At 43.1% G+C, this 108,695-nt stretch overlaps 1 protein-coding gene and 1 non-coding gene across 12 annotated transcripts; both read left to right on the top strand.

Moving 5' to 3' along the window:
• Nucleotides 1-48,034: 48,034 nt before the first annotated feature.
• On the top strand, nt 48,035-101,863 carry TPD52L2 (TPD52 like 2). 11 transcript variants are annotated; one of them, XM_077252990.1, is made up of 9 exons: nt 48,035-48,174; nt 82,966-83,129; nt 85,726-85,874; nt 86,551-86,610; nt 88,312-88,413; nt 95,834-95,860; nt 97,254-97,295; nt 97,983-98,031; nt 98,461-99,216. In XM_077252990.1, exons 2-9 carry the CDS (start codon nt 83,010-83,012, stop codon nt 98,539-98,541), a joined length of 630 nt encoding a protein of 209 aa, XP_077109105.1. In that variant the 5' UTR covers nt 48,035-48,174; nt 82,966-83,009; the 3' UTR covers nt 98,542-99,216. The 11 variants fall into 11 exon arrangements, with proteins under 11 accessions (XP_077109105.1, XP_077109098.1, XP_077109100.1 ...); XM_077252983.1 differs by lacking the exon at nt 48,035-48,174 and adding an exon at nt 65,865-65,989; XM_077252988.1 differs by lacking the exon at nt 48,035-48,174 and adding an exon at nt 65,936-65,989 and having other exon boundaries at nt 82,993-83,129.
• A 5,528-nt stretch (nt 101,864-107,391) lies between these two features.
• Nucleotides 107,392-107,463, top strand: TRNAE-CUC (transfer RNA glutamic acid (anticodon CUC)). The gene has a single exon. It is a non-coding gene; the product is annotated as a tRNA-Glu (tRNA).
• Nucleotides 107,464-108,695: the final 1,232 nt, after the last annotated feature.

Raw genomic sequence — 108,695 nt, 5'->3', positions numbered from 1 at the left:
GGATCTTGAATTTCTTCCACAAGAAAAAAGTCTCCAAAGTCGTCTGTCAGTGGCCTGCACACATTCCCCCAATTCAGAACCCATGCCCATTTGGCCAAGTCCAGCCACATGTGCAGGAGGTCCGGCCATCTGAGGTGTATGGTGGCCACTAGTGATGAGCGAGTGTGCTCGGGTTTTCCTAAGCATGCTCGGGTGGTCTCCGAGTATTTGTGACTGCTCAGAGATTTAGTTTTCGTCAGCCTCAGCTGCATGATTTATGGCTGCTAGACATACATGTGAGGATTTCCTGTTTGTTAGGCAACCCCCACATGTACTCAGGCTGTCTAGCAGCTGTAAATCATGCAGCTGAGGCAACATAAACTAAATCCCGGAGCACATCCAAATATTCAGAGACCACCCGAACGTGCATGGAGAGACCCAAGCAACGAGTATACTCGCTCATCACTAGTGGCCATTGATGTGTATGGGGACAAACTGTTGTGTATGGGGGCTTTCTAATGTGTATGGGGGACTTCTGATGTTTATGGGATCTTCTGTTGTGTATGGGGGTGTTCTGATGTATATTGAGGACTTCTGCTTTCTAGGGGGGCTTCTGATGTGTATGGGAACCATCTGATGTGTAAGAGGGCTTTCTGTTGTGTATGGGGGTGATCTGATGGATATTGGGGAGCTCTGTGTATGGGGGTGTTCTGATGGATATTGGGGAGTTCTGCTGTGTATGGGGGTGTTCTGATGTGTATGGCTGTGTTCTGATGAATATTGGGGAGTTCTGCGTATGGGGGTGTTCTGATGTGTATGGCTGTGTTCTGATGGATATTGGGGAGTTCTGTGTATGGGGGTGTTCTGATGGATATTGAGGACTTCTGCTGTGTAGGGGGCTTCTGATGTGTATGGGGACCTTTTGATGTGTGTGGGGACCATATGATGTGTATGGGTACCATCTGAGGTGTATGGGGACCATCTGAGGTGTATGGGGACCATCTGATGTGTAAGGGGGCCTCCTGTTGTGTATGGGGATGTTCTGATGTATGTTGAGGACTTCTGCTGTGTAGAGGGGCTTCTGATGTGTATGGGGACCATCTGATGTGTAAGGATCACCAGCTCCTTCTCACTATGCTCCACTCCATAGGCCTCAAGGACACAGCCCTCTCCTGGTTCTCCTCCTACCTCTCTGACCGCTCCGTCACTGTATCTTTCGCCGGCTCCTCTTCCTCTCCTCATCCCCTTACTATCGGGGTTCCGCAGGGCTCAGTCCTAGGCCCCCTCCTCTTCTCTCTATACACGGCCCCTATTGGACAAACAATCAGCAGATTTGGGTTCCAGTATCATCTCTATGCTGATGACACCCAATTATACACTTCTTCCCCTGACATCACCCCTACCCTAATTAAAAATACCAAGGATTGTCTGTCTGCTGTCTCTAACATCATGTCCTCCCTCTATCTAAAACTAAATCTCTCCAAAACAGAACTTCTTGTGTTTCTCCCTTCTACTAACCTCACTCTACCCAACATCGAAATTACCCTGGAGGGTTCAACCATAACTCCCAAGCAGCATGCCCGCTGTCTTGGGGTCATATTCGACACCGAACTTTCCTTTACCCCCTATATCCGATCACTCACTCGCTCTTGTCACCTGCATCTTAAAAACATCTCCAGAATCCGACCTTTTCTCACCTTTGAAACTGCTAAGACTCTTACTGTCGCTCTTATTCATTCTCGTCTGGACTACTGCAACTCTCTTCTGATCGGTCTCCCTCTTACCAAACTTTCTCCTCTCCAATCCATCTTGAATGCGGCAGCCAGGGTCATATTTCTGTCCAGCCGCTTCACCGATGCCTCCATCTTGTGCCAGTCATTATACTGGCTACCCATTCGCTACAGGGTCCAGTATAAACTCATCTCTCTCACCCACAAAGCTCTCCACAGATCTGCACCGCCTTATATCTCTTCTCTCATCTCCGTCTATCACCCTACACGTGCCCTCCGTTCTACAAACGACCTAAGACTAACATCCCCCGTAATCCGAACCTCGCACCTCCGTCTCCAAGACTTCTCTCGTGCTGCGCCAGCTCTCTGGAATGCACTTCCCCAGACGATCAGACTGATACCTAGCCCCGACCTGTTCAAGCGCGCTCTAAAAACCCATCTCTTCAAACAAGCCAACCACACCAACTACTCAGTAAACTAACTTTGCCCTGTTCCCTCCTTCCAAATATTATTCTGAATCTGCACCCTACTATTCATCTGTCTCCACACCCACCATGCACATGATAACTGCACTTGATACTTGACTATTGCACTTAAACACACGGGCTGATGACCAGATCATGCAGCTTTATATGAAAATCCCTATTTATTATAATTGCTAGACCTGAAATAACAAGCACTTTTCACCTATTGTGTCCCCCCATTTCCTTGTGGATTGTAAGCTTGGGAGCAGGGACCTCACTCCTAATGTCACTGTTTAAATTGTCTTAACTTGTATTGAATTTGTCTGTACATGTCCCCGCTTAATTGTAAAGTGCTGCGGAATATGTTGGCGCTATATAAATTAAAATTATTATAATTATTATTATTAAGGGGGCCTTCTGTTGTGTATGGGGGTGTTCTGATGGATACTGGGGAGTTCTGCTGTGTAAAGGTATGTGCACACGTTCCATATATACCAGACCATGCATGCACCACCAACCAATATACCAGGGGTGCTCGGATATATGTTAAAGGTTCAGTGCAACAAAAGTGACCAGAAAAACCTAAAAGAACAGCACTACAAGAACCAAATAGAAATGTCAGAATCTTTATTAAATAACCAGTAAAAACACATCATGTGTATATTAAAGGGATTACAAAAGATGACAAGGATCACCAAACAAAAGGCAGTGTAGAGACCAACAGGTAAATAGTATTCCAACTATATATACCGAATCATAGGCACATATTCACTACAGAAAGTGCAAGTGCATTGTGCAATATAATATAACAATCACATTGGCCCATTACGGTGCATAGGGATATATATAATCAAAGAGCATAAGTGCAATGTGTTACCCAAACATGCATAACAAAGCCAAGATCGCTGGTGAATAAGTAAATGAGTGTAGGCTAACTAGTCATATTACCTGGGGAAACCACGCTGCTTCAAGCCCAACGCGCGTTTCGGCGCGGTGCCTTCTCCCGGATTTCCTGCAGATCTTCAACCTTTTTTTCCCGCACAGAAATGCTGCAGATCTGCAAGTGATTTACAGTACAATGTAAATTAATGGCAAAAAAATGCTGTGCTGATGGTGCGGAAAAATCTGCACAGAAAACGCAGCAGATTAAAAAAGGACCATGTCAATTCTTTGTGCAGATCTGCTGCGTTTCTGCACCCATTCCATAATAGAAATCTGCAGGGGTAAAAAAACGAAATCTGCACAAAAATCTGCAACGTGTGCACATACCAAAAAAAGGTGCAGATTCTGACCTGCGTTTTCTGCCAAGAAATGCAGAATCTGCACAGAAAATTCCACAGTGAAATCTGCATCATGTGCATATAGCCTAAGGGGACATTCGGATGTGTATGGGGACCACAGAAGTTTTTATTTTTTTCAGGCAGTCAAAAATTACAACAATTTCAAGCGGAAATCGCTTGAGTGCATGCTTCTTCTATGTGGTATTTTCTAGGCACTTTTTCTGTCCTGAAGTGTTTTCTATAAGGATTTTGTTAACTTTTCTTTAGCATTCCCTGACGTTTTTTTGTGGGTGATTTTCTACCATCTGTTCAAAATCTTTTAAGCAATTAATAAAATGTTGTTTTTTTTAAGCAAAAAAGCCTAAAAAGAAGCTTTAAAATGCACGCAGGTGTGTTTGTGGCATTATTTTGGATGAGGCAGCTTCATAGCAGAAAACGCCTGAAGCATGGACATGCACGTCTTGTAGACGCCTGGCATTTTTGTAAACCTGAAGCTATTAAAAAATTATATTATAATTATTATAAAATTTATTTTAGCCATTTTTCAGGCATTTTTTGGTGCAGACCCTTTTCAAAAGAATCCTACAAAAAAAACAAACATCCCCTTAGGGCTCATTATGACGTCAGTGATTTTTCACAAGTGCAATACCAGGAGTGTCTCCAAAACACAGAACAGGTGTCCATCCTTCAATTGGAGTTTTTCTATATATGTTCCACTCCTGATTTTGTCATTCAAACACTGATGAAAAATCACTGACGTCTGAATGAGCTCTTACGGTTCCACTGAGAGACGTGGAAAAGAAAGCAGTCAGCACATGATCGCTAGTGCGCAAGTCACTACTGATGAGCAGACTGCAACCATTTTTCTACAAAGCCGCCTCATTTCAGGGACACAAAAGTAATTGGACACGTGAACTTTACCATAAAAAAATGTTCATTTTTAATACTTTGTAGAGAATCCTTTGCAGGCAATAACAGCTTGATGTCTGGAAGCCATGGACGTCACCGAACGTTGGGTTTCCTCCTTTGTGATGCTTTGCCTTTACTGCGGCTGACTTCAGTTGTTGGCTTGCTTGTGGGTCTTTCTGACTTAGCTTTTGTGTTAAAAGCTGTTCCAAGCCTTTTCCCTATTATTTGTTTTTCCCATAATTCTGGTACAGGTTGATCTTTATTTCATCAGCCCAAAGAATGAGTTTCCAGAACTGTGTTGGCTTCTTTGGATGTTTGTTTTGGGAAAGTCTAACCTGGCCTTTCTATTTTTAAGGCTGATTAATGGTTTGCACCTTGTGATGAACCCTCTGTATTTGCTCTCATTAAGTCTTCTCTTTATGATAAATACTGAAATAATTTCTTCCTGGAGAGTGTTCTTCATTTGGGTGGATGTGGTAAAGGGTTTTTTCTTCAACATGGAAAGGATGCTGAAATCATCCACCAATGTTGTCTTCTGTGGATGTGTCAGCCCTTGTTGAGTTCCCAAGCTCATCAGTACACTCTTTTTCTTGCAGAATGTACCAAACTGTTTATGTGGCCACTCCTAACAATTCTTCTATCTCTCTGATGGATTTCTTCTTTTTTATTCCAGCGTAATGATGGTCTGTTTCTCTTCCATTGAGAGCTCATTTCATCGCATGTTGTGGGTTCACAGCAACAGCTTCCAAATGCAGTTGCCACATCTAGGATCAGCTCCAGACCTTTTACTTGCTTAATTACTGTTGGAGTAACAATTGAAAAACCCATGCAGCGTATTAAAGAGCTTTTGAGATTACTTTTGGTCCCTTTTAAAAAGAGACAGCTACGTATTAAAGATCTGTAATTCCTAAACCATTACTCTAATTAGGATGTGGATACACTCAAATTAAACTGAGAGTCTGCATATTAAGCCCATATTGATTATACAATTATGTTTAGAATATGTTTTTGTAAACAGCTAAAATGCCAGAACTTGTACGACTGTCCAAATATTTCTGGACCTAACTGAATGAGAAGTCGTATGATAGTCACCAGGTGAGTGAAAGACAGCTTAATCATAACAGTGTGACTATTACATACTGCTAACATTCTCAATATTACACCCCCTGCCTCATATTTACTTTGGCCCAGTTAAGTGTATTTGACAACCTAACAGGCACAGCACTAGCTACAACTGACTTTCTGGCCATAAGAGCCCTCACCAGTTAAAACTAGTAAATATGTCATCAATGTTTATGGCACAAAAACGCTTTTGATTGCAAATCATCTGGACCCCATCACTAGAAGAATATTATAGTTAGACTACAACTAGAAGCTTGAAACACGTTAATCAATTGATACTTTATAAAGAATAGAATAACATTTTGGATTTTCCATGCAGTTTTGTTTTCCCATAGTTGGGATGAATACACAAAATCTGGCCTGCCTACATAGTAACCCCCCCATCATTACATATATCTATAAGCCACTGGTTCTATCACGTCTAGGCCTCCTGTGCACCGCGTGCCTCTCTATGTTCTGTATGACATCTCGTGTGTTATTTTAGGTTACCGTGTGCACTGGCTTTTAAGTAACGAGGGGTTTTTTATGTGTGTTCGTGTAAATAGTATTTTTGGCCTTTGCTCCAGGCGATGACAGAAGAACACTGAGGGTTAACTCAGTACTGGGAGTTGTTGGGGAGGTGGGGGGTGGGAGAAAGGTTACAGGGTGGGAGCTGGGGGGGTAGTTTGGAGACTGGAGGGATCACTGTGGATTCCTGGGGCTGTGGGAGGGCCACTGTACAACTGTAATTTTCCAGAGCACCAGGGGAGAGAGGGATGACAGGAGGGGAGAGGGGTGTGCCAGGCTAATTATGGGCTTCAGATGAAGACATACCCACCTTTAACCCACCTGTGTGTATTACAATAATAGTATTCTTTATATGGTGCCAGCAACTCTTCTGCACAGCATTTTACATATATATATATATATATATATATATATATATATATACAGTATATATATATATATATATATATATATATATATATATATATATATATATATATAGGCAGCCTCCCTCTGTGCGCCCCTGAATATGTGACCATCCTGTGCTTCCTCTAAAACCACACCATTAAAAAAACATAATGGTGAAGCAGAGATCTGGCAGTGTCACCTGGCAGAGTCATCCATTGTTGCTAGGCAACACCTACAAAACTCATTTATTTAGGAGTCCGAAGGCCCAATAATGGTTAGTTACTGTACCAGACAAACCCTGACAAACGCAGCCACCCAATGCTCATCAATGTATATACTCCTGGTGTAATTATGAGCTCCCACTGTATATACTCCTGCTGTATTTGTGAGCTTCCCCTGTATATACTCCTGCTGTATTTGTGAGCTTCCTCTGTAAATACTCCTGGTGTATTTGTGACCTCCCTCTGTATATACTCCTGGTGTAATTGTGAGCTCCCACTGTATATACTCCTGCTGTATTTGTGAGCTCCCTCTGTATATACTCCTGATGTATTTGTGAGCTCCTTCTGTATATACTCCTGGTGTATTTGTGAGCTCCCACTGTATATACTCCTGATGTATTTGTGAGCTCCCACTGTATATACTCCTGATGTATTTGTGAGCTCCTTCTGTATATACTCCTGGTGTATTTGTGAGCTCCCACTGTATATACTCCTGATGTATTTGTGAGCTCCCTCTGTATATACTCCTGGCGTATTTGTGAGCTCCCTCTGTATATACTCCTGCTGTATTTGTAAGCTCCTTCCGTATATACTCCTGCTGTATTTGTGAGCTCCCTCTGTATATACTCCTGGTGTATTTGTGAGGTCCCTCTGTATATACTCCTGCTGTATTTGTGAGCTCCCTCTGTATATACTCCTGGTGTAATTGTGAGCTCCCTCTGTATATACTCCTGGTGTATTTGTGAGCTCCCTCTGTATATACTCCTGGTGTAATTGTGAGCTCCCTCTGTATATACTCCTGGTGTATTTGTGAGCTTCCCCTGTATATACTCCTGGTGTATTTGTGAGCTTCCTCTGTATATACTCCTGGTGTATTTGTGAGCTCCCTCTGTATATACTCCTGGTGTATTTGTGAGGTCCCTCTGTATATACTCCTGCTGTATTTGTGAGCTCCCTCTGTATATACTCCTGGTGTATTTGTGAGCTCCCTCTGTATATACTCCTGGTGTAATTGTGAGCTCCCTCTGTATATACTCCTGGTGTATTTGTGAGCTTCCCCTGTATATACTCCTGGTGTATTTGTGAGCTTCCCCTGTATATACTCCTGGTGTATTTGTGAGCTTCCTCTGTATATACTCCTGGTGTATTTGTGAGCTCCCTCTGTATATACTCCTGGTGTAATTGTGAGCTCCCTCTGTATATACTCCTGGTGTATTTGTGAGCTTCCCCTGTATATACTCCTGGTGTATTTGTGAGCTCCTTCTGTATATACTCTTGGTGTATTTGTGACCTCCCTCTGTATATACTCCTGCTGTATTTGTGAGCTCCCTCTGTATATACTCCTGGTGTATTTGTGAGCTGCCTCTGTATATACTCCTGGTGTATTTGTGAGCTCCCTCTGTATATACTCCTGGTCTATTTGTGAGCTCCTTCTGTATATACTCCTGATGTATTTGTGAGCTCCCTCTGTATATACTCCTGCTGTATTTGTGAGCTCCCTCTGTATATACTCCTGGTGTAATTGTGAGCTCCCTCTGTATATACTCCTGGTGTATTTGTGAGCTCCCTCTGTATATACTCCTAGTGTATTTGTGAGCTCCCTCTGTATATACTCCTGCTGTATTTGTGAGCTCCCTCTGTATATACTCCTGCTGTATTTGTGACCTCCCTCTGTATATACTCCTGGTGTATTTGTGAGCTCCCTCTGTATATACTCCTGGTGTATTTGTAACCTCCCTCTGTATATTTTCCTGGTGTAATTGTGAGCTTCCTCTGTATATACTCCTGGTGTATTTGTAACCTCCCTCTGTATATACTCCTGGTGTAATTGTGAGCTCCCTCTGTATATACTCCTGGTGTAATTGTGAGCTCCCTCTGTATATACTCCTGGTGTATTTGTGAGCTTCCCCTGTATATACTCCTGGTGTATTTGTGAGCTCCCTCTGTATATACTCCTGGTGTATTTGTGAGCTCCCTCTGTATATACTCCTGGTGTATTTGTGAGCTCCCTCTGTATATACTCCCGAAGTATTTGTGAGCTCTCTCTGTATATACTCCTGGTGTATTTGTGAGCTCTCTCTGTATATACTCCTGATGTATTTACATAGTTACATAGTTATTAAGGTTGAAGGAAGACTTTAAGTCCATCTAGTTCAACCCATAGCCTAACCTAACATGCCCTAACATGTTGATCCAGGGGAAGGCAAAAAAAACCCATGTGGTAAGAGTAAGCTCCACCATGGGGAAAAAAATTCCTTCCCGACCCCACATACGGCAATCAGACTTGTTCCCTGGATCAACGACCTATCAAGGAATCTAGTGTATATACCCTGTAACATTATACTTTTCCAGAAAGGTATCCAGTCCCCTCTTAAATTTAAGTAATGAATCACTCATTACAACATCATACGGCAGAGAGTTCCATAGTCTCACTGCTCTTACAGTAAAGAATCCGCGTCTGTTATTATGCTTAAACCTTTTTTCCTCCAGACGTAGAGGATGCCCCCTTGTCCCTGTCACCGGTCTATGATTAAAAAGATCATCAGAAAGGTCTTTGTACTGTCCCCTCATATATTTATACATTAACATAAGATCACCCCTTAGTCTTCATTTTTCCAAACTAAATAGCCCCAAGTGTAATAACCTATCTTGGTATTGCAGACCCCCCAGTCCTCTAATAACCTTGGTCGCCCTTCTCTGCACCCGCTCCAGTTCAGCTATGTCTTTCTTATACACCGGAGACCAGAACTGTGCACAGTATTCTAAGTGTGGTCGCACTAGTGACTTGTATAGAGGTAAAATTATGTTCTCCTCATGAGCATCTATGCCTCTTTTAATGCATCCCATTATTTTATTTGCCTTTGTAGCAGCTGCCTGACACTGGCCACTGAATATGAGTTTGTCATCCACCCATACACCCAGGTCTTTTTCATTGACGGTTTTGCCCATAGTTTTAGAAGTAAGCACATATAGTTATACATCTTATTACCGTATATACTCGAGTATAAGCCGAGATTTTCAGCCCAAATTTTGGGGCTGAAAGTGCCCCTCTCGGCTTATACTCGAGTCATGATCGGTGGTGGGGTCGGCGGGTGAGCACTGTCATATACTTACCTAGTCCCGGCGATCCTGGCGCTCCCCCTGCCTGTCACACTGTCTTCGGTGCCGCAGCCTCTTCCCCTGAGCGGTCACGTGGGACCGCTCATTAGAGAAATGAATAGGCGGCTCCACCTCCCATAGGGGCGGAGCAGCCTATTCATTTCTCTAATGAAGCGGTGCCGGTGACCGCTGATAGAGAAAGAGGCTGCGGCACCGAAGACAGTGTGACAGGCAGGGGGAAGGAGCGGGACGCCGGGAGCAGGCAAGTATGACATATTCACCTGTCCTCGTTCCACACGCCGGGCGTCGCGCCATCTTCCCGGCGTCTCTCTCTCCGCACTGACTGTTCAGGCAGAGGGCGCGATGACGCATATAGTGTGCGCGCCGGCCTCTGCCTGATCAGTCAGTGCGGAGAGACGCCGGGAAGATGGCGCCGAGGAGCTGCAAGCAAGAGAGGTGAGTATGTTTTTTTTTTTTTTTATTGCAGCAGCAGCAACAGCTATGGGGCAATAATGGACGGTGCAGAGCACTATATGGCACAGCTATGGGGCAATGGTGCAGAGCATTGTATATATGGCACAGCTATGGGGCAACGGTGCAGAGCATTGTATATATGGCACAGCTTTATGTGGAGTATCTATGGGGCAATGGTGCAGAGCATTGTATATATGGCACAGCTTTATGTGGAGCATCTATGGGGCCATAATGAACGGTGCAGAGCATTATATGTGGCACAGCTTTATGTGGAGCATCTATGGGGCCATAATGAACGGTATGGAGTATCTATTTTTAATTTTGAAATTCACCGGTGCCTGCTGCATTTTCCACCCTAGGCTTATACTCGAGTCAATAAGTTTTCCCAGTTTTTTGTGGCAAAATTAGGGGGGTCGGCTTATACTCGGGTCGGCTTATACTCGAGTATATACGGTACTTCTACCCAAGTGCATGACCTTACATTTATCCCCATTAAAGCTCATTTGCCATTTATCAGCCCAAGCTTCTAGTTTACATAAATCATCCTGTAATATAAAATTGTCCTCCTCTGTATTGATTACCCTGCAGAGTTTAGTGTCATCTGCAAATATTGAAATTCTACTCTGAATGCCCCCTACAAGGTCATTAATAAACATGTGGGCCCAATACTGACCCCTGTGGTACCCCACTGCTAACCGCGACCCAGTCCAAGTGTGCTCCATTAATAACCACCCTTTGTTTCCTATCCCTGAGCCAGCTCTCAACCCACTTACACATATTTTCCCCTATCCCCATTATTCTCATTTTATGTATCAACCTTTTGTGTGGCACCGTATCAAAAGCTTTGGAAAAGTCCATATACACTACATCCACTGGGCTCCCTTGGTCCAGTCCGGAACTTACCTCTTCATAGAAGCTGATCAAATTAGTCTGACATGAACGGTCCCTAGTAAACCCGTGCTGATACTGGGTCATGAGGTTATTCCTCTTCAGATACTCCAGTATAGCATCCCTTAGAATGCCCTCCAGGATTTTACCCACAGTAGAGGTTAAACTTACTGGCCTATAATTTCCGAGTTCAGTTTTTGTCCCCTTTTTGAATATTGGCACCACATTTGCTATACCCCAGTCCTGTGGTACAGACCCTGTTATTATGGACTCTTTAAAGATTAAAAATAATGGTCTATCAATGACTGTACTTAATTCCTGCAGTACTCGGGGGTGTATCCCATCCGGGCCCGGAGATTTGTCAATTTTTGTGATTTTTAGACGCCGCTGTACTTCCTGCTGGGTTAAGCAGGTGACATTTAATTGGGAATTATTATCACTAGTCATATTGGCTGCCATGGGATTTTCTTTTGTAAATACTGATGAAAAAAAGTCATTTAGCATATTGGCTTTTTCCTCATCCTCATCCACCATTTCACCCAGACTATTTTTAAGGGGGCCAACACTGTCATTTTTTAGTTTCTTACTATTTATGTAGTTAAAGAATATTTTGGGATTATTTTTGCTCTCTCTGGCAATGAGTCTCTCTGTCTCAATCTTTGCTGCCTTGATTTGCTTTTTACAGAATTTATTTAATTTTTTGCATTTATTTAATGCCTCCTCACTACCTACTTTCTTTAATTCTCTAAATGCTTTCTTTTTGTCACTTATTGCGCCCCTTACAGCTTTATTTAGCCATATTGGTTTCCTCCTATTTCTAGTATGTTTATTCCCATACGGTATATACTGTGCACAGGTCCTATCCAGGATGCTAATAAATGTCTCCCATTTTCTTTGTGTACTTTTATGTCTCAGGATATCATCCCAGTTAATTGCACCAAGATCCTCTCTCATCCGTTGGAAATTTGCCCTCCTGAAGTTTAGTGTCCTTGTCACCCCTCTACTACACATCTTATTAAAGGATACATGAAAACTTATTATTTTGTAATCACTATTCCCCAAGTGTCCCCCAACCCTTATATTTGATATGCGGTCTGGCCTGTTGGTTAATATTAGGTCTAGCAGTGCCCCCCTTCTTGTTGGGTCCTGAACCAGTTGTGAAAGGTAATTGTCTCTCATAGTTGTCAAAAACCGATTACCTTTGCTGGAACTGCAGGTTTCTGTTCCCCAATCTATTTCAGGGTAGTTGAAGTCCCCCATAATAATGACTTCTCCTTGAGTCGCAGCTTCATCTATTTGCTTTACGAGGATATTCTCCATTGCTTCCATTAGTTTTGGAGATTTATAACAAACCCCTATCAGTAATTTATTATTTTTTCCCCCTCCCCTTATCTCCACCCACAGAGACTCTACATTTTCATTAGATTCACCTATATTATCATGCAGGATGGGTTTTAAGGTCGATTTTACATACAGACACACCCCACCCCGCTTATCTGTACGGTCATTTCTGAAAAGACTATAGCCCTGCAAGTTAACAGCCCAGTCATGGCTCTCATCCAGCCATGTTTCAGATATCCCCACCATGTCATAATTATGCTCCAACAACATTAGTTCTAATTCGTCCATTTTGTTGGCGAGGCTTCTGGCATTAGTATACATGCACTTGATGTTCCTCTCTGTACCTCTATTCTTTCTTAAATTACTAACTGTTCTAACCCCACCCCCCATGCCACCGCCACCCCCAACTTCCTTATTTGTGCCCAGGTCTCTATCTGCACTATCTTCCCCTCCTATAAAATGAATACCCTCCCCCCCAATCCCTAGTTTAAACACTCCTCCAACCTTCTAACCATTTTCTCCCCCAGCACAGCTGCACCTTCCCCATTGAGGTGCAGCCTGTCCCTAGCGTAGAGCCTGTAGCCAACTGAGAAGTCGGCCCAGTTCTGCAGGAACCCAAACCCCTCCTTCCTACACCAATTCTTGAGCCACTTATTAACCTCCCTAATCTCCCGTTGCCTCTCTGGCGTGGCACGTGGTACAGGCAGTATTTCGGAAAATACCACGTTGGAGGTCCTTGCTTTCAGCTTGCAGCCTAATTCCCTGAAATCATCTTTAAGGACCTTCCACCTACCTCTAACTTTGTCATTTGTGCCAATGTGCACCATGACCGCTGGGTCCTCACCAGCCCCTCCCAGTAATCTGTCCACCCGATCAGCGATGTGTCGGACTCGAGCGCCTGGTAGGCAGCACACCGTTCGACGATCCCTGTCTTTGTGACAGATTGCCCTATCTGTTCCCCTAATAATTGAGTCCCACTACCAGCACCTGTCTGGCCTGCCCTGCTCTCCTATTTCCCTCCTTACTGGAGCAGTCACTCCTCCGGCTTTCAGAGGACATGCCTGGCTGCAGCATTGCTACCCCTGTACTGGTACCCCCCTCATCTGCCAACTTAGCAAACTTATTGGGGTGAGCCAGTTCAGGACTAGCCTCCCTGGCACTCTTCCCTCTACCCCGCTTCCTAACTGTCACCCAGCTAGCTACTTCACTGTCCTGCAGCTCCATCCTACCATCCCCCTCCTCATCTATCCCATTGAGTGTCTGCTCTGTGAGCAGAAGACTCCTCTCCATGTTGTCTATGGATCTCAGTGTTGCCAGCTGCACATTTAGATCCAGAATCTGGGCTTCCAAATGCACAACGTGCTCACATCTCGCACAGCAGTATGCACCCTCGACCAGCTGATCAAGGACTGCATACATGTGGCAAGATGTGCACTGGATGGCATTAACAATTGTGGAGCACATTTCCTAATGGGGATTGCACCACACAGATACGTTAAATAAAAAATAAATACAAGTATTAATTAAAAACAGACAGCAATTCCTCCCTTGGAAACTCTCTGATTCCAAAGTCACTGAATCACAAGTCACACTTACCGCCGTCCACACTTACACTCAGGTCACACTCAGCTCGCTATGCTGAAGATTTATAGATTTATTTTTTTTTCTCTCTATTTCCCTTCAACAACAAGCCGCCTTGCTGTTCTAATGCACTTCCAAAAAGGACTAGAGCCCCAAACAGCTGCCCCTTATAAACCCTTGATTATGACCGCCCACCCTAAGGTAACCCCTTTATGAGCTTCCGTTGTATATACTCCTGGTGTATTTGTGAGCTCCCTCTGTATATACTCCTGCTGTATTTGTGACCTCCCTCTGTATATACTCCTGCTGTATTTGTGACCTCCCTCTGTATATACTCCTGGTGTATTTATGAGCTTCCATTGTATATAGTCCTGGTGTATTTGTGAGCTCCCTCTGTATATACTCCTGCTGTATTTGTGACCTCCCTCTGTATATACTCCTGCTGTATTTGTGACCTCCCTCTGTATATACTCCTGGTGTATTTATGAGCTTCCATTGTATATACTCCTGGTGTATTTGTGAGCTCCCTCTGTATATACTCCTGGTGTATTTGTGAGCTCCCTCTGTATATACTCCTGCTGTATTTGTGACCTCCCTCTGTATATACTCCTGGTGTATTTGTGAGCTCCCTCTGTATATACTCCTGGTGTATTTGTGAGCTCCCTCTGTATATACTCCTGCTGTATTTGTGACCTCCCTCTGTATATACTCCTGGTGTATTTGTGAGCTCCCTCTGTATATACTCCTGGTGTATTTGTGACCTCCCTCTGTATATACTCCTGCTGTATTTGTGACCTCCCTCTGTATATACTCCTGGTGTATTTGTGAGCTCCCTCTGTATATACTCCTGGTGTATTTGTGAGCTCCCTCTGTATATACTCCTGGTGTATTTGTGAGCTCCCTCTGTATATACTCCTGGTGTATTTGTGAGCTCCCTCTGTATATACTCCTGGTGTATTTATGAGCTTCCATTGTATATACTCCTGGTGTATTTGTGAGCTCCCTCTGTATATACTCCTGGTGTATTTGTGAGCTCCCTCTGTATATACTCCTGGTGTATTTGTTAGCTTCCCCTGTATATACTCCTGGTGTATTTGTGACCTCCCTCTGTACAGGTCCTTCTCAAAAAATTAGCATATAGTGTTAAATTTCATTATTTACCATAATGTAATGATTACAATTAAACTTTCATATATTATAGATTCATTATCCACCAACTGAAATTTGTCAGGTCTTTTATTGTTTTAATACTGATGATTTTGGCCTACAACTCCTGATAACCCAAAAAACCTGTCTCAATAAATTAGCATATTTCAACCGTCCAATCAAATAAAAGTGTTTTTTAATAACAAACAAAAAAAACATCAAATAATAATGTTCAGTTATGCACTGAATACTTGGTCGGGAATCCTTTGGCAGAAATGACTGCTTCAATGCGGCGTGGCATGGAGGCAATCAGCCTGTGACACTGCTGAGATGTTATGGAGGCCCAGGATGCTTCAATAGCGGCCTTAAGCTCATCCAGAGTGTTGGGTCTTGCGTCTCTCAACTTTCTCTTCACAATATCCCACAGATTCTCTATGGGGTTCAGGTCAGGAGAGTTGGCAGGCCAATTGAGCACAGTAATACCATGGTCAGTAAACCATTTACCAGTGGTTTTGGCACTGTGAGCAGGTGCCAGGAAGCATGAAGTGCTCCAAAATCTCCTGATAGCTAGCTGCATTGACCCTGCCCTTGATAAAACACAGTGGACCAACACCAGCAGCTGACATGGCACCCCACACCATCACTGACTGGGTACTTGACACTGGACTTCAGGCATTTTGGCATTTCCTTCTCCCCAGTCTTCCTCCGGACTCTGGCACCTTGATTTCCGAATGACATGCAAAATTTGCTTTCATCAGAAAAAAGTACTTGGGACCACTTAGCAACAGTCCAATGCTGCTTCTCTGTAGCCCAGGTCAGGTGCTTCTGCCGCTGTTTATGGTTCAAAAGTGGCTTTACCTGGGGAATGCGGCACCTGTAGCCCATTTCCTGCACACGCCTGTGCACGGTGGCTCTGGATGTTTCCACACCAGACTCAGTCCACTGCTTCCTCAGGTTCCCCAAGGTCTGGAATCGGTCCTTCTCCACAATCTTCCTCAGGTTCCGGTCACCTCTTCTCGTTGTACAGCGTTTTCTGCCACATTGTTTCCTTCCAACAGACTTACCATTGAGGTGCCTTGATACAGCACTCTGGGAACAGCCTATTTGTTGAGAAATTTCTTTCTGGGTCTTACCCTCTTGCTTGAGGGTGTCAATGATGGCCTTCTTGACATCTGTCAGGTCGCTAGTCTTACCCATGATGGGGGTTTTGAGTAATGAACCAGGCAGGGAGTTTTTAAAAGCCTCAGGTATCTTTTGCATGTGTTTAGAGTTAATTAGTTGATTCAGAAGATTAGGGTAATAGGTGGTTTAGAGAACCTTTTCTTGATATGCTAATTTATTGAGACAGGTTTTTTGGGTTATCAGGAGTTGTAGGCCAAAATCATCAGTATTAAAACAATAAAAGACCTGACAAATTTCAGTTGGTGGATAATGAATCTATAATATATGAAAGTTTAATTGTAATCATTACATTATGGTAAATAATGAAATTTAACACTATATGCTAATTTTTTTAGAAGGACCTGTATATACTCCTGGTGTATTTGTGACCTCCCTCTGTATATACTCCTGGTGTATTTGTGACCTCCCTCTGTATATACTCCTGGTGTATTTGTGACCTCCCTCTGTATATACTCCTGATGTATTTATGAGCTCCCTCTGTATATACTCCTGGTGTATTTATGAGCTCCCTCTGTATATACTCCTGGTGTATTTGTGAGCTCCCTCTGTATATACTCCTGGTGTATTTGTGAGCTCCCTCTGTATATACTCCTGGTGTATTTGTGAGCTCCCTCTGTATATACTCCTGGTGTATTTGTGAGCTCCCTCTGTATATACTCCTGGTGTATTTATGAGCTTCCCCTGTATATACTCCTGGTGTATTTGTGAGCTCCCTCTGTATATACTCCTGGTGTATTTGTGAGCTCCCTCTGTATATACTCCTGGTGTATTTGTGAGCTCCCTCTGTATATACTCCTGGTGTATTTGTGAGCTCCCTCTGTATATACTCCTGGTGTATTTATGAGCTTCCCCTGTATATACTCCTGGTGTATTTGTGAGCTCCCTCTGTATATACTCCTGATGTATTTATGAGCTCCCTCTGTATATACTCCTGGTGTATTTGTGAGCTCCCTCTGTATATACTCCTGGTGTATTTGTGAGCTCCCTCTGTATATACTCCTGGTGTATTTATGAGCTTCCCCTGTATATACTCCTGGTGTATTTGTGAGCTCCCTCTGTATATACTCCTGGTGTATTTGTGAGCTCCCTCTGTATATACTCCTGATGTATTTATGAGCTTCCGTTGTATATACTCCTGATTATTTTGTGAGCTTTATGTATGTATCCTTGTGTATTTGTGAGCGTAGTTTACCCCAACTCCATCCTCCTTCATCTCCCATGCACCCCTCATAAATTATTAGCAGGTCATTTGTATACAGGTGACAGCATGGTCTATATACACTCACCTGAATACACAATTACCTTGCCCTAAGCTCACAGGTGCTAGCTACCTTCATAGGCCCTGTAAGTAACTTTAGAAGCTTCTGAAGGGGGTGGGGGGCACAAAAGAATGGGGTGGTGCAACACACTTTAACCTTTGCAAGGCTTACCCTAGTTTGGCCATATGTTTAATCCCCCCACCCCCTTATCTTTTCCTTTCTAGTGGCTGTATAGGTAACATGAGACCCATAGGGGTAATATGGGCCGTAATGCTGTGAAAGGGTTAATAGAGGAGCCCTGCTTTTATGAAAGAGGAAGGGTTGTGTGCCATCTGCCAGTACAGTATGATCTGTTGCCTTTCAATGCTATGTCTCCTGTGATAATCAGCGAAGAGCTGTGTCCCCCCAACATCTCCAAGGCCTTTTGGATAAACAGTTCTTTTCTTGGTTTGGCATATAATAAGAGGAAAGTCCACCCTGCGTTGTATGGCGTTTGTGTGTCCGTCCCATCTTTATTGCTTTTTATACAACACATCCTAAAAAAATATATATATACACCCCCCCAGTCTCTTCCTGTATTAATACTGTGGGGGGTTTTGCTCTTGGCCTCCACTCCCTGACCCCCTTCCTTGTCCCTCCACCCCACAGGCTGGCAGCAGTTTCCTCTTCAGTCCCCAGGAGGTAAAGAAAGGGGGGTGGGGGCCTGTTTCCTCAGTACCAAAATTGAAAGGTGGTTTTTAGACTTCACAGCCAGATGGCCGGGATCCTCCCTATTCCCCGAAATTTCATATCCAGAGGGGAATTTTGTCTAATGTCTCCCACCTCCTTTCTCTGTCACATGGTGGGAGTATGTGTGTGGGGGGCTATAATACAAAATATCACACAGACCAGCACCAACACGAGGAACAGGCGGCAGTGACAATGTGTTTGATAGGAAAAAGCTGCTCTACTAAATCACGTCTTCCTGTCGAATAAAAATAAAGCATCCATTTTTAGTTGTATGGAAAGCTGCGTGACAACCACAATGGCTGCCATTACTGCTTCGTTGGATGTCAAGACTCTGGGAAAGCTGGGTTGCAATCCCCAAGATTGATAGCTATACTGTGTAACTTTACTGGGATTTTTATATTTAAAGGAGGAAAATGCTATAACCACGGCCATTCTGTGAATTCCCTCCATTTTTGTCTTGTACATTGTGGTCCATTCAAAGAAATGCTGCTAAGAGTAGTCAGAGATTCGTGTGTTATAAAAAAAAAAAATTCCAAAGATGGAAATCCCCTTTAACTGAACAGGCGATTAAGGGACAATCCCTAATTAGAGGTAAGCACATCTGACATTATGGTAGCATCACGTAAGTCACAGTCAGGCGGCTGTATAACACGGACGACGATCACATCGTAATGCCCTGACTGTATAACATGGACGACGATCACATCGTAATGCCCGGACTGTATAACATGGACGACGATCACATCGTAATGCCCGGACTGTATAACACGGACGACGATCACATCGTAATGCCCTGACTGTATAACACGGACGACGATCACATCGTAATGCCCTGACTGTATAACACGGACGACGATCACATCGTAATGCCCTGACTGTATAACACGGACGACAATCACATCGTAATGCCCTGACTGTATAACATGGACGACGATCACATCGTAATGCCCTGACTGTATAACATGGACGACGATCACATCGTAATGCCCGGACTGTATAACACGGACGACGATCACATCGTAATGCCCTGACTGTATAACACGGACGACGATCACATCGTAATGCCCTGACTGTATAACATGGACGACGATCACATCGTAATGCCCTGACTGTATAACATGGACGACGATCACATCGTAATGCCCTGACTGTATAACATGGACGACGATCACATCGTAATGCCCTGACTGTATAACACGGACGACGATCACATCGTAATGCCCTGACTGTATAACACGGACGACGATCACATCGTAATGCCCTGACTGTATAACACGGACGACGATCACATCGTAATGCCAGGACTGTATAACATGGACGACGATCACATCGTAATGCCCGGACTGTATAACACGGACAACGATCACATCGTAATGCCCTGACTGTATAACATGGACGACGATCACATCGTAATGCCCTGACTGTATAACATGGACGACGATCACATCGTAATGCCCTGACTGTATAACATGGACGACGATCACATCGTAATGCCCTGACTGTATAACATGGACGACGATCACATCGTAATGACCTGACTGTATAACATGGACGACGATCACATCGTAATGACCTGACTGTATAACATGGACGACGATCACATCGTAATGCCCTGACTGTATAACATGGACGACGATCACATCGTAATGCCAGGACTGTATAACATGGACGACGATCACATCGTAATGCCCGGACTGTATAACACGGACGACGATCACATCGTAATGCCCTGACTGTATAACACGGACGACGATCACATCGTAATGCCCTGACTGTATAACACGGACGACGATCACATCGTAATGCCCTGACTGTATAACACGGACGACGATCACATCGTAATGCCCTGACTGTATAACATGGACGACGATCACATCGTAATGCCCTGACTGTATAACATGGACGACGATCACATCGTAATGCCCGGACTGTATAACACGGACGACGATCACATCGTAATGCCCTGACTGTATAACACGGACGACGATCACATCGTAATGCCCTGACTGTATAACACGGACGACGATCACATCGTAATGCCCTGACTGTATAACATGGACGACGATCACATCGTAATGCCCTGACTGTATAACATGGACGACGATCACATCGTAATGCCCTGACTGTATAACATGGACGACGATCACATCGTAATGCCCTGACTGTATAACATGGACGACGATCACATCGTAATGACCTGACTGTATAACATGGACGACGATCACATCGTAATGCCCTGACTGTATAACAAGGACGACGATCACATCGTAATGCCCTGACTGTATAACACGGACGACGATCACATCGTAATGCCCTGACTGTATAACACGGACGACGATCACATCGTAATGCCCTGACTGTATAACACGGACGACGATCACATCGTAATGCCCTGACTGTATAACACGGACGACGATCACATCGTAATGCCCTGACTGTATAACATGGACGACGATCACATCGTAATGCCCTGACTGTATAACATGGACAACGATCACATCGTAATGCCCTGACTGTATAACATGGACGACGATCACATCGTAATGCCCTGACTGTATAACATGGACGACGATCACATCGTAATGCCCTGACTGTATAACATGGACGACGATCACATCGTAATGCCCTGACTGTATAACATGGACGACGATCACATCGTAATGACCTGACTGTATAACATGGACGACGATCACATTGTAATGCCCTGACTGTATAAGATGGACGACGATCACATCGTAATGCCCGGACTGTATAACATGGACGACGATCACATCGTAATGCCCGGACTGTATAACATGGACGACGATCACATCGTAATGCCCGGACTGTATAACATGGACGACGATCACATCGTAATGCCCTGACTGTATAACATGGATGACGATCACATCGTAATGCCCTGACTGTATAACACGGACGACGATCACATCGTAATGCCCTGACTGTATAACACGGACGACGATCACATCGTAATGCCCTGACTGTATAACACGGACGACGATCACATCGTAATGCCCTGACTGTATAACATGGACGACGATCACATCGTAATGCCCTGACTGTATAACATGGACGACGATCACATCGTAATGCCCGGACTGTATAACACGGACGACGATCACATCGTAATGCCCTGACTGTATAACACGGACGACGATCACATCGTAATGCCCTGACTGTATAACACGGACGACGATCACATCGTAATGCCCTGACTGTATAACATGGACGACGATCACATCGTAATGCCCTGACTGTATAACATGGACGACGATCACATCGTAATGCCCTGACTGTATAACATGGACGACGATCACATCGTAATGCCCTGACTGTATAACATGGACGACGATCACATCGTAATGCCCTGACTGTATAACATGGACGACGATCACATCGTAATGACCTGACTGTATAAGGCTACGTTCACATTTGCGGTCAGCGCCGCAGCGTCGGGCGCCGCAGCGGCGCCGCATGCGTCATGCGCCCCTATACTTAACATGGGGGCGCATGGACATGCGTTGTGCTGCGTTTTGCGCCGCATGGCCGCAAGCGTTGGACGCAAGAAACGCTTCAAGTTGCATTTTTTTTGCGTCCAACTTGCGGGCAAAAACGACGCATGCGGCGCAAAACGCAGCGTTTTAGCGTGCGTTTTGCCGCGTTTTTGTTTGCGTTGTGCGTTGCGGCGCCGATGCTGCGGCGCACAACGCAAATGTGAACGTAGCCTTACATGGACGACGATCACATTGTAATGCCCTGACTGTATAAGATGGACGACGATCACATCGTAATGCCCGGACTGTATAACATGGACGACGATCACATCGTAATGCCCGGACTGTATAACATGGACGACGATCACATCGTAATGCCCGGACTGTATAACATGGACGACGATCACATCGTAATGCCCGGACTGTATAACATGGACGACGATCACATCGTAATGCCCGGACTGTATAACATGGACGACGATCACATCGTAATGCCCTGACTGTATAACACGGATGACGATCACATCGTAATGCCCTGACTGTATAACATGGATGACGATCACATCGTAATGCCCGGACTGTATAACATGGACGACGATCACATCGTAATGCCCTGACTGTATAACATGGACGACGATCACATCGTAATGCCTTGACTGTATAACACGGACGACGATCACATCGTAATGCCCTGACTGTATAAGATGGACGACGATCACATCGTAATGCCCTGACTGTATAAGATGGACGACGATCACATCGTAATGCCCTGACTGTATAAGATGGACGACGATCACATCGTAATGCCCGGACTGGCCGGCGGCTCTCCTGACCCGAGGGTGACAGCCTGTATTGCTAATTATGCAGCTGTCACACAGGCGACGGCCAGTCCGCACATTGCGGCGTGATCGTCGTCCATGTTATATGGCCGTCTGCACCCTTATAGAGGGAACTAATGCGCATAGACAGTGGTGGGCAGAGCGGAGTGTCCTGTATACACACCCCACAACATTAGGAAATCCAAGTCCTTCCCCTTTACCCATCACAACACAAACATTCCCTTATCTGTGCCCCCAAATCAATGGCGACAAGACAATCCGTACAGGAATGCCAATCACAATGCCCCCATAGTAGTCACAGTGCAGTGCCCCATAAGTCATAGTGACACCACCCCATAAATACTACCCACAAATCCCCATTAAGGCCTATAGAGTATCCCCTATAGCAGCGGCCCCCAAACTGTGGCTGTCAGAGCATGTTAGGAGTTGTCGTTTCCCAACATCTGGAGACCATAGCTGTGCAGAGTACCCTCCCCGGCGAGAGGTCCGCGAAGGGCACATTGGTCTCATTGTGTGTGTGCTGTTCTTTCCCAGAACTTGGGGCTCATTCCTCTCCTCTTGTGTGCATATGTATATGGGGATTTGGGAAGGATACGTTTCCCAACTAGCGTCCATTGGTACAGACAGGAAACCGTATAGAGAAGCGTACGGTTATAGGTTTCAATACGTCTCCCACTGAGAATAATGGGGGAAAAAAAAGATACGTCTTTAAGTGGTTTTTTTTGGAGGGGGTTTTAGACTAAAAAACGTGGTCACCTATGGATTTTGTATGTACAAAAAAGCAAAATGATACAAAATGTAATACAAAGAGCTTGTTTTTTTGTTTTTTTTTACCGAGTCTTGCCCAACTTAGTCTTCGGATACGTCACCAATCCATATGCATCTACCGTAAATACAGTTTTATGCAATTCAGGAGTATACGTCTACTGGAATGTACAAATGTGAACCTAGCCCAAGGGGTATGAGCATCGTACGTCTTGTCAAGACTTTTTGTCTTTATTTGACATTCTGCCTCCACCTTAACAATATTCATCATTTACCGTCATGCGGAAAACGTGGTCTGCCATGTGTTCTGCGTGTGAGATAAAGAAGAGTTTGCCATATTTTCTCTATGTTGAAAAAAAGACGAATCTGTTACGTGTTTTGCGTTTCGGAAAAAGATGAATCAGACACGTGTTCTGCATGTCGGAAGATGGCGGGTACTGTCGGGACAGAGACCGTACAGGGACCCTTGTAGCTTCATTTAAGTGAATGGCTCCATCGGGGCTATGGGGGTTCCCAAAGAAATCCAGTTTTTTTAGGATTCTGACAAATCCTGACGTAATGCTCAGCAGAGATCACTGTAGAAGTGTGAACCTAGTCATACCATTTCCCATGTCAATTGCCTTATTAATGACATTTCTAGAATGATGACTTTGGCTTTGAACTCCTTTAAATGTTTTCTTTTCTTTTGCCACTTGGGGATTTGCAAATCTCAAAACATCAAGTTTTGTCTACTATGATACTTTGTCCCTACCGAGATATACTTTTCCCACTAATCGTATAGACCAGGGGTCTCAAACTCAGCTGGTTAAATGGGCCGCACATAGAAAAGATTTGAATATGAAGGGCCGTGTTCTTTGCGAGAAAGTTACATTTTCATTGATACCATTATTTTTCTATATGACTTTTTGATCATCATTATCTTTTCTTTTGGCGTGTATTTTATTCTTTTTAATGGTGTTTATCATATGGGTTATGGTATAGGACTTCTCTTTTACTTAAAGTTTTACATAAAACAGCATTATTTAGTGGCCAAATATTAGTCCATTATTTTTTTCATTCTTTATTTTACATTGTTTTTATTTTTTTTCCTTTTTTGACCCTGAATCTGCCCCATACAGTAATATAGTTTTACAATTAGCCCTATAAAGTAATTCTGACCCGCATCCTGTAATAATGTTTCCAATCCTGAAATAATGTCCCTTGCTCTATAATAATGTCCAGTGTCCTGTAATAATGTCTCTATTCTGTAATGTCCCTCAGCCTGTAATAATATACCCTGTCCTGTAATAATGTCCCTATTCTGTAATGTCCCTCAGCCTGTAATCATGTCCCCTGCCCTGTAATAATGTCCCTATTCTGTAATGTCCCTCAGCCTGTAATAATGTCCCCTGTCCTGTAATAATGTGCCTATTCTGTAATGTCCCTCAGCCTGTAATAATGTCTCCTGTCCTGTAATAACGTACCCTGTCCGGTAATAATGTCCCTATTCTATGATGTCCCTCCGCCTGTAATAATGTCCCCTGTACGGTAATAATGTCCCTATTCTGTAATGTCCCTCAGGCTGTAATACTGTCCCCTGTCCTGTAATAATGTCCCTATTCTGTAATGTCCCTCAGCCTGTAATAAAGTACCCTGTAATGTAATAATGTACCCTGTCCTGTAATAATGTCCCTATTCTGTAATGTCCCTCAGCCTGTAATAAAGTACCCTGTAATGTAATAACATATCCTGTCCTGTAATAATGTCCCTATTCTGTAATGTCCCTCAGCCTGTAATAATGTCCCCTGTCCTGTAATAATGTCCCCTGTCCTGTAATAATGTCCCTATTCTATAATGTCCCTCAGGCTGTAATAATGTCCCCTGTCCTGTAATAATGTCCCTATTCTGTAATGTCCCTCAGACTGTGATAATGTACCCTGTCCTGTAATAATGTCCCTATTCTGTAATGTCCCTCAGCCTGTAATAATGTACCCTGTCCTGTAATAATGTCCCTATTCTGTAACGTCCCTCAGCCTGTAATAGTGTCCCCTGTCCTGTAATAATGTACCCTGTCCTGTAATAATGTCCCTATTCTATAATGTCCCTCAGGCTGTAATAATGTCCCCTGTCCTGTAATAATGTCCCTATTCTGTAATGTTCCTCAGACTGTAATAATGTACCCTGTCCTGTAATAATGTCCCTATTCTGTAATGTCCCTCAGCCTGTAATAATGTACCCTGTCCTGTAATAATGTACCCTGTCCTGTAATAATGTCCCTATTCTGTAACATCCCTCAGCCTGTAATCATGTCCCCTGTCCTGTAATAATGTCCCTATTCTATAATGTCCCTCAGGCTGTAATAATGTCCCCTGTCCTGTAATAATGTCCCTATTCTGTAATGTCCCTCAGACTGTAATAATGTCCCCTGTCCTGTAATAATGTCCCTATTCTGTAATGTCCCTCAGACTGTAATAATGTACCCTGTCCTGTAATAATGTCCCTATTTTGTAATGTCCCTCAGCCTGTAATAATGTACCCTGTCCTGTAATAATGTCCCTATTCTGTAACATCCCTCAGCCTGTAATAATGTACCCTGTCCTGTAATAAAGTCCCTATTCTATAATGTCCCTCAGCCTGTAATAATGTCCCCTGTCCTGTAATAATGTCCCCTGTCCTGTAATAATGTCCCTATTCTATAATGTCCCTCAGCCTGTAATAATGTCCCCTGTCCTGTAATAATGTCCCCTGTCCTGTAATAATGTCCCTATTCTATAATGTCCCTCAGGCTGTAATAATGTCCCCTGTCCTGTAATAATGTCCCTATTCTATAATGTCCCTCAGGCTGTAATAATGTCCCCTGTCCTGTAATAATGTACCTATTCTGTAATGTTCCTCAGACTGTAATAATGTACCCTGTCCTGTAATAATGTCCCTATTCTGTAATGTCCCTCAGCCTGTAATAATGTACCCTGTCCTGTAATAATGTACTCTGTCCTGTAATAATGTCCCTATTCTGTAACATCCCTCAGCCTGTAATCATGTCCCCTGTCCTGTAATAATGTCCCTATTCTATAATGTCCCTCAGGCTGTAATAATGTCCCCTGTCCTGTAATAATGTCCCTATTCTGTAATGTCCCTCAGACTGTAATAATGTCCCCTGTCCTGTAATAATGTCCCTATTCTGTAATGTCCCTCAGACTGTAATAATGTACCCTGTCCTGTAATAATGTCCCTATTTTGTAATGTCCCTCAGCCTGTAATAATGTACCCTGTCCTGTAATAATGTCCCTATTCTGTAACATCCCTCAGCCTGTAATAATGTACCCTGTCCTGTAAAAATGTCCCTATTCTATAATGTCCCTCAGGCTGTAATAATGTCCCCTGTCCTGTAATAATGTCCCTATTCTGTAATGTCCCTCAGACTGTAATAATGTACCCTGTACTGTAATCATGTCCCATCTCCGGGGTCTTTGGGCCGCATAACAGAGCCTCGGGCCGGGTGTTTGAGACCTCTAGTATAGACCATTTTCCGGCGGTATGGAGCCTATTGGTAGCTGGTCTTCACTTGAGTCTCCTTCGAGAAGCAATGGTGGCTACCTGCCACCCACAAGTCGTGGCCCTCAGTGCTGGCAGTGGAGATAGAAGAGAGAATAGAGAAATAGGGTTTGAGAAAGAATTCAGGCAAAAAGTGGAACAAACAAAAGTAAAAAAAAAAAAAACGAGCAGTGATAAAAATACGTTCTCTGCTGGTGATAGCACAGGGTTGTAGGAAGTGGGCTTATCCACTGTGGCTGGTCCTGCTCCTGGCAGCATAGACCGGTGTCTGTTGTCAGGGAGCATTGACTTGTTTACTGCTCCTGGTCTTCTACCTGGGGAAATAACTCCTGGAAGATTATTCCCAGGCTGCTTTGCAAAAGTTTAGAACAGTATTTTAATGTCCTTGATCTGTGCTCCAGTTTGCACTGTACTGAAGGGTTGTATAGGCCGTGTGCTATGTGATATACACCTTAACTAGAAACTTCACATTTATGCTATTTTAATGCATAAAGTACCCCTTTAAAAAATGGAAAAAAAAGGATTGAACTTGTTGATTTTTAATGCCCAATTATTTTCTTCCCTCAAAAGATGTCTGTCAGCAGCTTATGTTCCTTTCTTAATTGAAACACACCTCCAGGCTGTGTAAGGGCTATTTGACCAAGAAGGAGAGCGATGTGGTGCTACGCCAGATGACCTGGCCTCCACAGTCACCAGACCTGAACCCAATCGAGATGGTTTGGGGTGAGCTGGACCGCAGAGTGAAGGCAAAAGGGCCAACAAGTGCTAATCATCTCTAGGAACTCCTTCAAGATTGTTGGAAGACCATTCCCGGTGACTGCCTCTTGAAGCTCATCAAGAGAATGCCAAGAGTGTGCAAAGCAGTCATCAAAGCAAAAGGTGGCTACTTTGAAGAACCTAGAATATAAGACATATTTTCAGTTGTTTCACACTTTTTTGTTAAGTATATAATTCCACATGTGTTAATTCATAGTTTTGATGCCTTCAGTGTGAATTTACAATTTTCATAGTCATGAAAATACAGAAAAATCTTTAAATGAGAAGGTGTGTCCAAACTTTTGTTCTGTACTTCTGTACTGTATATATATTTATTTTACCCATGAATATCATTTTTGTTTTGTTTTTGTCTTTTAATCAGGTCAGAATGTTGTAGTAATTAATTTCTCTATAGCTAATAAAACCCCATTTTACAGTCTCAGAACCCCAAATTCCCTCTTAGACAATATGAAGTGATAGAATTCTGGCTACTTTCAGTGACCACTAGGGGGAGCTCATTGAATACTGGTCATCTATCTATATATATAATTGTCTAAGGGTTTTTCCGTCTGTCTGTCTGTCTGTCTGTCCTGGAAATCCCGCGTCTCTGATTGGTCGAGGCCGCCAGGCCTCGACCAATCAGCGACGGGCACAGCATGGCGACGATGATGTCATAAAGGTTGCCTCGACCAATCAGCGACGGGCACAGTCTGCCGCGAATTCGCCTCGACCAATCAGCGACGGTCACAGTATCGACGTAGATGTCATAATGGTTGCCATGGCGACGATGATGTCATAAAGGTTGCCTTGACCAATCAGCGACGGGCACAGTCTGCCGCGAATTCTGGAATCATCATTGTCCATATACTACGGGGACATGCATATTCTAGAATACCCGATGCGTTAGAATCTGCCTGTCATGGCTGCCGCGACCAATCAGCGACGGCCACAGTTCGATTAGTCCCTCCCTACTCCCCTGCAGTCAGTGCCCGGCGCCCGCTCCATACTCCCCGCAGTCACCGCTCACACAGGGTTAATGCCAGCGGTAACGGACCGCGTTATGCCGCGGGTAACTCACTCCGTTACCGTCGCTATTAACCCTGTGTGACCAAGTTTTTACTATTGAAGCTGCCTATGCAGCCTCAATAGTAAAAACATCTAATGTTAAAAATAATTAAAAAAATAAAAAATCATTATATACTCACCTTCCGCCGCCTTTCCCGCTCCTCGCGACGCTCCGGTGACCGGTCCATGCAAGCGGCAGGTTCCGTTGGCAAGGATGGTCTGCGAGAAGGACCTGTCATGACGTCACGGTCATGTGACCGCGACGTCATCACAAGTCCTGCGCGCCTGCACGAGAAGGACTTGCCATGACGTCACGGTCACTGCACCGAACACAGGCGACAGAACTACAAGGGGCCCCTCGGAAGGTGAGTATATGTTTTTTATTTTTTAACCTGTGACATACATGGCTGGGCAATATACTACGTGACTGGGCAATATACTACGTGGCTCTGTGCTGTATACTACGTGGCTGGGCAATATACTACGTGGGCTGTGCTGTATACTACGTGGCTGGGCAATATACTACGTGACTCTGTGCTGTATACTACGTCGCTGTGCAATATACTACGTGGCTCTGTGCTGTATACTACGTCACTGCAATATACTACGTGGCTGGGCAATATACTACGTAACTGGGCAATATACTACGTAACTGGGCAATATACTATGTCACTGGGCAATATACTACGTCACTGCAATATACTACGTGGCTGGGCAATATACTACATAACTGGGCAATATACTACGTAACTGGGCAATATTCTACGTGGGCTGGGCAATATACTACGTGGCTGGGCAATATACTACGTGGCTGGGCAATATACTACGTGGGTGGGCAATATACTACGTGGGCTGTGCAATATACTACGTGGACATGCATATTCTAGAATACCCGATGCGTTAGAATCGGGCCACAGTCTAGTATATATATATATATATATATATATATATATATATATATATATATATATATATATATATATATATATATATATTATGTTCTCTCATAACTCCTTTGAAATGTCCTTAGTTTTAAGGAATAACTCTCAACCTAAATATAATTCCAAATGGTCCTCTTGAAACTTAATTTTTTCTCCAAGCAAGAAAAGCCTCTTATTTGATGTCTTATTACTTTGCCAGAATACTTTTAATCTATACTTTATTTTATGTTGTTTTTGCACTTGGTATGTTTATTGTTGTGGTGCAACTATGTTAAGATGATCTTCATTTCCCTTCATTTTCCTTCTCTCCTCTTCTTCCCTAACCCCTTTCCCTTCATTTCTTTCCTGACCCATTATCTCCTATACTGTAAAAATTCCGTAATAAAAAGAATTTTGAAGAGATTACCTTATTTTTCGGACTATAAGACGTACCACAAATTTTGGGTTGGAAAATAGGAAAAAGAGATTTGTTATAAGATGGGGGTCCATTTTATAGTTCGAATTTAATAGTTCTTACCTCAGGGCTGGCGGTGGTGGAGGGGGGTCACAGGAGGCATGTGGTGGTGGCAGAAGTAGGGCAATGCTGCGAGCCCTGGGTGGGAGGAGGGGATATCCCAGCGGAGCGATGCTGCAGACCTGGTGTCGGCAGTGAGGCAAAGCAGAGTGCGTTGCGTGGAGCAGAAGTGTGGCGATGCTGCAGCCCAATGTCAGCGGTGAGCAGAGCGGAGTGCATCATTGGTTTCCTGGTGGCCACTCTCCAGAAGCCGCTGGAGGTGGCCCCTGGCTTCAGGAAAATGGCCACAGGGAAACCAATTATGCTCTCCGCTCTGCTCACTGTCAACACCAGACCACGGCATCGCCACACTTTGGCCACCGCCGGCTCCGGGATGAAGAGTCTCTGCTCCACCACCGCCTCAACCCCCGTTACATTTTTTTGGGGGAAGTGCGTCTTATAGTCTGAAAAAAATACTATAATTAAGGAAGTGCAACATCTGAGGGGTTTATTTGGTCAAGAGAGTTAAGCGATAGAAGTGAGCACTGGAAATATAAATAGTATATCCTGCATGTCTGGGTAGAGGGAGGGTAGCTGGGGAATTACAGTATATGTTTTGTTTTATTTTTCCATTATTCTGTTTGTGATCCTTTCATTTTGAAAATGGAAGAAAGAAAACTAAATCTGAGAGATTGTAAGTAAGTGTATATTATTTTATTGTATAATTATAGATGTTAAAAATCACTAAAATCCTGTGCTCCCTATAGTGGTGGCTGCTTGCAGAATTTTATAATGTCGTTATGTCTGTGCAGGGGATTTGTAGTGCTATATCAGAAACATGAAGCGCCTCATCATTTAAAGTGGTTGTCCAGTTAAAACAGGTTATCACCTGTCGAAAGGATAACTTGCTGATCAATGGGCATCCGCCTGCTGGGACCCGCATCATTTCATAGACTGGGGAATTTTTATCCTCGACGAGGAACTTTCACCACTATGACAAGATGGCACGTCTAGTCAGACACCAGACCGCTGCTTCATTCATCCTCTATGGGGCTGCCAGAAAAAGCAGAGCGCAGCACTCAGCGGCCTATAGGGAATGAATGGAGCAGTGATTGAGGATGTGTCCTGCCGCTCCATTCTACTGGGGATAAAAGTGCCTTGTTCTGCCAATCAGTGCAGGTCCCAGCCGTCAGACCCTGGCAATTAACAAGTTATCCTCTATCCTATGGATAGGTGATAACGTGTTTTACCCGGACAACCTCTTTACAGATATAGTAAAGGGGTTGCCTACTACTCGGACAACCCCTTCTCAATTACTTTATTTCCCCAAAGTAAAATAATAACACCTTTACTCACTTCTGGTGCCTGCGCTGTTTCAGCAGACATAATTGACATCCTCCAGATGTCTGATTTGTGCAAAGGAGAGGCCAGTGAAGCGGCCACTGTTTGTTATGTCATACCATCACTGAGGCCAATGTCATGCAAGCCCTGGGAAAGCCAGTGCTGACACCACTTGAACAGCACCAGAGGTGAGTATAAGTGTTATTATTTTACAGGGGGAAATATAGGTATTGAGAAGGAGTTGTCTGAGTAGTGGACAGCCCCTTTAAGAAATGACTCCGCACTAGATGTTGGACCGAAAACAATTGTTCAAAGATGGGACATTAACTTTATCAACAATCCTTGCTCCATTGTTGCAATTTGTTTCCACAATGGTTTGTGACAAGATTCATTCCTAGTATGATGCAAATATTACCCTGGAAGAGTTGGCCTGTAGTAGGTGAACCTAAAAGTCACAGGCATCATACTGTATTAGAGATAAACTTGGCACACACGTCGTGGGATGCAGTGAGAATTTAATATAAATAGAGTACATACAGTAGACGTTTCGGTCACTTTCTGACCTTCATCAATGTACCTCACTTTTGAGATAACAGATTTTGGGGTCACAAATGGAAACAAGTACCCCAGTTGTAAGAGGACCGCAGTCTTAAATAAGGCCGTAATGGGCACAACTGGCAGAGGTTACGGACAGATTTTGGGGTCACAAAGGGTAACAAGTACCCCACTTGTAAGAGGACAGCAGTCTTAACCCCTTAAGCCCCGAGAGTGGTTTGCACGTTAATGACCGGGCCAATTTTTACAATTCTGACCACTGTCCCTTTATGAGGTTATAACTCTGGAACGCTTCAACGGATATTGGCAATTCTGACATTGTTTTCTCGTGACATATTGTACTTCATGATAGTGGTAAAATTTATTCGATATAACTTGCGTTTATTTGTGAAAAAAATGGAAATTTGGTGAAAGTTTAGAAAATTTCGCAATTTTCCAACTTTGAATTTTTATGCCCTTAAATCACAGAGATATGTCACGCAAAATACTTAATAAGTAACATTTCCCACATGTCTACTTTACATCAGCACAATTTTGGAACCAAAATTTTTTTTGTTAGGGAGTTATAAGGGTTAAAAGTTGACCAGCAATTTCTCATTTTTACAACACCATTTTTTTTTAGGGACCACATCTCATTTTAAGTCATTTTGAGGGGTCTATATGATAGAAAATACCCAAGTGTGACACCATTCTAAAAACTGCACCCCTCAAGGTGCTCAAAACCACATTCAAGAAGTTGATTAACCCTTCAGGTGGTTCACAGGAATTTTTGGAATGTTTAAATAAAAATGAACATTTAACTTTTTTTCACACAAAATTTATTTCAGCTCCAATTTGTCTTATTTTACCAAGGGTAACAGGAGAAATTGGACCCCAAAAGTTGTTGTACAATTTGTCCTGAGTACGCTGACACCCCATATGTGGGGGTAAACCACTGTTTGGGTGCATGGCAGAGCTCGGAAGGAAAGGAGCGCCATTTTACTTTTCAATGCAAAATTGACTGGAATTGAGATGGGACGCCATGTTGCGTTTGGAGAGCCCCTGATGTGCGTAAAAATTGAAACCCCCCACAAGTGACACCATTTTGGAAAGTAGACCCACTAAGGAACTTATCTAGATGTGTGGTGAGCACTTTGACCCACCAAGTGCGTCACAGAAGTTTATAATGCAGAGCCGTAAAAATAAAAAATCATAGTTTTTCACAAAAATGATCTTTTTGCCCCCAATTTTTTATTTTCCCAAGGGTAAGAGAAGAAATTGGACCCCAAAAATTGTTGTGCAATTTGTCCTGAGTACGATGATACCCCATATGTGGGTGTAAACCATTGTTTGGGCACATGGCAGAGCTCGGAAGGGAAGGAGCGCCATTTGACTTTTCAATGCAAAATTGACTGGAATTGAGATGGGACGCCATGTTGCGTTTGGAGAGCCCCTGATGTGCCTAAACATTGAAACCCCCCACAAGTGACACCATTTTGGAAAGTAGACCCCTTAAGGAACTTATCTAGATGTGTGGTGAGCACTTTGACCCAACAAGGGCTTCACAGAAGTTTATAATGCAAAGCCATAAAAATAAAAAATATTTTTTCACAAAAATGATCTTTTCGCCCACAATTTTTTATTTTCCCAAGGGTAAAAGAAGAAATTGGACCCCAAAAGTTGTTGTGCAATTTGTCCTGAGTAAGCTGATACCCCGTATGTGGGGGTAAACGTCTGTTTGGGCGCATGGCAGAGCTCGTCAGGGAAGGAGTGCCGATTGACTTTTCAATGTAAAATTGACTGGAATTGAGATGGGACACCATGTCGCGTTTGGAGAGCCCCTGATGTGCCTAAACATTAAAAACCCCCACAAGTGACACCATTTTGGAAAGTATACCCCCTAAGGAACTTATCTAGATGTGTTTTGAGAGCTTTGAACCCCCAAGTGTTTCACTACAGTTTATAACGCAGAGCCGTGAAAATAAAAATTCTTTTTTTTTCCACAAAAATGATTTTTTAGCCCCCCAGTTTTGTATTTTCCCAAGGGTAACAGGAGAAATTGGACCGCAAAAGTTGTTGTCCAATTTGTCCTGAGTACGCTGATACCCCGTATGTGGGGGGGAACCACTGTTTGGGCGCATGGTAGAGCTCGGAAGGGAAGGAGCGCCATTTGGAATGCAGACTTAGATGGATTTGTCTGCAGGCGTCACGTTGCATTTGCAGAGCCCCTGATGTACCCAAACAGTAGAAACCCCCCACAAGTGACCCCATATTGGAAACTAGACCTCCCAAGGAACTTATCTAGATGTGTTGTGAGAACTTTGAACCACCAAGTGTTTCACTACAGTTTACAACGCAGAGCCGTGAAAATAAAAAATCTTTTTTTTTCCCACAAAAATGATTTTTAGCCCCCCAAATTTTTATTTTCCCAAGGATAACAAGAGAACTTGGACCCCAAAAGTTGTTGTCCAATTTGTCCCAAGTACGCTGATACCCCATATGTTGGGGTAAACTGTTATGACCCCAATGGCGAGGGTCTGAGAGATATCAGCAAGTCTGCGAAGTACAAAAATCCAGCTCATAGGGCAGTGGTAACTGGGTTGACCATATATCTACTCCTAACGCCAACACTAGAAGTAGCCGGGGAACATGCCTACGTTGGTCGCTAGATGTCTCGCGCCAGCCGGAGGACTAACTACCCCTAGAAGAGGAAAACAAATACCTCTCTTGCCTCCAGAGAATAGACCCCAAAAGTTGGATACAAGCCCCCCACAAATAATAACGGTGAGGTAAGAGGAAATGACAAACACAGAGATGAACTAGGTTTAGCAAAGAGAGGCCCACTCACTAATAGCAGAATGTAGTAAGATAACTTATATGGTCAACAAAAACCCTAACAAAAATCCACACTGGAGATTCAAGAACCCCCGAACCGTCTAACGGCCCGGGGGGGAACTCCAGCCTCCCTAGAGCTTCCAGCAAGGATAGGATACAGATTATGTACAAGCTGGACAAAAATGCAAACTAAAGCAATAGCAAAAAAGCAAGAAAGCAGACTTAGCTTAATCAAGCAGGAACCAGGATCAGTAGACAAGAGCACTACAGATAGCTCTGATATCAATGTTGCCAGGCATTGAACTGAAGGTCCAGGGAGCTAATATAGCAACACCCCTGACCTAACGACCCAGGTGAGCATACAAGGGATGATAGACATACCCAGAGTAAAAACACTAGTAGCCACTAGAGGGAGCCAAAAGGTAAATTCACAACAGTACCCCCCCCCCCTTAGTGAGGGGTCACCGAACCCTCACCAAGACCACCAGGGCGATCAGGATGAGCGGCGTGAAAGGCGCGAACTAAATCGGCCGCATGCACATCAGAGGCGACCACCCAGGAATTATCCTCCTGACCATAGCCCTTCCACTTGACCAGGTACTGAAGCCTCCGCCTGGAGAGACGAGAATCTAAGATCTTCTCCACCACGTACTCCAACTCGCCCTCAACCAACACCGGAGCAGGAGGCTCAGCAGAAGGAACCACAGGCACAACGTACCGCCGCAACAAGGACCTATGAAATACGTTGTGAATGGCAAACGACACCGGAAGATCCAGGCGAAAGGATACAGGATTAAGGATCTCCAATATCTTGTAAGGACCAATGAATCGAGGCTTAAATTTGGGAGAGGAGACCTTCATAGGAACAAATCGAGAAGACAGCCATACCAAATCCCCAACACGAAGTCGGGGACCCACACCGCGGCGGCGATTGGCAAAACGCTGAGCCTTCTCCTGTGACAACTTCAAGTTGTCCACCACATGATTCCAGATCCGCTGCAACCTATCCACCACAGAATCCACTCCAGGACAGTCAGAAGGCTCCACATGTCCCGAGGAAAAACGAGGATGGAAACCGGAGTTGCAGAAAAATGGCGAAACCAAGGTGGCAGAACTAGCCCGATTATTAAGGGCAAATTCAGCCAACGGCAAGAAGGTCACCCAATCATCCTGATCAGAAGAGACAAAACACCTCAAATACGCCTCCAGAGTCTGATTAGTTCGTTCCGTTTGTCCGTTAGTCTGTGGATGAAAAGCGGACGAAAACGACAAATCAATGCCCATCCTACCACAAAAGGATCGCCAGAACCTGGAAACAAACTGGGATCCTCTGTCCGACACAATATTCTCAGGAATGCCGTGCAAACGAACTACGTTCTGGAAGAACACAGGAACCAGATCAGCAGAGGAAGGCAGCTTAGGCAAAGGAACCAGATGGACCATCTTGGAGAAACGATCACATATCACCCAGATGACAGACATGCCTTTAGACACCGGGAGATCCGAAATGAAATCCATAGAGATGTGTGTCCAAGGTCTCTTCGGGACAGGCAAGGGCAAGAGCAACCCGCTGGCACGAGAACAGCAAGGCTTAGCTCGAGCACAAGTACCGCAGGACTGCACAAATGACCGCACATCCCTTGACAAGGAAGGCCACCAAAAGGACCTGGCCACCAGATCTCTGGTGCCAAAAATTCCCGGGTGCCCTGCCAACACTGAGGAATGAACCTCGGAAATGACTCTGCTGGTCCATTTAGCAGGCACAAACAATCTGTCAGGTGGACAAGAGTCAGGCCTACCAGCCTGAAATCTCTGCAACACACGTCGCAGATCTGGAGAAATCGCTGACAAGATAACTCCTTCCTTAAGAATACCCTCAGGTTCAGCGACTCCAGGAGCATCAGGCACAAAGCTCCTAGACAGAGCATCGGCCTTCACATTCTTAGAACCTGGTAAATACGAGACCACAAAGTCAAAACGGGAGAAAAACAATGACCAGCGGGCCTGTCTAGGATTCAGGCGTTTAGCAGACTCGAGATACATCAAATTTTTGTGATCAGTCAAGACCACCACCCGATGCTTAGCACCCTCGAGCCAATGACGCCACTCCTCAAATGCCCACTTCATGGCCAATAACTCCCGATTGCCCACATCATAATTTCGCTCTGCCGGCGAAAACTTCCTAGAGAAAAAGGCACAAGGTCTCATAGTAGAGCAACCAGGGCCTCTCTGCGACAAAACGGCCCCTGCCCCAATCTCCGAAGCATCCACCTCAACCTGAAAGGGAAGTGAGACATCAGGCTGGCACAAAACAGGCGCCGAAGTAAACCGGCGTTTCAACTCCTGGAAAGCCTCCACGGCAGCAGGAGCCCAGTTAGCTACATCAGAGCCTTTCTTGGTCATATCCGTCAGCGGTTTAACAACGCTAGAGAAATTTGCAATAAAACAACGGTAGAAGTTAGCAAAACCCAAGAACTTCTGAAGACTCTTAACTGACGAGGGTTGAGTCCAATCATGAATAGCTCGGACCTTGACTGGATCCATCTCCACAGCAGAAGGGGAAAAAATGAATCCCAAAAAGGGAACCTTCTGTACACCAAAGAGACACTTTGATCCTTTTACAAACAAAGAATTTTCACGCAAAATCTCAAAAACCATCCTGACCTGCTCCACATGCGAGTCCCAATCATCAGAAAAAAACAGAATATCATCCAGATAAACAATCAAAAATTTATCCAGATACTTCCGGAAAATGTCATGCATGAAGGACTGAAAAACTGAAGGTGCATTAGAGAGCCCAAATGGCATCACCAAGTACTCAAAATGACCTTCGGGCGTATTGAATGCGGTTTTCCATTCATCGCCCTGCCTAATGCGCACAAGGTTGTACGCACCACGAAGGTCTATCTTGGTGAACCACTTGGCACCTTTAATCCGGGCAAACAAATCCGACAACAACGGCAAAGGATACTGAAATTTGACAGTGATCTTATTCAAAAGCCGATAGTCAATACAAGGCCTCAAAGATCCGTCCTTTTTGGCCACAAAAAAGAATCCCGCACCAAGAGGGGAAGAAGAAGGACGGATATGCCCCTTCTCAAGAGACTCCTTGATATATGAACGCATCGCGGTATGTTCAGGTACCGACAGATTAAACAGTCTCCCCTTAGGAAACTTACTGCCAGGGATCAAATCTATTGCACAGTCACATTCCCTATGAGGAGGCAGTGCACTGGACTTAGACTCGCTGAAGACATCCTGATAATCAGACAAATACGCCGGAACTTCCGAAGGCGTAGAAGAAGCAATAGACAAGGGCAGGGAATCTCCATGAATTCCATGGCAGCCCCAACTTGACACTGACATAGCCTTCCAGTCCAAGACTGGATTATGGGTCTGTAACCATGGCAAACCCAAAACAACCAAATCATGCATTTTATGCAGAACAAGAAAACGTATTACCTCCCGATGTTCGGGAGTCATGCACATGGTAACCTGTGTCCAAAACTGCGGTTTATTTTTTGCCAATGGCGTAGAATCAATACCCCTAAGAGGGATAGGATTTTCCAATGGCTCAAGAACAAATCCGCAGCGCTTGGCAAATGACAGATCCATAAGGCTCAGGGCCGCACCTGAGTCCACAAACGCCATGACAGGATACGATGACAGTGAGCAAATCAAAGTTACAGATAGAATAAATTTAGGTTGCAAATTACCAATGACGACCGGACTGACAACCTTAGTAAGACGTTTAGAGCATGCTGAGATAACATGTGTAGAATCACCACAGTAGTAACACAAGCCATTCTGGCGTCTATGAATCTTCCGCTCATTTCTAGTCAGGATTCTATCACATTGCATTAATTCAGGTGCCTGTTCAGACAACACCATGAGGGAATTTGCGGTTTTGCGCTCCCGCAACCGCCGGTCGATTTGAATAGCCAGGGCCATAGAATCATTCAGACCTGTGGGAATGGGAAAACCCACCATCACATTCTTAATGGCTTCAGAAAGACCATTTCTAAAATTTGCAGCCAATGCACACTCGTTCCACTGGGTCAGCACGGACCATTTCCGAAATTTTTGGCAATACACTTCAGCCTCGTCCTGGCCCTGAGACATAGCCAGCAAGGCTTTTTCTGCCTGAATCTCAAGATTGGGTTCCTCATAAAGCAAACCGAGCGCCAGAAAAAACGCATCAATATCAGCCAATGCCGGATCTCCTGGCGCCAGCGAGAAAGCCCAATCCTGAGGGTCGCCCCGTAAAAAAAAAATAACAATTTTCACTTGCTGAGCGGAGTCTCCAGAGGAACAGGGTCTCAGAGACAAAAACAATTTACAATTATTCCTGAAATTTCTAAACTTAAATCGGTCTCCGGAAAACAGTTCAGGAATCGGTATCTTAGGTTCTGACATAGGATTTCTGGTAACATAATCTTGTATGCCCTGCACACGAGCAGCAAGCTGGTCCACACTTGTAATCAAGGTCTGGACATTCATGTCTGCAGCAATCACAAGCCACTCAGAGGTAAAGGGGAAAAGAAAAAAAAATGAGAGAGAGAAAAAAAAACTCAGAACTTTCTTTCTTATAATCCCGCTTCTGCAATGCATTTAACATTTAATACAGGCCTGGCAAACTGTTATGACCCCAATGGCGAGGGTCTCAGAGATATCAGCAAGTCTGCGAAGTACAAAACTCCAGCTCATAGGGCAGTGGTAACTGGGTTGACCATATATCTACTCCTAACGCCAACACTAGAAGTAGCCGGGGAACATGCCTACGTTGGTCGCTAGATGTCTCGCGCCAGCCGGAGGACTAACTACCCCTAGAAGAGGAAAACAAAGACCTCTCTTGCCTCCAGAGAATAGACCCCAAAAGTTGGATACAAGCCCCCCACAAATAATAACAGTGAGGTAAGAGGAAATGACAAACACAGAGATGAACTAGGTTTAGCAAAGAGAGGCCCACTCACTAATAGCAGAATGTAGTAAGATAACTTATATGGTCAACAAAAACCCTAACAAAAATCCACACTGGAGATTCAAGAACCCCCGAACCGTCTAACGGCCCGGGGGGAGAACTCCAGCCTCCCTAGAGCTTCCAGCAAGGATAGGATACAGATTATGTACAAGCTGGACAAAAATGCAAACTAAAACAATAGCAAAAAAGCAAGAAAGCAGACTTAGCTTAATCAAGCAGGAACCAGGATCAGTAGACAAGAGCACTACAGATAGCTCTGATATCAATGTTGCCAGGCATTGAACTGAAGGTCCAGGGAGCTAATATAGCAACACCCCTGACCTAACGACCCAGGTGAGCATACAAGGGATGATAGACATACCCAGAGTAAAAACACTAGTAGCCACTAGAGGGAGCCAAAAGGTAAATTCACAACAGTAAACCCCTGTTTGGGAGCACGGGAGAGCTCGGAAGGGAAGGAGCACTGTTTTACTTTTTCAACGCAGAATTGGCTGGAATTGAGATCGGACGCCATGTCGCGTTTGGAGAGCCCCTGATGTGCCTGAACAGTGGAAACTCCCCAATTCTACCTGAAACTCTAATCCATACACACCCCTAACCCTAATCCCAATGGTAACCCTAACCACACCCCTAACCCTGACACACCCCTAACTCTAATCCCAACCCTAATCCCAACCGTAAATGTAATCCAAACCCTAACTTTAGCCCCAACCCTAACCCTAACTTTAGCCCTAACCCTAACTTTAGCCCCAACCCTAACCCTAACTTTAGCCCCAACCCTAACTTTAGCCCCAACCCTAACCCTAACTTTAGCTCCAACCCTAGCCCCAACCCTAACCCTAGCCCTAATGGGAAAATGGAAATAAATACATTTTTTTTATTTTTTTATTTTTCGCTAACTAAGGGGGTGACGAAGGGGGGTTTGATTTACTTTTATAGCGGGTTTTTTGGCGGATTTTTATGATTGGCAGCCGTCACACACTGAAAGACGCTTTTTAGTGCCAAAAATATTTTTTGCGTTACCACATTTTGAGAGCTATAATTTTTCCATATTTTGGTCCACAGTGTCATGTGAGGTCTTGTTTTTTGCGGGACGAGTTGACGTTTTTATTTGTGACATTTTCGGGCACGTGACATTTTTTGATCGCTTTTTATTCCGATTGTGAGGCAGAATGACCAAAAACCAGCTATTCATGAATTTCTTTTGGGGGAGGCGTTTATACCGTTCCGCGTTTGGTAAAATGGATAAAGCAGTTTTATTCTTCGGGTCATTACGATTACAGCAAAACCTCATTTATATCATTTTTTTATGTTTTGGTGCTTTTATACGATAAAAACTATTTTATAGAAAAAATAATTATTTTTGCATCGCTTTATTCTGAGGTCTATAACTTTTTTATTTTTTCTTTGATGGCGCTGTATGGTGGCTCGTTTTTTGCGGGACAAGATGACGTTTTCAGCGGTACCATGGTTATTTATATCCGTCTTTTTGATCGCGTGTTATTCCACTTTTTATTTGGCGTATGATAATAAAGCGTTGTTTTTTGCCTCGGTTTTTTTTTGTTTTGTTTTTTAACGGTGTTCACTGAAGGGGTTAACTAGTGGGACAGTTTTATAGGTCGGGTCGCTACGGACGCGGCGATACTAAATATGTGAACTTTTATTTTTTTATTTTTTTTATTTAGATAAAGAAATGTATTTATAGGAACAATATATATTTTTTTTTTTTGCATTCTTTTTGGAATTTTTTTTTTTTTTTTACACTATAACATTGCCCCAGGGGGGGGCATGATGTTATAGTGTAAGATCGCCGATCTGACACTTTGCTGTGCACTGTGTCAGATCGGGGATCTGACGTGCACAGCTCCAGGAGGCTTCCCGGCTCCTGCTCTTAGCAGGCGCAGTGAAGCCACCTCCCTGCAGGACCCGGATGCCGCGGCCATCTTGGATCCGGGCCTGCTGCAGGGAGGAGGAGGTAAGAGACCCTCGGAGCAACGCGATTACATCGCGTTGCTCCGGGGGTCTCAGGGAAGCACGCAGGGAGCCCCCTCCCTGCGCGATGCTTCCCTATACCGCCGGTACACTGCGATCATGTTTGATCGCAGTGTGCCGGGGGTTAATGTGCCGGGGGCGGTCCGTGACCGCTCTTGGCACATAGTGCCGGATGTCAGCTGCGATAGTCAGCTGACACTCGGCCGCGCTCCCCCCGTGAGCGCGGCCGATCGCATATGACGTACTATCCCGTCACTGGGAATTAAGTCCCAGGTCACCTTGACGGGATAGTACGTCATATGGGATTAAGGGGTTAAATAAGGCCGTAATGGGCACAACTGGCAGAGGTGACGGACGCGGCATCCACCGCTAGTCCTGCACTGGACTAGCGGTGGATGCCGCGTCCGTCACCTCTGCCAGTTGTGCCCATTACGGCCTTATTTAAGACTGCTGTCCTCTTACAAGTGGGGTACTTGTTACCCTTTGTGACCCCAAAATCTGTTATCTCAAAAGTGAGGTACATTAGTCAGAAAGTGACCGAAACGTCTACTGTATGTACTCTATTTATATTAAATTCTCACTGCATCCCACGATGTGTGTGCCAAGTTTATCTCTAATATTGTACGGTTTGGGCACCTACTTGAGCACCACAATCATAGTAGTGCCTACGGATTTCTTCTAAAAAAAACAGGCATCATACTGAACAGCTTTACATCTCATTGTGGCCCATTGAATGGTGAACTGTGTGTCTTGTCTACTATATGATGGCCATTAGACTCACAGTCCTATACAAGGCTTATCAACCTGTCCTCCTAATCCACTCATTTCTGAAGCTTTGGCCTGTCAACTTATCTGCCCAACACCTCTATCCTAATCATGCTTTCTCCCAGCACTCCCCCACCAGAAATAGAAGTCTTTTTCTCTTAAATTCTCAGGCCAATTCTGGGTGTAAACCTTTAGATTTTTTTACATATATATATGTTTCTATAATGTACAGTACTTTGACAGTTTATATTTCTACATTGCCGTTACAGATGCAACATTTCCCATAATCATGTTTTATATCTCCGGTCCTCCCAAGACCTCCTTCTCTCCTCCACACTTATTCGCTCCTCACCCAACCGCCACCAAGACTTCTCCTGAATATCCCCCATCCTCTGGAATTCTTTGCCCCAACACGTCCGACTATCAACCACATTCAGATCCTTCAGACGAAACCTGAAAACCCACCTCTTCAGGAAAGCCTACAGCCTACACTGACCCCACTGCCTCCTCACCACTACTGAAGCTACCGCCTCACCAACACCGGAGCTCATGCAACCCTCAACCTATTGTCTCTATCCCCACCATCCTGTAGAATGTAAAGGCCCCGTCTCACTAAGCGATTTACCAACGATCACGACCAGCGATACGACCTGGCCGTGATCGTTGGTAAGTCGCTGTGTGGTCGCTGGGGAGCTGTCACACAGACAGCTCTCTCCAGCGACCAACGATCAGGGGAACGACTTCGGCATTGTTGAAACTGTCTTCAACGATGCCGAAGTCCCCCTGCAGCACCCGGGTAACCAGGGTAAACATCGGGTTACTAAGCGCAGGGCCGCGCTTAGTAACCCGATGTTTACCCTGGTTACCAAAAAAAACAAACAGTACATACTCGCCTTTCGGTGTCCAGGTCCCTTGCCGTCTGCTTCCTGCTCTGACTGAGATCCGGCCGTCACTGTAGTGAGAGCAGAGCGCAGCGGTGACGTCACTGCTGTGCTCTCACTTCTCACTGTACGGCCGGCAGTCAGTGAGAGCAGGAAGCAGACGGCAAGGGACCTGACGGACATCAGAAGGCGAGTATGTATTGTTTGTTTTTTTTTACATTTACGCTGGTAACCAGGGTAAACATCGGGTTACTAAGCGCGGCCCTGCGCTTAGTAACCCGATGTTTACCCTGGTTACCAGAGAAGACATCGCTGGATCGGTGTCACACACACCGATTCAGCGATGTCAGCGGGGCCTCAACGACCAAAAAAAGGTCCAGGCCATTCCGACACGACCAGCGATCTCGCAGCAGGGGCCTGATCGCTGGTACGTGTCACACATAGCGAGATCGCTATGGAGGTCGCTGTTGCGTCACAAAACTTGTGACTCAGCAGCGATCTCGCTAGCGATCTCGCTATGTGAGACGGGGCCTTAAGCCCGCAAGGGCAGGGTCCTCGCCCCTCTTTATCAGTCTGTCATTGTTAGTTTGCTTTCTGTGATATCTGTAATTTGTATGTAACCCTTTCTCATGTACAGGACCATGGAATCAATGGTGCTATATAAATAAATAATAATAATATAGTAACATCTATTGACCTTGGACCAAACGTCCTACAACAATACTATATGAATGTTTCCATTCTATCTGGAACCTTAAGCCTGGGTCATCCTGAACTATTAATCGAATGCAAGGACATGCAAGAACTAATATCTACACAAGCGGAAAAATTGATGCAGGGGCAGACAAACCATTGGGCTCTTGACCACAAACCATGCAACCCTGGGCATTAGTATAGACATAGGAATAGTATAATTACTGATGCCACTTTTTGGTTACAGCAGGGGGCATTGTAATGTGACTCTCTGAGCTCAACCAGCAAGTCCTCATCTTACCATTACTACTGTGCTAGTTTGCTACTGTGAATTGAGCTATACTTTGTACTAAACGCCACCACTTTTTGTGGTGTCCTTTATAGCACACTAGACTGTGGCCCGATTCTAACGCATCGGGTATTCTAGAATATGCATGTCCCCGTAGTATATGGACGATGATGATTCCAGAATTCGCGGCAGACTGTGCCCGTCGCTGATTGGTCGAGGCAACCTTTATGACATCATCGTCGCCATGGCAACCATTATGACATCATCGTCGATACTGTGCCCATCGCTGATTGGTCGAGGCCTGGAGGCCTCGACCAATCAGAGACGCGGGATTTCCAGGACAGACAGACAGAAAAACCCTTAGACAATTATATATATATAGACTAGATTGTGGCCCGATTCTAATGCATCGGGTATTCTATAATATGCATGTCCCCGTAGTATATGGACAATGATGATTCCAGAATTCGTGGCAGACTGTGCCCGTCGCTGATTGGTCGAGGCAATCTTTATGACATCATCGTCGCCATGGCAACCATTATGACATCTACGTCGATACTGTGCCCGTCGCTGATTGGTTGAGGCGAATTCGCGTCAGACTGTGCCCGTCGCTGATTGGTCGAGGCAACCTTTATGACATCATCGTCGCCATGCTGTGCCCGTCGCTGTTTGGTCGAGGCCTGGCGGCCTCGACCAATCAGAGACGCGGGATTTCCAGGACAGACAGACAGAAAAACCCTTAGACAATCTATATATATAATTGTCTAAGGGTTTTTCCGTCTGTCTGTCTGTCTGTCTGTCTGTCTGTCTGTCTGTCTGTCTTTCTGTCTGTCTGTCTGTCTGTCTGTCTGTCTGTCTGTCCTGGAAATCACTCCATATAAGGTATGGTCTACAAACAGGATACCTTATATGGAGTGGTCGGCGGTTTGTAGACCATACCTTATATGGAGTGGTCGGCGGTTTGTAGACCATACCTTATATGGAGTGGTCGGCGGTTTGTAGACCATACCTTATATGGAGTGGTTGGCGGTTTGTAGACCATACCTTATATGGAGTGGTCGACGGTTTGTCGGGCGGCCTCGACCAATCAGAGATGGGCACAGCATGGCGACGATGATGTCATAATGGTTGCCATGGCGACGATGATGTCATAAAGGTTGCCTCGCCCAATCAGCGACGGGCACAGTCTGCCGCGAATCACATACTACGGGGACATGCATATTCTAGAATACCCGATGCATTAGAATCGGGCCACAGTCTAGTTATATATATAGATGGTTTTCTCTGTCTTTTTGTATGTTCATTATTGTGTCAATAAAGATTTTTGTACATTATTTAAAAAAAAAACTCCATTTGTCCTCCTTTTTTGAGATACCATTGGTGTAACCTGTGCAGCCATACAAGGACCCAAGAGGTAGGAAGGAGGGCCCATTACCACCTTTAGTGGAGCGGGTTGGTGCAGTGTGACAGACAGTGACTACAGGGAAAGCTCACAGCAAAACGTGGTTAATGTCCAAACTCACACAGTGTACAGCACATGATATCCTCCGGATCGCAGCCGGGAAACAAGACAGTCCATAAATGCGTCCAGTTGCAGAGGGCGACTGCACCACCGTATCACGCTGCGGGGTGACAGGAGTTTGCTCTGCTTGGTGCTGTGTTCCCTCACACAGGCTGAGCTTTAACCCGGCCGTGGGAGGAAATGGACTGCCCCGCTAATTTCCTGTAGTCCATTTAAAAAATAAAAGCCTATGGCAGGTTTTCCTAAATCTGCCTTGGACATATAGCTCGCCCAAGACCACACTCACTTTTATTCTGCATTGCAATCACAGCTACGCCTGTGAATGTAGTGTACTCCAGTGGCCACAGTACGCTTCTGAGCGCATCCTGGGGGACACATAGCGACCCTCGCAAATAACACCGGTCGCTGCCTCACATACCTTTAAAGCAGCAAGTCAACTTGCTTCTAGTTACAGATACATAAAGGCAGTGTTGTAACTTCAATCTTATGGACGACAATGCAAAATCTCCAACAGGGCACCCAACTATTTCATAAGGGTCTTTTCTTATGGGCTACAGGGACCTTTTGGACCACATTAGGCCCCAGGAGTGATTGCAGCCCCTACATCTACTTAAGTTAGGCCAATGCAAAAAAGGGGAGCATTATTGGACTGCAAAGGGCCCATATACTGTGCTTGCACAGGTGCCCTCTTCTATGTCCGCCTCTGACCGTGGGTGTGTGTTGTGTATATGTGTATATATATATAGCTCCCTAATACATCACACACCTTCGTACAAGATAATCAATGTTATTCACTTCACCTATAAATGAGTTTACGATTTTAGAAACGATTGCTGTGTATGTATATACAGTTGTGCTAACAAGTTTACATACCCCGGCAGAATTTTTGTTTTCTTGGCCTTTTTTCAGAGAATATGAACAATAACACCCAAACTTTTTCTCCACTCATGGTTAGTGGTTGGGTGAAGCCATTTATTGACAAACTACTGTGTTCTTTTTAAATCATACAATTACAGGTGTGTGTGTGTGTGTGTATATATATATATATATATATATATATATATATATATATACATACACGCAGACATCGATTAGTTCTACGATCATGAACCCATTTATAGGTGGAATGAATACCAATGATTATCTTGTAACGAAGGTGTGTGATGTATTAGGCAGCGGTTATTTCTTAAAGTTAATGTTTTTAAAGAAGGAAAAAGTGCCAACTGTAAGGATCTGTGACCCTGACAAGGGCAAAATATACGGCTTAGGATAGTAACTACCAAAAATGTCTCAAAGAAGGGCAACCAATGAAGCAGCAACAGGGTCATAGGCATCCAAGTTTCACTTATCATCATAGAGAGTGAAGACTGACCCGCCTGGTACACAGAAGAGTTGCTGAAGCATAAATTAATTAAAAAGTTACTGCTGACTATGATAGAAATGTGTCAGATCACGCAGAATATCACAGCTCTGTGTGTATGGGGCTGTGTAGTCACAGACCAATCACTGAACATGCTGACCTCGGTCCACCGTCGAAACTGCCTACAATGGGCATCAGAATTGGACCATGTAACAATACAAAAAGGTGTCTTGGTCTTATGAATGATGATTTGTTTTACATCATGTGGATGACTGGATGTGTGAACGTCACATACCTGGAGAAGGAATGGCACCAGGATGCACTATGGGAAGAAAAGAAGACGGAGAAGGCAAAGTGATGGTTAGGGCAATGTTCTGAGGTGAACCCCTTAGTGGCAGAAGTATTTCCTAGTGGCAGTGGCATATTTTTAGCAGGATAATTTTCCCTCCTGCTGCACTGGAAAAAAAATTGTCCCAGAATAGTTTGAGGAACATAACAACAAGCTTAGGGTGAGGACATGGCAGCCAAATTCACCATATCTCAATCCAATTGATCATCTGTGGAATGTACTAGAAAAACTAGTCTGATCCATGGAGGCCGCACCTCACAATTTCCAGGACTAAAGAAGCTTTTACTGACATCTTGGTCCCACGTACCACAGGACTCCTTCACATATCTTTTGGAATCTATAACTTAATATGGCAGAACTTTGTTTGATAGCTTGAGGAGTACCTATACAATATTCCCTGACAAAGCTTAAGGAAGGCGAAACACGCTTTGGATGCATTTCTTCTAGGTGAGCATGTATTATTACCATCTATAATTCTTTCCTCCCAGTTTCTTTATACTGCATTTAAACTATTTCTTTATACAATATACATATTGAAGTTTTTTTGAGCATTTATCCCCAATGCCATCAGTATTTTGTGTTAAATGAAAGGTTTCGTGCTCATTTAGTTAATATATTTTCAATGTGTCTAGCATTGTATGTCTTTGTAACACTTTTTAAATTATGTATCAATAAAGAGTATTTTTTGTATTTATTCAGTTCTGCCCATTTTGTTGTATAGGTATGTTTATAATATTAGGAAGGTGGTTTTAGTGCTACAGCTAATGAGTTTATATCGGCATAAAGACTCAATCAGACATTAGTGATTTTTTTTTCTCACATGTAAAAATGGACCGATTTTCATCACTGTTATTTTTGCATATTAAAAACAAACAAACAAAACTTCTACCTATTGCAATGTTAAATACAGACCAAGCAGGAATATCATCCATGTGCAGTCTGTGATTTTTTACAACGTTGTAAACTTGTATTTATGATTTATGAGTCCCCAAAAAAAAGACATGCCTCCATTATTGTTTTTTTTTAGGACATAGTCTACAAAAAACATGGACGTGTGAACAGCCACATAGACTATAATGAGTATATGTTGTTATCCATAAAAAAAAACGGATAGAATTTGTATGTGAAAAATGGACGTTTTCTTAATTATAAGGTGAAATGCTCCTTAAATATAAATTTTCCATCCAGTGGAACAGATTGGAAATTATTTATTACCATGGAAGCACAGATTAATGCTTGTGCCGCTGACCTGTTCGCCTATGGCTGTTTTATCCAAATTAGCCCTAGTACTTAGAATAAGGGACTGACCTCATTTTCTGTATATGCTACAGTAATGGAAAAAAAAAACAAATGCAGCAATCCCCGATTAACAGGAAGGAAAGGATCGGAACGTAGGATCTACCCCTCCTGAAACAGAAGGGTTAATCGCCAGGGACTGAGAAGGTGCCAGGATGAGGGCAGATTAGGAAGATATTCTAGATGACAGATGGCTTGAGAAAGAGGTGGGGGAGAGAGGAAACTAACCCCCTTCTGCAAGGAGAAGTGGGAGGCCTTGCCTCTACCAGATGGAGGGGAACACAATTCCCCCATTAACGCCATCAATACCATGAAAAGAGGGGGGGGGGGGGGGCAATAATAATCATAATTAAAAAACATCTCTGCCCCTGTTAGCACGATATCCTACTAATGGGTTAAGGTTCTAGGGATTTGGTTCCAGTTTCTTGCTGGGGATATGAAAACCTTGTGAAAAGGATGGCTTCTCTGTGGAGGATAGCAGGAGGGGGATTTTGATGATAAAATGACCTTCATCCCACCCCCACACCTTATAGTCACAGTCACAGACGTGTGACTTTGGGAAGGTCCCTTTAGGGGGATACTGAGACAGTGCATAAGAAGGAAGCTGCAAAAAGGACAAGTGGCGGCGGTGGGGTGTCAGGAACTTAGTCATAGTCTCCGATCCTCTATGATATGTACGTGTGGGGGAGGACTAGATGTAGGGGGTGATGGGCTAGCATCATACTTTCTAGTTATATATGGCCACGCTATATCTAGTGCCCAGGGAGAGATTGGTAACATATCAAGTCTCTAAGCATGTAGGGCTTATCTGGGTTACTGTTCATAGGGAGATGTCAGGCAATAATGAACCAATAATGAATCCTAGTAAAACTGATAACCTGGGCGACAGGGTCCTCCCTCCTTATGTACCTGTGTGCCTTGTTTTTTGCTCATGTTTAATGTATTTGTCTATGTTTGCCCCATATTCACATGTAAAATAATAATAATACTTGTGGGGGATATATATCATATATGGGCATATTATGTCAAAGGGGTTTAAGGTTATTGTATGTAAACATAATGGCATAATAATATAAATCATAGTCTTTGATCATGTAGGATATAAGTGGAAAATTCAGTATATAGGAAGTAACTAACATATATATATATTACAATCACCTATGATAAAACGGGGGGTAACAGTTATGTAGGATGTATATTAGTCATGGTCTCTGATCATGGATGGTGTAGATGGAAGATGCTATATTTATTTATTTTACTCACTTATTTAGCGCCACTATATCCCACAGCGCTTTACAGACATTATGATCACTGTCCCCATTGGGGCTCACAAACTAGATTCCCTATCAGTATGTTTTTGGAGTGTGGGAGGAAACCGGAGAACCAAAGGAAACTCAAGCAAACATGGGGAGAACATACAAACTCCTTGCAGATGTTTTGTTTGGTGGGATTTGAACCTGGGACCCAATCAAGTATCAGTGTTAACCACTGAACCACCGGGCTGTATATAGGAGATTAGCCTCCAATAATTTAGGGCATATCTATTGTTGATATATACAGTAGTATATATTGGGGGCTGATTGACAATAACGGGCAAAAAGGGGCCTGCGAGGTGCGGGAGACACTACTACCTCCAAAGTCGGTGGAATTGTGCATTACGATGAGCTACTGGACTGCACAGGGCCCTCTTCTGTCTGTGCACACATCACGGGGGCTAGGCCAATGCTGCTGAACAGGTGCACAGACAGGGTCCTACATAATGCTATATCAGCTGGATATAGAAGAAAATAATGTCAGATTGGAGCATCTGGAAGCCCCCATGTCCTGGCGTCAGGGCACTTGACTATGTCTGTGTATCTCCTGCCATTGTCTCTGTCTACTTCACCTTTCTATATCTGGATATTATCTCTAGCTGTGTTCTTTTGTCCTTCCTCTGAAATCCCCCTCCACTCCCTTTACCCCTCCTCCCCCCATAGACAGACACCAACTAATTGCATTACACCCCCATCTTTGTGCAGGCAGAGTGGTTAGCGATTGTGACTGGCGGTTGTTCAGGGGTTAATTCATCTCCCATTTCTACCTTCCCCCATTCTCTTCCCCTCTCTGACCTTTCTACTAATATCTTTCCTCTCTCTCCTCCCCACCCCCTTCTTATCTCTCCCTGGGGCTGTTTTCCCCTTCCTTCCCCTACCAGCCCCCCTCCCATCCTCATGCCTTGGTTTCTATTCCTGGTTTAGCTTTCAGAGATGACCCCCTTCCCTTTGCTGCCAAACCCGCAGTTTTCTTAGCAGGGTGCACAGTGCACCAGGTGGGCGTGAGGGTGTGCGGGCTTGGGTGGTAGCACCAAACATACAGAGGTAATAGTGCTGGTGGGTGGGTGAGGGGATTGGCATAAGCGAGAGCTACAAACATCACATACTTTTCCCCCAGCAGATGCCTCCTTGGCAGTGCCACCTCAAGCAGTGTAAAGGTATCTCTGCTGCACAGTGCTACATTCCTCTTTCACACATATGTTCTCTCACAGAACCCAATGAAAACCAGGTCAGCTATGCTGGACAGCACAATAATGAGAGGAACTGGGTGTCAGCAGCAAGAAATTCTGCATTTTATCTCCAAGTACATCAGCTAGGAGCAAAATGGGTGCAGTGAGGACATAGACAGGCTAAGACGCCCCTAATATGTGCAGATTATTACCCAACTCTGGTCTTCTGGGTATCCAGTGTCTGATGTCCTGGTGCCCTAAAATGTCATCATGTCCTCATTTGTCACACACAGCATTAACATGCCCTACTTCCTGGGGGCCCATGTGTCTGTACATCATTGTCCCCCAAGCATCTACATCTCCTTGTTCTCCAAGTATTAGTATGACCATCTTCCTTCAAACATCTGCACTTTCTTTTCCCTCGAGTATCGGCATGAGAATCACTCCCCACCCCCTAAGTGATACCGTGTCCTTGTGCTTCTATCTGAAAAAAAAATCCTCACACCAGAAAAATGTCCACATGGAAAAATATCCACATATATAACAGTGATGGTAGTGGTGGGATTCTATGCATAATTTTCATGAGTTTTTTTCCTAATTCCTAACGTAATAACATGTCCTTTTGTCATCTCAAGCATCAAAGTGTGCTTCTTCTTCTTGTGTCCTTGTTCTGTCACCCCAAATATCAATGTTTGCTTCTTCTGTCAGAACATGACTTGTTCTTGGCTCACAAGCATCAATGGCAGGTTATTCTATGAAACAAAGTTATCTAGAATTACTTCTGGGCCTTTTTGGCTAAGATCAAGTAAAACATCTATTCTGATCAAGGCGGGGTGTGTTATGGACTGGTAATTTAGGAGCGACATGCGACTAGCTCTGAGCAGGTGGTAACTATACAGACCGCAGTTCCTGATCTTAACACACTAGCAGTAGCCGTGGGATGTTCCTGTCACTCCCTGGACACCTCGTCACAGCCGGAGAACTAGCTACCCCTAAAGGTAGAAATAGGAAAGCTATCTTGCCTCAGAGAAAATCCCCAAAGGATAGGACAGCCCCCCACAAATAATGACTGTGAGAGGAGAAGGAAATTACATACGTAGTATGAAACAAGATTTAGCAAAGGAGGCCACTTCTAGCTAGATAGATAGTACAGGAAAGAACACTGTGCGGTCAGTAATAAAAACTAGAAAAAGTCCACCGCAGAGATATGCAAAAATCTCCACACCTGACTAAAGGTGTGGAGGGCAAAATCTGCAGCCCAGAGCTTCCAGCTTAGCTGAATAGATCCATACTGATAAGCTGGACAAATGAGCAAAACATAGAATGTGCTGAACAATAAAGTCCACAACAAGTGGACTGCAAAAGGACAAGCAAGGACTTATCTTTGCTGAACTGGACAGAGTGTCAGGGAAATCCAAAAGAGCAGTGACTCCAAGCAGGAACAATTGGCAACTGGCATTGATTGAGGGATAAGGCCAGACTAAAATAGCCGAGCCAGAAAGACGATCAGTGGAAGCAGCTGCTGATGCTAAATCCAAGAAGCAGCTATACCACTCAAAACCACAGGAGGGAGCCCAAGAGCAGAATTCACAAAAGTGCTACTTACAACCACCGGAGGGAGCCCAAGAGCGGAATTCACAACAGGGGTGGAGATATCTGGAAGCCTTTCCAATCCTGCCTGAGCCAGGATGGATACATTCACACTGGGTGGACATTTCAGGGTGTACAATGGGCAGTATATGTAGCCAACTATAGGCGACATGTACCCTCAGGATCTAAGCCAGGGGCCTGAGGTGAAGAATTGCCTTAGGAGTGGTGACTCTCCTGGGACACATGAACCTACTGGGTGTGGAACCTCGATTGAGTGACCGCACAATTGCAAATTGTCTCTTCAGAGAGGAAGAGGACTAGAACTTTAGTGCCATCTTTTCTTTTAAGCACACTCCCTTGTTCCGGGTCTTCCGGCTAGGAAGAAGAACTTATAAATCTTGCAGGTTAAGTTTCGGTCAATATGAGGCGAAACTCAGACATCCACATATCACAGTTGGAATATAGACTGCCACCAGGGCTGCCATCAGGGCATTATTGCTTTTACTGGCCTATGGGGTCTGGTAAGCAGAGGATGCCCGAACCGAGCGCCCCTCTGCTCACAGGGCCCCAGGAGCAGGAGAACGCACGTTCAGTTAAAATCTATTGCCGTGCACGCTCGCCACAGCAATAGATAAAAGCCGCTAGCCAATCACAAGCCAGCAGCTATTGTCGGCGTGCACGTCGCTGGCGTATGACGTCGAGTTTGCATCTCAAACGGATGAAGGAGACTACGCCGCTGGACTGCTGCCAGGTAAAGAGAACTTTTTTCTTTTTAACTGAAAGTGGCAAGCCACAATATGTAGACAGATTGTGCAGGATGGAGATAGATGGGGCAACATGGAGACAGATGGGGCAGCCGCTGCATCATGGGACACATGGGACAGGGTCATGGGACACATGGGGCAGGATCATAGGACACATTGGGCAGGATGGAGAAAGATGCGGGAGCATCATTGGACACATGGGAGCAGGTTCATGGGACATATGGGGCAGGATGGAGACAGATGAGACAGGATCATGGAGCACATGGAGCAGGATCATGGGGCAAAATGGAGACATCAGATGGGGCAGGATGGAAACAGTTGGGGCATCAGATGGGGGCAGAATGGAGACACATGGGGCCAGGATGGGAGAACATATGTCTGGAGCCAGGAATGAGACTCAAGGGGCTAGGAAAGAGACACAAGGGGGCCAGGATGGGGAATATTATTACTGCAGTGATGTATTTTATTTTTGAGGATACTGTTTTCAACTCCCTGTTACTGTGCAGTAGGTCGCCTTTTTTTCTTCATCTGTTGTAGTGTAAAAATTGGGAAAAAAATAGAATATACAGAGCTCCTGTATGTAATGTCACGGGTGATCACTGTATTACCTGTACACTATACCCCATATACAGAGCTCCTGTGTATAATGTCACTGGTGATCACTGTATTACCTATACATTATATACAGAGCTCCTTTGTATAATGTCACTGGTGATCCCTGTATTATGTATACACTATATACAGAACTCCTGTTTATAATGTTACTGGTGATTGCTATACTACCTGTACATTGTATACTATATACAGAGCTCTTGTGTATAAAGTCACTGGTGATCACTGTATTTCCTGTAGAGTGGCACTGTACACTGTGTACAGGGCTCCAGTGTATAATGGCACTCATGGTAATATTAGTATTGTGTGTTTTTTTTATTAATGAGCAGTTTTGTAGTATTCGGTCACTATGTGGTGGTAATATGTGACCAGTCATGGTGTGGCGGTATTTGTTCCTTGTATGTGGTATTATTCGGTCATTATGTGGTAATATGTGGTCCTGTCATGGTGTGGCAGTATTGTCCCTTGTATGTGGTATTATTCAGTCACTATGTGGTGGTAATATGTGGTCTGGTCATGGTGTGGTGGTATTCGTTACATTTATGTGGTATTATTGGTCACTATGTGGTGGTAATATGTGGTCTGGTCATGGTTTGACGGTATTTGACCCCTGTATGTGATATTAGTCATCATTTTAAAAGTTGAAAAAGAAAGAAAGATATTTTAACAAATATAGTAGAGTAGGGCCCAGCCAAAAGAGCCTACCTTGTTGTGGTGGCGGCTTAAAAAGTCTTTTGGCCAAAATAAAAGCTGCTGGCTATGTATGTGATCTAGTGTTCATTGGGACCTGTTAATGTGTGATTGGTGAGGATGAGGTGCAGAAGTGGAGATTTTCCAAGAGTTGGCGGTGGGACTGTGGAAGGTTTGAGAGGTGGAGGCAGAGTTGGGGGTGGAGCTTGGATGGAGTCTCAAGGAGGCCCCAAAATTTTGACAGCATGGGGCCCTGAAATTTCTGGTGGCAGCCCTGACTGTGACTACAGGCAAGGCTTGCCACAGGTCTCGTGACCCAGAATCTGACACGTATGAAGAGTTCGGGGCTAAAGACCTAAAAACCTGGCCGGAAATCACAATGCATCCTTGGACCGTGTTTCATGGATGTCTGAATTCAGCACTACACTGTAACACATCTTATTTTTTTATTTGTTCACTGGGGGTCTTTCACAAGGACTTATCAGGATGCAGCTACTAATGATAACTGACTACTGCAACCTCCTGCTCTGTGGCCTCCCCTCTAACATTCTTGCACCCCTTCAATCTATTCTAAACTCTGCTGCCTGACTAATCCACCTGTCCCCCCGCTATTCCCCAGCCTCCTCCCTCTGTCAATTCCTGCACTGGCTCCCCATTACCCAACGACTCCAGTTCAAAACCCTAACCATGACATACAAAGCAATCTACAACCTGTCTCCTCCATACATCTGTGACCTCGTCTCCCGGTACTTACCTACACGCAACCTCCGATCCTCACAAGATCTTCTTCTTCCATATTCCCCTCTTATCTCCTCTTCCCACAATCACATACAAGATTTCTCCTGCACATCACCCCTACTCTGGAACTCTCTACCACAACACATCAGACTCTCGCCTACCGTGGAAACCTTCAAAATGAACCTGAAGACCCACCTCTTCCGGCAAGCCTACAACCTGCAGTAACCACCGGTCCACCAAACCACTGCACGACCAGCTCTACCCTCGCCTACTGTATCCTCACCCATCCCTTGTAGATTGTGAGCCCTCGTGGGCAGGGTCCTCTCTGCTCCTGTACCAGTCATGACTTGTATTGATTAAGATTTCTGTACTTGTTTTTTATTATGTATACCCCTCCTCACATGTAAAGCGCCATGGAATAAATGGCGCTATAATAATAAATAATAATATTAATAGGTTTCTTATCACACTGTTTCAGTGGGGTGGTCATGCACCCCCCTGCAACTTTCTAGCTCTCCTCCTATGGTGGGAGAGACAAACAAGACTGAGCTGTCATTTTCACTGGGATGATTTCTAGGTACAAAAAGGGCTCTTCCCAATCCTTGGTTATGGTGGGCCAACGATCTCTGACACTCCAGTCTCACTCTTCTTAAAAAAGAAAAAATAATCAGTGTTCTAGAATATGTTGGTCCGAGGCAATGACACACGGACAAGAAAGTTTGCCATACATATAAGATGCTAATTTGTCTCCCAGACATCTCCCCATAAACATGCCCTCTCAACAAGGCCAAGAGCCAGTGCTTATTTCAAGAATGACGGGAGATAAGCTGCATCCAGGCTCCTCTGACAGCAGTTCATCTCCAGCCAGGACCAAGAATCTGCCATGTTGAAATCTGCCATGCAAATTCTTGTATTTCCTGCAAGGGTCAGCCTGCAAGCCCCCATACACATAAAATGGGAGGACTCTCATCTAATATGTGTTGGCGCCCTTTGATGTCAGTATATTGCTGTTATTTTTCTTGGCCTCAGATGTCATTACACTTTTTTCTAGGACTTATATATTGATAACCAATCCTTAAAGCCCCAATACACAGACTAAATTGGGCTAACATGACAAAATTAGCCGGCAGTTTAAAGTCATGGGGGGAAGCCTTTTGACTTTCTTCTGACAGATGATAAGAAGAATCCAGCAAGTTGAATTTCCAACAGATGATCCTTTTGTTCTCTGTGAGAAAAACTGCTGAAATAGAGAACACAGGAGCAGTCAGCTGAGCCAAGTGTTCCTATGTATGAAGGATTTGGGAGAGAAAGCCTTCAGTCGGCCGACTGTGTATGGTGGGCTTTCGGATTGGCCACCAATATTAGATTGGTGGGGTTAACCCCCGCAACCCTATTGTTTGCAGCATGGTTCTGTACACTGTGTAGTGTGGCCATTTTCGTGTTCTGTACCTCTGCTCCCACTCACTTCAATCAGAGATGAGCTGCAGTACCAGATAATGGCCATGAACAGTGTATGGCGCTGTGCACTACACAGTGTACATCCCACTGTGACGGGAGCTGCAAACAGTTGATTAGTGGGGGTTCAAGGTGTCGGACCCCAACTAATTTAATATTGATGATATATGTCAATGTAAACTCTATCATCTCTATCTTACTAGTAAAGTCATAGGATGTCATATAACAAGTAATCATGTGGAGATGACTGAGTATCATCGATAAGCGATACTTCATATATGGCCAACGAGCACTTTAGTAAATGCACATTTATAGCATTTAACCCCTTCCACCCCAGGCGTTTACTGCTGTCGATGTGGAGAGTGGGGACGCACCTATGGCTGTACATGGTTGTGGGGGTGGTGCGGGCTTTGCCCTTTGTTCTCCTTTGGGTGGGGGGAGAGGCACACCTGGAGGGAGGGGAGCAGGTCAGGAATTTTCAGGGTCAAAGGAGGATTTGTACCTCCAGGACTTGGGAGAGGGGGGAGGAGGGTTAGTGCTTTAACACTAAAGAAATAAAGACCTCATTCAGCCATATTTAGGAGCAGGATATAGATACCGCATCACCTCCTATAGCATCGAATGACCCTCCGATCATAAACATAATGTGCAGTGACAGAGCCAGGTGTCGGTGGGTGATAGGATGGCGCACCCTACGCAGGATTGGGTTACAAAAGGGATGATATACATTTGGGGGTTGGAGGAGGAAGGGGCAATTGAGTTGGTTACATATTACCAAGTGTGGAAGAGAAGGACAAGGTCTCAGTACTGGGTGTAGATGATAAGAATGGAGTCACATGGCGCCAGGTATACAGCAGATAATCATGGCACTTTACATTCTCCAGGGTAGATATTACATTATTATGATTAGTATGGGTGAACATTGGCTGTAGTAGGTCACGTTGTGCCCAGTGCAGATGGTCAATGCATTATTACGCCATTCCAGGTATTGCTAGGAGTAAATGGTCATGTCATGGTCCCCTGGTTCTGGGTGTAAATTGTTGAGACAGGGTCTCACTGCACCAGGATCCTACCGCTATATATCCTTTTAAATCACCCGAAAAGAACGGTCCTATTAATTTATTGTGTTGTACTACACTTAGAATCCAAAATTGAATCACAAATTGCCTCAACGCAACAAGACTCAAAACACAATTTCCACTGAATTTAAATATTGTGATGTTTATTCATAATTATAACATATATTAAATCATAATTTTAGCAGTAAAAAATCTCCAATGTAGAAAAGGAACGGATACATACACATAACATCAATTAGATACCTATATGTGAGCAAAAATTTCCAATATGTACATATATAAATAAATCACCCCTATCTCTGAGAGACAACAACAGTCTCACAATAAATAGCAGCCTATTATTAGTATGCCCATGGATCCTTATATATATACAAAATGCATCTGGAAGCTTTAAACGAGACTTAAACTTAATTTTACTGCCATCCAGCATGTATATCAAAAGTGCTCGGTGCTTCCTTAATCTTTAGCCAGAGCACTATAAATCAAATAATCGGGCAATCAAAAAGAAGGGGATCATTACTCACATAAGGTATGATGTCCGTGCCACCGTTCCTGAACCCCGACGCGCGTTTCGTAACACTTCCTACCGCTATATATCCTGTACAAAGAAGTACAGCAGATGATCATCACTGAAGGGGTTAATGCAGGTAAACAGAAGTGAAGGGAGAGAGAAGAGGAACTCACAACCACCCTCCTGCTGTTATGGTCTTTTTTTAGGGTGCTAAAAAGGGGAAGGATGTTTCTCTGTTAGACCATGTGGATAAGAACACTGGGGCTGGCAAAGCCCTAAAGAGGAACACCCTATTCCCATTTTGCTGCTAACCCCCACCATCTCTCTTCACCAGGTATGAAGAATAAGGAACTGATATTCGCCATTACATAAAAAGATAAGGGTTAGGGTATATTCACAGTCACGGCGTCTTTTACAGGCCGGTCCGCTCCGAAACCTGCCTGAAAAGGTGTTAATAAAAGCTCAAAAGAATGAACCTATGCATTTCTATTAAAAAGCCACTCGCTGTTATTTTGAGACTTTTGAGTGTCTTTACCTGTTTCGGGTTTTCAAAGTTGCAAAGAAGTGAACGTGCAATGCTCAGGGCGTTTTCTGCTCTGAAGATGCTCTATACATACCGTAATACAAGTCAATGGGAAAGCTCAAAAGATGCCCGGGTGACTTTTTGCGCACACTGACAGTGTTTTTACTTGAAAGATCAAGTTTCTTTATTGTTAAATGGAGTTAAAAAAAATTATTCCAGAAAACCCTTGCAAAATAGGGATGCCACAAACACGTTGGGAAATCACTAAAAAAAAACTGTAGACGGACAGAAATGTTAAAAAAGCGCTCATGAATTGACAAATAAAAATGCTAAAAAGACAATTGAGGGGAGAAAATGTTAGCTTTTCCTGAAGCCTATTCCTCTTGAAAAACACAGCGGTTCGCCCTCTTAAATAGGTCGTGGTGTGTACATACAGTTGTGCTCAAATGTTTACATACCCCGGCAGAATGTTTGCTTTCTTGGCCTTTTTTCAGAGAATATGAATGATAACACCAAAACTGTTTCTCAACTCATTGCCAAGTCGACCCGTCATTGGCTACAGTAGAACAAAGTGAAGGTTCTGGAGTGGCCATCTCAGTCTCCTGACCTCAATATCTTTGAAACACTCTGGGGAGATCTCAAGTGTGAGGTTAATGCAAGACAGCCAAGGAATTTACAGGAACTGGAGTTTTTTTGCCAAGAAGAGTGGGCAGCTTTACCATCTGAGAAAATAAAGAACCTCATCCATAACTACCACAAAAGACTTCAAGCTGTCATTGATGTTAGAGGGGGCAATACATGGTATTAAGAAATGGGGTATGTGAACTTTTGACCAGGGTCATTTGGGTGTTTTGGGTTATTATTATGATTTAAAAAAAGGGAAAACACAGTAGTTTGGCAATAAATGTCATTCATATTCTCTGAAAAAAGGCCAAGAAAGCACAAATTCTGCCGGGGTATGTAAACTTTTGAGCACAACTGTACCCTTGTAATGTACTGCCAACAGTGACAGAGTAATTCATGCCTCCTATGTTTGTACAGGAATGAGAGTGTCAGCTCTTCTTCCATAGCCTCCAACCTCATATTCTTGCACACGTAATTCTGGACACTCAGCTGAATGGTCTCCATTTATTACCAAATTCCCCCAGCACAGTGGCCTAAATGCAGACTTTCTAAGCAATAACATTGAAGCCAGACTCAAGGCAATCGGGTGATCACCCACAAGGGCTTGTTCCAGGTACGGACTGGGGATGAAATTCAGCCCTGGCATTTGAAATCACACAGGCCCATGGTGTCCCCGTCCCCAATAACAAGATGGGATATATTACTAATATTACCCTGGATGGAGGAAAGGAAGATTTTCTACAAGACCAATATTTCTAATTATACCCACGGCATGCTGAGGTAAGTGACGGAGTGACCGGCTTTGTGCTCTGTCACAACTGTTAACAGTATGGGGGTCTTGAGAACATTGATTCTGTTAACAATGTATCACACAAGGCAGCCCACAACCAGACCGGCCCTTCTGGCATTTGTCAGAATTGCCAAATGGCCAGTCCGGCCCTGGCTTGTTCTCATCAGACAACCCCAAAAATACAATTTAAACTTTCACTGATAAACGATATAGGAATGATGTATATCTTGGTGTCGTGTTGGCCAGTAGATAGAAAAATATTAAGAAATATTTATGTTACCATCTTTTCAGTTAGCGATTGAAAGGTATCAACCACTGAGGACTCTCAATTCTAAATATTTGTCACTGATAAACGTGCACTCTTGTCTAGTCTTCTAAGACCAAGTGTAGATCATGTTTTTTAATTGGATCTGCTCTACAAAAAAAAGAAGGCCACTAAAGTGCCCCCCCCCCCCATTCCACTGTCTAGGAAGACGATGACCAGACTGACATATTTATACTTTTTACTTGTCTTAACAAAGTTTTAAAGAAATATGATTCCAGTGCAGCTTGCAAGAACCATCGTAATTTGTTAAAGATGGCAGCAACATCAATCCTTGCAGAAAATTTGGACAAATGGAGGCAGAATTTGGAAATGACAAGTTTTCTTTTTACTGTCTATTATTATCAGGCTAAGTAGTTTTTATAAAATGTTAGTTTAACCCATATAATGACTTTTTTTTAATTAAAGGGATATTCTCTAGTTTGGAAGTTATCCCCCTTATCCAAGGGATAGTGGATAACTTGCTCATCGCTGGTGATCTGATTGCAGCAACCCCCTCCAATCCCAAAAACTAGGGTGCTGCATAGCCTTGAGATAATGGAGAGGTGGTCAATGATGAGCACTGCTGCTCCATTCACTCAGAATGGGACCGCCGGAAATAGCCGAGCGCTGCGCTTAGTTGGTCATCGGCACGCCTATAAGACTGAACAGAGCTGCAATGAGCATGACTGACCACCGATCCATTCACACGACCCCATTCAGGGCCCCGATTCTTTGGAACGGTGGGGGTGCTACGGGTCGGACCCTAGCGATCATTAAGTTATTCGTTGGGATATCTTCTGCACTTGAGAATATCCCTTTAACTGAGCTTCCAAATATGTGGCAGACTGTACAGCCATGTTACACCATTCTTTGTGCTTTAACGCCCCACAGTGGTTAAAGTTGGTATTTTTTTTTTTAAAGCTAGATCGTAGCTATTGATAACGTGCCTGCACCAAGAGGAAACCTTGGATATGGAAAATCAGCCTTGGATTCTCATAGTGAAATACTTAGGGCGTTCTAAGGTTACATAACAGAATTTCATGCAATCTTGCTCAGTCACTAAAAAACATGTATGACAGGAAAAACTTCAGAAATGTCATTTGTATAGCCGGAAGGAAAGAATGTGAAGGAGTGTCAAGACTGAAAAGTTCTAAACATGTGAAAAGATTTTTCCGGTTGTTAAAGTCAATGAAGATAGAGGATTGTGTGCTGAGAAGTTAAGAAAGTATCTAATAACATTTTGAGGAAATGTATTAAGACTTGCATTTTAAACAGAAGGTCGGAGAGGATCATCAAATTTATTAGGATACCTTAATAAATTTGTTGAAAGACAAAACAAAAGAAGAATATAGTTTTTGTTTATTATATTTGGAGGTGGCTGCTCCTAGTTTGCACCTGTTCACATCAGCTTGGAAGTGCCAGTCAGTGTTTTGTCATGTCTATGTTAGCTCTCTGACCGAGCCCTCTGCCCTTCAGCATGTGGTGGATTTTAATTACAGTAGAATCCTACCTCCCATAAATTCAGACTTTGAAGAGAGGTGCCCACATTTACCCAGGAATTCAGACTTCAGCCTAAGAGAGGTATTCAGACTAGACATGTAGGGTCCCAGCAGTTTGAGATCACCTTGTCGTTGGTTGCTGGGCATGCATCAATTGGCCAAATTATGTGCTTAGAGTCTCGTTTTTTTCCTAGATTCCAAAAGCAGTATTGTAATTAATATTTCATATATTTCATATTGACATGCTTTAGCACTGCAGAGTGCAACTTTTTTTTTTGCTTATTAATAAATGTTGGTCCATTCGTGCACACAAAACTGAAATCTAGGCTTCTGATGTAAATTATAGCAAATCGGCCCCATCCACATTTTATTAAAGTTTCCAGTGCGTTGTAAACAGAGAAAAAGGTGTAGAAAACGGGCACTTGACAGTCTGCTACTTTTTTTTCTGCCATAAATAGCTTGAAAAGACTGCCTTTTCGTGCTTCAATTAACGCTAATTTTACGGTCTCTGCTTTTTGTCAGTTATTAGATAAATAATTGTCCAGATGACACAGGCTCCTATAGCAGAGCAGGGCTCACGAACACGACCATTTAAATTGGACAAGTGCTAGCCGTGATTTTCAAAGACGTGGTCAAAGGAAAAAATTGGTAACCTGTCCAATATTGAGCTGAGTGTCGGATCAAAATTGACAATGCCAGGTGTATGGGTCTGTGCAAAAACATCAGACTGCACTCGGACTGACATAATGGAGAAACTTTTTTTTCTCTCCACCTCCGAGAAAAACGGAACCCAATCTGATCATATAATCGGACTGTCTTTTTCGGATGTGGAGAAAATTGTCGTGCGACCCTACACTTAGGCTACATTCCCATGATGAGATTTTGGTGAGTTTTTGATGTTGAATTTCTGCACCTTCTGGGTAAATTAGTTTACTTATGTTTTTATCACATTTTTATTACTTTTTTGTCTCTGTTTGGTATTGATACAGTCATGTGCGGTTTACCAACATTTGTTAATGCATTTCCGCAATGGAATTGCACTAAAGATGCCAATGTTACATGCGGATTTTCCATATCTAATGCACTTCTTATGATTTGCTATTCTTATATTCAGGCTTTTCACTGTATTGTATATGCTTCAGGCTTTAACCCCTACACTGGAAATTTTCCCACGTCGTTCGCACTGACATCACAAAGGTGAAGATAGTTAATTAGCTGTGGACTCGCAGGACCTGTCTGACGGCACCGCGAGCTGGAGAACTTTCTCATGCTCACGGTGTCCTGGGAATATGAGTTCACAGGGAGACACTGAGCACACGGTGCTCAGTGTCTTTGTTGGATGATAGGCTGTATGGTCACATCATGCAACCATGCATCCTGCCATATAGATGTAGCAGAGCTGGACCCATCGTGGGACAAATGGATTAGCAGCATCTCTGCGGAAAGGTGAGGAATATTGTTTGTTTTTTTAAACTCTTTTGCAGAAGACAAGGGCATCGGGGGAATGGGCGTGGTCATAAGTATGGTTTAATTAAGATTATTAAAGGAGTCTGTGTCATTCTTTCAATTAAAGGACTTTTTCTAGGTGTCTGTGTTTTCATACAATGTGACTATGGGGTTAGTAATGGGGGAATCTTATTGACGCCTCTTCATTATTAACTTTGGGGCTTGATGTCACCTCACAATACAAAGGGGACATCAACCCCCCCAACTATCACTATGCTTGCCACTGCTACAGGGCAAGTGGGAAGAGCGAGGCTATGTGCCAGAATTGGCGCATCTTAAAGATGTGCCTTTTCTGGGGCAGCCAAGAGCTGATGTTTTTAGCCTGGGGAGGCAGTATCCATGGCTCCTTCCTAGGCTATTAATATCAGCCCACAGCTGTCTGCATAGCCTTTGCTGGTTATTAATTATAGGGGGACCCTATGTCATTTATTTTTAGGGTCCCCCATTTTAATTCCAGTAAAGACTAACTATACAGTTGTGAGTTGATAATAATAGCCTTGGAAGCTCCATGGGTATTACCCCCTTCCCAGGCTAAAAACATTGGCTCCCAGCTGTCAGCTTTCCCTCTGGTTGTTACAAAAATTGTGCAGGAGCCCACGCCATTTTTCTCCGAAAAATAATCTTTTATGCATTAAATACATGTACAGTAAGATGCACACACTGTACTAATTGTATTTGTCACAGACATCTGTATATCTACCTATTCTATTTGTATTTACTGTATGTAATCCATCTCTTCTATCCAGTCGGCTCCTGCAGTGATTTTACAGTACACAGCATATCAATTGCCGGCTTTTCTTCCATCTATCTATGTAATAAATATATATATATATATATATATATATATATATATATATATATAGATAGGCCGTCGTCCTCTCCCCGCTCACCTCACTTGCTTTTTGTCTCCCCCGTGCCGTGAAGTCAGAAGTCCCTTATCCATAGTCCATGGTGCCAGAAAACAACTCAGTGTGAAAATGTAAGGCTGCGTTCCCATAATGAGTTTTTGGTGTTGCAGTTTTCTCACGTATTATGTAGATTACGTTACTAGCTTTTTTTGTTGCATTTTTGAATGCAGCTTTTTACATGAGTTTTTATCGCAGTTTTGATTCTGTTGTTTTTGTCTCTCGTTGGATCATCATTATTTTTTACTGCCGTTTTACAGACTTTTTTTTAACACCATTCAACAATAACGAGACCCCTGGGGTTTTTGAAGCAGCGACACGGGGGTCTTTTCAGGCTTTCCATTGACTTGTATTATAAAATACGGCGCGTCTTCAGAGTGGAAACGCCTGGGGAACGGTCCGGTCACTTCTTTTTGCATCTTTGGGAACCTAAAGCAGTGTTGACAGAATGTAGAAATGCTGAACGTAAGAACTACAAGGATTTGTCACATAGAAATACATATGATCACTCATGAAAGTTTAGTTGGTGTTTTTTTCAGGTGGGTTTAGGAGTGGAATCCCCCTGAAATAGATGTCCTGTGCACCTATTCCTAAGGGTGGTGTGTCACAGAGGATTTTTAGGAAAATACAAAAACAGTGTTTTAAAAGCCACAAGTGAATTTAGCAAAGACAAAAAATAACTACAGCAGGCAGGGTGTAATAGCTGTACGATGTTTGTGAGGCCCCTACAACCAAGACAATGGCGTCTGTCCTCCCAGCTCGGCGACAACATGGCTCCGCCATGACGTAATTGACATGCGACACTGCTTCAGCTGTTAATGTTCCGTCTATTAGCCCCGCCCCAAATTAGAAAGCAACTTCCGGTCAGCGAAGCAATGGATCCCGGCGGGCAGGGTGAGGAGGGAGCGGGTGCGGGGCTTCTTTTATGAGGAGTTAGGGGGGAATGGCCGTGCTCTTGACCCTTTCCAGGCCGGCGGGCATTGCTTGTTGTCATGCCCGGAGGCGGCGCCGTGCAGTGTCTCTCATCCCGGGAAGTGACAATGCTGGGTGTCATTAAGGAGCTGTCAGTGTCACTGCCAGGCGGGAGGGAGAGCATAGTCGGCACTGCAGAGCGGCTAGTCATCACCGTGTATGTGGGAAATGGGGAGGAGGTGTTATTGAATGGGGGGCTGTCAATGTCACGGAATGTAGGGTCGTGTGACATTGGGTAAGTGCTCAGTGTGTGGGGCTGACGGACAGGGTTCGCCGTGGGGCGGCTGTGAGTGTGTCGTGGGGCGCCGGACAGGGTGGCTGTGGGCATGATGTTTCTATTATACTTTTCCTCTGATGGTTTTTTTTTTTTGGGGGGGGATGACCCAATATCTCACGTTACATTTTCATTTTAGCACTCTGTATCGTTGTGACATCGTCCCATATCCCATGGATCGATCACTGGGTGCTACCATACCCCACAGAGCAGTCACGGTTTCACACTCACTTGTAATAGTGATGCAGTTGCGTAGGCTAGCTCTATGGCAGGAGCAGTTCATACCTTTTGGTGCAGGATATCTTAAGCCTCGGCTACACTGTGACTTTTTGTAGCTCTACTAATTGAGTTAACTACTTAGCTGCAGTGCAAAACATCCATGGAGTTGTGTGCAGTATGTGGACTGCGGCTGTAGCTAACTTATCCTCAGAGCACCTTTCCAAAATAGCCAATTCGGTGCAGGGGCACTATCCTTTTCAAATGTTAGGACTATGGCAAATGAAGGCCTCCATAGACGTCGGATGACCGTCAGACAACCATTTGATGTGTATGGGGCCTCCTGACACCCGATATGTTGAGGGAGAGGAGGATCGGGCAGCTGTAATTTGAACTCCTGATTCTTATGTTTTCAGGGGGAGATAAACTTCTCTCCCAACTGAAAGCAAATGCTCTGCTGAGCGCTCCTGTATAAGGGAGTTGGGAGAGGTGGCTGCCTACCGAGTGAATACATAGCTGACGGCCTTCTCTTGTGTGTGTACAGCTTGATTCACAGTCTGATAATGCAGCGGAGTGGCTTGGAGGCTAACATTAGCAGGGTGTTGCACTACGTTGGGGTGTGGTGCCATCTGGCCATGATACCTCTTAGCATGTGCACTACATAAATACTGCCATCACTTTTGGAAGATATGAGTAGGACAGCCCAAGATTGTTTACTAGATCTTATTCACATATTGCGCTCACGTTGTGGCATTTTTTGCCCTAATTTTCTGAATTTGTGGCAAAAACCTTATGATTGTAACTTGTACATAAACCCTTATAAGTTAAGCGATGCCTTCCTCTGGATCAACATGTAAGGCTGTAGGTTGAACTCAATCAACCTAAGTCTACCTTCAACCTTAAAAACTAGGAAACAGTTGCACATTTTTCCATTGAAAAGAAATGGGCTGTGTAAGGCTATGTGCACACATGGCGGATTCGCAGCTGTTTTCCATGAGGTTACAGTACCATGTAAACCTATGGAAAATAAAATCTGCAGTGCACATGCTGCGGAAAAAAACGCGCTGCAACGTAGTGTTGTTTATTCCGCAGCATCTCAATTCTTTGTGCGGATTCTGCAGTGGTTTACACCTGCTCCATAATAGGAATCCGCAGGTGTAAAACCGCATGTGAAATCAGCAAAAAAACCGCGGTAAATCCGCAGTAATTCCGCAGGTAATCCGCAGTGCGGTTTACCTGCTGATTTACCAAAATTAGTCCAGAAAAATCCGCAGGGCTTTCCGCAACGTGTGCACGTAGCCTCATACACAAATGTGCTAGTTATCAAGAAACGCAGATTCTTTTTGGTCACTTTCTTCTCTGGTGTCGTACCTTGGAGCCCTTTGAGAGCCAAATGCTCTGCACCTTAATCTTTGAGACTAGAGAATCTTGTACCTGACACTCAAATGAAGAAAGTCCCATATTAGCTGGGATGGGTATCTAAGGGCTCATACTCGCATGCGAGAAACTCAGATGAGTCTCGCACATCAATTCCGGGCACTGCACCCGGCACTCAGGTTGGAGAGTGCGGCTGCATAGTAATACATGCAGCCGCACGCTCCGCTCCTGAATGCTGGGTGCAGCGCCGGGTATTGATGTGCGAGACTCATCCGAGTTTCTCGCGTGTGAGTATGAGCCCTTATACTGTGTATTTCAATGGCTTTTCAGAAGGTACTTAAAAACCAGAAGTTCAAAGCAGTCAGTGTCCCATTTTATCCCCTACAGCAGTGACTGTGCAATGACACATCCCGTAGGACGGCGATTGTGTGCCGCCGTATCCTGCAGGGTGGCGATTGTTTGACACTCGTCTAACTACAGTGCAGTGTATTGCACTGGGAAGGTTGGATAGGCTAGCTCTCTTGCAATAATTGTTGCCCTAAGGCTATATGCACACGCTGCAGTTTTGACTGTGGAATTTTCTGTGCACATTCTGCATTTCTTGGCAGGAAACGCAGGTCAGAATCTGCGCCCTTTTTTTTTTTTTTTTTTTTTTTTTAATATGTGCACACGTTGCAGATTTTTGTGCGGATTTCTTCCCTTTTTTTTTTTTTTTTTTTTTTACCCCTGTGGATTTCTTTTATGGAATGGGTGCAGAAACGCAGCAGATCTGCAAAAAGAATTGACATGGTCATTTTTTTTTAATTTGCTGAATTTTCCGCACCATTAGCACAGCATTTTTTTTTTTGCCATTGATTTATATTGTACTGTAAATCACTTGCGGATCTGCAGCGTTTCTGCGCTGAAAAACCGCTGGAAATCTGCAGCGTGTGCATATACCCTCAAGATACAGACTTGGAGTTATTGTAGTCCAAACTAAGATGAGGCCATTAGTCAGCTAACCCATTCTCACCTTTGGCCAGTCATATAACACGATGCGTGTTCTTATCTTTCTTTCCCCATGAACTGGCCCCTTCAAAGGTTTCAGAGACCTCAAATATCATGTCTGTTACTCCACAGACATTAAATGTGGTGTTTACATTACAATATGATCCACTTATCCTCATAGGACATTTCCAACATAATGAATTGTCCACAGTGAGGACAATCCCTGTAAATTCTAGTTTTATCCTGTTGAAATGTTAGACATAGGTATTTGGCCGGCTGAAGGCCCCGTACACACTTGATGACCATCATATAGGATATATATGCGGGCCTCCTGGCTCTCCCTAGAGATGATGTTGGAAGAGAGGAGGAATGGGTAGTTACAATTTCAACTTCTGATTCTTATGTTTTCAGGGGGATATAACCTTCCCTCTCCCCATTGAAAATGCCTAGAACTGTTGGACCAGCATTCATGTGTATGAGAGTGCAGGAGAGGGAGGTGTCTGCTGAACGAGCTTTTGGCTGACAACTGTCTTGTGTGTGTCCATCCAGCTTTCTACACCACAGTCTGATAATGTAGCAGTGAGTTTGGTTTTTGCGGACGTTACTTTCCTTCAAAGTCTCTAATCTCACGACTCTCCCATAGACATCAGCGCTTAGCCGAGCATTCATGTGTTTTTTTTTTTTTTTAATGGGGGGGGGATAGGATAAAACATAGGGATCGGGGAGTCGTAATGTGCATGGTTATGGGCCCCTACCGCATCTACTTTCTAATAGAGGACCTTTCAGAAAGTCCTTAAAACCAGAAGTTCACTTAGTCACTGGTCTTCAGTCCTTGGCTCTGGCTTATTTATGAAATTACTGTACAACCCCAGCATGGTTTGACATCTGTCATCACATGGTTAGGTAGCTTTGCTATTTACGACTTTAAGGATCATTATTACCCAGTTTTACTAGAAATACACATTATTGAGCATCTGAATATGTTGCGACACAAGGACTTATTTTGCTAATGATGTGCAGGGAAATGTTTTTTTAATCAGAAAGGAGCAGTACTAATAACAGTACGAGCTTCACTTTACAGATGAGCTGATCATCATCATATTCAGTTGCCATCATTCTAGATTTAAACACGCTGATTGCAGACGGGATACAGATTGAGATGTAGTAACATGTGGTAGATTATAATGATTGCTCCGCTGTCCAAGCCAGTGAATCCTACTATACGGATGGCCGGTATTCCACAATCACAGCCATCTGGCCTCAAGAGGGCACATCTTCTTCCAGATCCATGAAATTAAATGAATGTGTAAATATTGGTCAAAAATGGGCTTATATAATAGTGCTTACCCACTAAGACTCAGTGTGGGGTGAGCAGGGAGGCAGAGATACTGCTACTTAAAAAAAAAATATATATATCTCTGCCCTTTAACAAAGCAAGAAGTGATGTAGTAATGTATTACAGAAAACTGACACTTTGCTGGATGTAATACTTGCTCATTAAAATACAAGCACATATTTTACGGGTGGAACCCTGAAACTATACTTCGGGTACAGTATGATGACATGCTTACACTTTGGATAAGAGACAATGGCAACATGGCACCCGAATATCAGGAGAAGGCACACGTCAATGACACACCCAGATTAGGGATACAGGTCAGTGACATGCCAACACTAGGTATAATGCTTGCACAATGACACCTGAGGCCCAATATTGTGGTAGGATAAGCACCGTTAGTTTAGTTAACAGAAATGAGCACAAATTGAATCCATTAGACAGGAAGTGTCTGTGGACTACCATTAAATGGCATCCGTTTGCTGTCTACAGAAGGTTCATCAGGATGAGTAAACACTTAGCACATCTGTTGCATGTTTACCTAACCTGTGATCCAGTTACTCCTTGTAGTAATATTTTGGAAGGAGGTTGTGTTGCATTAAAAGAATTGACAAAATTTAGCTGAAAAACTGCATTAACATCTCTTCCTCCCCTGTATTCATAGATCTTTTAAGTTTCTGAATCTTAGGGAATGCAAGGGTGTTTTGTGTATATCAAATGTGCAGATAAGGATAGGCCCCAATTCATCCAGGCAATTTCGCCAGAATTGTAGCATAAATTGCTTTGCAAAATCATACAATTTTTGTGCAATTTGGAGTTCTGCAAAAATGTTGCATCTTTTGGTGTTCTCACACCAGTTCCTCACAGCTCCTTCAAAATCGGTAGAGACTGAGATACCGCAGCTCTTGTAATTCATGATGAGCTGTGCAGTTGTTTATGCTAGAAGTCTTACTCCAGACTGGGACTGGAGTAAGATTTGTGTTAGGGCTGTCCCACACGTCCAGATAATTCCGGTACCGGAATAAATCGGTACCGGAGTTATCCGTGTCCGTGTGCCTGGGAACTCACGGAGGCCATACGTGCGGCACACGTGTGCCGCCCGTATGGCGAGTGGGTACCACACGGAGCGTGTGGTACCCACTCTGCATGGTGCTGAAGCTGCGATTCATATCCTCTCTGCAGTAGCGTTTGCTGCAGAGAAAATATGAAGAATAGTGTTTAAAATAAAGATCCATGTGTCCGCCGCCCCCCCACCCCCTGTGCGCCCCCCCGCTGGTCAGAAAATACTTACCCGCTCCCTCGCTGCTTCCTGGTCTGGCCGCGGCTTCTCCTGCATGCGGTCACGTGGGGCCGATCATTTACAGTCATGAATATGTGGCTCCACCTCCCATAGGGGCGGAGCCGACTATTCATGATTGTAAATGATCGGCCCCACGTGACCGCATACAGTAAGCCGCGGCCAGACCAGGAAGGAGCGAGGGAGCGGGTAAGTATTTTCTGACCAGCGGGGGGGCGCACAGGGGGTGGGGGGGCGGCGGACACATGGATCTTTATTTTTAACACTATTCTTCATATTTTCTCAACAGCAAACGCTGCTGGAGAGAAGATATGAATACCGGCTTCAGCACCATGTGGGGGGACAGCGCTTACTGTAGCGCTGTCTCCTGCACGCACACGGACCCCAGACGGAGAATGTCCGTGTTTTACGCGGACCCATTGACTCTATTGGGTCCGTGTAAAACGTGCGCTCCCACGAACACTGACATGTCTCCGTGTTTGGCACACGGAGACACGGTCCGCAAAAAATCAATGACATCTGAACAGATGCATTGATTTTTATGGGTCTACGTGTGTCAGTGTCTCCGGTACGTGAGGAAACTGTCACCTCACGTACCGGAGCCACTGACGTGTGAAACCGGCCTTATGGTGCAGAGAGGCACACGCCACTAGTTAGACTCTTCTGATTCATTTAAGAGGTGTCTGATTACCAACATGCCTCCTCAATTGACTTAATGAATCAGGGCTATAGTGTTCAGCAGCCAACTCCTTAAAGACTAATGCACAAATTCATTAAGACCGTTATTATTTTGCTGGTCTTGAGGAGGGGGAAAGTAGGAGTCAAACGCTCCTCATTAAGAGGTGCACACCTATTCATTCATCTTGAGCATCTGACTAGTAGTGTAAGAAATCTTACTGGAGTAAGATTTGTGGTGTAAGGCAGAGGTGTCAAACTGTATTCCTCTAGGGCCGCCAACAGGTCATGTTTTCAGGATTTCCTTAGCATTGCACAAGGTGCTGGAATCATTCTGTGCAGGTGATTAAATTATCACCTGTGCAATACAAGGAAATCCTGAAAACATGACCTGTTGGCGGCCCTCGAGGAATGCAGTTTGACACCTCTGGTGTAAGGAGTGCCCCATCTCGTCATGAATTGTTGATGTGCATGTACACTATATTGCCAGTATACAACAAACTGACTACAGAGTCATTAATATGATTCTCTATACTTAAAATAATCACACAAGAAAACCATCAGGCAATTAAGGATATAGAGTAATTCGAAGTTCAACAGCCAGGGTCCTTCATGTGTCATTATCTGCATCCCTTTCTGGTATCGCTTCCATGTTGTTTCCTCTGACAAACCTCAAGCATCAGTTGCACAGCAGGGGTGATGTATCTATAGTGTCATTTGCTCCTTTTTTTTTTTTTTTTTTTGGAGCAGTTTTTAGTATTGGTAGCCATTGTATTTTATCACTTGCACATTTCAAACTGGAAGGAAACCAGAAGGACGAGTCTAGCTTCTTGAACCTGTTCACAATTTTTACGGTGTAAATAAATGGAGAAATGATAGTATGGTTCCTCTTAAGACTGCAGTGTCAATATTTTGGATGAAGAAGTGAAACCGTTTAGTCACACAAGCTGCAGTGTGGTGAAGTCCAGGACTAATGTTACAACACAACATTGAGACTGCAAATGTAGCGCTGCCCTTTGTAACTAATGGGAATGTGTAAGGGCTTGTGCACACGCTGCGGATTCCATTGTGGAATTTTCCACAGCGGATTTGATAAATCCGCAGTGCAAAACCGCTGAGGTTTTTACTGCGGATTTATCGCGGTTTCTATTGCGGTTTCCTCTGCGGCTTTTCACCTGCAGATTTCTATTGGAGCAGGTGTAAACCCGCAGCGGAATCCGCACAAAGAATTGACATGCTGCGGAATATAAACCGCTATGTTTCCGTGCGTTTTTTTCCGCAGCATGTGCACTGTGGATTTCGTTTCCCATAGGTTTACATCAGAGGTGTCAAACTGCATTCCTCGAGGGCCGCCAACAGGTCATGTTTTCATGATTTCCTTAGCATTCCACAAGGTGCTGGAATCATTCTGTGCAGGTGATTAAATTATCACCTGTGGGACTTCCGGGAGGCGGAGCTAGTGAATGGCCGCTTCTTAGCAGAGCTCCTGGGTTAAGGTCGCTAATTCTATCTAAAGCGCCGCTTTATCTCACCCAGAGATCAGGATAAGGACCGGACAAGGGGTACCGACGGTGGTCCCAGCTCTCCGGATTCCCCGGGAGTCAAGAGGCGCATTCAGCGCCACATACAGTGCAGCACTCAGCACTCTGCACAGTTCCCGGCCAGCAGGGTCGCCGGCGGAGAAGGCGGCTGAGAGACCGGAGAAAGGGAGTGAGCGGCACGCAGAGGCACTAACCTAGGTTGGTGAGGAGAACAGGAGCCACTGAGGAGGACCGGAGACGTGCAGGAGCGGTGAACAGCCCCGGAGAGGCGCAGAAGCTCAGAGCGGGAAAAAGGAGGTGAGCCGGCGCCATCTTGCCAGAAAGCGCGCCAGTCCTCACAGCTCGTTGCACACAGCCAGAGAGGAGAGGTGAGCTGCACCGCTGAATCGCAACTATAACTGCTGCTACAAGGACAAGGTGAGCAGCGCAGGGACATATAAACTATCCTGGCACAAGGGGAGCTGGTGCAAGTAACGAGACCTGAAGCCCCAAGGAGGAAGGTGCACTAGACATCCCCCCCCATATTGTGGGCACGGTCTGGTGGAGACTTGTAACAAGCAGCAGCGCTGATGTAGGAGAGTGGATGCAGCGCCCCTGGTCTAAATCAGCCACAAGGAGAGAGTCTTTTCTATAAGAAGACACACCTGTTACAGGGTGATTTTCTCAATCTGTATAGCAAAAGTCCAGAACTGGTTTTTATCATAGTTCTATAGTAACCACAGCATCATTGCACCATGTTTGGATGTCACAGAGATCTAGGTGAATGCTTGCCTGTTGTGATAATGTAAGGCATACACAGATGTAGCTATCAAGCACAAAGATATCACTAATAACTTAACAAATATCTCGGGCTCCCATCTCACCATGGATAAATTTGTGGGCAAGGGTACCAAGGCCGGCAGAAGTTCTACACGTAACCAGGCAGGTACATCTCCGATATCATCAGTTGCAGACACTAACACAGACAACCCACAGTCAATAGCAACCGCTATCATAGAACGGTTTATGCCTGAGATAGACAATCGATTGGCAGCTTTTCAAACTTCATTGGACACGATAGTCTCTCAAGTTAATACCCAGGGAGCACGCATAACAGATGCGGAACAAAGAATTTCAGACCTGGAGGACTCTACCATAACTCTCACAAACAAACTAGATGATAAAGAAAAGATTATTTCGGATTTAATAGACAAAGTAGATGACCTTGAAAACAGGTCCCGTCGTAACAATCTGAGACTTATAGGCCTCCCAGAGTCGATTCCTTCCTCAGAACTAGTTAAAATCACATCTGAATGGTTGCCTAGAGCCCTTGGAGTATTGCCAACATCAGGCGTTGTGGCCATTGAAAGAGCACATAGACTAGGACCCCCAAGAGGGGGAGAAGGGGTCAGGCCGCGCCCGGTCATTTTCAAAATCCTGGACTTTCAGGATAAAATTCGTATCTTGGCAGCATTCAGGAAACAACGTACTCTGATGTATGAAAACCACAAACTATTGCTATTCCAAGACTACTCAGCGGCCATGGCAGCTAAACGCAAAGCTTTCAATCCCGCTTGCAAAATATTGGTGGATAAGAATATTCGCTTCAATCTGCAGTATCCTTCAATTCTACGCTTCGTTATGGAGGGGAAAAGCAGGTCCTTCAGTGATCCAGAAAAGGCCCTGGAATTCCTTCATGAAGCATCTCAGGCTCACTCTAGTCCTGTTAATTCATGATACGAAAGCTACTTTAATATGTCATTAAGTGATATCTTACTTGTGCTAACATTTTTATGCCCCTAAGCGGCGTGTTTATTTTTTATGTTATGTTCACTTTAAGGTTGAGTACACCTGTTATTGTTATAGAATTAAATTGGGGAGGGGGGGATAGGCTCTGCTTATGTACACTTATATCTTGGATTCAGGGAGATCTTACACCTACTCGCTGGGATGGGTGGGGATCTCATTTACAACTTATACAGGTGGGTCTGATGATCACCCGAAAAGGGATAGGTTAATGACTGATCAGGCAGGCACCAAAGATACCACTATCCGCTCTTTACAATGGTGCTCATGGAATGTCAATGGACTTAATTCCCCGGTCAAAAGGAAAAAGGTTCTACATTTCCTGCAGAAACAGAATTTCCACATTATTTTTCTTCAGGAGACACATTGGGTTAAGGGTAAACACCCTTCTATGTTTAGCAGGAAATATACACTCTGTGCTGAGGCCTCATATACAAAAAAACAACGTGGGGTAGCCATACTGATATATAATGGCCTCAACTATGAAATACTAGACACTTTAGAAGATCCTCAAGGCAGATTTCTGCTAGTCAAAATCATGATTGAGGGAATGTGTTTCAATCTAGCCAACATTTACGCCCCAAATACACCTGAGGTTCAGTTTCAAGTTAAATTACGAGAGAGACTGGCGGGATGGGACACATCACGGGTGGTCATGGGAGGTGACTTCAATGAGGTAGCAGACATATTCATGGATAGATCTAACACTAAAGACACTCATCGTTCACTGCAGAATAGTGGCATCCAACTACTAATAGATCACTTTGATTTGATTGATATATGGAGGCTACAACATCCTTTGGAGAGGGACTACTCTCATTACTCCCATGTACATGATACACATGCCAGGATTGATTGCTGGTTGATACATGAATCTCTGTTACCCTTAGTAACACAATCAAACATACAAAACATTCATATTTCGGATCACGCCCCGGTGACATTTCAGACCAAATTAGTATCCCCAATTCATCAGGAACGGAGGTGGCGCTTTCCGTCATACCTATACCAATCAGACGATTTTAAAAAATACCTACAAATGTCATGGGCAGTATATAAAAATGATAACCAGGTCCACTGTGATAATCCACACCTGTTCTGGATGGCCTCTAAGGCCGTGTTGAGAGGTCAAATTATTTCTTATGTCAGTCATAAAAAAAAAGAAATAATGAATAAAGCTAGGGATATACAGAATTCACTAACCCAAGCATACAAAGATTTAAAACTAAATAACACTCCATCGACGAAGGAAAAATATTTGAGGGCAAAAGAAGATGCAGACACTTTAGCACATGAATTGGCTTTATTTAACTTAGACTACCAAAAACAAAAATACTTTAAATGGGGTAACAAACCGGGGAGGGTGTTGGCATCTCTCACAAAACCATATAGGAAACAAACGAGAATACACAAAATTAAACAACGCAGTGGTCACACCCTATTTAAAAATGAAGAGATAGTGGATGAGTTCCGTTCTTTTTTCAGTGAGTTGTATAAGTCAGAAATAGGGGGAGGAAGCGGGGAATTCCTCACAGACAACCTTGCCCCGGCGCTTACGGAAGAAGAGAGAGAGACTATTAATTCCCCAATAACACCCTCAGAAATTGTACAGACTATAACTAAACTTAAAGTATCCAAGGCACCCGGCCCAGATGGGTTCAGCAATGAACACTATAAGATCTTAGGTCCTTGTATAGCTCCCCATTTGAGTGAATTATTTAATAAGACAGTTAGACTTGGTCACATGCCGGACTATTTCAATGAGGCGGTGGTTATTGTTCTCCCAAAACCAGGTAAAGATCTTGCTCAGGTCGAAGGTTATAGACCTATTTCATTATTAAATTCAGATTTTAAAATTTTCACAAAAATTCTGGCAGACAGATTACAGAAAATAATGCCAAAATTGATATCACCACAACAAACTGGTTTTATTCACGGAAAATCCATTACATTCAACATTAGGACAGCGGTGAGTGCCATATCTTATAGTAGAGCTAATAAACATATGAAAACCATTGTGGTAAGTCTAGACGCGGACAAGGCGTTTGATAGAGTAGCCTGGAACTATTTGTATGACCTGTTATCATTCCGGAAGTTTGGTCCGTGGTTTAGTGAAGCGGTCAAAACAATTTATAGGAAACCATTATCCAGAATGTCCGTGAACAATGTACTATCCAAACCCTTTGAGATTCAGAGGGGAACCCGACAGGGTTGCCCCTTGTCTCCACTATTATTCAACATAGCATTAGACCCATTTCTGAGAAGATTACAAAACGAGGCGGCATTTGAGGGGGTGAAGGTGGGAACTACATCGGTAAAAATCTCGGCCTTTGCTGATGATGTCCTTTTATTTATTGCCAACCCAGTTAAGGCAATCCCGGCCATAATGCTTATTTTAGAGAGTTTCGGTAAATGCTCTGGTTTCAAAATCAACTACAGTAAATCTGAAGCCCTGGCAGTTTTCAGATCCGGGAGGCTAAGTGACCCCACATTCCCATTCCACTGGTGCCAAGAATCCATTAAATACCTGGGGATACGGTTGCCTGCAGACCCATCTATTTTATATAGAGCTAATTATAGGCCACTGATCTCCTCCACAGTTGATCTCCTCCACTCCTGGAAACATTTCTCACTATCATTCTCTGGTAGATGCTATTTAATTAAAATGATAATTTTTCCTAAACTGCTATACGCCTTTCAGACTCTGCCCCTTCTCCTGACTCAATCGGATCAGGATCTGTTGAACCTAAATTTTCGAAGATTAATTTGGGGAATCGGAGGTAGATCACGCATAAGTCTCGCAAAATTACAAGCGACTAAGTTGGAGGGTGGTGTTAACTTTCCTGATTTGGGAAGATATAATTTAGCGGCTAACCTCAGATATGCAATTGACTGGATTAGGGGTCTTTCTCATTTTGCAAACGTTGAAATAGAGCAACAATTTTACCCACACATTTCATTACCATCTTTATTACATTTAAGTGGGGAGGAACTCCCAGAGGGAATACATGACCACCCATCACTTTGGCAAACGATGCAGACTTGGCGACAATGTAGGAAGATTGGTGGCTTGAGATATGATTTATCTCCATTTCAGACCTTTTTGGGAAACCCGAAATTCTTGGAGGGCTCCACACCGTCTTTTTATAGGATTTTGGCCTCTCAGGGTTGCAGGCAGGTGGTAGATCTCTTGGATCTTAATTTCTCAATAATATCTTTTGAAAAGGCATCACAACAATACCCATTATTTAATAATAAACCGTTTTTATTTCTTCAAGCGCGTAGCCTGGTACAAAAATGTCAGACACTGGGGGAGACGACGGTGGGGAGGGCCAACTTGGATGGGTTTATTCGGAATGCAAAATCTAATCCGGCTTCTATAAGTAACATCTATTCAATATTGCGTAAAAAATGGGTGGGGGAAGGGAAAACCACGGGTGTGGCAAGATGGCTGAGGGTTATGCCTGACTTGGAGGTGAGTGACCTTTTTGAGGCTACCATGACACAAAGAAAAATTTTACCATATAGCAGCTATACTGATATGGCACTTCTAATATTGCATAGAGCCTATATCACACCCAGCATGCAATCTAAGATGTCCCCATCCATTGTCTACTCATGCTCCAAATGTAAAGCCCATAATACTGACTTATACCATCACTTATGGAGTTGCCCGCTAATCCGGGAACTTTGGGAAAAGGTACACAATGAACTGCAAAACATTTGTGGAGTGGGTTTCACACTTACCCCACAATGGGCTATCTTTAATATACTAGATGAAACATCTCAAAAATTACCCAAACATATCAAGGCAACACTTATAATATGGGCCTCAGCAACTAGAAAGAGTATTTTACATCAGTGGTTGAATCCTTTAGTTCCTTCGCTCCCTTTCATTCGCACAAAAATACAGTTTATATTTAGAATGGAATGGCTAGACGCATTGACTAACAAAGAAAGACAAGTAAGCAAATTCTTTTCTACATGGGTTGCTTTTATTCCTTCGCTCCCTTTGGAAACTAGGGAGAAATTGAGAGCACAATTTGAAAATACCCAATGGTACTTATTGCAGCGGATTGGTGGTGACTCACCAATTCCTTGAGACACCTCTATGATTGGGTGTACGCAGAGTCTAGAGGTTTATGTTTTTGGTTTAAGTAGGGTTGGGAGGGTTTGGGGACATAATATAGTTAATTTTGCCATATTACTGCATTATTATCATTGGAAATGTATGTTGTAAATTACAATATATTATAATCTCTAATAAAAAGATTTTCAAAAAAAAAAAATTATCACCTGTGCAACACAAGGAAATCCTGAAAACATGACCTATTGGCGGCGCTCGAGGAATGCAGTTTGACACCTCTGGTTTACATTGTACTGTAAACTCATGGGAAACCGCTGCGGACCCGCAGCTGCGGAAACGCTGCGGTTCCACAGCAAAATCCACAGCGTGTGCACATACCCTTAATGTGTTCTCCTGCATAGTTAGATTTCTGTTGAAAGTCTGATTGCGGCAACTTGTGGGTTGCAATAAAACTATTGTCATCAGTTGCACTGTAGTAGTGCAACATTGCAGTCTTCTACCCATGACTACAAGTTGTCACATAGCGCTAGCCTTCTTCATTAGCTAGCAATTCATTGGTCACAATGACAAACGTCTCACCATTTTATATAGTTTTTCCTAGGAGTCGTCATTGGCTGGGTGTTAGTTTTTTTTTTTTTTTTTGTTTTTTTATAGATCTAGGCCTCTTTGCCATTGGCCTTTGACTTGTTTCTATCCCATGTCTATAGCTAAACCAGGAGGCTCATGTAAATAACTGTATTATGGGTTTTTCCTGTACAATTCTTTAATTTGCTATGCCTAGAAGTCTAAGGACCTGTACTGTACCGTTTTGTTTTTTTCTTTCCTTGATTTGTATGGAAAATGTTTGACATTTGTGTCTTGCAGGTATTGCCCTCAAGTCAGGTTTTTTGCTAACTCTGCAAGTTATCACTTATATGCAGAACAGGTGATAACTTGCTGACTGTTTCCCCAACGATCCTGAGAACAGGAAAATGTTGGAAATGCCTAGTGGCCGTGCATGCACTACATTCCTTGTGTATGGGACTGTTGGAGATAGTGCTATACAGAGCATGACAATAGACAGTGAATGGAACATTTCAGTGCCCCGTTCTAGGCTTCACTGGGGGGTTTAGCAGTCAGACCACCAGTGATCAGAAAGGTCATACAGACTTAATGCACATGATTGTGCTATGTGCACAAGGCCTATTGGTAGTCTCCTGTTCCTATGTAGTGTGTAAAAAGCTGCTTAGTGAGAAAGTATCATTCTTTGTATGGCCCTATATCCGGAGCTGGATTTCCTGTGATTTCCTTTGTTCTGTGTCAGCTCATCTGCAGACCGCTCTTAGGGTACTGTCACACAGTACCATTTTGATCGCTACGACGGCACGATCCGTGACGTCGCAGCGATCGTATGAATATCGCTCCAGCGTCGTAGACTGCGGTCACACGTTGCAATCACGGCGCTGGAGCGATGCCGAAGTCCCCGGTAACCAGGGTAAACATCGGGTAACTAAGCGCAGGGCCGCGCTTAGTAACCCGATGTTTACCGTGGTTACCAGCGTAAAAGTAATAAAAAAACAAACAGTACATACTCACATTCCGGTGTCTGTCCCCGGCGTTCTGCTTCTCTCCACTGTGTAAGCGCCATAGCCGGCAAGCACAGCGGTGACGTCAGACGTCACCGCTGTGCTCGCTTTCCGGCTGGCAGACGCTCACACAGTGGAGAGAAGCTGAGACGCTGGAGGACAGACACCGGAATGTAAGTATGTACTGTTTGTTTTTTTACGTTTACGCTGGTAACCAGGGTAAACATCGGGTTACTAAGCGCGGCCCTGCGCTTAGTTACCCGATGTTTACCCTGGTTACAAGCGAACACATCGCTGGATCGCTGTCACACACAACGATCCAGCGATGACAGCGGGTGATCAAGCGACGAAAGAAAGTTCCACACGATCTGCTACGACGTACGATTCTCAGCAGGATCCCTGATCGCTGCTGCGTGTCAGACACTGCGATATCGTAACGATATCGCTAGAACGTCACGAATCGTACCGTCGTAGCGATCAAAATGTGACTGTGTGACAGTACCCTTATCTGCTGCTGGTGTTTGTGTAGGATGTGTCATTGAGGGAGATCTAATTTCCTTAGTTGCACGGAATATGTCTGGCTCTTTGCAGATAGTTTTAATGTTCGTGATCGAATCACACCACACTTTATACAGCAAGTCAGGAACAGGCTGCTGTGGAAAGAGGGCCGTTTCCTGTTTGTGTGTGGGCAGCTTCCTACTGACTGGCTCCAGGTTCTGTCTTTTTTTTTTTTTTTTTTTTCTTTGCAAGAGCTTAGGTGTTTTAATAGTGGGCCTTCTTTGGTTTGTAGTCTACCATTTGACCTGTATAATAAGTAACTTATGAATTTGTAAGCATTTCAGTGTATGTAATCTGTCGCAGAAATATAAGAAAAACGTTTTGTAAAGCAACAGGCAGTTTTTCTTTCCTTTTCTCCTGAGATTTAAGGTACTGTCAGCACAGAATGACTGTTCAAACCAAGTACAGGCACTCTGTGCATCATGGCTGAGCCAATCCTTTATATGCACCTTCCCACCTGCTTAGTTTCAATCTCTGTCCTATGAAACCAGAGCTGTCAATCAAAGAAGCTCGGGTGTGGATGTAGATGGAAAACAAGCGGGTGGGATTGTGTAGTTAAATGATTGGCCCCGCCATGATGCACAGAGCACTTTAACTTGGTTTGAACAGTTATTCTGTGCTGTCAGACCCCTTTTTAATTCTGTCTTGTTCTGTTTGGTTTGGTTAAACCTTTGTCTGTCGTTTCTTTGCATTCTCTTTAGTTTTCTTGCCTTTTATTTGCTACACGCTGGTCCAGAGATGGACATGTCTGCAATCTATTGCACGCACAAATATTATCGCAGATCTTTTTTTCTTGTAAGAAGTCAACTTTTCTGTTTTTTTTTTTTTCCCTCTGGAAGAGCTAGTTAATATCTCATTGGATGTTACCCTTTATGTATGTGTTCAATTTCATACATGACATGTTCTACCTTTTTGTGGTCATGCTTGCCTGTCTATAATTACAGTATTTTGAGGACCAAAGGGCTAATGTGCTTCAGTGGCAAAGTGCTTGGTAAAGTTGGCCATGGGTGAAATGGCCAACCAGCCCCTCTATTGTTTGCTGTGTAAGAGCCTTTCTGTGGATGGGGGCGGCTACAAATTGACCTAATCAAAGAATTCCCCATATGCCTGTTTATAAGGCTTTGGGGTGTCTTTGTTTCTCACTCTGAATATTCCCTGCTTGCTCCCTTCCCTCTGACTCTCCCTCTCCTCCCCTGACAGACATCAACCTTAACTCTCCCAACAAAGGTTTGCTGTCAGACACTATGACGGACGTCCCAGTGGGCCCCGCAGGAGCCAGAGTGCCAGCTGATGCTGCTGGAGGAGTGCTGCCAGAGGGTTTGACTGAGGCCGAAGCTGAGGAACTACGCAGTGACCTTGTTAAGGTGCGTCATATACTGTTCATTAAAGGTGGGTTTCGCTCAAGAGATGCAACTTTTACATGAAGTTCCTAGTCTAAGGCTGTGTGCCCACGTTAGGCTACGTTCACATTTGCGTTGTGTGGTGCAGCGTCGGCGACGCAACGCACAACGCAAATGTAAACGCATGCACAACGCAGCGTTTTGTGACGCATGCGTCCACTTTTGCATGGTTTTTGGCGCAGAAAAAACTGCATCATGCAGCGTACTCTGCGCCCTGACGCATGCACCACAGTGACGCATGCGTCACAAAACGCAAGTGCAACGCATGTCCATGCGCCCCCCATGTTAAATATAGGGGCGCATGACGCATGCGTCGCCGCGGCTGCGCCTGACGCAACGCTAATGTGAACGTAGCCTTACAGATGAGGCTCAGGAATTTTATTGTGCGGATTTGTCACGTTTTTTGTGCGGATTTACTGCAGATTTTGTGCGGGTTTCTTGTGTTTTTTTTACCCCTGCGGATTTCTATAATGGAATGGGTACAAAAACGCTGCAGATCCGCAAAAAAGCGACATGCTACTACTTTTAATCTGCAGCGTTTCCGCACCATTAGCACAGTGTGTTTTTTTTTTTTTTTTCTTCTCATTGATTTACATTGTACGGTAACTCACTTGCGGATCTGCAGCATTTCTGCACAGTAATAAAATGTTGCGGATCCGCAGGCAGGAAATCTAACGTGTGCACATACCCTAAGGGTACGTTTCCACGTTCAGGAAACGCTGCGTGTTTGACGCTGTGTAGAGCCGCAGCGTCAAACACGCAGCGTCCAGATGTTACAGCATAGTGGAGGGGATTTCATGAAATCCTGTCTCCACTATGCATTAAAAGACGCATGCGGCAGACCCGCGGAAACGGACATGCGGCGCATCTTTTCAGAACGCAGCATGTCCTTACAATGCTGAAACAACGCAGGTGACCTGCCAGTGACCTCAGGTGCCGATTTGGTCAGGATTTTACCTGCGTAAAATCCTGACCAAATCCTGATGCAATCCTGACCGTGGACACATACCCTAAGGGTTTGCTTCAATTTACCCATCCATCCGTTTGTTTTTTTCTCTCCAGCGTGGTACCAACATGTTGGCGGTAAACCGATGATGGAACTTATTCCATAGATGTCTTTGGGATTGTTCTCATTCATTTTGCTCTGGATATGGTTCAGAATTACTAGTCCAGCTGTGGACGCCAGGCTGGTGCACATCTTTGTTTTCGTTGTGTGTAGCTCTGGCAGAAAAAGAAAATGACCAGATACTACTTGTGCATGGAAACAAGACCTAAACTTACACACAACTGTTTCATGCAAATACTGTTTAAAAGGAATACATAAGCACAAATCGGGGAAACCTTGTCATGGGTTTGAAAGCAGATCAGATTTTTAGGCAATGTGAGGATCACAGACCATTTGTGTTAATGAGCAGTGATGAGCAAGATATTGCCAAGGGTGCTCGGGTGTGCATCAGATATCGTGGATGCTCGAGTGAGATGTTCGCTTCAGCGCAAACTCTATTTCAGATGTTTGCGTCCAGATATTCCACGGCTGTTACAGCCACAAACATGCTGGAATTGCCTGACAAATGCATGCAATCCTGGCTTGTTTTATGGCTGTCGTAACAGCCGTGAAACATGCGGGGACGCGAACATGTCACTCGTGCACCTGCACTACTCGCTGCATTCCCGAGCACCCTCGTCAAACTCGAGTAATGAGCACTTACGCTCATCACTGTTAATGAACCCATGAACACTAGATTAAATTTAACCTACCCGCCAAGATCAGCAGGATAGGCAGATCGTCAAATGTGTATTGGGACCTCTCAACTCCCCAACAGAGAATGGGGGAAGTAGGGTAATGGCAATTGAAATTTTAACACTCCACTTCAAGAGCTGTCCATCTGATGGCTTTCTAATGTGTATTGGGGCATTTACTCCTCAGTATAGTAGATGTCCCCTTCAGTCTGACATCTGGTGGTCAATTGACATATTGTATCAATATTATCAAGATATGTTCGATGGTTGAAGTAAATGAGGCTTCAGCTCCCACTTTGGGCCTTTCTCTAATGAAGGAAAGGCTGATTGTGGGAGCTGAAACATCATTTACTTCAAGCACGGAATAAATCTTCTGCTTTTGCTTCTATGAGGTATTGAGATATATATATATGTATGTATGTATGTGTATGTGTGTATATGTGTGTGTATATATGTATGTGTGTGTGTATGTATGTATGTATGTGTATATATGTATGTGTGTGTGTATATATGTATGTGTGTGTGTATATATGTATGTGTGTGTGTATATATGTATGTGTGTGTGTATATATGTATGTGTGTGTGTATATATGTATGTATGTGTATATATGTATGTATGTGTATATATGTATGCATGTGTATATATGTATGTATGTGTATATATGTATATATCCATCCATATTCTCTAATTGTCCAGTAGATTGAGAGGCTTGCACCTGGATTAAACATGTTTATCAGGCAGTTCCACATCAATGCAGCTTAGATAATTAGATATTGAATATCACAGAAATATGAAGATGTCTCTGTTTTTAATCTGTAGGTGGAGGAGGAGATTCTTACTCTGCGGCAAGTTCTGGCTGCCAAGGAGCGTCATGCAGCAGAGCTGAAGAGAAAGCTGGGACAGACTCCTCTAAACCAACTGAAGCTCAACCTCTCCAAGAGTCTGCATGATGTCCAAATGTCTAATGCGTGAGTTGTCCCTTTTATCCCCAAGAGAGATGTTATAACTTGTAAAGTCTATTCATTTGTCTTTAAGGCTTAATGCAGTGGTGGCCAATCCTAAGAATATTATCAGTGGGGGACAGACTTTGATGCTGTATATTTGAACCATCAACATGTTTTTTCAACTCTGCAGCACGTCAATATTTTCAGTGTTTTTGCAGCATTTTACACCTATTCAAATGAATAGGAGAAAAAAAATCTGAAGAAAAATGTGTATTTTAAGTAGCGTTTTTTCTGCCAACATTTTTTTTTTTTTGTGCAAAAAAAAAAAAAAAGCCTTGATGTGTGCACATGCCCTAAGTCTATGCCACTTTACCTGTATCACATTGTTTATTTTTTTGTAAGAGTTTATGGATAATTATTGAATACATGGATTTGCCATTTAAAAATCCATCAGACTTTTTCAAACTTGCCTAGCGATTTTTTTTTTTTTTTTTTAAACTCATTTATTCCCCCCCCCTTATTGATGCAACGCAATAGTAAAGTCACAGGAGCAGGGATTACCATGGCATGTTGTGTTGCTTCGTCCATGCCATAACTTGAGAAAATGTGTCCTCTTTGCACCATTATGTTACCCCTCACAGGCTACTTCTGCATGATACACAGCTTTGTCATTACGAACCTGGTGTTCATTTTGTTCCAGTTACATTAAAACATCAGAGAAACTTGGAGAATGGAACGATAAAGTGACGCAGTCGGATGCGTGAGTCATTTTGGATCTGCTGTTCTCCTAGCTTTTACTGTAGGGGGCGCAAAATTTGCTTAAAGAATGTACGATTGACGTGTGTTGTTTATACTTTGCATATGGAATAACAATGTCTGCATATGATTTTTCTGTGATTTGGGAGTGTGGTGTTAATGATATTGAAACACTGGGGTCATGTATGAAAACTATGCTCTGAATGACACATTGGATGTGGGAAATTATACTTAAAGGGGTTGTCCCAAAATAATCTTTCCATCTATGGACAGGACATGGATTGCACTCGGCAACCTGTGTCCTGTGGATATATATAATTTTTTTTTGTATTTTAATGCATTGTTTTTTGGTGTCCCTTTGCAACACTGGCATGATGTTAGGAAAAAATATACCACAAACTGTGATTGCATAATTCATATAACATGTGGGAAAATAACTGCACATGGACTTTTGCAATTTTCTAAACTACTGTACCTTGAAGTGCAGTTCATAGGAATGGACATCTGGGACAAGTTGTGGGAGGGCAGCATGTATTTGCAGCTTTTTATTAGTTTTTCTGCATCGCTGACTACATGTTGACAGTACTGAAGCCAATAAGTGAGCTGAGCCGCTTGTGACATTAACTCTTAGCAGAGCCACTGATTGGCTGCAGTGTTGTTGACACGTCAGCACTGCAGTGTGTACAATGTATTTTCATGATTTTCTTGTGCTCCGGACCAATTGCTAAAAGCAATTATATCTAAATGAATGAGTGTTGTTGCCTGATGGTTCATGGTTGACAGTACTGTTGAGCATGCTAATAGCAACTCACTCTGCAAATCAGCCAAAGTCACATGAACTGAACAGTACGTGGTGAGAATGAGGAGAAAGCCTAGTAATTTGCACTTTGGTCAATATTGTGTGTGCATGTGGAATAGATTTAGATGCTCAGGATAAAGGCTGTGCAGTATGGCGCTGGCAGTGCGGCCGAAGCTCTTGTCACCTGTGGCTGGAAATTGGCTGTATGATGGAAAAAAAAAACCTCTGCTGCAAATGGCCACCGTGGTGGGCAGAGATTTAGCTGCCTGCAAATGGCCACAGTCTGGACCCCCTGAAGTGGCTGAAAAACTCAGCGGCCAGCTTCAGTTTTGTAATGGTTTAAGAAGCAAGTTGAAAACTGGGGTAAGGCCACAACTGGTGTTCATGTCACGGGCGTATCAGTCGACAGCCTTGTTTTGCTGGCTCAGCTGTTCCCATCCCTCCATCGCCCCTGCAAAATCAAATAATTAATAGTCAATTTGAAAACCAGAATGAAAACCAGAATGACATCTGGCTGCTGCAGTTCTCGGCCACGTTATGGCTACGTTACAGCTGTGATGTTACCGCCATGTTTGGCCTTACCTTTAATGGGTGTCTTTTTCCATCTGCTCATTTCCTGGCTTCTCATGCACTATCATACTATAATATGCTGCTAATTTTCTTTGCTAACTTACTACTTAAACTAACGTGGTTGTGGTGGTCCCAGAACGGCTTAAACCCTGTTTGTATGTATCCGGCTTAGACAATGCACAGGAGCCAAGTAGCCAGCTAAATGATTGGTGTTGACTAAATTGCTCATAAATTGTGCATTATTTTGTCCAGCCCTGGTCCGTTTGTGTCATATTTTGCACTTGCTCCTGCAGTCCTGCCTTTTGTGCAAATTTATATTCTTTGCATGTATTTCAGCTACAAGAAGACTCAGGAGACTCTCTCTACGGCTGGCCAAAAGACCACTGCTGCTCTGTCTACGATGGGCACTGCTATCTCCAGGAAATTTGGTGACATGAGGTAAATTTTATATTAATATATATCCCGTTCTGTACAGAATTGTGAACCTCGTCAGTGAAGAAATAAAAAAATATATATTTTTTTAATAAAAAATGAAGAAATTAAACAGGATTGTGTTCTGGACAGGACTTTAATTTGTAAAGTCTGTATTGAAAGTTTTCAGTTCCAAGTCTCGCAACACAGTTGTCCTGGCATACTGCAAAATTGCAGCCCATTCAACCATACAACATTTCGGCTGTGTACAGCCTTTCTCAAGGCTTGAGAAAGGCTGTGCACTGCTAAAACGTTGCTTCATCAGATGGGCAAATAAAGCCCTCTTTTTTTTCACCTGAATTTTTTTTTTAGAGTGCTGACTGCTTTTCTTGCATGATATTTATGTGACAACGGGATAGTTGTCTGGGAGGCCTTGCACCCATCTCTGGCTATACTAGATTCCTTGATAGGGCGTTGATTCAGGGAACTAGTCTGATTGCCGTATGTGGATTCGGGAAGGAATTTTTTCCCCAATGTGGAGCTTACTCTTTGCCACATGGGTTTTTTTTTCCTTCCTCTGGATCAACATGTTAAGTTAGGCTATGGGCTGAACTAGATGGACTTAAAGTCTTCCTTCAACCTTAATAACTGTTACTATGTTACTTGGTGCTGTTCCAGTATTGTTTATTCTAATATCACTTTCGGCCATGATTGCATATGCAGATTAATATAGTTATAGGAATGGACGAAATAATGGTTAGTGTTTATTTCATAACCCTTATTTCGTCCGGTTGCATAACTATATTAATCTGCATATACAATCGTGGTCGAAAATGTTAGCACCCTTGACATTGCTCCAGAAAATGAAGTATTTCTCCCAGAAAATGATTGCAATTAAAAATTGCAAGTTGGACATCCTTTCACACACAATGCCAAAAATGCCCAGACAAAATTGTTGGCAACCTCAACATAATGTTTGGTTGCACATCCTTTGGAATAAATGACTTAAATCAATCACTTTCTATAACAATCAACAAGCTTCTTACACCTCTCAACTTGAATTTTTGACCACTCTTGTTTTGCAAACTGCTCCAGGTCTCTCATATTTGAAAGGTGCCTCCTCCCAACAGCAATTTTAAGATCTCTTCCCAGGGGTTCAATGGGATTTGGGTCTGGACTTATTGCTGGCCACTTCTGAACTCTCTAGCACTTTGTTTCCAGGCATTTCTGGGTGCTTGTTTGGGGTCATTGTTCTGCTGGAAGATCCTTGACTTAAAACGCAAACCCAGTTTTGACGTTGGGAAATACAGTGAGACCCAAAATCCTTTGGTAATCTGCATATTTCATAATGCCTTACACCCAGTGCCAGAGGCAGCAAACCAACCCCAAAACATCTTTGAACTGCCACAATATTTGACTGTAGGTACTGTTAGTTTTTTTTGTAGGCTTGTGTATGTTTTGGCAAACTGTATTCTAGCTTTTTTATGTCTGTCAGCAGTGGGGTCCTCCTGGGTCTCCTACCATAACGTTTCATTTCATTGAAATGTTGACGGATAGTCCGCCCTGACACTGACACACCCTGAGCCTGCAGGGCAGCTTGAATTTCTTTGGATTTTGATTGGGGCTGCTTATCCACCATCCGGACTATCCTGCTTTGCAACCTTTCATCAATTCTTCTCTACCATCCACATCCAGAGAGATTAGCTACAGTGCCACGGTTGTAATCTTCTGGATTATGTTGTGCATCAGGGACGAAGGAACATCAAGAACTCTGGAGATTGGCTTGTAACCTTGAGATTGTTATTGTTCAACAATTTTGGTTCTTTAGTCCTCGCATAGTTCTCTTCTCTTTCTGTCCTCCGTGCTTAGTGTCGCAAAGATTGAGTAAACGTCTCCCTGTTTATCTGTTTTCATGTGTGATTTTTCATATTGCCCTCACCTGTTACTTGGCTACAGGTGAGTTTGAACGAGCATTACATGCTGAAACTATTATTTACTCCAAATTTTCGGAAAATGCCAACAACTTTGTCCTGCCTCTTTTGGGTGTTTTGTGTGAAATTGTCAAATTTGCCTTTTTCTTTTTTTTTTTTCCCCTCTTTCAGTACACACAAAGGAAGTAGGCATGTATAACAAAACATCTGTAATTGCAATAATTTTGTGGGAGAAATACTTCACTTTCTGGAATAATTTCAAGGGTGCCAACACCTTTGGCTATGACTGTATATGGTTAGTATGCAGGTTAATAGGGCTATATAACTTCACTGGCCGCAGAAATGAAAGTGCGGCACCTAGGACAAGATGAACTTTTTCACACAGGAGGCACTGACTTTCAGTCATACAGGTATGCCCAGAGCAAATACCGTCACCAATGACTATACAGTGAGCGGCAGCTGTAGGCACACCCCAACATTGACAGCTGATTCTGCCATGATGCACTGCATCAGTGCTGTGAGCAGTGACTGTAATTGCCTTGGACACACCTGTATGACTGAAAGCTGGCAACTACCAGAAGGAATGAAATTAATTTTAGATTCTGATGCTGGGCACCTACATAATGCTATTAACCTGTCGATAACGCCATTAACATGCAAATGTAGGGTAATCAGACCATACAGGTTCCCATTAACAATATTTTTTTATAAACCAGGATTTTCTGATTATTCTATTTGTGCATCACTGTGCCAGAAACATAATTGCTAATTTTTTTTTCCCCTTTATATAACAGTATATGAGGTTGTCTGTTTGAAAGAACAAATGTATTAATTGTACATAGGTTTAAAAATATATATTTAAATAAAACTGTTAAATTTAATTGCAAGTCTAACCTACCTTGAATTTTACTCTTGATGGTCGCATTAATTTTTTTGTGCTTTTGACATGTTTGTTATACCCATCAAGCACCTCAACAGGTATCTGAAGAACAAAAAGCTGGGTTATCAGAAGTGATGATTGTTCAGAGTGCACAATTGTTGCGGAATATTCGTAATGTCGTCTTAAATCATCAGAAGCCTGACCACTGAGTTCTGCACCTTATTCCCCAGTCACTTGAATGAGCAAGAAACTGCAGTATTCTGCAGCGGCTGAACAAATATCGGCTGATGGGTGGTGCTGCCAGGTGTCAGGCCCCCACCGATTTTGTATTGATAACCTATTTACAGGATAGGGCATCACTATAGAAGTCCCAGGCAACCATTTTAAGGTAAAACTGAGCAAAGTAAAATTGACCTACTGATGTTACTTAACACATCAGTGCCTGCATTTCTTTCAATCCAAGTTGTAGAGATCTGTTCAATCATTTTGACAAAAAAATTGCTTTGTTTTCATAACCTTTGGTAGCACTATAAATATACTGCAATATGTTGAGACATTTACTTTGCTGTGATTTAACAAAAAAAACCCTTCTTTTCACCCTTTCTTAATTGAATGTCTGTTTCTCTGCTGACACACTCCAGCCTGGTTATGGCTAGAGCAGCTTTTATGCCTCTGGAGATGATCGGAGGGTAAGAGTTTGTGTGCCTTGAGTTGCTCCTACTCCTCTGAATCAGCTATTTACCTTCCTATAAATTCTGTATTCATCACTGTAAGATCCAAAAATCTGCAGTCTGCATTTACATAAAATAAAAGGATTTTGTGAAAATTAAATGTCTTATCTGATAGTCTACCCACAGGAACACAATTTGGGGGGCTAATTGAAAGCTGCCTATAAAAATTAAATTATTTGATTGAATGTAAAGGTCATGGGTTGCTCAATGTACATTATGCACTTTTGCAGCCAATTTGTTAAGCTCCACTACATTTAAATGAAGTACTAATTTGTTTAAAGTCATTGGCTCCTATGCAGACCTATGTCTCCATTGTTACAGACTACAAACAAGCTTTCTATGGTCAAACTTGTAACTCCTTTCAGTTGTCTTCCTTTTCTCCTGATTAAGGCTGGCCACACACAAGAGCTTTCGACTGAACGTTCATTCGGCTGCCAGCTTTCTCTTCTGATTCCCTCATACACATGCACTTGTCTGAGCGTTTGCTTTCAGTGGGGAAAGAGAAGAAAGCCAATGCCATACACCTCTGGCAGCAGCTTGTCTTCCCTGAAAAGAAAATTATTGGGTTGGTAACTTCAATTGCTCAATGCCCAAAGTTTATCATCTCAAAGTTGTCATGTCTCACTTAAAGGGAATCGTCAATTCATACTGCCAAAACCGTGAGCAGCATGCATTGCAGGATTGCAGCCTATAGATTCTCTGAAATGCCACATTTCAGATGTTTTGCACACACATCCGTAGACTAGACTAGTCCAGCTCGACCCACCAATGTCTTGCCGTCTCCACTCAGGGAGAGACTTGTCAATCACCCAATGTAAGGAACAAAAATGTCACTGCATTTTTGTAGGGTGCTTAGATAGAATGTCATTCCATATATACAACATGAAAAAGGATTCGGCACTCACAAATTTGCAAAGAAGAAAACAAGTTTTATTTGAACTGCAAACCAGATAATGTAACATTTCACTCTGTAACCTAGACCTTCATCAGACACGGGTTTACATAAAAAAGAAATAAAAATAAAAATTTAAATGTCAAGATAATCACAGGCCGTGAAGGTCATGCAGAAACACCCGCTGTGATCTTTGTATCGAACAGCTTTGTTGTCACCGATCGTCCAGACAATGACACAATTGGCTGACTATTAACGTAGGAGGCCGAAGGCTGTCACCACTAAAAGGCTGGTTATTGGGGAAACTAACAATGAGTGTATGGTATATACACCTCTGATTCAAACGTGTGTAATATGTATATACCCCATATGATCATTGCTAACTCCACGATAACCCCAGACTACTCGCTGCCACCACCAGTCGGGTTTTATACAGGCTGACTGGAGGCCTGGTAGGTAGCTTATGGATTTCAGGGGTGTGGTGTACAGAACTACAAAATTTTATTTTTAATTCAAAGGGAGGCAGTGTTTATGAAACATATATAGAAGAGATTTTACAAATGAGACAAAACAATACAGCATATACAGTTGTAGAAAATTAAAGGGATTAACAAGAGAACTTGCTACACTGATTACATAGACGATTCAGTTTAGCCGAAGGAGAGCGCTTCGCTTTTGACCGTCCAGTAAACTGGATTCATGCGTACACAATGTGCATATCTCTACTTGAACGCAGATCATAATTCAACTTGATCTTTTATTGGCACCTGAGTTACACCCACACACCTCCCCCTTGATGACCTCAAGCAGGCTGGGTTGTGGACTGTCCTCAGCCCTTCAGGATTTTATGAAAATCCCAACTTATGCGATAATGCCACTCCGGATGACCACGGAAGTATGAGAATGCCGCCGTATTATTGATTAGGATTTTACGGTTAGCCAGACGCCTACCATGACATGGCTGGTGTCAGTGATTTGGCCATTATGGGGCTTATAGACAGGGGCTACAGTTATGAGAAAACATTCATGTTCTTCCACTCTTAGCCCTAAGGCCGAAAATGTATGTCCCATTACTATCAGATCCATGCAAACTTCTATATTCCATGTTTTCGTTCAGACACGTCTGCCAAAGATGCAGTATTTCCCTTACAGGGACAAAAAGCATATAGTGTAAATGTAGAACACTTCCTTTTGAAGCGACAATGTATTTCTTGGGGGCAGAAGGGTTCTTCCACTTCTGTTTCTATGCGTAAACACATGTACGCTATTGTTGCCCAAAAAGACCTTTTGTCTAATTACCTGTCCATTCGTAAGCGCAGTCTTCCTCACAAAAGGCATGTTGTTTCAGTCACTTGAACTTCATAAGGACTTTCTGCATTTTGGCTAAGACTACTCACTCCACTATATGTTAACTGTGTGCTACTATTATTAGAAGAGGTTAGTGGATTGTAAGCTCTTGGTTCCTTACTGCTAAACCGTGTGAGGTATTTGCATTAATCCTCTCGCTTCACAAAGGGCGACCTGCATGTTATTTAGGTTGGTTCACTTTACAACAGGGGTGTCAAACTGCATTCCTCAAGGGCTGCAAACAGGTCATGTTTTCAGGATTTCCTTGTATTGCACAGGTGATCATTTAATCACCTGCACAGAAGGATTCCAGCACCTTGTGCAATGAGAAGGAAATCTTGAAAACACGCATAGTTTGAGGCCCTCGAGGAATGCAGTTTGACACCCCTGCTTTACAATATAGGCAGTGCCCAGTCTATTCAAGGAGACTCACACTGTCAGCCTTCTCAATGTAAATTTGTATGGGGGGGGGGGGGGGGGGGGGAGTGCACTAGTCATAGATTTTTCATATATTTGACACAATACAATATGTATATGCAACAAAAGGGAAAAAAAAAACATTAAATACATGCAATGTCACACTTACTATGTTTAATTGTAACTGCAATGTGTATAGCGCACATGGTATTTTATGCCACAAGGTAAATTCAAAGACCATAATAGATTACAGTCCCTTACGGACCAAAAAGGGGTAATCAGACATAAAAAAAAAAAAATGTGCTAAGAAATGAAAGCATATTGTGATATCCAAAGAGTAGTATCTAAAAGCGGACACCAGGGGGAGGGAAAAAATAAGAAGATTGTAAATAAACAAAATAGAATGAACCCAAAGTCCCTTAGAATGGGAGTGAAAATAAATAATGAAAAACAAATATTTACTATAAGTTTACTAATTTGGTGACCACTAAAGGGAACAACATAAAAATTGATCGGCATAAAGAAAAGACCAGGCTTACTGGCTTGCCATCTAGAAACACCCATATACACACGAGGGAGAGACCTTTTGATCACCTACAGAGGCGTTGGCAGGCCAGGGGTGACTCTTCTCTGACTGTGGTCCATAACTGGATCTTCAAAGTATATTTTGTCTGAAAGGCCAAAGTATTTTGGGGATAGTATACATCTCTGAAATCCTGAAGTCAAGCTGCGATTCATGGGGTTCATGGTTTGGGCAGCATGAGATGCCTGATGGATTCCCTTTTGCGGAGGACAGGCTAACCATCTGTGTATGATTTAATGCTGTCTGCTATTTGGGCAGTATGAATCGCCTTATAAGTTCCCTTTAAATTGACAAGTTTGGCCGACTTTCGTCTACTGTTTGTAATTAACAGGAAACTGCAGAAGTAGACTACTGAAAAGGTTTGTTCGTATACTGTAAACTCCTAAACACATGGCTCTGCTTAGACACATGACAATTTTTAAGCAATGTGCAATAGAGCAATGAAAAACAATTTTTCATACTTTTTTAGAAGTGGTATAATAGGTGACCCAATTCCTGTCACCTTTATGGCAGGCGGTAGCATAATGTTGGGCCCTCACTGGTTTTGAATGTTCTGATAAACATAGACCTCTCGTTGTGTATGTAGGTTTTTTTTTTTATTGTCTTGGTGATTTATTTGGGGATACTGTGTTTCTGATTTTTGTCTGCACCTCCATTCCCTCCCAGGGCTCTCCCTTTCTCTCAGTCTTTTAGGTAAGAGGACCTGGCCTCTGTTCTGTGTTGTCCATTACACATAAATAGGGTGAATAGTCCTTGTACAGGGTGGGCCATTTATATGGATACACCTGGGTGGGCCATGTACATGGATACACCTAAATAAAATGGGAATGGTTGGTGATATCAACTTCCTGTTTGTGGCACATTAGTATATGGGAGGGGGGAAACTTTTCAAGATGGGTGGTGACCATGGCATCCAATTTGAAGTTGGCCATTTTTGAATGCAACTTTATAAATGGCCCACCCTGTATAATCAAGTTATTAATACACAAACCCAAAGTGCTATGTTACCATTGTCAGCCAGTTTAGGGGTATTTTTTCAAGGAAATGGCAAGAAAATGATTGCATTAATAACATTATACAGTAATATGGTATTGCAAGCAACATTTCCTCCATTATATAAGCACGACCAGTAAATATTCATATATTGTCTATTTTGCCTGTATTAGCAGTGCATTAACATTTACCAGAATAAGTGAGCACTGTTATTCATAAGCATTTATATTGTCCCTTTCATGCAAATAAAATAAGCTTATGCAGTTTAATATCTGAAGCAGCGTTCCACTCGTGATATAAAATTTCCACAAAAAATTCTCATACTTGCGATTCTTAAATATATGATGCATCAGCATTTTTTTTCCTGTTTTACATTATTCAGTAATCCTTATAGATGCATGTCATGCACTATTCTGTCCCTATGTGCTGTTGTGATTATCTCATTTTGTGGTTTATATGTATAGGATAGTTTCTGTATAGTCTGTCACTGTCCTTTTTGCTGGTACTTTGGTGGAGGCGATTTGTGTTGAATTCTGATGTATGCAACAAGCAGCCAGACCAAACACACAATATTGTATTGCACGAAGGGCACAATGAAAGATACTCAGTGAATTTGAGTTCAAATAATTTTCATCTGTTATGTCATGTAAGACTGGGGATGGGATGCCTGCTGTATTTCTCAAATGGAAGAGTGACCGGACCGTGTAGAAACACCCCCCCCCCCCCCCCATAATCACTACTTTGCCTCATATCTCCATGCTCTGATCTCCACAAAGATCCTTATGGGAGGATGATAGTATAGTTATTTTATATAACTCTTAATATCACACAAAACTCTTCCTATTACTTACCAATACTTTTTATTACTATTGCCGATGCTTATAATCTTAGCATTTACTGCGATAAAGGCAAATTAATATGGGTAGCTCGAAAACTAGTGAACTCGGATTGCGCCCTATCATGGGATGATTTTGGATATTTCAAGCTAACACTGGCGATTACTGACTGCTTGGTTGCTGTCCACATATGTGCTGTCCTATAGTCACCTCTATTCACTAACTCTGATTTCTGCTCCCACATGCCTTCCGAGTAGCAGTTATTCAATCCGCCACTCTATAAGCATGCCGGCAATGAGGTAATGTATAACCACAGGGTTCAGGCTGTAATTGCATGTTCTAAATGTTTCAGGGTAATTTGAGTCGGCATTTCTTAAAGCCTATGCTTTGCACACATTACGGAAAATACTGTGTTTTTATTTTGTCTGTGTGTTAGGGCATATAAAAATTGTGGAGTATACCAATAAGATGCACTGCTGACATTGTAATGTGTAGAAAAGCATCTAACTAGTTTCGATAAGCCCCACCATAATTTTATTGGCTGTGTAGATGCATGATGAGGGTGTGTGGAAAAAAAACCAGAATTGAGGTGTTTTCAATACTCTGTTGTAGGTGTCCAGAAAGGTTTTGGTGTATATGTCAAACATATCCTTAAAGTTTTATTCATCCAAACGATGTCAATAGTTTTGTTTTGGGATCCATTGGTTTGGTATATTTTGACACCGATTTCATTGAAGATGTATGGAACAGCGTAGTATGCTGCACTTTTCCAAACAGATGCTTTAAGCAGTAAGCATTGGTATACCATTGTGTATCTATATGTTTCACATGTCAATGGAATCCATCCTGATTTAAATAGACAGTAACCTGCATTGGTAAAAGCATCTATTTTTGTTTGAAAATTTGTATATAAAACAGTTATTACAATGTTCTTCATGCTTAATATTAATGCCTATACTGACCTTATTTTCTTCCTTCTTTTGTAGAAACTCAGCCACCTTTAAATCCTTTGAAGAACGTGTCGTGAATTTAAAGGTAAGAGAATGAGTGCCTCATCCCTATGTACAACTAGTTCTGGTAAAGTAGCCACAAAATAATTGGTGTGTGTATGATGCATGTTGTCAAATATTACACTAAAACACCCCACAAAAATTGGATGTCATACGACTTTATGAACTTTCTAAATGGTTTTGTTTCAAATTCAACCTCTTATTTGACTAAATCAATAGCAATCTGTCACCAGAACAGTTTTTCATTTTAGACAAGAACTGTTATAGACATACTGAACTAGACTGCACTATGGGGAACACTAAAGAGCCTTCCGAAGAACCAACAGTGGGACTGTAAAATAGTGTCGAAGTGCATTTCATCATGGAGGCGTGATTAATACTTCCTCACAATTTTTCAGGAGGATTGTACTTAATTACATAATAGCACAATGTTTTTTTTTTTCTTTCTTTCCAGCCCAGGGGATCTACAGACGGAGAAAATGGCAGTCAGAATTTGCACTCTCCAGACAAACCACAAGATTCTTCTCCATTCTAGATCATATTTGTCATGTTACCTTCAATTTCTGTTTACCCGTTTTGTCCTGTAGCAACCTCATCATCTCAAAGCCCTAAGGGCTGTCAGCAAACAAAAATAACACTAACCTTTGCCCCTGAAATGAGGTGATTCTGTATGAAAATTTGAATATTCCCATACCTTTTCCTTTAGAACTGGATTTTCTATGTTGAATTATACCTAAAGCAATATAGCGTTTCAAAATGGTTTTTCCTGCCTAGGAGGAGAACCTTTAGCTAAAAATGGCATTGATTGGAAAAAAATTGTGCTAATGATTGTATTGCTATCCATTTAGACCTTTTATTATGCAACCAATTTTATTCAAAGTGTATAGATCAATAACATGTCCGTTTACCCAAGGATGAGCGTAACAACACTTTTTAACATTCACAAAACTGAACTGTATAATTCTATGCACGGCCTATAGGTAGTGCTAGTCCATTTTACCTTTTAGCTGATCAGTACCAACGCCATATATACTGTACTTAGAGGGTGTGGCAGATTTATTACAGCCCTATCCCCTTAACTTGATCAGCTTTTGTTTATTGGGTTATATATTTTTTACTTTCATGGTCATCTGAAGTGATCTAGAAATTTTTTGTGTAGTTGATCCTAAGAGTTCATTCCTGGAACTTTTCAATAAAATGTAAGGAAGGGTTGGTGTGTTTTTTCTTATTTGAAGAGGTTGATTTTTTTCTTTTTTTTTTTCTTTTTGGTATAGGGAGCCAACAGATTTAGAGGATTTTTTTTTTTATTTCCTCAAAGCCAGTTCCAAAAGGGGTAACTCATGAGAGGACAGACTGACTGCCTCACATGACACATACCTTTTAAAGAGAACCTATCTTCATTAAATTGCAATCCAATCTGCAGGCATCCTATTGTAGAATAGGGGGAGCTGAGTAGATTGATACATAATTTGTAAGAAAATATTAAGTGTATCCTGGGTTGTAGTAATGTAATTGTTTTTAGTCCAGTAGGCGGTCCTATCAGTGACTGACAGCTTTCTTTGTTTGTGTATACAGAAATAACTGTCAATCACTGATAGGACTGCCCACTGGATCAAAAATAAGAGAAGAGGTTTAAATGAGTAAACCACAAGTTATCCTGAATATTTTCACACCAAACTATAGATCAGTCTACTCTGCTCTGACATAAATCCTGCAGATAGGACCACATTTTTTGGTGACGTGTTCCCTTTAACAAAGTCCTTAACACTGTCTTAAACTGTGTAAAACTACAACTGAGGGGGGTTTTTTTTCTCCTTTTCGTAATTACAGAAAAAAAAAAACAGTGCGTCACAGCTGTAAAATGTGAATACACCCTTAAAGGCTTGAACGCCATTGACCCAATTAAGGCATCCTTTGCTTTTGGTTAGTTATCATTTCATATACCTCTGTTGAATAAAATCACGGTATGCCTCTAGAAGTCTGCCTCTCAGATCTGCTATATATAAAGCTTGTCATTAAGCCCCTACAGTAGTTAACCACCAATGTAATTGCACCATAATTTTGATATTTTTGTTTGTAGAATTTGAACACTATGGGAGAGCGGGTACAGATAGAAATTCAACATACAGCTCTTCAGTTACTGCCAGGCCTTATTGTAAGACCTAGCAATCGCGGTCTTGTAAATATATGACATATTGATATTAATGCTGCAGATATCTTGCATACTCTACAGAATCTTACTATTCCTTTGTTTTGGTGTGATTCACCTGCTGTTTTTTGGGGCTCGAGTTTACAATGCTTTCTGCACTTAACAGCTGGACACTCTAAGAATGTCTTGTGTCTTTGCAGGAAAATAAGTGAATGCAGAATACTTGCAACTGCTTTCAAAAGGTCTGTCACCTCTCTGATACTTGAAACTGCTCTGCTGCAAATGCCCTCGGCTGCCCGAGTGGAGAAATGCAAAGAAAAAAAAAAATAAAAAAAAAAAATAAAGTGCACACATAAAATTATATACCATTCTAGCATTTTCTGTGGGTCGTATTAACGATTGCTTGTGCGATGTACATGCTTGATGTATCACTTCATTGTATTTTTTTGCTAATAAAGGGCATATTTAACTGTTGACTGTAAACAGCAGAGATGGGGTCTGTCCACAGAGCCTGCAGTGTCAGAGGAAAACTTGAGGAGGATTTTATGACTCATAAGAATCATAAACTGCCATGTAAAAACCATTGTGATTTTTTTTTTTTTTTTTTTATGTAGACTTGCCTATGTCTGGAATGGTGCAGCAGACTATGCTCTGCCATACAGCTGAAAAAAAGGTTTACTGACATATGGCCAAAGGATACATTTTTGGCTTCCATCAAGTAAATGGGGCCTATTTGATCTATGTCAGTGGAGTTTTCTTGACATCAGCAGCATCCAGTGTGAATTCAAAGTTAGTAATGACGTCATTTCACAAGGAACAAGGAGATGCAGAGATGAGGTTTTTTGGTACCTCATTCCACAGTACTGTCATGAACTTCTAAAAATTAATTTGTGATCATTGCATCTACTAGGTAGGTGACAGATATAGGTTCAAGAAACAAGCCAAAACGTGGTGTTTGTATTTTAAATCTGAGGCAATGTAACTTACCAACGAAAACTGGCTTAGGGGAAGGTCACAAGAAAGGATGGCCGTAAGATATATGTTGTGTGCACAAGTGTCGTGTCATTGTAGTAAGTACTGTAGTTAGGAGTCACACATAAGTACAAGTATGTGAATGCTATATTTGGACATTTCTCGCCAACTCAAGAGGCAGAGGCAGTTTTTTTGAAGACCCAAATAAAATGTGTTTCTAATGCGCATAGGCGATTGTGCATGTTAAATAGAAAGTGAACATGTCTTCCTATTTTTGAGAAAACATTTGTTTAGAGAAATGTAAGACTGCAGCAACAAACGACAGTCACTATTGCTTAAGGCAGAAAGTGTAACTTAACAAACCTGGAATATTTATGCCTCTGCTCACATCCTGTTCATTTGTTGTCTGCTTTGTTAAATGTACCGTAATCATGTCATTGTTTCCAATTTATCACTGTGACACATATAACCAAAGCATTGAAATTGTGCTAATACCTGCAAACTCCTGATTATCCACTAGGGGGCTACCTCCTGTCCCACCGCAGCACTGATGGAGGGGGTGAGTTGGCGTTTAACAGTTTCGTCGGAGGGGTGCAACCTATAGACTTAACTGCTGCGGGCCTTATGTTCTTCATACTCATCGCACTGCAAAAGGGGAGAATCCAGGGATTTTCTGTTCTTTCCCTATGTCAACAGTGGATGCAGAGCTATGTCAATAAAATATTTACTAGTAGAATCAGTGTGTCCTGTTTTTCTTGCACATATTTATGTATTTGAATAACTAATTTTATGGAAACAAATGTGTTTATTGACCTCTGTAAATGCTGTATATTGATGCTTTGAGAGGTTTACCGTACTTTTCCGTCTAGAAGACGCATTTTTTTCCCCAAAAAATTGAGGAAAATGGGGGGTGCGTCTTATAGTTGGAATGCAGGGTGGCGGCGGCAGAGGTGCGGGGATGGTGAGGCGCGGTTTTTTACCACTATCATGAAGTACAATATGTCTCGATAAAACAATGTCAGAATCACCGGGATTCGTTGAAGCGTTCCAGAGTTATAACCTCATAAAGGGACAGTGGTCAGAATTGTAAAAATTAGCCTGGTCATTAACGTGCAAACCACACTTTGGGGTAAAGGGGTTAAGCATGCCATCATACATCCATTACTTAAAAAACCATCCCTCGACCAAAACTGTGCCGCTAACCATAGACCTGTCTCTAATCTTCATCTCTAAACTCCTCGAACGCCTGGTCCACTCCCGCCTTATCCACCATCTCTCAGATAACTCTCTTCTCGACCCTCTTCAATCTGGTTTCCGATCTTTACACTCTACTGAAACTGCCCTCACTAAAGTCTCTAATGATCTACTAACAGTTAAATCTAATGGTCACTACTCCATGCTAATTCTCTTGGATCTCTCCGCAGCATTCGACACTGTGGATCATCAACTCCTCCTCACTATGCTTCACTCCATCGGCCTCAAGGACACCACTCTCTCCTGGTTCTCCTATCTGTCTGCTCTTTCACTGAATCTCTTGCTGGTTCCCCTTCCTCATCTTCCCCTTACTGTTGGGGTTCCTCAAGGATCAGTCCTAGGCCCCCTCCTCTTCGTATACCGCCCCAGGGTCCTGGTCGTCACAGTAGCTTTGCTTTCCTCACGGGGAGAGTGATGTTACGCTTGGAAGCGATGAAGGACAACTCTCATAAGGTAATCACAATGCACACAGCATGTTCACACTCCAGGCCACAAGGGGAAGCTTTTGATTATATATATATATTTTTTTTTTTGGAGGGAAAGTTAGAAAAGTGCCAGGAAGCAGAGACTGGAGCAGTCTGAGGCAGGAAGAACGTATGACGTGCTGTGCAGCCGCGAGAAAGTGCTGCAGCTCCTGGATAGATACAGAAGGAAAGGATATCGTTCAGTGAGAGTGAAGGAGAGCGAGGCGCAGGCGAAGACACCAGGGGGAGGACAGCAGCGAGTAGATAGTCTCCCTGGCAAAGCGCAGATAACTGGTAGCCGGCACACCAAGGTTGTAAAGGACTCTAAGACTTACATCAGAAACTGGCAGGATAGCTGAATTTCAAGTTACCTGTCCGCCACACACACCTGAAGACACAATAACACACAGAGCCGGGGGCGTGATAAGAGTCCCTGTAAAAAGGCTCGAGTTACCTGTCATACAGGTATTGTCCTATCCTATATGGGGGACAGAGAGAACTGAGGACCTTAACTGGATTCGCTTTCAAGCTGGCCGGACCCTGCCTGCCCTGTGATCTGGCTGCCTGAAGTCTTCAGTAAACCAGGTAAAGAGACTGCAAACCTGTGTCCTCGTTCTTTACTGCTCCATTCACTATCTTCCATCTACACACCAGGATCCCTGGGGATATACTTCACCTGTGGGAAGTTACACCATCTAGCTGCCATAACATCACCCCAGAGGACCCCTTAAAGCAGCGTCGGTCCCCATTGACCGAATACCACAGATGGCGTCACAAACATAAACTTTTACATGAGCACCCAGGGCCACGGACCGAGTCGCCACCGTGACATCTCCCTGTGAACACCGGACGCGGTACCCCACGGCCCTGGTGGGCGACTCACAATCAGTAGATTTTGGTTCCAGTACCATCTCTATGCTGATGACATCAAATTAGACACTTCTCTTGATATCATGGCTGCCTTTTTAGAAAACACCAGCGATTGTCTTACCGCTGTCTCTAACATTATGTCCTCCCTCTGTCTGAAACTGAACCTGTAAAAAACCGAACTCATGTTTTCTCCCTCTACTATCCTACCTTTGCCTGACATTGCCATCTCCGTGTGTGGTTCCACCATTACTCCCAAGCAACATGCCCGCTGCCTTGGGGTCATACTTGATTCCGAGCTTTCATTCACCCCACACATCCGATCACTGGCTCGCTCTTGTTATCTGCACCTCAAAAACATTTATAGAATTCAACCTTTTCTTACTTTCGACTGGAAAAACTCTTACGGTTTCTCTTATTCATTCTTGTCTGGACTATTGTAACTCTCTACTAATCGGCCTCCTTACCAAACTTTCCCCTCTCCAATCTGTCCTGAATGCTGCAGCCAGGATCATATTCCTCACCAACCGTTATACAGATGCCTCTACCTTGTGCCAGTCATTACACTGGTTACCCATCCACTCCAGAATCCAGTACAAACTTATTACCCTCATCCACAACGCACTCCATGGATTAGCACCACCCTACATCTCCTCCCTGGTCTCAGCCTACCACCCTACCCATGCTCTCCGTTCTGCTAATGACCTGAGGTTAACATCCTCAATAATCAGAACCTCCCACTCCCATCTCCAAGACTTTTCATGTTCTGCACCAATTCTTTGGAATGCACCACCCAGGTTAATACAATTAACCCCCAATCCCCAGTTTTAAGCGTGCCCTAAAAACGCATTTGTTCAGACTGGCCTACTGCCTCAACGCATTAACCTAACTATCCCAATGTGGCCCATTCAAAAAACTTAAACCATAATCAGGTTCCTCGCATCATGTTCTCATATGTTTTATGCATTTAATAGCTCTCTGTGTCTGTACTGTTACATATTTATCCAAACAACAAAAGCAATTGTTACCATCCACCTCGTGTCTCCCCTTTTTCCTCATAGTTTGTAAGTTTGCGAGCAGTGCCCTCATTCCTCTTGGTATGTTTTGATCTGTGTTTATTGTTATGCTATAATGTCTATTGTCTGTACAAGTCCCCTCTGTAATGTAAGGTGCTGCGGAATGTGTTGGCGCTATATAAATAATTATTATAATGCATCAGGCGAGTGTCAAAAGTGGAGTGTACCTCCGCAAAAATCTTTATCAAGTAAGCTTTTTGGCACAGAGTACGCGGCAGATGAGTTGTGTCAAGTCCTTGTTCTGTCCATTTTGGCACAGCTGGATATAACTGCCATTGAAACTCGAAAGGTTGCAAAATTTTTGCAACTTATTAGTGTTATACCAGATATCTGGCAAAAACACTTGAGTAATGGGAGCCATAGCGCCTATAAGGCTATGTACACTGCAATACAGACTCCAACTCTGCAAACGTAAGCTCTTGAGCAACTTTTTGTAGCACAATTTTAGGTTTAACAGTCGTGCTTTAGCTACATGTAAGAAACTAATCATTTATAGAGCAGTTATCACACAATAGGTTAATATACTTCAATGATGTACACTGTGTTCCAAATTATTATGCAAATAATATTTCCTCTAAATTACCTATCTGAATTGCAGTCATTGTTATTTTCCAGTCATCTACTATTCTAGTATAATTGCAATATTTTGGAACAAACTGCCTATGAAAACAGTATCTTTTTTAAAAAAATAAACACTCAACATGCATGTTCCAAATTATTATGCACAGCAGAGTTTAACTTTTTTTTATTTTGAACAAAAAAATGATCAATTGTGAAGTTATAAGCATTATCAGCTTATTACAAAATGAAATCAGTTTTCAAGTGAAAACTTTATTCTAGGTGATGATACATTTGCACATAGGACCCCTTGTTCGAAAGAAGCTTCTGAACGCTCTCGTCCATTGAATTTGTCAGTTTTTGGATGGTTTCTGCTTCAATTGTTTTGCATGTGGACAGAATACCCTCCCAGAGCTGTTGCTTAGATGTGAACTGCCTCCCGCCATCATAGACACTCCTTTTGATGATGCTCCAGAGGTTCTCAATGGGGTTGAGGTCAGGGGAAGATGGTGGCCACACCATAAGTTTGTCCTCTTTTATGCCCATAGCAGCCAGAGATGCAGATGTGTTTTTTGCAGCATGAGACAGTGCATTATCATGCATGAAAATGATCTTGCTGCGGAAAGCACGGTTCTTCCTCTTGAACCATGGCAGCAAGTGTTGTTTTAGAAACGCCACATAGATTATGGAGTTCATCTTTACCCCTTCAGGGATCATAAAGGGGCCGACAATCTCTCTCCCCATGATTCCAGCCCAAAACATTACTCCACCTCCTCCTTGTTGGCGCCTTAGCAGTGTGTTCATGGGGTGTCCATCAACCAGTCATCCTCCACTCCATCCATCTGGACCATCGAGCGTTGCACGGCGCTCATCGGTGAACAAAACAGTTTGGAAGTCAGTCTTCATGTATCGTTTGGCCCACTGGGGCCGTTTCTGCTTGTGTGCAGTGGATAGAGGTGGTCGACAGGATGGCTTACGCACCTCTGAAGGACCCTGTATCTTGTTGTTCTGGGGACGTTGGAGGCACCAGCAACTTCAAACACTTGTCTGCTGCTATGACAAGGCATTTTTGCAGCTGCTCTTTTAACCTTAAGCAATTGCCTGTTGGAAAGAATCCTCAATTTTTCCTTATCAGCACGCACACGTGTGTGCTGGGAATCAGCTACATACTTCTTGATTGTGCGATGATCACGATGAAGTGTCTTGGCAATGTTGATTGTAGTCATGCCTTGACCTAAATACTCCACAATTTGTTGCTTCTCAGCAGCCGACACATCCTTTTTCTTTCCCATTTTGGCAAAAAATGTAGGCTGCTTAATAATGTGGAACAGCCTTCTTAAGTAGTCTTGCCTTTATTTGGACACACCTGCCAAACTAATTTGCACAGGTATCTGCAATTGCTTTCAATGATATAGAGAGCCCTGACACACATCACCATCAATGAGTTTAAATGACAAACAAATTCTAACCTTATCACTCCTAAACTCTTTGTGCATAATAATTTGGAACACAGTGTAGTTACAAATTAAACTGTAACAGAAAAAATATTTTCTAACCCTCTTTTTGCTTTCTGTCCAATAAAATAATCAGTTGTGCCAACAAATAAATTTCTTAGTTATCAGATGACAAATAATACATTTTCTTATATATAACCATAATAATAATGTGCATCACATACAAAATAATTAAACTATATATAAACACTAAAGTATAAAAGTATACACATTATAAAATGTGAAAATTGGGATCCTAGCTACAACAGCTCAGGATCTCAATGGGTTAAGTATAGGCTTGCTCTATAGTTACACCTCTCTTTGGGGCTAGCTAGCGTGGGTGTGGATTAAGAGCAAGGTTAAATCATTCTACAAAACATGAAGACAGATATTCTCACAGGATGTGCTTAGTCTATATAATTATGTTCAAAATATATTTAGTACAGTCTATTTTTTTTTTTTGTGTTGAGTACATTAAACACATTATTTTTAGAGCCAGCAGGGGGTGGTGGTACAACACTTCAACATGTGACCGACAATGCTACAGTAACTTCCCTGGTGGTCTAGTGGTTAGGATTCGGCGCTCTCACCGCCGCGGCCCGGGTTCGATTCCCGGTCAGGGAATGTTGTTGTTTTTTTTTTTTCTCCCATTTGTAAATTAATATTTTCAAACATATATCACTATACATTACCTCAGGACACATAATTTTTCTTGTAATCTCATCTTTAAAGAAAAGCTAACTGAATTTATGAAAGCAACTGTTCCAACATAAAAGAAATATATTCGAAACCACGCCTGTTCCTGCAAATGAACACAAAGATGTTTAGACCTGTGAATAGTTAAAAACATGTCATCCATTTTCTGAAGGGGTTTATATCAAATATGCATAATTAGGGAAATTTATTTTCTTTTTGCTATCGTGGCTTGTAATGCTTGAGGATAAAGTTAGCAACTGAAATTCAAGGCTGATAACCAAAGAGGCACTGGATTTCTAAAGTGCAGAGTGCTGCAATCTTCTTCTGACACCCATGAATAGTTAGTATCAAAAGTTGTTCCTAATACAGCTGCTGTAAAAACACTATAGGGCGATTGTTAAGATGTTTAAAAAAAACGGTAATTAGTCTTACCGGTAATTGTATTTCCAGGAATCCATCCTGACAGCACCATGGAGGACGTCCTTCTTATCCATAGTGGGACAGGAAACCACGAGAGTTTAAAAGGACCCTCCCTCTTCGACCCTTCAGTGATTTTCCAAAGTAACACCTCTGGATGGATGCAAAAAGAGAATTTTATTTTGAACATAATCTTAATACAAATGTTACTTCACATAAGTATACCACGTTTTGTACTACGGAGGGAACTAACAGTGCTGTCAGGATGGATTCCTGGAAATACAATTACTGGTAAGACTAATTACCGTTTTCCAGGTCACCACCTGACAGCACCATGGAGAAATACCAAAGGAGACTTTTTGGTCCTAGGGTGGGACTATTGCCTGAAGTACTTTTCTGCCAAACGCTAGCTGAGAAGAGACTACATCTAGTTTGTAATATTTAGAAAAGGTGCTAAAACTAGACCAAGATGCAACTCTGCAGATCTTATCTACCGAGGCCCCCCCTTTTTCTGTCCATGAAGCGGCCATAGCCCTAGATGAATGAGCTTTAAGGCTATCTGGGGGATCTTTTCCCTGTGCCTGATAAGCTAGGCTAATAGTGGATCTAATCCATCTCGCAATGGTGGATTTCAATGCTTTTTTCCCCTTATTAGGACCTCCGTAAAGGACAAAGAGATTACTATCCCGCCTCCAGGCCCTAGTCATGTCCAAGTACTTAAGTACAGTTTCTCTAATGTCTAA

This window comes from Ranitomeya variabilis, chromosome 4 (genome assembly GCF_051348905.1).
Source record: "Ranitomeya variabilis isolate aRanVar5 chromosome 4, aRanVar5.hap1, whole genome shotgun sequence".
Lineage (NCBI taxonomy): Eukaryota > Metazoa > Chordata > Amphibia > Anura > Dendrobatidae > Ranitomeya > Ranitomeya variabilis.
The sequence above is the reverse complement of the archived record's forward strand: the minus strand, read 5'-3'. Positions and strand labels throughout refer to the sequence as shown.

Coding starts and splice junctions, on each gene's coding strand:
- TPD52L2 (XM_077252983.1), top strand. CDS start 65,914: ATGTTCCGTCTATTAGCCCCGCCCCAAATTAGAAAGCAACTTCCGGTC. Junction 86,611..88,311: donor AAAGTGACGCAGTCGGATGC/GTGAGTCATTTT, acceptor CATGTATTTCAG/CTACAAGAAGACTCAGGAGA. Junction 98,032..98,460: donor AACGTGTCGTGAATTTAAAG/GTAAGAGAATGA, acceptor CTTTCTTTCCAG/CCCAGGGGATCTACAGACGG.